The sequence below is a fragment of the Argiope bruennichi genome, chromosome 7 (assembly GCF_947563725.1).
Source record: "Argiope bruennichi chromosome 7, qqArgBrue1.1, whole genome shotgun sequence".
Classification (NCBI taxonomy): domain Eukaryota; kingdom Metazoa; phylum Arthropoda; class Arachnida; order Araneae; family Araneidae; genus Argiope; species Argiope bruennichi.
The window spans coordinates 116,651,142-116,795,320 of record NC_079157.1 but is presented as its reverse complement, the minus strand read 5'-3'; the positions used below and the strand labels follow the sequence as shown (position 1 = coordinate 116,795,320).

General features: G+C 28.3%; 3 protein-coding genes across 13 annotated transcripts in view; 1 reads left to right on the top strand and 2 right to left on the bottom strand.

Moving 5' to 3' along the window:
* LOC129976729 (phosphatidylinositol-binding clathrin assembly protein-like) overlaps window positions 1-42,570 on the bottom strand; it is a 65,565-nt gene extending 22,995 nt beyond the window's left edge. For all 8 annotated transcript variants that reach the window (XM_056090440.1, XM_056090441.1, XM_056090442.1 and 5 more), the window contains exons 1-5: window positions 42,292-42,570; window positions 2,588-2,730; window positions 887-962; window positions 699-801; window positions 1-30 (exon numbers count right to left, since the gene is read on the bottom strand). The exon at window positions 1-30 is cut by the window's left edge and continues 10 nt beyond it. In XM_056090440.1, the coding sequence (XP_055946415.1) occupies window positions 1-30; window positions 699-801; window positions 887-962; window positions 2,588-2,730; window positions 42,292-42,421 (482 nt within the window). In that variant the 5' untranslated portion in view covers window positions 42,422-42,570. The remainder of the gene's footprint in view (window positions 31-698; window positions 802-886; window positions 963-2,587; window positions 2,731-42,291) is intronic.
* Window positions 42,571-64,089: 21,519 nt separating this feature from the next.
* LOC129976597 (DNA-directed RNA polymerase III subunit RPC6-like) lies at window positions 64,090-84,851 on the bottom strand. Its single transcript, XM_056090236.1, has 9 exons — window positions 84,650-84,851; window positions 84,430-84,547; window positions 83,021-83,088; window positions 78,592-78,659; window positions 75,860-75,972; window positions 73,900-74,043; window positions 71,543-71,647; window positions 68,812-68,997; window positions 64,090-66,187 (listed from the first exon to the last, which is right to left on the bottom strand). Exons 1-9 carry the CDS (start codon window positions 84,664-84,666, stop codon window positions 66,110-66,112), a joined length of 897 nt encoding a protein of 298 aa, XP_055946211.1. The 5' UTR covers window positions 84,667-84,851; the 3' UTR covers window positions 64,090-66,109.
* A 309-nt stretch (window positions 84,852-85,160) lies between these two features.
* On the top strand, window positions 85,161-141,674 carry LOC129975099 (splicing factor, proline- and glutamine-rich-like). 4 transcript variants are annotated; one of them, XR_008785016.1, is made up of 10 exons: window positions 85,161-85,625; window positions 89,447-89,748; window positions 93,552-93,847; window positions 95,470-95,524; window positions 95,626-95,746; window positions 96,267-96,296; window positions 99,340-99,468; window positions 138,412-138,525; window positions 139,423-139,667; window positions 141,536-141,674. XR_008785016.1 is itself a non-coding variant. In XM_056088017.1 (8 exons), the coding sequence occupies exons 1-8, from the start codon at window positions 85,254-85,256 to the stop codon at window positions 105,918-105,920; spliced, it is 1,494 nt and encodes a 497-aa protein (XP_055943992.1). In that variant the 5' UTR covers window positions 85,161-85,253; the 3' UTR covers window positions 105,921-106,122. The 4 variants fall into 4 exon arrangements, 2 of the variants coding, with proteins under 2 accessions (XP_055943992.1, XP_055943993.1); XR_008785017.1 differs by lacking the exon at window positions 99,340-99,468; XM_056088017.1 differs by lacking the exons at window positions 138,412-138,525; window positions 139,423-139,667; window positions 141,536-141,674 and adding an exon at window positions 105,732-106,122.
* Window positions 141,675-144,179: the final 2,505 nt, after the last annotated feature.

Below are 144,179 nucleotides of genomic sequence, written 5' to 3'. Positions count from 1 at the left end.
TTCATTGTTCTCAACATTCCATCATCTTTCCTAATGAAAAAATTAAGAAAAAACACTTGTATGTTAAATCTGCTTATTAATACTATATTTACACATTGATTTTAAAAGAACATGATATAAATGTCTTTAAAATATAAAATTAATACTTATCAAAATTTATTCCTTCAACTTATAACATAATGAATAGTAATAAACATTCAGAATGAAATATTTTGATGCAAACATACAATAAGAAACAAAATATCAGCGAAAGTTTGTGTGAAATTTTGCAAAACGGAAGATCTTCAAACAATATAAAATTCTAACAATGCTAAATTTTATATATATCATTACTCATCTTTTTATTCATCACTACATACCTTCAACTATACTGGTAATAAATTTAAATATTTTTTTGGCTTGCATACACCTTTAAAAAAAAAAAAAATCAAAATACAACAAATCTTAACATTTTAAGCTATTTTTCTAATACCAAAGAAATGGGAAATGAATGCTCCCAAGACTTTTCTCTTTTATTAAAAATATTTTTCACACATACAAGTATAAAAACTCCTAAAGAAAAACAACTTTCTAAAACATTTAACAAAGATTAACCAAATAATTTGTATTAACTGAAAACAAACTCAAATATAATTCATAATTCATTAGGTCAAATTACTGTTAATATACATTGAAATTTATAAGCAAGTTTTACTTACCCTCTCTTGCACTTGCAGAAATCAAATGCAACTGTTCGGTATGACACAGCTTTTTCATTGAGGTATTTTGCATACCTCCTGATAAATGTAGACATATCATAAGCTAAATAAAGAAAAATACTTTTAATTCATCTATAAACAGAGCATCTATAAGCAGATAAATACTAAAATAAAAGTCCATCACTTACATTGTACTCCAACTTTGTCCAAAAAACCCCCTAATTGAAATGTACAATTACTAGATGCTAAATACTGTGTGAACCTCTGAAATTAAAAATAGTATTTGTGATTACAATAACCAAACTTTATTCTAATCACTTAACATTCGATTTCAACTTAGAAACAAAATTGTGTTCATATAAGGATTTTTTTTTTTTTAATTGATGGACTTATGTTCAAAATTAATTTCATATTTACATACTGTTAAACAAGTAGCTTTCTACGGAATGTGAAGCTAACGATTTTTTATAAATAAATTGACCTGAAAATCAGATTAGTTGCATAAATGTAAACTGCTGCAGCAAAGGAGAGATTAAAAAATACTCGTCTTTGAAAACAGATGGAGAGCATTTAAAAATCAACCAATACATTTTTAAGGAAGTTAGAAAACAGAGTAAAAACCTGCATATATTCCTATGCAAAATCTCAATCTGACACACTGGAAGAAAATGAAACAAGCCAATAATGGAAAGAAAACGATTTAGAAATACTTCATACTAGGGCAGTGTATGTACAGTTTTCATTACAAGTATTGAAAATTTTACTATCAATAGTTATGCATACTTCACAGTTTGACACACAGACTGTTAAACAATTTTAAAAATACCTACATTTCATAGATGTTTGCAACAGCAACAAAAGGTTCTTGCAATGCTATTGGCATCAAAATCAATGGTAATATTATAGACAGACTATGGCTTTCAGGATCCCTTATAATAAGAAATTTAGGATAAATAAATCGGATAATTGTGGAGGTCATGAGACAGGGCCCACTCTACCCACTCCACAAGTACAAAAACAATATCAAGTAATTCTACCAATACCTCTTCATACATAAGGAATATTCCAGTCATCTAGTATAAGTGGTAAGAGATATGGTCCGATTCAATAATTGCCAAAAGTACCACCCATAAATTTACATGGAACCATTGCTCGATAGCAAATGAGTACCTTCTTGTTTGGAGGCACGATAATTCACAAATATATATTTCATTGAATGAAGTTCCCTTCGCGAGAAAATGGCTCCAATCTTGAACAAAATAAAAGTTGGAATTCCAGATTCTAAATTGCATCTGTTTCATTCATAAATTCCATCTAATAAGGATAATCCTGAGGCTGAAATGATGTTTGTTAATGTTTCCAGTATAACGAGCACCACACATTAGTTTGAGACGTTACACAATATCATGGTCAGAATTTATAAGTTATTTCAGTATTTAAGAGTCATTTCATGGTTTCCATTTACAAATGGAAACTAAGTGGCTAGTACTGCATTTTAACTACAGCACTAGTGAACAGTATCTTCAAAAATGCATAATTCAATACATTAAGAACTTTATGTAAAACTTGCACATAGATAGCGTGTATAAATGTTTATCCCTAAACAAAGGATTTTTTTTAAAAAAAACTCGTATTTGCTTGTCATTTCTATACTTTTACTTTGCATCCAGCTGATTAGATTAGGATTTCTGGTTACATATTCTTAAATGATTGTTTTCTTAATGCTTTCTACCTCATCTAAAGGTTCATGTGTCAACTTTTGAATCGTCTTTGAATCGTAGAATTAAATACATCCGAGCTTTAATAAACGCATGCAATAGCAGTATTATATACTTTAAACAATAAGTTTATATTAAATTTCCTATAGCGAAAGTTCTTGTATAACTTACCTCATTACCATAGCACATGAGATGATGAACTGTGATAAGTGCTTTGAAAACCACCACCCAACTGGTATTCTGTGTCCTCTCAATGAGAAGATTGGCCAACTGTGGAATTGATACATTAGGTTCATTCGTACAATGCAGCAAATCTGAAAAGTTAACCATCTTTTATTAAATTATAGTAATAATTTTTTTTAAAAAATCCTTAAATTCAAAAATTAAAATTAATATACAATAAAGTATCTTACAATAAGCACTCTATAGTATATATGTTTACGAGAAACAATTACTGCAAGAAATACTGAATCTGATCTAAATTAAAACAGAAGATTTTAAATGTACATAGAAGATAAAAAGATTCAAATTAAGTTTGGAACACCTCCATATTAGTTTACACAGAAGGGAAAAAATTATTCAATATCAATAAGAATAACAAAATTGAATCTAGAACTGAAATGAATAAGCTCAAATGAAATATTATATAAAAAACAAACACAGTTTGGATGACTTAAAATATTTTTATTTTTTTCAATTTAGATTTTTATGCGATATATACAAATCAGCCACTCATACATGAATAAAAAAATAAACTATTTTAGTCTTAAGTTTTTTTAATGTCATTCAATAAATAAACATTGCAAAATGAATTAGAATATTCCTTATTAAATTATGAATATATAAAGTACCATTTGTTTCATTTGCATGCGATTTCAATATAATGTCTATGAAGCAAGAGCTGTAATAAAATACTTTGTTTATTAAATGCAAAATTTTTATTGCATGTCATTTTCCTAGCCGACTGAAATCGCATATGATTGAGATGAGAATAATTCCAAATTTAAAATATTGACAACTAATTGATATACCCTGTATTGTCAGAGATTTTTTTTTTTACAAGTAAGAAATTAATGTATAAATTGTAAAATATTTTTATTAAAACTACAATTGTATTATTGTAATACAATTTTTGTATTCCAATATACGAGAGAAATTATTAAATATGTGTCATAAGCAGGAAAATGAAAATTTAATATTAGCATTCGACTGAATCCCAAAGCCCCTCTAATGCCTTTTTTAAATAGCTTTCACATTGAAAATAAATGTACATAATTTTTTAATGAATCCAATTAACTAAAAATAATTTTGTGAACAATAAACTAAATCTGTAGCAATAAAAAATTAATACCTTGTGTCTAACAAATTAGATTATATTGCAAAATTTTTTAACGAATCCAATTAACTAAAAATAATTTTGTGAACAATAAACTAAATCTGTAGCAATAAAAAATTAATACCTTGTGTCTAACAAATTAGATTATATTGCAAAATTTTTTAAAACCATATAGTACTTTTCCTATACATTATAATTAATTTTTAAAAAATTATTTAAAATATTGCAAGTGGCAACTTAAATATGTATTAACAATAAGGAATAAGAAGGTCAACATATTAAACAATTTCAATCACCAACCATTAAAAAAGTAGCCAAGTTCTGAATCAGTTTTTAAAAAACAGGAAATACCAGAACAATTTATGTATCAATAACGTAAAATAAATTTTATTCAGATCTCTTACTCATGCATTAGCTATTTGGGAACAGCCATCCTTGTTAGCAAAATATGACACAAGGACAAAAACAAAAATTAACTATTTCATTAATTGAAATTGAATTGTTCTAAAAATCTTTATGCTTCAACAGCATTTATAAAAATTAGAAAAAAATCTAATAATTTGATTATTACAGGAGGGGTAGGGAATGGGAATTTCAATTTGATGAATTAATAGAAAAGAAATCATTTGGTGCTAATTTTAAACGGTGATTAAGAATGGGGAAAATACCCCCCCCCCCGTTTTCCTTTAAAGTAGCAAAGGAATCAATTGAAAAACTTCGAATTTCTTTCGATTTGTCAAAATGTTTAATGAAAGACCATAACCATAGTACTTTAACTTTTAAAGAGTACTTTAAACCATAGTACTTATTAAAAATGCCGAATGCATCCATTTAAAATATAAAGATTAAGTTGCGATTTCCTAGAAATCAAATATTACAGAAATAAAGCACTACAAATTGCTAATTGGTGAATAATGCATTTTGAAATTGATAATAAGCACTCAAATGGTATAACTTGCAACTGCACCCAAATAGGAATGGTTCCTTTTCTAACACGTATATGCTTTAAATATTTTGGAAATCTACATTTTCTGGAAGTTTCTTAAAAAGAATATTTTTTTACTAAATTTTTTGGCTATTTCGTGATAGATTAATTCCAAATGGATTTGAATAGGCGAAAGGTATACGGAGGCCTGCCTAGTACTTAACTCAATTATATACTATTTTAAAATGTCGAGGGAAGTAGGTATTTTTCCTTGTATTTTAGACAAATGGAATCTATTACACCCTTCAGCTTGCTGGCAGCTTTTAAGAAATGTATTTCAAATTTAACATATTTACCTCATAGTTTTATGGAATAAAAAAAAATCTTCACTTATTTCATAAACAATTTCATTCGATATAAGAAGAGGAAATAGACATGCGAAATGACACTTTGTTTTTAAATTAAAACAAATATAAAGGGACCATGAAAATATACAAAAATGAATAGAACTGTAAATAGTTTTAAGAAGTCCCGACAAACGGTCATTAAGTAAAATATAGAAAATAAAACTCCAGAAAACTACCATGTTTCAATAATTTAAGCAGTAAAACTTCCAAACAGATTGTTCTTCGGGAATTTACTTTGATCATTCAATAGGGAAAAAATTAGTAATGAAAAATATCTAATTATATATAACCATTAAAAAAGTCACAAATGTAACAAATTTATAAGACAGCAAAAGCAAATCTATTGCTTTTGGAATGTGAAAGTAAAATTAAGAAATTTTTTACATGAAAGCAAACAATTTTTTTCCAGATTTTTCCAATCAAATCCGATTTCCCCATCTATTTTCAGAATTCTTTGCGGCTTTTCTTCCTCCTTACATTTTTTTTATTGTTGTTTATACAGAGAAGCCAGAATATTATTCGAAATTCGACAAATTCTAGAATATTTACTTGGTCACGAAAAATATGAGCGGAATTATTACTGAAATTTATTTACCATCGATAAAAAAAGTATTTGTAATCTTTAATCCACTGAAAATTGTTAAGCCAAAGAAGTGTCTCATAATAATCATTAAATTCCGATTTAAAATTCCATAATTGACCAATTAAATTTCTTTCGGCATTTAAAAATATACAATTAATTTAAGATAGTAATTATTGCTAATTAAAAAATTAATTTGATGCAAACGATTAAATTTTACGGTCACTTGATTTTTGCAAATACTACCAATTCCAAACGAAAATTATCGTATGGTAACTAACTGCGCTCATGTGACATGCAAAAGAAAACCACAGTATCGAGATAAACAGTCGGTAGTGGTAGAAGACAGAAAAACACCTGCTTTCCAAGAAAGCAATACTGTTCGTGAAGCTTCGTGTTTCAATCTGAGGGATAAGCTAGTCACGATTTCTGAAGACTGACATTAATCAAAATCGGAGAAACCTGAAACTATTCAACTCTAACAGAAATTCCTTCTTGGCTCCATTTCGGTGGATGATAAGGATTGCATGAGTTTAAAAACACCTGACAGATAATGAAAACACTGATAAAGAAAAATCCAATGGAAGTATTTGCGATGTTAACTAGTGAAACCACCGACTGCCATTACGAAACAAGGAAACGCTGTCTCTCCAGCAAAGAAAACTAATTTACAGCTAATTACCAGTCCGATTCTTAGAAAAACTGGCAATGTTTCTTCCTCTAATTTTCTCATCTTTGAAGATATTGCAGTCAGACATAAAGTGAGCCCTCGTAAAGGAAAATTCGTATAGCGCAATGAAATCGGCTGGAACGGTTTCCCCAAAAATTTTCTCGCATATTCTAAAAAAGGTGTTATCTTCCACCCCCCACAAAAAATTGTTGATTTTGGGTAAGTCAGAATGTTTTGCATGACATTACACGTGCAATGGTTACTAAATGTTAACCTTCATCGAGGTTTGAATTTAGTATTTTTACAAGTCTATCGTGCCATCTTTGGCGATTAATACATGGCAGTCGGATCGAGTCCGAAATAGAATTGTGTTTTAGAAGCATTTTATCCCAACCTATTAAACAAAACAAAAAAAATTGTCATAGATCTATAATTTTAGTCACAAAATCGCATTCCAAATTTGACACATTTAAGTCAATACACTTTTTGCGCTATCGTGTTTACATGCTTCTGGAAGTAGGGGCCAAAAGACGTTTAACCCCTAGATGGATTTTGCACAGAATTTGATAAGTGTCTACAATATGGATGTTAAATCTGTACCGAATTCTATCCATCTAGCTCTTTGTTTTGAAGTTATCTTGTTGAGCCATTCCCCAAACCATATCCACTGAATCAAGATTCCCGATTTCATATAAAAGCTCATGGCCCTTAGACAAATTTCAAATACTGCACCAATTTTTTTAAATTTCCATCGCTAAATAATTTCTTAAATCGCTGAAAGCTAAAAAAGGGATTCTGTTTAATATCTTAGTAAGATGGATATTAAAAAGTGAAGTTATAACACTGCGAAATTTAAAAAGACAGATGAACCGGACATTTTCGTTTTACAAACGCTATGTTGTCATAGGATTGATCTGTATTTAGAAAGGTTGATGTACACAAATCGAACATATGCAAGACAATAATACGATTTCAATGTCTGAAAATATGACAATGGAGATTAAATATATCGAAATATATTAATTGAAATTAAATATATATCCGACGAAGCAACTGGTCGTTAAAGACAACTAGATAAAATGTAACTTCAGGCTTTCATCAGCAGCAGCAATGCAAGATTAATCCAGGATGAAATATTTATAGCAACAATGAAAACAATTCGAGTTTCTTCACAACAGGAAAATAAAAAAAATGTTGTAAAATCTATTAAAATATTTAAAACATATACTGCAACTAAATTGGTATAATTGAATTTAAAACTGATTATATCACAAATTTTTGTGCTGTAATATTTCCGGATGTTGTTAGGACAAATATCAAAACGGTCTAATTTTTTTATTAAAATTAAGAAAATCGCATTGAAGTGCACATTTCCATGATCTGACATCTGTGGAGTGACATCACACGCATTCATTGTCTCTGTTAAAGTGATATCTTATATAACGGCTGGGGATTCAGCCGTTTGATATTAAAATACTGCAGTGAAAATGATGACAAATAGAAAGTCTCGAAAGATTGGGTCCGACAAAAGGAAAGGTTTAATTTAAACACAATTTATTAAGAAGAAATAAAATTAAACACATGATGAACTATTTACTGATATGATGAAAACTTATAAATACAGAGACGGTCATAACAGGACCTGGGACTAGCACAGAACCATCTTACAAACATAATGACACTTGTATCATGTCTTAATTCTAAAATTTTTTATATTAGCTACAGTTGCTAGGTTACATAAATATCAGATGCGATACCGATTAAATAGTTAAATGTTTAATGTCACGTGAAGTGATTTATTCATACTAATGACGCACAAAAGCAGGTTCAAAATGCATTGCATCATTTTAGAATAAAGTACGGGAGACAAAAGAATTTGGAACCTTAATGCTGAAATTTCCTAACAGTCTATTGTGCACATGAACTTTTCAAATGGAGTCCATCCCAAGACATCATTAAAAATGTAAATGTACGGATCACCAACTTTTTTTAAAATTGCGCGGTATCGTTTTGTAAACTACGCAAATATTAAGCAGAATCCTTATTTAGTTTTCAACAATGGAAGAAAATCGCGCACATTAATATTTGATGAAACAATGGAAACTGTTTAAATTTCATGTTCAACAATGTAATCATTGTCGGAAATAAATTTTAATTGCCAAAATTCAGGAAAACTTAGCATGATTACGAAACTGGCATCCTTAAAAAGAATTTAATTTTGAAATGGTGCAACATTAATTACTGTACAATAATTTCGGCAGTTACCAAGGAAATATTTTAAAATCTAAAAAATTTAAAAATTGCTCCGAGATGTATATTCCCACTTTCTAAAGTACACATGTACCAAAGTTGTACCCCAAATGGTTTGACCTGTAGAGCGCCAATACACACATTCATTTGTATTACTAGTTAAGATCATAATTTTGCAACAACGATAGTATTCTGATTGATGAACCAAGTCTGCTGTCCAATTGTTGAGGCTGAAGGCCGTGTCAAAATTTTATTTTACAATACTTCTTGCAATACAGGAGACGGTGTAGATGACTACAGATGACGCATCTACGTGACATAAGCATTCATATGAAACCATTTTCAAAAGTGGCTCCAGGATTTAGAGAAGCGAATTCTATCGCAGTTTCTTCCATAGAGAGTGCTTTTTCGATTTAGTTCGATAATAAAGTATGTTGGAGGGCTGGCGATTCTTGACATGTCGAGAAGTCTGAGCTTTCATTTTGGTTAGGAAAAAAAAGAAAGGATTGCGAAATCAGACCAGTAGATGAGACTGGGTGAATGGTTGACTAGTTTTCCCGTATTTAAAATATAAAAATAAGGAACATTACGACTTTTGGAGTTACAGTTCCACAGTGCAATGAAAGGGGGGGGGGGAAGGATGGAGCCTATTTTAAAAGTTTTGACTCATTGAAGAATTCAGTACACAATTTCAAACAAATGTAATCTTTGTATAAAAGTACATCCCAAAAAATTTCATCGAAATAATTTAACAAAATTACTGCGATCATACACATATACGAAAGGAGATAAAGGCACCCCCCCCCACGCTGTAGTCAAAATCAACAAGCTTTTTAACTGTTGATGAGGCAGTAAATTGAAGTCTTCTACAAATGAATAGAAGTACGTTGAACATTTGAATTATATAACGATAATGAGTCACTTTCAACTGCGTTGACTTCTGACAACCACAAAACCATTTAAGCTTCCTTAAAAATAATTACCATTAATTACCCGCAATTCGTTTCAATCAAGCACAATTATTAATAAGAATACAACGAATGAACCATTGAATGCAACAAACTGGGTATTGAAACTTCGCGATTTTGTTCATTATTCTTACAAATGTGTTAACAATTCTATTGAAGAGGGGGGGGGGAGCTCCAAGTCGGTGAACTCCGAGAGTAGTTAGGCAGCATAGAATAAAAATTCAAGAGACAAGAATCAAAACCAGATTTTCTTTTGCATTAGTTACATTTTTTTAAAGAAACTTTCTTGCATTATATTTGACAAACAGCCTTGATTCTTCAAATGGTACATAATCAACTTACACAATTTTATACTTGAAGATTTCCAGACATCCAAAAAGCAAGTTTCGTCACGATTTTGATGTACTTGCCCCCCCCCTCCCCAACTTTCGCGCCTGTTTATCAAAACGTGCTTTTAAATGGAGATATCCATTGATGTTATAATTCCACAAAGAACATGGAATCTATAAATATGAAATATTTTACAAATCTTATTTCAATGTAACACATATTCACTAATCCTTAAAAAACAGATGGAGATGTTTTTCCAGACAATTTTTAGATGAAGAAACCAATTTCTCTTTTTAATTTACTTTAAAACGTTAGGGAACAACAGTAGGCAATTCTCAATAATTGGAGGAATATGGTTAAAAATTGTGAACAAAGAGCCACAAAAATTTTATACATAAACAAGTTTTTAATGGCCCATTTTTAAAGCATTATAATGATGTTAAAATTTGGAAAAGATTCATATTAATCATTTTTTTTTCCTTTATAAAAATATTTTAGCATCTTTGTGACTTGTAACTAGATGCTTTAAATAAGTAAAAAATTTATGCTTAAAATTATATCTTCGAATGCAGCAAAAAATCTAAGTGTATAAAGGAAATAATTTTTGACTAAATTCAATCTTATAATAACTTTTTAATAATAAAAAAAATGTTTATCTCCATAAAAGAAAAATTAAGAGTTTTCAAACTTCAATATGCTTCAGATGCAAGTTTTTTCAAACTTCGTACCATTTTATTAAAAAAAAAAATGAAATGTAAACATTGCATTTTATTTGCTTTGCGAATAGTAGATAAGGAGTCACCTGAACCTTGACATTTGAAGTTTATTTTACCAATATTGTTTGAAATATTTAATAAAAATTATTACGTCTTAATATTTATAATGCATTTGGCGGTAAAATAGTAACGGGGCTTCCAGCGATATTAGTTGAAACAAAGAATGGGAAAAAGATCGTGCGAGAAATTTGCAATCTGAAATGCATAGCTGATCGTAAAAGTAAGTTGGCGGCAAAACGTGAAAAACTGATTCAATATTTAAACTTGATTGTTTTTGAATTTTGAATTGAGAGTAGGCCAATCGGAAAATATATGTTCTCATCACGAAAAGATTAAATTTCCAGCATTGAACGAATGACCAATGGAGCTTAAAAACTTGTTAACTGGAACTGTTCAACATCGCGTAAGTATTGGACATCGAGATCGGCGAACAAAAAAGCAGTGATCGAAGCCCGCTCATTAGAGTATATATAAATTTACAGAGAAGAGCTTCTGGCAAACGCATAACATCTATATATTACGGTGTGTATATTTCATTTCATATCAACTATTCGACACGTTCTTTCTCCCAATTTCAACAGCTTTGCAATCCTATATTTAGAAGTTCCCTTCGCAAATACAAAATTTAAAGTCAACTTTTGCTTGAAAATGGTTAGAATCAAACAGAAGACATTAGACAGCCTTCGAATAACTTTAAAGGTTTGGATTATTCATCATAAAGGCTATTAGTGTTATAAAATTTATACCTCAGAAATAAGCATATTGCAATGAAATTGTATGCTATTTATGATGTGCCTCTTAATGCCTGAAAAATTTCAAACTTATAAGTATAATTATAAAATTTGTATAGCTCAAGAATAAGCATTGAACTCGAGAATAAGAAATTTGAAATGAAATTTTATGCTATTTATGATGTTCCTCTTAATACCCGAGAAATTTCCAATTGATAAGTTGATTAAAAAAAAGTCCCTGATCATTTTAAAAATTTAACCGAAAGCCTTTTTATACTCGACTTGGACAATGACAATAATTCCGAAATTAATTTACAAAATAGGATTTTAAAATCAAAACAGCCGACATTAAATGAAAGAAAATACACAGAAAATATAAACGATTGTCATCCAAACTCATTACTACCCATAATCTTAAGATTAAGAATGGATTACGAAGAAATTTAAAAAATACCCTGTTGCATCTCAATAACTATGCTGCAACAGAATAACATTAAAAAGCACATATCCACTGCAACATCAGTATGCAAGTAATTTGACAAAAGGGAAGGAAATATATTAACTATTTTCCCGACGTGCGACACCACTAGCTCTTTCGATCAAGTCTATCCGGCTGAATAATTCTGAAAAATGCACACAATGCTGGGAAACAAAGATCTCCGTCATAACCGGAAAAAAGATCGCACACAGGTCATTCAAAACTGCCCAAGTAGGGCAGTAGATGACTTAGTTCGGCCTTTTTTCAACCCCTATTGCTTTTTTACTAAAATTAACGACAACACAATCGAAGCGGCACTTCCGCCTCGTGACAGCCAGTGGGTGGAGTGGGTTACGACTTCAGAGGCGAGTTAGTAAGGTCAGTTGCACGAAACTGGACCTCTCCAAGAATAGCCGGATCGGTTGTAAAGTAGGCAATAAATAAACAAGGGCAAAGGACAGCTAATCAGTATAGCGAAATGAAATCAAATCCGTTAACTAAATATTAATTTTAAAGGTCGATAGTAATTAATATTCACAATACAGCCATTTCATTTAGAAACAAAGAGCAATATACTTGAATTATATAGTCGAAAACCTTGCAATTAAGTATCCGAAGTGGGCACGTTTGGTAATTGTGCAAATCTCTTAAAACATGGCAGATCGTTTAATTTACAGCGGCCAGATTCGGCATATGTATACTTTTTTTTAAAAGTGGAAATGTGCAATTCGGAGCAATTTTTTAAATATTTAAATTGAAGTTTTAATTAAACAAAAATTAAGTTGATTTCGGACGTTTTTCAGGAATAAATTCCGAAAATATTGCAAAAAATAAAATTTACACCGTTTTAAAAATTTTTTAAAAAATTATATTTTAATCGATATTAATTTTATAGTCGTGCAACTTTTCCTAACTTTGGCAATTATTTAAATTTAAGCTTTTCTGCAATAACTTCCGAAAATACATTACACAAAAATGGTTTTCAGAACAGTCCAAAATCTGAAAAATTATCTTTTAATGACAATTTAACAGGTAAGCAAATTTCTCATGAATTCTGGCACCTCAATTTCTAACATTGCCAAAAAATTCCAACCGTTTTCATTGTTTTATCCTTTACTCGCATGATTTTCTGTTGAAAGATAAAGAAAATTCAGTTTGATATCTGTAAATTATAAGATGAATAAAAAAAATGTTATGCGAAATTTAGAAGATATTAAAAACGCAAAAATGCGATTCATGTAACGCTATAATGTCATGGAATTTGCTTCTGTTGAGAATGCTCATGCAAACAATGAACAAAATGTACGCAAGATTTAAAATAAAGCAGGTTTAATATGTGACAATTTGGAGCTATTCTAATACAAAAGAAAGCGGCGATGCTTGAATAATGATTCAGTTTGTTAATTGAAACTTTTACGTAAAATGTACAGCGGCTGTAAATTAATCACTAGATAAAGAGCCCTTATAAAAAAATTGAAACATTGAATACTTTATTAGTTTAATGAAACGGCTTATAATTGGAGAACTTAGCAAGAGAAAATAATTCAATAAGAATAAAAATTGTTCAGAAAATGTATTTTATATTTTACATTTCTAAAAAAAAAATTGTTACCGTGTATTTTTCATATTTCGCAATTAAAAAAATTGTAATTATCAAAAATTTCGATTTGAGATTTTGACGAATGTCGAAGTTTCAGATCTCCCTGAATCCGAAAAAACACATTTTTGGTCAATTATGTTCCGTGTCAACACATTCCGTGTCAAATTATGATTTCAGTCGAAAATGTTCAAAATGTATACTTAGTGTGTTCTTCACTGCATTATAAAGCAGAATCCGTTCATGAGCAGAAATTTGAACATAAAAAATTTGAGTACTCGTGACATTCACGATCTTGCTCAAGATCCACAATTTACATGAAGATAAGAGCAGGAGGTAACATAAGGAAGTGTGAGAAAGTTTCGGGGAGACTATTCCAGCTGGTTTTGAAATATTTTACACAGAATTTTTCAAATCCAATAATTATATAAAATTGAGCAAGGGCTCGATATGTTTAAAAGCATCACCCCCCCCCCCAAAAAAAAATGTTACAACACTGGAACATTGATCTTAAAATATAAACCACATAGGGGAAAAAAGCATATGCCTAAAAGTAATTGATACGAAATTAAGATATTTAAAATTTAACTTTTTGAGAATGTTTCATCTCAACCACACAAAATATTTAAACATTTTCATCGCATGTCCTTACTAATTAATAACGACATTTATCAAAGCAATTGCATACAAATTACGGCTTAAAATGCGATGCATTTCACTTTATAAAATGTACTTCTTAATGTTTATGAAAGGCTTAACATATGCAGACATGACACAGATACAACAACAATAATAAAAAAAAAAGCTGTACCTCATGAAACGATGAACCGTGACAAATATAAGAGAAGTAAACGATTAATTGAACAATAAAATGAATAATTAATGACATGAAAGTATTAGAAAGTATTAGACGTGAAATGAAAGTATTAGACACGTCAGATATTTGTCAGATTTATGTAGATATTTGAGTTGTCAATTCAAATACCTAATTTTATACCCAGCTTTTTTAAATATAACTAATCTTCGGCGATTTTAAAAATATTTTTGATGGAATATTGGTATATTATAACATACAAAAGTATTTCTACATTAGGAATATTTTTAAGAAAAAGTTCGTTCCGAGTAACGCTATGTGTGTCCTAATGCAATCCATTCATCAGTAACACACATTCTATGCAGATGCATCCGATTTCTGAAAACGCAAGGAAGCTGAAAATCATTTTCAAGGTTTTTAGGAAAAGCGTAAAAACCACGCGATTCAAAGAAAGAAATGAATTTGGGTCAATGATATTTCTTCTGTGAATTCTTTGTATTCGACGAGTTTATACAAGAACTAACGCCGGCATTATTTTCGACAGCTTTCAGAAAATTTAGTTCCTTTCTAAGCAAACATTCAGCTAAATTTTAATTTATGGTTTCCAATTTTGATTGACGGAAAAGGAAGGAAAATTTCAAATATAAACTTCTTTGACTATTCAATGAGTGAACAGTTAAAATCCACATTTTACAAATTTAGTAAAAACTCCATTTTCAATTCCAAATCTTGCATACAAACCCGGAAATATGCAACAAGGATATATATTTAAAATTTTAAAGAAAAGCAATTTACAAAAAGCTTTTAAAATAGTTCAATTTTAGACTTTAAATATATTAAAAATTAACACACACACACACACACACGCACGCACACGCACACTATGCTAACAATGGCAAAAAAAAAAATTACAAATAAGTACCATTAAAAAGAAATTAAATTTTGAAAGTGAAAAAACCATTCCCCTCCTCTCAATAATATTTATGAACGTTATCTGAAAATGACAAAATCTGGCTTCATTTTTAATTAAAATTTTAAAAAATCGTACCGACCTGTAGATTTTCGTTTCCAAAACATCTGTGCCAAGTTTAGTATATTGAGAGTTAATGGGTTCGTCTGGTAAGAGCAAACACATACTTTTTATTATTAAGACATTTAAATTCTTCGGTACATATCCATGAAAGAAGTTAAACGGTTTTCTGCGGTTTCTCAAAATCTCCCCTTTAAAAAAAAAATCCGATTTTACACTTATCTTAATTTGGGTATTTATCGCATCGCTTAAAAAGAAATTGAAGGAAAATAAGCTTCAAATTAAATGGGATATTAAGTTAATGATGTTGAGCAATATCTGCAACTGGCACTATTTCAGTGTAAAATCATTTGAAATATCTTCGAATACAAGCCTGGGGAGGGGGAAAACAATTGTGAAATCCGCTTTGGAAATATGGAAGAGGGGCAACTAATCTGTTTTGATAAAACATTAATACAGTAGGTAGGAGGACAATTGACATGTTTTTAACTTAATAACTGAATCCAATGCTTAAATACGTTTCCAGCGACAAAACTGGCAGCGCGTTTCTTGGTATATAAAAACATAGCTGATATCAGAATTTTTTTTAAAAAAAAATAGCGAACACTAAAATTGAATAATCATTCAACATCTTAAAAAAAAAAAAAAAAAAAAAAGGACTGGGGGGGACCACACTTTTTTAAAGTACTTTATGCGATGGAAAATGAATACGGATTAAAGTAAGTTATAGATCTTTAGTTTGAATGCTGAGATCACATAACAGCTTTTATCTGTCTAGCTGGCTGCGTCTTTGAGCTGTGTTCACATGAAGATAAAAAGATACGAGGGAAATTTTGTAGATTACAGTAATTTGTTTGCTTTGCAAGCAAGAAAGCAAAAACGTGCTAAGTTGGTAAATTAAAAAAAAAAAACAGCAGAAATAATACGATTAGTATTAACAAGAATATCAATTTTCAAAACGTTAACTTGCAGTTCAAAAACTTTAACGAAAGGTTTTTATACTTCGAGAGAGTAATACATTAACCAAATTCTCAACTAAAAAAAGAAATTAAAGATTGGAGAATTCTTCACAAATTTAGAACAGAATCATACCAACACATAAAAACTGACGCTGTAACATTCGTGCCAAAGATCGAACTAATTTGTATCGAGAAGTACTTTGCAGACCAAATCTGTTTTTAAAAATTCTGATTAGATCTAAAGATAAAAACCATTTGCCGCGAAAGGAATTTTAATGTCTCATTTTGCAGAGTAATTTTTGCGAATAAATTAGCAATTTTTTTTAAATTTGCAAAGAAACGAATCAGCAATACATAACAGAAATGAAAACGAAATTGCAAGAATGTTTCAAGAACTGTTTTTCAAAATCGAGCTCGCGGGAAAAATGTTCGCGCTTGGTTAAGCAAAAGATGAAAAACCGTGAGAAAACGCACAATTCCGTTAAGCTCTTGCTGAACGCGGGATAAAACACTTTTGTTTTCAGCTAAGATTACTAAGCTTGGAATGTCCAGTGAAGGTTGACTTGTTGCTTAACAAGCATCTTTATGCTTCATGAATCCATGGAGCATAAAGTAACCATTCGAAACTTAGAATGAAAAGCAATCTTCTCTTCAAAGAAAAACTATATTTAGAAGAGTATTAAGAATCTGAGAACAAATTAAAGATATTGGCCATCTGATTTTTTACTGACTAATTTAACTAAGGAAAATTATTTCTGTGGATGTAAAAATGTTCAGGCCGAACAAATCATATCCACGCAATTTTTTATTTTGAAATCTAATAATTTAATCAAGCCTTCCATTAAAAGAATTTCAATAACATGAAGCGCAAGTCGCACTCGATTCTAATGGCGGAATGTTTAATAAAAATCAAATTTCTATCGTGATCAATAATTCTAAATTCGTATTCCCAATCTTTCAGATACAATTTAAGTCGACAAAAAATAAATTAGTAAAATTCTGATAACTTGTAATGAATCTATGAATTTCAAAAGACCTGACGAAATATTCAAATTATAAGATCTCCTAAATTAAAGAGCGGGAACAATCGCACAAAATATCGCCGTCAGATTTATTTAATTTTTCAAACACTAGTTTCTTTAAAATGTCATCCTCAAACGATCTGTTTCTCACGGATGCAAGATCGATATGTTCACCTATATGAACATATAATCTATGTTTTCACCATTTTTCCTTCATAATGTTTTAATGAGAATCTAAATGTGCTTTCTTGTGAGAAAGAATTCAAAACGAAATGCGATAAAAATAGATATTGCGAATCAACATTCACTTTAATACGATCCATAAAAAAACTGATTGCTTTAGTTGCAATCGGTGAGAAGGGGGGAAAAAACTGGACTGTTGAAAATCGTAATTTAATAAAACATAATCCATCTAAAAATAGATTTAATCCAACAAGGTGATCCAAAATGAATAAAAGAAATTAAAAATAAAAGAATCAAACAATTTTATTACCAAAAAAAATTAAAATCAAACAAAGTAGACAAAATATATTTAAACTTTATACATTTAAGAAGCAGCAGCCGACCCAATGCATCCATTTACACAGAGTTTTAAGACGAATACGATTTTATAATAGTCAGGGTATCATAACTTCGAGAAAAAATATTGCTACATAAATGTCAGAATTATCTAATAAACAGGCTGTTAATCTGGAAAAGTTATCGCAATCATGCCACAATCTTCAACAGTAGTAATTCATTGCTTTTCAATCGCATGGTCGGAAATAATTCTGAAGCATTCTAAACGAAACTTCGTGAAACAATTTTTCAACAAATCGAACACAGACGATGTAAAATAAAAGAATCATTTTCAATATAATCCGGGGTGTGACGAGGAGGAAGGGCTTTACCAAAGTTTATTATTAACTGACATGCAAAAAAAAGACCAAATGTGCGAGTGACAAATTTATGTAAAAACTGACTTTAAAAAAAAATTCAATTTTGTTTGGAAGTTAGGCTTAACACAAGGATCGATTCTTAAGTGTGATGAAGACGGGAGAGAGGAGGAGGGATTTTCTGGAGGTCAAGAGAACAACGCCGGAATGCGGGTGGTTGTGGCACTTCGGATTTTAATCATTCAAATATTTCACGCTTAAGGTTATTCCAACTAATGCAATGCACCGTGAAGAATAAGGGAACGAAGGAAGACCACTGGGTTTGCGTGCTGCTCTCTTCTTACCGAAGCAGACACTAAGTCGTGCTCGAATACAAACGCGAAAGATGGACGGTCTGTTCAGAAAAGGTCAAGATACGAATGGATTAAGCGACCGTGATAAAATGAAGCTAAATAAGAAATAAAGAATGCGGAATTTAAATACATAAATAAAATTAATAAAGGAAGTTCAGATCAAAAATTAAAAATATCTAAAATTATTAAACAATACAATAGGGAGATCAATTTTTACTTTCTGGTATATGAAGACAAATAAGCACCGATATCGATCAAAAGCATTCGAAGAAGATTTTGACGAATTTCCTCGTTTTAGATCTCCCGAACTCCAAAAAACACATTTTTGGATATTTTTCTTCCCTTCTCCTTTTGAACACGATAATTCACAAATGTTTTTCGGCCACATGGTTCAAATTCAATATATGACACTTTCACCAAATTTTCAAATTTCCATCAAGTTTCCAACAAAATCCATTCAGAAGAAATCTATCCTATTACCCGCGTACAACTGAATACGACAACTACAAAATACTAAGATAAAATTCGATACACAGGTTTATTATCTAAAATGCAAATTCTTATTTCATTTTGAACTAAATGGTCAAAAGGTTCACCGTCCATCAGTCTACTTTGCAACACCGTCCATCAGTCTACTATGCATGCAAACGCAGAAACTCAAATGCAATTACTTAAATTATATGAGATTTTGTGCGTACAATTGTTTTTTTATGTCAAATTTTGGCTTCAATCGGTCGAAAAAAATATTTATCAAAAGCATTCGACTTTCGGGTACTCATATATTAACCGTATGTCAATGGTTAATCGCCCCCCCCCCCAAAAAAAACGTGCTAGATTCTCGCTAAAAATCAATATTTTGGAATTATAGTTTGTCAAAGCCATGCAAAGCGCACAATATTCTTACGTGAAATTCTGAAAATAATTTTGAGCACTCGTGATGTTTATAACTTTGCCCATGGTTCATAACTTCATAGTAAAGAGGGAAAAGGGGACAACACCTTTACTTCATTTTAGGTAGTTTAGTTACATTAACATCCTTTTTTAAACCAACACTAGGACGTTTTGGGGACAGACCTCGTTGTTTTGAACAACGATCAAATAACGAGGACGACACCTGAGCTGGACGGGGGTGCCAAATTTCTACATTACACCAAGGGGGTGGACATTTGACCCGATGGATTTAATGTACACCAGACTTACTAATTTTTGATTTCACATGGATATAAATAATGTATGAAAATATTTTCAATCCAATTTTTAATAAAATTTAAAAACCTAATATTTTAAGCAAAATTGATAGTGACGCAGAGGGGAAAAAAAAAAGCTAATAATTTCTCGAAGTGCAAATTTATTTTAGCTCTTCGACATCGTGTTTTATTTCAGAATCCTAATCCCTAACATTTCATAATATCCAAATGCAAATAAATTGATACTTTAACTAGCAAATAAATTTAAATATTGAATTATGTAAATCGATGCACGAAACTGTCGTCATTAGTACAAGAAATTAAGCTACTATGGTACTTTAACAAGGAAAAGAAAAAGGTAGGGAAATTCATTTCGGGAACAGATGGTATCGGTAGAATATCTTTACTATTTTAATGAGTGAATACCTTAAAGAGTGTAATCTATTATAACCAGCTAAATGTAAGCAATCAAATTTTTAGCATAGCTTATATATCAATATACTTTATTATAGAGATTATATACTTTAATGGTGATAAATAACAATGAAATTACATCATTTTATATTTTTTAAATTACAATTCCAAGTATCATAAGAACAAACATTCATTAACATTAAACAAATGAGTAGCAATAAAAATGTGTAAATTTCTCATTTTAGAAAAGTTCGAAAATTTTTTAATCCTAATGCGATTTAAAATCTTGATTTACTGGTCTGTAAACGAGTGCTTTACTAATCATGCAGCTGATGACAGTCAATTTCGTATTAATTGTTGGCTAATTATAATCAAAATGCAAGCATTTCTAGCAAAAAAGGCCAACCTTCCGTCCTTTTATATGATGCAAGCGAATCTAAAAAGAAACTACTACAAAGCCATTTAAAGCAATTGACGTTTACAAATAGCTATGATTTTCTTATAAATACCGACAGGACTTCCTGAAAATACAAAAAGATTTTTTTTGGGGGAGGGGGGAATAATTGTCCCATTTCACTTCCCTTACTTCTACAGTAATCCTCCAGTTAATGAAACCTGGTCGCATCGAATGATGGTATTTTCCCATTGACGATCCATATTCTGCACATGGGTATCTAAATCTTTCGAAACTACTCAGATATTTATTTCATTAGGATAGTATAGGAGAGTAGTTCATTAGATTAGTAGGAATCCTTTATTCATGTTCCTTAGGACATCTAAATCTTTCCTTACGTACAAGTAAAGAAGAAACTGAGGATGTTGAGAAAAGATCTTCCCCTTGCACTGCAATGAAATGGACCAGTACACGAATGTTCATGTGAATAGAAACCATTCGGCAAGTTTTATATCGAAGCAAAGTTTCTTTTTGCATTCAATCGTTGTTTACAAAAAACCTGCAGCCATTTGTAATCGATACGACTGTTTCTGTTGTTGTTTCTTATGGCACTTGCCATAGGCAAGCCCGCTGTTCGAAGACAGCGGATTTAAGCCACGGGGGGGGCGCCTCTTGTTTCTATAGTAGCGCCATCTAGGGCCAAGAGAACGACTTAGCTACACACACGTCACAACCCTTTTTACGGTGCGGACTTCATTCACGCATTTTATTCACTCAAACACAGATCGTAATTTAGACCTGAATCAGAGGACGATCACCCCTGATCCAGTACCCCCAGTGGTATTACTCTCGACATGGAGGACTTTGTGACCACGACAGATTTAACGCGTGTCAGCCACCAACCACGCGGGTAATCTTCGGCCGGCGAGGTTCGAACTCGCAACCTAAGGGACGCGAATCCGACGCTCTACCAACATAACTATTATATATCTAAAAAATTTTGTAGATGAGTGATCGACCAGAGAAGTCTGGAATTAAATTCATTATTCCACGGAAGGGCATGAATTATACACGGGGATAATGGTGGAATGTGTGTGCTCGTACAAGGACACAAGAGACATTTTTTCCCTCCCCTCAGCGCTTTTACCTAGTGGTTCATATAAGGATTTCATTCACACATGTCTATTTAAGGAAGGCGATCTTAGGCATCTTCAGAAGGAATGTCGTGGCATTAGGGATTTTTTACCCCTGGTCTTTAGAATTAGTCAACGTTTTAGAGGATGTGTTAAAAATAATTAGATAAAGAAGTGGAATTTAGATAAGGAAAAAAAAATTAGAATAAAGTAACATAGGCTAATTTAAGATAAAAATAGGAAATCAGGATTTAGATTAAGATACCGCACAATGCAATTATCGCATAATAGCATTGGAACACTTTTACTGGAACTAGATAGGATATTTTTCTACATAAACTAGTTTGAATATTTTTTTTACAGACAACTCAACACCACAGTAATTTATAATACCGTTTTCACACTTGAGCATTAAAAATCAACTGAAATACAGAAATTTGTGTTAATTTATTTTAATTATCACACAAACATCTTTATATGGAAGCATGCTTACAACACCCATTTGAACTCGTAAATATTCCAAAACACGTTGCTTCTGAACAATACCAAATAAAGAATTAATCCACAAATGCTCGATTCTCTGTACCAACATATTGGTACCTATTTATTCTCGCTTCCCATATCCTCTTTGTATTGAGTAGAAGGTACTCAAGTCAAGGTTTTTAAAAATTTAAAAATAAATCAAAATCATAATTTTTTTTCAATAATTTAGTAGCATATTAGTGCCTAAGAGGCATTTTTAAAAAACAGCTTTCCAGTGATACAGAATTTATATCCATATAATGAACATTTTTCAAAAATATTTAATTTTTAAAATAGTTTATTTTGCAAAACTTTTTATTGTTGTAGTTAGTGTTTATGCTATTACAATGCATATTAAATGCATTTTTTTTTTTTTTTTTTTTTTTTTTTTTTGCAATTCTTAGAAGTAATATAGTGACAGACGACCCGAGTATGCCACATTTCAGATGTAAGCATTATGCCCACGGTATTTTGGATTAAAAGATCAATTCAACCACCATCCTTTCGTCACGATAGGAAATCGTTAGCGAAACTCGAAAATTTTGCGAATTTAATAACTTGTCATAATTATTTGTGAAAGCACAAAGCAAAAATATTATGCCTTTGGGGGGAGAGGGGCGATATTCACCTTCTTATGAAGTGTATAAAATTTTATAACAGCTGTTGTGGAAATATGAATTGGCGAACAGAGGACCAAATATTAAACTTTTCATTCGTTGAACGTAATATGATAATAAGTTAACTATCATAACAAGTTAAGAATATCTGTTTCGGGGTCATCAACCCGTGGGGAATTGAGTTTCATACAAGATAAGAAGGACAGATGAAGAGATATTAGCTGGTTCTTGGGAGGACAAACTGGTTATTTACGTGCGAATCTAATTCACATGAATTTACTTTTCATTCGTGGAACCGAATCTTAAATCCACGGCTACTATGCAAGAAATCTCAAAACATGGCACTTAAGATTCCCCCCCCCCTTCTATTCGAAAATATAGAAGATCAGACAAAATTCAAAAACTAACATAGGTGTTACAGCGTTGTCTGAATGAATAAAATTCAAATATATACGGATTGTATAGTAAAACAAAAGTTTAATTTCAATAATTAAACATTTTTCATATACAATTGATTCCTGTACAATACGAAGGATACGTTCCCATCAATACGAATGCACTTTTGTTCTATTATGCATGTTCCAACAAGATGTCATTCTTTTTTAAATCTATTTTCAGTGTTACATATGAATAGCAGGCGCACACACCCACACCCAATTAATTAAACGGGAAATTCAACTTAATTAAGTGAACTTAACTTTGTATTAATTCTACTTTGTATTAAGTGAATTATGCATCGAATTGCTTTTCCAAGTGCAAAGGGTTAATTCTGAACTGGCACTTTTATCCACTATTTTAAATCTGACGAACAAGGAATGATTAAAAAATCTTTCACATCTTTAATCCAATCAACATTCCTCCAAACAAGAACAATGCTCTTTATGTTGGATGTGCGATTTTGGTACCGAATAATAGTTGTTGAAAAGTTGGCAAAAATTCTTTAATTCTTAAAAGTATGCGAGGAAATAAAATATTTTACTGGACAATCAAATTGTGGTATTTGATGGCTATCCAAATCAAACGACAAAAAACAGAATACATATGTCAAAGATTTCAGTAGAAGAAATAAATACACTGTGGCGTTAAGTTTGAAAAAATTATGCTATTGATTATTTCAGATAAAGGAACATTAGAAGACATTGATAAAGGAAAGAAACTGACGGAGTTGGAGGCTACTTGATGAAGCCGTTTCGAAGGAAGATACTGACGACAACTTTGAATCTGCTTTTGCAATTTATTCAAACGTACCAAATTTCAATAAGGTTTATGTTTGTTTTTTTAATTCTTAAAAATATTAATTTTATAAATTGAAGCTTTTCTTAGTTTTTTCTGCATTCTTTATATTTTTAACAGAAACATATGTTCATATTATTTTGATTTTTATTTCCAAGGGCATTGATTCGCCAAAATCGTTTAAGTCACGACATTGGTGAGCACTTAAGATTGCAGATTGGTAAGTAAACGTTATATTCAAACTTTCTTCATCGTATATTTTTCCCTCTACTCTCAGCAAACATTTAAAAATGAATAAATTTGATCCGAGGCAAGATTACTCCATACACTGAAAAAAAAAAGATATTTTATGACGCAGTTATTAAAAAATTTGAAGAGATCTAGCTTAAATAGCGATGAATGATCTATAGAAGAAACAACAGGTCAAATGCTTAGGAGATATATATAATTTCAATCACGTATTCTGTGCTACTTAAAACCATTTGCCTTTAAAAATTCAAGAATTTGTTCGGTTCGAGTATCTAGAAATTTCATGAAAATTTGCAAGATCCGAAAACAAAATTGGTGATTACATAGTTTAGTTCATTAAGCTTAGAAAGAAATATTTATCAAGTGACATGATCATTTGCAGGATGTCAAATTTAACCAGACATGATTCGTACCCTAAAAATCCTAAGCGGCTAAAAAACTCCAACACATTGCAGAAAATCAAACGCTGAAACAGGTAACGACTTCATGGAAAAAAAAAAAATACTAAATTTCCATGGTTGATGAAAATCATCCATTTTCATCAATTTCCAGACTTCGATAGCCTTAAACAGACTTGGATAAGCCTGGCTGGCCTTAGCTAAAACATTTGATGAAAGATAGTTCTAATGAAATGACTCCACTAAAGATGCTTCTGGAACACAGTGAGTTTTATAAATTTTAATCTCTAATAATAATAATAATAATAATAATAAAGATGTGTGCGCGCGCTGGCGCGGTAGAAGCCCGACCGTCTGGCCTAGAATTATCAAATTTGGCATACATAACTTTGGAAGGTGGAGATTTGCATACCAGAGAGATTTTTTTTAAATTTTAATTAGAATTTTCAGTTCCAGATCAAATATAACATTTCAAAAAAAATGTAAAAATTAAGGTAAATTTCATCGTGTTATTTTTTTCCTGTAATTTTTGAAATAATTATTGCAAGGTCTGCCAGTTAAGTGCTAATAAATTTCTTTCTAATGATACCAATTTAATTTTGCTAAATATTTTTTCATTTAAATAATTTTTAACAATACAATTGTAATTATATTCAAACCAATCCTAAATGTTTTATTTAAAGCCATCATTCGAGTATTTTAACTTTTGTAAAAATAATGCTAAAAGTAAATGTTTTCTCAGAACAATTTACACCAAAGTAGAATTTGTATTTCCGCTATTCGTACCTAAGCAAAAATGAGGAGGAAAAATTGGAATTTAAGAAATGTGCCAGGTGATTCAAAGTATACACAGAAAAATGAAAGAGGTTTAGTTTCTGAAGGTCAGACGACATAAGGAAGCCGAACGAATTCAACGAGAAACACTGCAGCGAGAATGAAATTTATTAAGCTTAGTGTTGAGTCCTTTGACAGGAAAATATTTTTTATTCCAAACAAAGATGATATGTCAATTTATCATAAAAATGAAAACTTCTGTCAATTAAAAAATCGGCCTAGATAATTTAAGAAAATTACCTAATAGTAAAGTAATAATAATGCGGAAAAAATTTTTCAAACAAAAGCAGAAAATCGATACTAATCCGATATATACTTACTTTTTTTTTTAGTGGATGTTTTAATTCCATTAGATTAACTTTCCGTTTTGTAGTTATACAAGGTCAAATTTTGGGACAAACGAAGGAATTCTAAGCGACGCTCAAGATGGCGACGGCTATACCTAACTTGATAACTTTACCACAACAGAGAAGGGACTTGCTATTTGGCCGTATTTAGTCTGTGCTGTCTTGTGCTCTTTCAAGTTCTCGAGAGAATAGAAAACGGTAAAAACTGTCTATAAGAAAATGGGAATTCTCCCCTCGACAAGTTTAAGATAATACACATTTCTAAAATTTTCAATTTCCAAGATGAAATGAATTTTCTAAACAAACTTGAAATTTGCTTTTAATTATAGTCATAAAACTGACTTTAGTTTATATCTACAGTGTTTTAATCAGATTAATCTAACCTTGCTCCATAAAAAAATGTATCGAAATTTGCATAATTTTACAAAGATTTTTGGGCAAAATCCATAAATTATATAATCTATCACACTCATTTTAATTAGAAAATTTCAGTAATTAACAATTCGATTACTAAACAAGATATGAACAAAACGACTGAAAACTTTAGTGATAAAAAAACATTTTAAAATATTTTAGTTTAAATTGTTATATTATCTATCCAATTTAAGATGAACAATTTTTGAAGAAAAGATTATGAAGAAAACCACAAAATAAGAAAGGCCTAGATGAAAGAAGTTTTAAAAACGTCACGATTACCAGTAATAAATATGAATAACATTTTGGAAGAAAAAAAAAATGATTGGCGTAATTTAAACATATTACCCACACAGTAGCCCAGTAACTGGCTAAAAATCACGCCAAGTTTCATTTTCATTTATTAACATTGCAAGACAGATTAGTTCTGTACAAGTTGCTTCCCAGCAAGAGCTTCTACATTGCAGGAAAGCAATTAACCTAGAAAGACAGTTCAGTTTCGCAATACAATTAGCGAAACTTTTCACAAAGCAGCAAGTTAATGTTTTTAGTTTACAATGGCTAATTGGAAAGCAGCAATAGCTTAAAAAAATCTAGCAAACAAACTGAATTACTCAGCTAACAGATAGACTTTTACATTAAATTAAAACTTGCATCGCTTCAAGATTGATGTAACGCAAGAACTATACCAATTATTTTGGCAATATAAATGATTTTATAGACGCGAGTTTATTCAATAAAAAAATTTGCAAAATAAATATTTTAAAAATCTATTCTGTTAGTATTTATTAAGTAAAACTATAAACCTGAAATTGAGTTTTGTTTGAATTTTGAAACTACATAACCTTAAAAAGAATAAAGAAAACTTATTTTGCAGAAAATTGGGTAGCAACATTCTGATGCAAAGTTTCCAATGTTAGTCTCAACAGTTAAATAGAAACAGCAAAAAAGCAAAAAAATTTATATTATATATATATATATATATATATATATATATATATATATATATATATATATATATATATATATATATATATATATATATATAAAGGCTAAAGATCAATTTTAATAACCAATTAAAAAGAAAATTCCACACGTTTACCACGAAATTAACTGATATGAAAATACTTTTCCCATTTTCAACAATATAACAAATTTACGATAGCAAAACTTAGGAATGAAAAGCCCAAAATATATCTCGGGAATAAAAAAAGATTAAGATTGTAAACATGACATTTAATTTCGTTTTCATTTTAATCTCGTTATCGTTCCCAATACATTTCTGGAATCGAGCCAAATTAGAAAGAATCCAGCCTTGTTTCATAAAAATCTAGTAAAAAATATTAACACTTTAGAATTTTTTGAAATGCGAGAACAATAGGATGTCTAAGCGAGATGCAAAAATACGGAACTGATAAGAAAAGACTTATCGCTCGCAGAAAACGAAACAGACGGCAGAGAGATGACGTGTTTTGAATCGCGCCACAAATAAAAAAAAAAAAAGAGGGGGAGACAGAAGGGAATCTGATACACACAAGCCATCTGACGCAAATCAAACAAGTGGTTACGAAGCTGAGACAGAAGAATGGACGATTATGCAGAAAATTCAACATTTCACGCGTTTTAAGTAGATCTAAGAAAACCGGTTATATATGAACGCATAGAGATGTAGAAAAATTACAAATTAAAATAAATGCAATCCCCCCCCGAACTATAACAAAAATTTATATATCAGAATCTTGACATTATCCATGCCTCGTACAGAAAGTTAAGTTCTAGCCCAAGTAGATTAATTTTATATTCTGATAAAATCTTTAGTAGTTTTCTTTTAAAATTTTATATCATAAATCACGACTTAACGCGTGAAATATTACATTAAATATTTTATATATATAATTTAAAAACACAAAACAAAACCAATTACAAATGCAGACAAAAAAAAAAACATTAGTTGCAACAATTGATTGACAATGTAAAATTCTGCAAAATATGTTCTATAATCATTTAGGAACGAGAAAAATTAAGTGTAAGGAACATAGATTTCCAGAAAAGAGATCGGAGAGTTAATGATAGAGAAACTATCAAAAAAAAAATCACAACAATTTCCACAAATTCTCGACATTAAGAATTCAATTAAGAAAATTGAAATTACACTTTAAAAATTAAGAATCGAATAATTATTATCTAAATCAGTAATTGTATAGTTATAGTATTATAGTAATTGTAACACACTATTTTCAAACTGATAATTGCGAAATGTTCAGACACTAAAATCGATTTACTTTTCTGTGCCTTTCTGTTAACACTTTGGGTCCCACCGGGATATATAGGTCCCGCTGATATTTTTAAATCATCCAAAGGGATAATTGGGGAATTTATTAAAATGAATGTCCCAATGGTTTTCTGTGATTACATTCATATGTTAGTGTAATTTTTAACTCCATCTTAGTAATAAAATTGTAATAAAGAAACCCGAACGAAAACTAAGTACCATGAGTAAAGTTGTACTCTGCAAAAACTGTTTTGCTATGTATCATACATAGAAATGTCATGAATAATGTTGGATAAGTAAATGGCAAGAGTTTTCTAGCAATCAAATTGTTTTAAAATATTATAAAAACTATAGACTCAACTTTTCACTGTATTTTATATGGTCACCTCAACCCCAATGGAACATGTGTCCCATTTAAAAATACCACTGGGACATTGCAAAAATTACACTTCAGTTAATTTTTTTTTTTTATTTTAGCAGAATATAGCTGTTTATACTTTATTTGACCCATTTGAGCCCTAGATTATCCCCATTTTGGAAAAGAAAAACTGGTATTGAAAAGGTCAAAAATGATACACTTAAAATTTTCGATTTTAATGTTTGATTAAAAGCATGTAAGTGAAATCCTAGCTCAAAGGCAGCTTTAATTTTCATTATAAAAAATTCATATCCGATATACATAAAAATAAAGGTACAAAAGATTTCTCGGGAAGCTGAAGTCCAGATAGATTCAACTTCAATTATAATTGAAGAGATAAGAACGTTTTGATGAGTCTGTGGTTACAGAGCACTTTTACATTCTAGTTTTTGTATTTTAATCGATAAAAATAAAACTATACTTCAAAAAGAAGACAATGATCAATCAAAAAGCAGAAATCTGGTAAGGGGGGGGAGGTACTGACACTCTTGCTACCAAAATAATAAAGACGCGCAGCTTCTGAAATTTTTTTAATTTAATTATTTTTACACAATGTTGCAAATAATTCTTTCTGCTCCTTTATTTTTATTTAATTAGTTTTCTTCAAGCTATTAAACTTCAGTCCACGAGCGTTTAAACAATTTCAAAGTATAAAAAAAGGGCAAGAGAAGTTTTATTTTAATACAGGCAACAAGTTATTTAAAATTATCAAAGTTAAGATTAAAAATCACTTTTTAGTCCTTAACTTCTAATTGCACCTCTCGAGAAATTTAATAGAAAATATTTTTCGCTTTAATCTGACATAATTCGCTTGGTTCATTTTTCAACCTTCAATTTTAAGGCAGTTAAAATTAAAAGTTATAGAAGTGAAGATTTTAACCCACCACTCCCTTTGAATTAAATGGCACATTTACAAATTAATCCAAGATATTACTCTACTTACAATATAATCCACATGTTCTAATCCAATCAAAATTACTCTAGTTGTGTTACAAAGATAACATTGGCAATGAGAACCGTTGTAATGCAAAATTGCTCTTAAAAAATGTACCTTAAAAAAGATTTAAACCTACAGTCCAAAAGTATCGTAACAATTTTTAAGGTTTGATTTGTAGAATTTAAAAACACACACAGTTATTATAGTGCAATTTAGTTATTATAGTGAAAACAAATTCAATAACTAAAACGATGAAAGGCATGTTAGTCCATGGAAGCCTTTCTTCGATCTTTCTTCAATTTTACACCTATCAAATTATGTTCTCATTTAAATCTTTCACATTTAAAATGCTTTTGAATATCTGTCGGATATTTCACAGAAGCTAATTAAGCCTGATGTTTTGAAATCACACGCACAGATCGGGATAAAACTGATGATAGTGTACTCATGTTCTGTCCTCACTTCGCCTAATGTTGAATTAGTGACAATCGACGCTTATTAAGCGAAAATTTTTTAAAGCAAACACGAATTCATCCAGGAATCAGATTAAGAAATTTTGAAAAAAAAAAATTAGATAAGAATCGTTCTGAAGGAAAAGAATGTTATAATGTAGCAAGAAAATAACATGCAATTTTGTAATAAGACAAATTTTAATACAGGAGGAAAAAAGTTGCCATGACAGGATTGGGCTGAACAGTGTTATGCCTCTATGTTGATCAAATGTTGTATACCTGGTATGTTGTGATGATCAAAAATTGTTTGAGCGACAGTTTCCAAAAATAAATCCGTTCGCTAAGTCCCGATCATATGCAGCAACAGCTACTACGCATGTAGTAAAAACTGTTACACAATTCGACTCTTTTTTTTTATCAAGTTACAAATAAAAAATTGCTAGGCCAAGGTTTACTTCAGCAAAACAAATTGGTGTCGTTTTAACCCTTTATTTCCCGACGGTACTTTAAAGTACCATTTAAATCAGGCTGATATCTTCGTAATACAATTATTTTTTCTGATAGTATTTAAAAGAAGTATTTCCAATAGTAAGCAGTAGATATCAACTAAACATTAAAAAACATAATTTAATTATTAATTAAATTTTAATTTTAAAAGTTTTTCTTCCTCCGGTTTATTCTGTACCAAAACTTAATAGTTCAAAAATAAATTTAAAAATTGATGGTAATATAATTCGGTAAATAAAGGGTTAACTTGGATTTATAAAAAAGTTACGAGACAAAGTATGATAAATAATTTGGACTCGCTTGCTAAAAAGAAATGTAAAATTAATATTTTAAATGGTTTTATAATGATGTTTTTCCGATTTAGAAACTGCTCTTTCAAAACAATTTTGCAAGGTGCTAAATGCCTTTGTTCACAATTTCATTTCATTGAGAAAAAAAAGTCGTGAAAAATCTTAATTGGCAAAAACACTCAACATAAAAAAACCAATTAAAAAATAAAAAACTTTGGACTCTTATTCTTGAACCCTATTGGCATTTCCATTAATAAAAGTATTAATAAGATTATTAATAAATTCAAATCTACTTGAATTCATAAAAAAAATTACTAATAATTTGAGTTCATTAATTCGTCGAATTTTTTTTTTTTTTTCATTTGTAGACATATATATACGAAGCACGATAATATAATTAGAAAACGATATATTCTTTATCCTCAAAAATTTTAAATTCTGAACTTTTTAAAACTAAATTAGTTCTGTTATTAAAAAAATGGTGATAATACCTTGAAGAAATATCGACACGTATATATATTTCTAAACAAATAAAGCACAATAATTAGAAAAGCGGAAGGGGGGGGGGATCACGCAGATGCTCTAATTCCGATGAATGATCTAAACGAACGCAATCGAAATTTCAAAGGAAAAGGTATGCGAATTAAAAATTAGTTGGTGATTTTTCAAATCAAGAATTTAATCGATGAAAAAGCGGATTACAAGAAAGTTAGAATTGATGAATTTCAAAATTCTGTAGAATATTTCTGGGGGTATATATATATTTCGTTGTGAACTTTTATAAAAATGTTCATCTCAAAATGCAACAAAAGCAAAGTAAAAGAGACGAAGGGACGTAGAAAGTAATTCATCCCCCAAAATCATTTCAACATCAATGATTGCAAGTTTCGGAGTAGTTAAATGTGTGAATTATTTCCCATAACATCTTGCAAGAAAGTCCAAAGACGACATTAGTTGCGCTCTAATGAGCATATACCCATCAATAACAGGTACCACCATCAATATTTTCAGAATTATTGAAGCTTCATTCCTGAGTGATGTTATAATGCATAGATCTCGAATTCGAAGAACAGGATCTCCGATCAATACTTAAATAACATTACGTCATTGTCCGAGTCGCAGTTAACATCGATTTCATCATCTTCAGTCTAGTTCTTTATTAGCATCCTTATAAAAGATTTAAAACACACACACACACAAAAAAAAAAAAAAAAAAAAACGGTAGTTGGAATAAGGTTTAAATACCCCAGACTGAATACCTCAATATATAGAATTAATAATGAAATACTGATTATGCTGTGCGCATATAACTACGTCGTATCCAATTAAAAGCACGTTTATACATTTTCCCTACCTCCTAAGATCTCTAAATGACAAAACAGTAACTCAAAGTATAAAAAGCAAATACTTGAATGAATAGATCTGTTTAAAAATTCGAACCAGTCAATCGCCGTTGATTTTCAAAAACAGTTTTAAAACCATTTTAGAAAATTATATATATATATATATATATATATATATATATATTCACATTGAAGAGTGAAAATATATTTGTCTCATTTCCAAGAAACTTAGATCAAAACTTAAACTCTGCTCGACAAGTACAGAAACGGCAGAAAGTATATTCAATAAACCTATTCATGTTTTCTTTGATAGCTTTTTTTTAAATCTAGCTTTTGATACTTTAATTTTACATGGCAAAAACACGGCATTATAATCAAACCGATCTAGTCATAGTTAATCTTAAATTAGTGACCATCAAATTAATCTCTGAGCAAGTTTTGGAAACATAAGACTAGATTAAGATTTTTAAAAAATAAAATCTCGCATCGGCTTTTGTATATAAGAATATTATTTTCTTCAACAGCCAAAATACAGAAATGCATTTTAAAATTAGAGATCAGTAATATTTATCATAAATGTTATACATGAAATGGATTTAGAAGTGTGCCACAAACATAAATTTGCCATCTTTCAGTTTGAGCCAAGACTCAGGCAATTCAACCATTTATATCTTGGCGCCATTGACCGCTCAGTTCATTTCACTAGAACAAGCAACAATGAGCATAAAAACCGACCGTTAATGTGGAAGTCCAAACCAGTTTCTCTTTTCTCGATTAATACTTTTTCTACCTTCACTAGAGTCGATGATTCGCTATAACCTTCCTTTCACCTGGAGACCTTGAAAAAGAAATATGGAAAGGAGAAAAAGTATGAAGGTATGCACACACTAATAAAAAAAAGCGTGTCGACCTTTTAAGATGAACTTACGTTATCAATGGATCACATTCCGCGAAATTTAAAAAGGACTGCTTAAATGCAGAGCATTTCTAAGTTCAAATAAAACTGGTAAAAAGTATTAAAATGAGATCTTTCCACAAGTTTGATATTTTACATAAGATTCTGCCACCAATGTTACAATTTTAAAAGGACAAAGAAGTTTCAAAGTCAATGAATTTAAATCACTTTAAAAACCTAATTCAAAGAAATGTAAATATACGACTGAATCTCATTAAATTTAAAATTTTCAAAGTTATTACAGGAATAAAATAAAGAAGCCACTTAATATGAACAGAATATTAATTGCTGTTCCGCGGCATATAAACTACAAGAAATTAATAACTTTCTATAACATTTTAATCGGTTTAAAAAAAAATACACCAAGCTTTTTTAAAAAGTAGCGCAAAATATAAAAGCTTAATATAGCAAATATAAAAGCTTAATAAAAAATACCGAACCGGAGCTGATTGATACAAACAAACAATATAGAATTTTTTAAAAAAAAAAAAATTCATGTTAACATTCTATTCTTGTTGAGAGGGGGGCGGGGGGGAATACAATTCGATTCTCTACGAAGTAGATTTTTTTATAAACATTTGTTCTAAGAAACTTAAATTTACGAATAGCAATCTCTAAACTTCACAGTAACTGACCTCAAATGCAAAACAACTTATAAAATCTAATATCACTCTGTTCACATTCTTACTTTCAATAAAAATACAAATCCATGCAAGTGAAGAAAACTAAAATATTTGAGAAATCTACAATGTTAAAGAATGTCACTGAGAATATTTGTAGTTCTCCATCACAAGTAATCGAGGATTAGCAGCTTTTAAAAAGGTGATACATGGATTTACAAGTTATGCATAAAGCTTGGGAAGGGGACATTGATATTATAGAACATATCAAGAATTATTTGTCACAATTAAATGACAGAGCTTTGATACAAGACAAAACATTTGAAATTTACTGAATAAATAGTGAAGACTCCGAGGCCAAACTATATATCAGATATTCTTACACGTTACAATATTTTATTAGCTTGTAACTAGAACAAGCTGATAATGGTTTAGTTTGCTTTGTAATTTGGAATGCCTTGGAGAGTGAATAGAAACATATCTACAAATCGTGTTACAAAATGCAGAAGAAATTGCACACAATTTTTTTAACTTTGAAAAATTCCATTTTTAAACTGTATAAACAGTTCAATAATTGAAGCAAAACAAATCATTCACAAGACTTTCTTTAAACACTGAAATTTCATAAAAAGTTTAGAGCTAAAGTTTTCAAAATAAGGGAGAAATTAACCCAAAATGTTTCACTCGTACAACATTACAGCATATTAAAAAAATCCAAGCTTTGATAAAATGAGATGATTACAAGCAAGAAAAACTATTTGTACAAAAACTAACTGATAAAGTTTCAGATTCAGTGTTTTTAAAGATCAGTTTAAATTTCAAAACAATGATTGAATTAAAATACTTATTTAAAATGTATGCATATAACTTTAAAAAAGTGGGTAATTCTACAAAAAGAAATCAGATGAAAAAGATGTGCTATTAGAATATGGCCTCAATTTAATGTATGTTATGCTAAGACATGCATCATATTACTATGTTAAATCTTTTCAAACTTGCATGAATTATATCATTTTTAACAGAACAGGGGAGAATATTATATGAACAATTAATTAAAACAGGTTTCATTTAGTTTAATTACATATAGTACAAGTCCTTAGCTTCAGATAGCAAGTACTCAAAGTTTTTCATCAAAGGGGAAACCAAATGAGTGTTTTGCCATGAACAAATATCGAATATTTGCCATCCTGTATCAAATTATATGTAAAAACTTCATATTTACACAATATTTATACAGCTTATTCTCAAGATGTCATTCAATGTGACCCATGACCTTTTTTCTATTACGAAGAACCTGCTTAAAGGAGAAAATTCTGAAGTGCAGCTATGAAGATAGAGGAAATAGCAAAAAAAGGTTTGAGGTTTACAAGTCTTTGTATGAAAGGTGGGATAACTGCATAACGTGCTAGCTAGACTTCCGAGGAAAAGACAAGCAAATTCTGTACACATTCTTCTGTAATAGTTTTGGAACTTTTTTAACATAGTGTATAAGTGTCACTGGTAGTTTCTAAGCATCCATGATCCATTGTAAATATTAAACTTTTCTGTAATATATTCCATAATCTAGTGAATAAATTACAGTACTAGTGATGTGGTTAAATCTGCACACTTTATCAATATACTAGAAAAATTTTAAAGAAAAATATAAATTAACAATTAAATACAGTACACTCTTAACTGTTATCTATTATTTAACCTAGTTTTAAAAATTTACCATAGTAAAAGAAGAAATTTGCTTTCATAAAAAGTTGAAACTCAGTTTTGGCTTTTATTCCTTCTTTTCACAGAGTAATTATTAATGAACAGTAAATTAAGCTTCAATCATTCCTGAAAGAATCCATTTAGTATGGGACATATTTTATATTTTCTGTAATAAAGCTTGACATAAATTTTTTAAAATAAACAGTTTATAAACTTCCTTTAGCTAACAAACTCTTAAAGCACAAAAATGTGTTGAAAAATAATTTGTTTTTTAAAGAAATTAGATTGGTAAAAAGGCCAGAATAACCATGATGAGCAAAATACTCTGAATCTGAAATACGTATTTAAGAACAATATTAAATCATATCCTTTAAAAATGTTCTAGAATTTTCATGGAAACAGTTAAGTATGTGGTTATTGTTCCCAATAAGTTTATTGAATAATAAGAATTTGATAAGTGTACAAGATATACTTTATAGTTAAAACATAATTACTTCTATAGTTAAAAAGCTGCTAGATCAGATTATAAAAGCTATTTTGTATTAAATAATTGTATGTTTGGAGCCTTATTATAATTGTGTTCATGCTCTCTGGTTAATTGTAAGCTTTTGAAATCTGAAATAAACTTTTGGTTGAATTTAGAATATGTAAATAATCTTTCTCACAATGATTACTGCATATTTGATTCTGGGATATTTTAATTTACAATTCATCAGTGAATAAATCTTATAACAGAGCTCTTTATTAGTTTTATCATTATCAAGGCTATCACTTCCTTGAATCCCAACAAATTTTAACTACAATATTTTTTTTAATTATATATTTGTAAACCATTCTAAATAAAAAAATATTTTTAAAGGCTGGATGTTATTTTTTAAATCGGTATTCATAATAAATTAAAAGATGGAGAACAGATTTTTCTTTAAAAAAATTTATATATATTGCAAAAGCTCAGATGTCGAAACAGAACATAAAAGGCAAAACTGTCAATAATTGTCATGTCTGGGAAAACAGCTGCTGCCTAAAATAATAATCAAATTTTAAACTATCAATTTATAAAAGCATCAAATTTGGCATCAATAAATATAAAAATCAAATAAAATTATACTATAAAAATCAAATACTACTTTCTAATTTTAGAAAATCTTAATTTTTAAATTTTTATTTCTCTAAAATAGAAGGCAAAAACTGATATAAAAGATAATTAAACTGTCAAACTCTCTGCTCTTTAAACTATATGTATTCTTTTTAATAAAAAAAACCAATAGGAAAGAAAAAAAGATAATTATCAGTAAACAAAATGTTTTTTTCTTTATCTTGCGTGTGTGAGGAGAAAAAAAAACGTGGCGGGGAGGTATTGTATCACCATGTTTCTAACATTCAAATCCTTTTTGACTATAGACGGGCCAAATAAAAGTTATGGAAATACTTTATAATTTTCATTATCATATTTTCTGGATTTTTTTTTTATAAATTATAATAACATACAAAAGATAAATTTCATACAATAATATAACTAAATTTTAATGAGTATAGAGGTACTATTTTAAAACAGTTCCTTCAAAAATTTAATCACTTAAAGCATTTTTTTTTTAATGTTCAGAGCTTATTCATCTAGATGATACTAAATACTCAATATATTTTACATCTTAAAAGTTAAGAGAGTTAATTTATTTAACTAAATTCTCAAAACAGTTATTTAGATTTAGTTATTAGTATCTTGAAAAGAATAAAATTCCAAAGTTGGAAGCTTGAGATGAAAAAATTTTTTGGAATACTATACTAAAAAGTACTATGCAAATAAAATATTAAAATTTACCAAACAATTTCAGAATTTGAAATGACAGAACAGTATAAAGGACAACAGAGGATAGAAAGTATTCTTACTTTACATCCATTATTTATAATTATAGATATACTGATAAATATAAATAAAAATCTCTCTTCCTTTTCAAAGACCTTTTGAAAGTTCATAACTGTCAAAAATATAATATTTCAAAAAAAAAAAAAAAAATTCAAATTTTAAACGAATATAATAATCAACAAGAACTTTTACAGTAAGCAGTATGCTGAAGTATCTTCAAATGATCAAAAATATTTTTATCAATTTACTTAAAATACTTTATATTCTTATAAATAAAAAAATGTATTCTTATATGCTTTCTAATATGTTATGTTGCATAGTTTCTAACAAAGTAGAATAGACATAATTTCTAATAAAGTAGAGGAATCCCCAGTTGTTGAATTTCGCACTTAGAATTCTTCCCCTTTTCATAATACCTCAATACCAAATATATTATTTCTCAAATCTTACTCTATATTTTCTCAAATAGTGATAGAGGCATAGAAAACAACTATTATTAAAAAGATAAGATTGGTCTCCACCATTACTAATCCTCTAGAAAAAGGCGGAGGAAATAAGCATTCTAGCTGCTCGATGCTCTGTTAACAGTTTACTATGCGGGACATTTTAGTAGTCGGAGTCAACACAAAATAAGGATTCATAGATAAATTATGATAAATAGCCTTTTATATATCAGATGGATGCAAGACTTTCATAAAAATAGAAGGAAGTAATATGCAAATAATATTAATAATAACACGTGTATAGTGGTAATCATCAGGGTTCTATAAACTCCTGAAACTATAAAATCGTTCATTATTAACTAATTTCAACAATTTCAAGAAAGAAAAAAAAAAGGTCAAAAGATTGTTTTCAGTTGAAAATCTTAAGAAGCTAGCAAGTTTAGCTTTCTGAAACTTCTCGCATACTTTAATAAATTATGAACTTGCATTTAAAATTTAGAACAAAAACAGATAAATTTTATCTGTCTAGCTCAAATTATTTTTGAATTACTTCCCTAGGAAAAGAGAATTCTTCCATTATGTTTCAGGGAAGTTCAGGGAAATATGACAAGTAGATTAAAAAATCTTTGAGGTCGAATTTTAAGATTTCAATACTTTCTTTATATACTAATATGAAAAAAAAAAACAAAAAAACTGATAAATTAAAACTAAAATTATCCTATAACATTAATAATAGCATTTTAACTAATTCTATTTAATTAAAAGAATGATACTTAAAGATTTAATCTAATATTTACTTGAATCAGTCCTGACCACTTTAATAGCACAAGAATCCAATTGCTTGCTAAGCTCCCAATATCTTTTCAAAATCAGTAAGTTTTTTAAATAAATATTTAGTTACTGTTGAAAAATATTGATAACTAAAAGATTTACTTTAAATGTTACAGATCTAAGAAAAATACCAAGTATTAATGTGCAAAATATCTTGATTACAACATATTTAATTATTATTAATAATTTTTTAAAATTATATTTTAGTAAATAAATTTAGCAAATCAACTTGATACCTGACAGAATTAAGTGTTTACTATTGCATGGTATACATTTTTACAAGATAAATTCTATATATACAAATGACTTAAGCTTTTAAAATTACATTGCAATTTTTTAAACTAATTTAATATTTCTAATAAACTGGAAATGAAATTGGTTTAAAGATAATTTAAATTTGAATAAACTAATATATCCAATAAGAAATACAAGAATCGATATTATATAACTTCATTAACTGCCATCTTTATAAATTTCAATTTCTTAAAACAAAGGCAACTTGAATGGTCAACAATAACAAACAGTGAATTATCTGTTTATCTAAGAAGAAAGTCGTGATAAAGCAACTAAAAAAATTTCAAAACAATTTCAGTTTAATGGAAGTTTTAAATATTCTGATCTATGAGCAGTAATATTAAAGTAAATCAATTGTAACTAGACTCCAAAAAATAGATGTTGAAAAAAACTTAAGTAGATGGTAAATTTTTATCCAGATCCAATACTACTGTCTTTATTCTCAAATTATCATACCTAAATAAATTCTTATTTCAGTTATGTAAATTAGATAGACATCCATGTAATAAATATTTCAATTTTTTTTTAAATATAAAAATATAGCTTTACAAATCCTAAACAAAATAAAATAAATAATGAAAATATAGGAAAAGGTAATGCCATTAATAAAGATGTCAAATTCAGACAAGAGATGGGTTTGAACAAAAAATAAACTTCATAAAAATATTGAATTCCGTTAAACACTAAGAAGCAAAATAAGTATGAGTAGTTGCATAATAAAATTAAATCTTTATATAAAATACTTGAAATTAAAAATACAGAAAATTCTCAAAAATGGGAAGACGATACTAAAAATGCATCGTGCCTCAATTCAATAAGAAACTAAATAAAATTCATATTAAAAAAGCATTCAAATTTGTATTATGAAATTTAAAGTCAACCAGATATTAATTTATATATTATATAGTATACATTTCCAAAAAAAGAATAATTAAGAAATAATTTCATTTCCAAAAATATTAAAAATAATTTTCAATATTAATTTAGTCATGTCAAGTAATTTTTGATAAACAACTCAAAAACATTTTCAGTTATGCTTGTTAAGAGAACACTGATTGTTTGACTATTCTATCAAGTAGTGAAATTAAAAGCCAATGAAAATTCTTTCAACTGTCAAAGCTGAGTATCTTAACAATGGGAAATCTTGAGACATTCAGCTAAATGAAATCAAACTTACATTTTGACAAACATTAATACGACACTTTCAAGCAAGCAATATAGTAAATCTTATGGGGGAAATGCCTTCAAAGAGCTTTAAAAAATTAATCATACATAATAATCATAAGATTAAATAATTTTATGAGAGAAAGATAGTTAAAATTTTACATTCAAAGGTCAAATCTTTTTTACCAAGACAGGATAAAATAGATTAGCTTTTTCCCTTACAAGCAATGCAGGTAATATATCTTATTATTTTCTCCCAGTTGAACTAATATCTGTCCTACTTAGAAATATTGGATGCAAATCAATTAAATGTAACATCTTTAAAATGTTCTCCTTAAGAAGACAAGATAATGCAAATATCACAAATAACTGATAGAGAACACGACTAAAAATGCAAACGCATCATTCAGTTACTTGACTAATGAAAGTACTTAGCAGTTTCTTTATTAAAACCTTTATTACAAAATCTTCATTTTAGTTCTAAACTTGAATAGGTTAAAATGAAATTTTACTGACAGCATGCTCAGAATTCCATTTCTAACCAATATTTATTTAGAACTCAAAAAAATATATTCATCAATGCCAACTTAATTTGACATAAGACAACATCCTGTCATGATATTAGATTGTAAATTTGAGTTTAAAACCAACTATCTTCAGAAATATAGGTAAAAATTACTTTAAAATTTAAGAAAATAAACTTATTATACGACTTAAAATCCACAACCTTCAATTTACATCACAAAATATTTAAGTTTCAAACAATTCAATTTTGTTTATAAAACAGTCAGTACATAAAACAATACACTGAAAAAAATGCATATATATTTTGAAAATATTTCATGAAGATGTAAAAAAATACATAAAATCTTACTATTCAAATTCATAATGTGATAATGTACATTTAAAAACATTCATGTTCAATACTTTAAATGCATTCATATTATATGTACATATATATGTGTGTGTGTGTATTATATAAAACATGAATAAACTGGAAAATATTTTCACAAATTCAATTATTATTTTGAATAAGGAACATTTATTCCAAAATTAAATGGTGTTGTTCTCTAGCAATTCCTCAGTATTATTTTTCTTAACGTTAAAAACAGGGATGTAGATTAAAAACTTAAGAGTGTAAACAAGAGCAAGCTGGAATATAAAACCTACAAATTAAGTTTCATTTGAAATCTTAAAGTATGAATGAGCCGTTATTATTTTACATATAGAGATGGCACAGTGTGAGAATATTTTACGTAAATATTTCATTTAAATTATCAATTCGCGTATAATATTTCATCACTGATAAATAAATTACTTTCATAAGAATTATATTTTTAAAATTTCATGCATATTATATATTTCGTTTTGATTCTTCTTTCAAACTCATAACAAAAAATTCAATTATCAGCCATAAATTTAGTTTTTTTTTAAAAAAATTACTTTCAAAATATTGCGATGCACTGAATATTTCATACAATATTTATAGAAAAAAATATATAAAATGCCAGAACCAAACAAATTTGAGCATTATTATAAAATAGAAAAAAAAAAAATTATTCCAGATATATTTTTAATTAAATCAGTATGAAAAGGAAAGCGACGTAGAGGGCATGTCTTCAGCTGTGGTCATTGAAAAAGGGGGCGGTGCAAGCGAACACATTTTCTGCATCAAATGTATTTACGTTGTTTGGAATTGAAACACGATACGTTATGACTTATCAATTAACACAAAATTTACTGATAAAAATGCATAATCTTACTACTGACCACAAGGTCAAGTCAACGGCATTTAATAACAAGGATTTTGACATGTATCTGTCATTGAACTACATACCAAATAGTTACGCATTTTTCCTATGCCAACTTATTTTTTTTTTTGTATATAAACACAATATGTTTAATTATAGTACCAACAGAATGAATACATTTTGTACTTACAATCTAAATGCTTCTTCTTTGGTCCTATTACTTCTTCTGTTGTTGCTTTGCACACAATCCTGGCTAGCCCTTGGCCCGCAAGAGCATGCCTTGCAGCAGTTAATCTGTCGTTTAAAGTTTGTCCAGACATTCCGAATAAATTTTTATATACAAGAGATGATCTAAAGGGGCTCACAAAACCCCGCTTCACAAACAAGACACACCAGCGGCAACCTCAAGTTCAACCGGTCTCGCTCGTCATCAGGTACTTCATGTAGTTAAAACAGTGGCGATTTACAAGATGGCGGAAACTGTCTGATCTAGGGTTACTATTTAGGCTTGTTATCGCCAAGAAATCGCCAAATATACGTCAATGATCGAATTCAGAAAATCTTTAAAAATAGAAAGTGGCTATTTTTAAAAATATTTATTAAGAAAAAAAACGAGAAAATTTTTTGTTGATGAAAAAATCAATATATTCCACTGAAAATAATTTTAGAATGATGGGAAAATGCTTCACCTAAAGGTCATTTATATTTTAACGGCATTTTTTTGACTTGAATATTTTATTTGCAGGCGCTCATATGCCAGATATTGTAACACCATTTGAAATTTGATTTGATGATGTCACCGTAGTTCGGGTTTTACGTGAAATTTTATGATTTGAATGTAAATCAAAATAAGAATTGAAGATAACAGCCTTCGATGCTATATATGCCATGCTTTTACTTTCAAAATGAAAACTGGTATTTAAAAAAAACTACACACAGGTGCCAGATAGATGATTTTAAATCGTGTCACATAGTTTTTTAAATACAAAAAACAGCGGATCAAAAGCAAAGAAACTAGAATTATATAGAATTTCAAGATTTTTTTTACATTAGATACTTTTTATTTATTTATAACTATTCCTTATTCTTTTACAAAAAATATAGATTTACTTTTTGTAGCTCGATCTACTAAATATATAAAAATCATTACGAATTTTGCGAAATAGGTATATTAATAGATTAGCTATAATAATGAAACATAATTGAGTGACCAGATGATTATAGTTTATAAAACTAGGCATAATGCTTGCGGACATTCTCATGATACATGAATCTTCCATAATTTTGCTTTATAAAATTCAATTCCTATAAATAAAATTCTTGATGACAAAAGTGCAAGTTATTGGAGATATACAGCTCAAAAGGAATCCAAACAATGCTTTTAAGATTAGATAAGCAAAAGGAATATACGAGAACCGAGGTGAAAATGCTTGTACAAAGATATAATCGTGTGTACAAACCTATAATCTTGAATCTTTCAAAATAAATTTATTTCATTAATTTGTCCCCTCAAATGCATCTTAGATGTTCACATTAAATATGCTGTAAGAGAACATTCAAAAATTTGTAAAATAATTTTAACTGTGTTTTTCTACTGTAACTAATATTTACCTATTAATTGGGATTTAATGGAGAATTCCAGAGACAGTGTTGTAGTTATTTCAAAATTTCTTTTTGAAGCTCTACATAAATAAAATTATTTCTTTTGGAAATACAATTTCATACAGTGCTTTTAACTCCATTTATCCGAATTAGAAAGAAAAAAAAATCAAAAAATCATCAGCACTGGTATTTAAATATAATATGTAAACATACAAAATGCACATAACGCTGTTTTTGTTGCTATTAGATGAATATATTCATAGTCATTAGATAAATTTCGTTTTCTCTCTCTCTCATTCTCTTTTCATCAAAGAAATAATTTTTTCAGCAATTATACAATTAATAGCATATTCGATTATCCGGATGGGATCTGGTCCCTATTAATCCGATAAATTAGTGTTCTAAATTAGGTTGAACACAAAATTATAAAGAAGAAATATAGAGGGAAGGCTTTGACCTACAGACTTTTTCCAGTCGATTATAGTCTATGAAGAATTTTGGATCTTAATCAGATTAATTTGGTATATGATCTTTACGCCAAATTTGTAGACTTCTGTCGAATTTTGAGTAAAATCCGTTCAGAGGAAACCTGTCTGTCCGGCTATTCGAATATAATTTAACAAAATAACTACAAAACGAAGAGAACTAACTATATACGATTCGATTTACAGATTTAACGTTTATGGGGTAGACACCTATGAAATTGTGAACTAAATCCAATGAGGGGTTGACCGCCTATCGGTCTGCACTTTCCAGAAATATATAAAGGCGAGAATTCAACGCAATGAGTTAAATACATTAAATTTGAAAAATTTAATATATTTAACTACAAGCGTAGTTTTTTTTTTTTTTGTCAAATTTCTGTTTTAATCGGTTTGGAAAAACGCATCTAAATTACAAATTCGATTTTCGGATGTTATTAACCGCAAGCCAGCATTAATCGCCAAATAACTCGCCAAGTTGACACGATAGATTCAATAAAAATGTTAAATTCACGCCCAAGGTAAATATTTCGTAAAGTTGGGTTTTCACTCAGCCAGCTACAATCCATCCACGTATGCACAGAAACTGTACAGTAGCAAGTACCTGTCCACTTGAAACAAGAACTTGCTATTGTCCTCTCTCGCAGCGCATGCGCAATCTTCTTTCTGCGCCTGCATGACTTATAACTGGGTGGCGCATGGAATCTTATAACTAGCTGAGTGTAAACCCACCTTAATTTTTGTACGCCAGTATTATGCAAGGCTTTCTCTGGTATAATACGTTTATCAGAGAGTATGCAAGAGAGTTTTCGGGAGACCACTCTACTGATTTCACTGGTGGTCAATGAACGGATTTTGGTATTTTGCGGCCTTGGGAAGGGATGATATTTTTCTTTTCAAAATTTTTATAACTGATCAATTCTTTATTTTAGTAACTTTGTAAATAATTTATATGTTTATCGATTTTTTTTAAATATGTACATAATGAGAAAAATTAATCGTAATTTTTAATAAATGATATTCTTACTTATAAATAAAACTATTCTCTGGTATAATAATAGGATATAAAGAAACAATTAACTTCAAACTAATACAGCATGAAAAATTATTTTTATTTGTTATAAAAATTATAAATTATTATTTTACGAAATCTCTGAATGGAACTATGATATAACCAGTAAATGAATCATTAATATCCCAATATCTTATTAAGAAATATTTAATTTATTTAATAATGATTTTAATAATTCAATATCGATACTCGATCTTTATTTCATAAACCATAGTCTGTATTTTATTCATTTATTTGACAGCTAATCTGATAACATTTCTTAATGGTCTACCTTCAGACCAGTGATCTTAGCTAAAAGCCCAGTTGACAAATCGCCACTGACCGTTGTGAGTTCAAATAGAGGTGTAATTATAGGACGGCAAAGGGTCAAGGAACATTTCGCTTCGAACTCAGCTCTTGCATACATTTAGTACATATTGTTACGAAAAATTTTTCTACTACAAATACCGTCAATAAATCTTAATGACGCAGCGCATTTAATCTCTAATAGTTCAGCAGCTTGCTCACGATCCACACGACTTCTTCTGATACATACGACACGACGACCTCGTAGCTTCTGAGTGCCCGTCTTTTATAGTTCCGGGAGGCGGGGCTAGAGTCTTCAGACCAATCAGGGCGTACCTGGCTGTATCTCGGGTCTTAGTGGATGGATCGTGAAAGTTCTCGAACTTTCCAGTAGTATCCATTTAGTCACCAAACTCGCCAAATTCGTCGCCAAGTCGCCAAATGGTCGCCAAGCTCACAGGTCATTGACGCACAGGACAGATCTTACAAAGGGTCTTTCTTACGGTGATACTAGCCGTGATGGGAAGCAAATTACAAGTTTGTAACATTGCTCCCCTCTTCAAAGACTGACGTCCCGGCAGTCTCACTTCAATCCAGCAGCTGGCGTAGGCTTCCGAACGATGTGATGATGTTGATTCATTTGGCGACTTCCGCACTTTCGAAGATGGCATCATTCGCTAATTTGGCGGCGACTAACGATCCATCCGAACCTTCTCAATGCTTTTGAAACGAACCTCTTCGCCGTTTCGGATGGTACATCCAGACTTGATTCCGCTCCTTAAAATGCAGGATGTCCCATGGAGCCAAACATAATATCGCAACATGACTCTCCGAAACGAACTCAAGCCAGGATGGTAGGTTGTTCATTTTGAACTTTCTCCATCGAACCAACCAAAAATCAGGGTGGTCCAATAGTGCCTTCAGGTGTCCACTTGAAAGCCAGGGGTTCGCCTTCATTGCCAGATCTTCCACGGGAATATTCCCGCTCATTTCCAGTTCATTCTCGGCACTCGAGAACTGTCCACAACTCTCAGTACAGGATCCTTTGAAGAGCGCATCTGCCTTTGCTGGAAGGGTTCTTCTGCGGCGACGTAATTTGTCCGGATACACAGGAGATTCATCGGCTCCTATTTGCATGACACTCCTCGAAAAATCCACAGCAAGGCCGGATTCTCGAGGGAAGTCGAGGCCGAGACTACAGGAATCAGCGATTCCAACCACGTAGTCTTCTTTCGTATCATAATGCAAGGAAACACTAAGAGGCTTGCTAAGAGGTTGTCCCATCGACCTTCGAGATGAATCCAGTCCAAACAGGGTCTCTTTAACACCTGCATTCATAGGCATTGAGCACGGGTCGCCACCAACAGACCCGTCCAAAGAGCGTTCATCTTCTCCATCCCCAAGTGTTTGCTCCTTCGATTCCACTTCAGAGGACTCATTCGGAGAAACCTGCTTCAGCTCTGCAATTATTTGACAGTCTCCCTGTTCGTGAATCTCCTTACTGAACTGCGGTTCATCCTCCGGATGGCTAAGCTCCTTTTCGGTGACACCGGTCTGCACTCGATCTTCAGCCTTTTCTTCCGCTTGGCTCTCGCTGCTTCCTTCAATTTCTTCTGTGATCTCGTGGACGTCTTCGGTTTTGTTACTTTTATCTTCTAAAATTTCTATCTTGAATTCATTCTTCATTTTCTCATATCCGGCTTTCAATTCCTCTTGTCCTTTTTTTTATCTCTGCCATCATGGCAAGTAACAATGCGAATTTTTCATCCATTTTTCTGGTTCAAGGCATACACAAGAAAATCTAATTAATCCCACTTCTGACACCAAATGTTACAAAATTTTTCTTTTACAACAAATACCGCCAATAAATCGTAATGACGCAGCACATTTAATTGCTATAGTTCAGCAGCTTTCTTGCTGTCTAATCCTCCAAGACCTCTTATTCATCGGCGACTCTGACCACTCTCACACACACAACTTTTGACGATCCACACGATTTCTCACGATACACACGACTTCTTCTTTCTTTGTTGAGAGGGATTACGGCTCATTGGGGCCGCAGGCCACACCATCCGTAAATCTAAAAATGGTTAACTTTGGAGTGATATGAAACTGACCTTAGTAATTACAGTGCATCATACATGGTTTATTTTAGTTTGGAAGTATTGTTTTCTTGTGTGTGGAAAAAAAAGGGTTATGTATTATTTGTCTGCAATTTAAATTGCAAGGGCACAGCGAGGTCTGCGTTTGTTGCAGGTGTCGTTTATATCATATGTTGGTAGATTACTTAGGGTGGGGTTGTCTATATTTATGATGTTTCCATAGAAGTTTTGGGCTTGTTTGAGGATGAATTGCTTGATTGGGGGGATGTTCAGAGCTTTAATGATTTCCGCATTTCTGATGAACCATCTGGCCCTGACTATCATCCTTAATGTTTTGTTTTCCAGTGCGACTATTTTTTGTAGGTTAGTTTTCGCCGTAGCAGCCCAGATCGGACATGCATAAGTAAGTATTGGTCTTAGATATGCTAGGTAAATGAGGACTTTATTGTTTATTGACAGACCTGAATTTCTGCAAATTAGCGGGTATTGGATTCTGAAAGCCAAATTAAATTTTTCTCTTGTTTTATTTATGTGCGTTTTGTAATTTAAGTTTTTATCTAGTGTTATTTCCAGGTATTTGACCTCGTTTTGCCAGCTGATTTCAGTTTTGTATATTTGGATTTTGGGCCAGTTATTATTTTTCTTGAAGAATAAGATTGCCTCTGTTTTGTCCACGTTGAGTTTTATTTTCCAGCGGGTTAGCCAATTTTCGAGATTATTAATGTAATTTTGTAGGGGGATGATTGTTTGCTGAGGGTTTTTGCCTTGGGAGAGAATTGCAGTATCGTCTGCATAGAGACTTATCATGATGTCTTTTTGTTGGGGTATGTCATTCAGATAGAGTAGGAATATGACAGGTGCCAGAATTCCGCCTTGGGGTACCCCGGCTCTGAGTTTTCTTTTTGTTGAGTCCGTCTGGTTAACTTGCACTGTGAAATATCGGTCCGTGAGGTAAGATTTAATTATGTCAACTATTGTTTTGGGGAAATTGTAAGCAATTAATTTATGTATTAGGCCTGGGATCCAAACTTTATCGAATGCTTTTGCTATGTCCAAGAATATGGCTGCTGTTGGTTTTTTGTTTTTCCTGCCTTCATGAAGGAATTCTATAATGCGGAGTAATTGATGAGTGGTGGAGAGTTTCTCCGTGAAGCCAAATTGCTGTGGGATTGAGATGCCAAGTTCTTTACTGTGTGTTAAGTATCTTGTGAGGATTATTTTTTCAGTTAGTTTGCTGGGGGTTGGGAGTAGGGAAATTGGTCTGTAGTTGACTGGCAGGGAGGGGTCTTTTCCAGGTTTAAGTATAGGGATAACTCTCGCAATTTTCCAGCATTTGGGGAAGTATCTGAGCTTTAGGATTTCGTTTACTAAGAGGGTTAGTTTGATAATGATATTGTCAGGTAGTTTTTTGAGCATCTTGTTGGTTATTGCATCGGGACCTGGGGCTTTGTTAATTTTTATTTTCTTGATGAATTGAACTATTTCCGATGGCATTACTTTGAGGTAGTTTGTGTCAAGGTTTTTGAGCTCGTATGCTGCTATTGATCTCTCAACAATGCTTTCTGTGCTTGGATCACTAAGATTATTTGGGTTGAATTGCTCTTCCAGCTGGTTTGCAATTAGCTCAGCTTTTTCAGCATCTGTGTGTGCTAGAAGTTTGGTGACTGGGTCAGTTAGTTGGGGGATGTTCGTTCTTTTCCGTTTGAGTTTTTTGGTTGCTCTCCATAACGAGTTATCTTGGGGGTTGAGCATTTCGTTTTGATGGATGTATATGCTTCTATTGTATTCTAGGACCGCAAAGCGAAATTTTTCCTGGGCTTTGTTGTACTGAGATTTTGAGGCTGGGTCTCTATTTCTTTGCCAGATCTTTTTTGTTCTATTTCTTTCTGTTTTTAGGTCTCTTATGTTTGGAGGGAGGTATAATTTTTCATGGTATTTGAGGGGTCTTGAGCTATTGTTGTATGCCAGGGTAATATTTTTTGTTAATTTGACTATTTCATTTTCCAGGGTTTCAGTATTTTCAATTTTTGGGATATTGAATGGGACGTTAGTGCTGAGAAATTTTTTGTAGTTTATCCAGTCTGTTGTGGCATTATTTTTATTTATGATTAGGGGTGTGATATTGAAGTTGAATTTGATTATCACTGGGTTGTGATCTGAGGGGAGATCTGAAATTGAAGCTATTTCATGGTTGTATGAAAGTTTTTAGTGATAGCGAGGTCTATGGTGGTGGCCGAATTCGGGCCGAATCTAGTAGGTGTGGATGGGGCGATAATTTCTAGATTTTTGTCATATGCAAATTTTTGAAGAGTTTTTCCAGTGCTAGAGATTCTCTTACAGGACCAGTTGGTGTGGTGTGCATTAAACGACTTCTTCTTCGCTTCAGAGTTCCCGTCTTTTATAGTTCCGGGAGGCGGGGCTGGAATCTTCGGACCAATCAGGGCGTACCTGGCTGTATCTTGGGTCTTAGTGGATGGATCGTGAAAGTTCTCGAACTTTCCAGTAGTATCCATTTAGTCGCCAAACTCGCCAAATCCATCGCCAAACCGCCAAATGCTCCCCAAATTTGTCGCCAAGCTCCGAGGTTATTGACGCGGCATCCACTCAACATGCACAGGACAGATCGTACAATTGTCTTTCTTACGATGACACTATTCGGGCCGGGTAGCAAAATTACAGATTTGTAACAATAGATATCGCTACTGTTCTTTTCCCATGGTCTGAAAAATGCTGGCACTTTTAGCAATTGACGGAACCTCATATTATTTAACTATGTCAGAAAATTGAAATAACTGCCGAATAAGTTTCTATAAATTTCAATTAACACTGAAAACGAAAGCATGCGTCTGGCAGCTTAGAAATTTATTAAATTTTAAATGAACGAGTTGCTATAATAAAAGTTCAGTTCCATAAAAATACAATGGTGATGATATCCTGAAATGCTATTGCGGAAAAATGTACGAAGAAATGTCCAGCTGACTGAATGACGTTAACGTTGCTTTATTCTACACAAAAACATGAAACACATGTAACAAAGTACCAATGAAGCGTATTCAAACATCACTTGCTGAAATCAACTACAGGCAAATAGCAAATGGCTAATAAACAACCGTAAAAGCACTTGGCGCTCAGAGAGAATTCAGTGTAGTTCAGCAACCTAAAGACAAAATTCACTTGATTTTCGTTCTCTCGACTCTATTACTTCAGCTCTTTCTCTTTGGTTTTTATCTTGTCATATCTTTTGTATGTAGCTCTTTCCTAATGTAAAAAGTTAATACTCATTTAATGTATTTTATGCATTTTTAATGTTTCACAACTTAATATGTAATGTTTTTTTGTTTTTTTATCTATTCCAATGTGTAACAATGTGCGTTTTCTCTAAAAAGTTCTTTAGTGTTTGCAAGGGTCCAATGCCATCAAGTGTAGTTGTTCCTTCATACTAGGTGGAGTTGCTCTTCGGCGGCCCCATCAAGTTTCCCGTATGGTCACTAGCTAGGTCGAGGTATCGCACACTACTGTGAAATACAAATTAAAGTTAAAAGATATATTGGACAGTTAAGTTTTATTAGCCCTATGATGTTATATGCCATAATTCCATAAGGATGAATAGAGCTAAGGCTATTAAGACATAAAATTACTTTTCTGAGGGAATCGTGAATCTTCATGATAGAGCAAAGAGGCTTCTAGAAGGATATCGTACCTTCGATCAAAGTAGAACGTCGCCAAAATTCCAGTCGTCAAAGTCGCTAAATTTGTTGTTAAGGCTGAGGTTCATTGACCTGGATTGATTGAAGAGGCATTAAAATATTTGTGAAATTTTCTTCCTTATCTTTAAATTAAATGAGCAAGGAATTAATTTTACAGATTCCGAACAATACTCTTACACAAAAATAATTTTTATACCTTTTTACCTATTAAAAATTATGATTTATGTGAGATAAATTTAATTGTAAAATGTTTCCAAAATTATAACAAATTTTAACATATATTTCAATACTTATGCAACTTTTCATTTTGAACTGAAAGTCCTATTCACTTCATTGTGTCTTCAAATCACATATTCTCCCACTGCCTGAAAAAAATCCTTATATCTCAGATATATTTTTAATCAGGAATTTTTCTTTGTATTTCAGCTGTGGAAAAAGTAGCAGTGTTTTTATAATTTACAGATATTAGTTCACCGTGTGAATAATTTCGAGCAAAAGACAGATTTTTATATCAAGATTAAATCTATTATGTTATACATATATTATGTGTACATTAATTATTTAAGTGATTTCAGTAACTTTTAAAATTATAGTTAACTCCTCATCTAATGTAAAATTATCTTTTTGCTTTTTCTTTTGTTTGTTTGTTTGTTTGAATGAGGGGGATTTAGGGATTTTTAGCTACAAAGGCTGTCATCCCTGCGTTCAACAATATCTCCAATCAATAAATGTCAAAAAATTTCAAGTGTTGCTTTTTCTTGCAGCACTGTTTGAATCATTTGAGAGACTTTTGGTGGATTGCCATTATAAAATAAAAATAAATAAATAAAAATTCATATGAACGAGCTATCAAAAATAAATAATCAGATGGAAATAAATCAAAATAACTTTTATCATTAAGAGTGCTTATCAAATGAGTCCTTTTAAGTGCAGAAACTAACAGGCGAAACATTGAGTAGTCAACACTTCAAGACAAATCCACGCCTTGACAACTTAAGGGAACTGGGAACTTTTGCGTTGTCAAAAAATTATTTTTTAATTTTAATCCAATAAAATAAGGGACATATCTCTGATTAAAAAAATGTATTATTTGCATAGATTTGAAAAGTCGAAAATTTATAAATTATTCTTTAATAATGAATATAATAGGATTTATTATAGAAAAATAGAGTTTGTTTTGCCTTTTTCTCAGAACAGGATTTCTTCAAATTTCAATCCGTATAAAAATGCGTTCTATCCAGTATCCTATAAAAACAATAATATTTACAAACATTATGTGTCTGTTAAACACATTTTTATTTTTTCTGCGCAATAATATTACTCTTTCGTAGCTGTTTATTATGCGAAATATCATATGTTTTTTCAGATTTTTCAAGTTACACGACATTCATTTTTTTTTTCAAATTTTAATTATTAACATATTTAAATGAAAATAAGTTCAATTCAGTTATTAAATCTAGACTCATATATTAAGATAATTTTGGACTGATTTTACTGATAATTATTTTTTCTGAGCGTACTGCTTTGTTGTTATAAATTTGAAAACCATCGCATTTTCGATTTACCCTAAAAATAATTTAAGAAACAAATATTTTTTTTTTTTACCATTTTATAATTAAAATAATTCATGCGTTCAATATATCCTAAATTTTTATCTGATTACTTGCGAAAAAAAATCTGCCTTATTCACAACTGCAATTTCGATAATTTTCACTGCCTAGAATGCCCCAGTTCCCTCAAATCCAACAGGTTCAAACGAATACATGTCTCTATTCAATGTCAATCCACTCCGAATTTCAAAATCTGGGACTTACGGGTTGCATAATAGCAAGGCTGCGTTATCATGTTGAATGACCATTACTACCACAGGCTGGGCACCGGAATAGGAATTTTATATTAAAAATATTCTCAATCCAGTCTCAATTTGAAAAACTAACACCAAATCGTGTACTCAGTTCTTGAAACATATAAGTCGGGTAAGTAGTAGAATGACTTTGGTGTTACATACGTTTGAGCAAGGTCACTTAAATTCAAGCCAACAATCATTAAGGAATAATTTATTCTGATCCTCATAAAAATTGCTGCCCTGCACAGCCGAGTTCTGTAAATAATGAGGCGATAAATCATAGATAATAAATAATAGCAAATAAATAATGTCCAATAATATTTTGAATGAGGATGGGATAGCCTAGTTGGTAGGGCGTTGCATTCGCGTCCCTTTGGTTGCGAGTTCGAACCTCGCCGACCGAAGACTCAACGTGTGTGTGGTGGCTGGTGCATGTATAAATCTGTCGTGGTCACAAAGTTCACCAAGACAGAGCCGCGAGTAATACCACTGGGGGTACAGGATCAGGGGTATCGTTCTCTGATTCAGGTCTAAATTACAATCTGTGGATGAGTGAATGAAGCCCGCCCCGTGAAAAGGGTTGTGACGTATGTGTAGCTAAGCCGTACTCTTGGTTCTAGATGACGCTCCTGAAAAAGCAAGAGACGAACCCTTGACTTAAAACCACTGACTTCTATAGTCAGTGGGCTTGTCACTGACAAGTGCCATTAGAAACAACAATATATTTTGAATAAAACATAATGAATTTCTTTTGACAGAAGCATCTACGTTCTTCAAGTAAAATATACTGCTGATTTTCACACTTGGAAAAAGCGGGAGGGGTGCTTTTAAAATTAATTTTAGATTAGTTTATATTAGCGATGCCTCGTTTTCATATATGTAGTATACAGAAAGTATAGTAATCGTCAAAAAATTGGAACTCTAGATTTTGAAGAATCTGAGCTTTTCACACCTTTCTTCTCTTTTCACACTTTTAACTGCTGACATGTTTTTGGAAACTGTCCAGCATTCTGTGACCAAGATAAAAACGCTTGGAACTAGACAGTTGAAATTTGGTATACATCCTTTACATCAAATTAACGGATTTCTAGCAAATTTTGAATAAAATCCATTCAGGGAAAGTCTTTCTGTTTAGCTGTTTGAATATAAGTTAATATGTTAACTACAAAATGAAGAGAGCTAGATAGATAAAATTCGGTACACAGATTTAACATCTATAATAAAGATATTTATCAAACTTTGAACCAAATACAACAATGGGTTGACTGTCGCGCGATAACTCAAAACGCATTGTATTTAATATATCAAATTTGGTGTGGGATTTTGTGACTGCATTTGTAGTTATATGTCAAATTTTTATTTCAATCGGTTGGAAAAAATTCGGTTCTAAAACAATCGAAATTCTAATCGTTTGGGAAATTGCTTCTAAAACAAAATTCGATTCTCCTATTCTATTAACCACATGCCAGGAATTAATCGTCAGAAAACTCGCCAAGCATAACACGATAGACTCCGTAAAAATACTTAATTCAAGCCAAATGTTAATATTTAACTACTGCACGCCAATGCCATGAAAGACGTTCTTTGGGATAATATCTTTATTACAAAATACGCTTGAAAGTTTTTCATTGATTCAACCAGTCCATCTGGTTGAATCAATTAATTGCAAGATCAATTAATTAATTTTGTGAAATGACTTCAGGATATGATATTATTTTAAACTAAGAAATTAAAAAAATGCAGATATTACCCATTATCAATTATTTTTGGGATCTGCTAGTTCATCCATTTCTGTTTCCTTGTGATTTCCTTATGAATCCAAAGGGTGGGAAATGGTATGGTATTATGCGTTCATCGACATAATATAAGTTCAACAGAACGGAATAGTAATATGTAACTTCCCCTATTGGCACAAAAAGTTCAACAACATTGTTACGATATCTTCTCGATACTGACCGACGTTCAGAATATAGAACATCGTGGAGATTTCGTGCAATATCTTGTGCTCATAGAGTTATTTCTATTAAAACCATTTGTGATTCTTGAAGATTTTAAAATTTTTGATGTAATAACTAAACTCATCGAATTGTATTTTTCTAAGCATTCTTATAAGTTCAATAATCCCGCTGGTGTGGTGGGTAGAAGGGGGCGTCAGCTCAGGTGTCGTCCTCATCATCTGACCACGATTCAAAATTACGAGGTCCGTCCCAAAATAGCCGAAGTGTTGCTTTACAACGGGACGTTAATATAGCTAAACCTAAACCACGCTCGAGACATAGGCCAAATTTGCTGCTCGCTTATTTAGTTATTTAAATCCAAAAGGTCCCAAAACTTATAGAAATTCTACGGAGATTTTCGTCAAGAATAAATTTATTATTGTGTATTGTACAAGCCACAAATAAAGAAATCATCTATCGATTTGCACATATATATACAATATTTATAATCTATGCAATCAAAACTAAGTAATTTGTACACAAAGCTAAGAATACATAACGAATCAATCGAATAAAATAAAAAAAAAAATCAATTCCAGAATAAAAACTAACAGAAAATTTATTTAATTAAAAATAAAACTTCTGTTGTTAACTGAAACTTCATTCGTCAACGTTTCCAAACAGCAACATTTTTTATTGCATTATCATTGTTTATAGCATCATACCTTTTGCTCAATAGACAAGATAGCCAGATTGGTTAGTCTTAAATGACGATTGTGAAGATTATTCTGAGCATTATTATATTTTTAGGCAGAATATCTTCTAGCGTGGATTTCACTATAAATTGTAATAATCCAAGTGGGCCCTCATTAATCAATATATTTTCGTTACCTCTGGCAATTAAGAAAGCCGGTAGTTGAATTCATTCGTGCTTGAAGTCCATTTCGTCACTTTCGGCAAATACCGGATGATTATAAAAAACTATTTCGATGTTTAGTTTAGTTGTATTAACTTCCCGTTTTAAAGCAACAATAGGGCTATTTTGGGACAGCCCTCGCAATTTTGAACCACAGTTAGGTGACGAAAAAGACACCTGAGGTGGCATTCCCTCTCCAAATTTCAACACCACACCAGTGGAAAGACGTTTAACTTCATGGATACCGCGGCCCCATTCCGTTGCATGAGACCGTAACTGTCGCGACATTCACAGGAACATAATGAAATTTTGGTTTCAAGATATTTTGAAATATGCACTCAAGAATCTTATAAAAAACAACAGTTAAAGTTACAGTGACCAAATTTCAAAATTTTCAAATCGCACAATTTTTTTTTTATTGAAATACGTTCTAAAAACAAACAAACAATAAATAGGCGTTGGAATTGTATCTGTAGTACGAAAATGCCAGCGGTGGACAGGCATTTGAAGAAAATTGCAATCGTTCCAAAATTTCAAATAAATTTTATTCTAGTCTTGAATGTTCCTTATTGCCGATGATTAGAAAATGAATAACTTTTAAAGAATTTTAAATGGTTCTCTTTTGCGACGAATTTCAAAATAAGAAGCATAAAAACGCATGTGTCATTAGCAAATGCGAAATCGTTGGAAGAGCAAAAATAAGCTTTTATTTATATCACTAGCCTTATATAACGACATCAGCGCATTTAGATCATTCGTTGAAATGAAGTAACATGAAGGGGTGAAAAAATATTGCCATGGCCCGAGCACCATCTCTATTTACTAAATCATTAATAATGACTAGAGAGAAAACATTTTATTTATGTCTCAGGTGTTTGTTGCTTACACTATGCCACTAATAACGAAAATTCATTAAAGTTGAAGTTCAATGAACTGTCATCCATTAAGAATCCCTGTAAATCGCTCTTTTCAGCGATGAAACTAACGCGCCAGAGAAGCGGTATTACAAATTCGTACCAATAACAGAAATTCAACTGCAATAATTTAAAAAAGTAAATTACTGCGAGTGCTTATTAAAAGGCATTAATGCAGCAAAACTAGCTTTTTTGCATAGCCTATAATAAAGCTGTCGTATCAGAGAGGATATCAGAGAATGTCTCGCATTGCATTGGCATACAACAGTTATGAAATATTAACCTTTGGGGTAAATAAATTGTGTGATCCTTGGCGAGTTTTTTTTTTTTTTTTTTTTTTTTTTTGGCGATGAATTCTTGACATGCAGTTAATAGTATTCGGAAATCGAATGTATATTTTAGACGCGTTCTTCACCAACCAATTAAAACCAAAATTTAACACAGAACAACAATTGTAGTAAAAAAAATACGTACTAAATTTGATATATTTAAGTGACTGCGGTTTTCAGTTAGCGCATTTACATGTTTCTGAAAGTACATATCGACAGACGGTCACCAATTTTTTGGATTTATCTCAAAGTTCGAAAAATGCCTACACTATAGATGTCAAATCTGTTTACCCAATTTTGTCTATCTAACTCTGCTAGTTTTTTAATTATCGTGTTAACTTATATTCGAACAGCTGAACAGACAGATTTCCTCTGAACGGATTTTGCTCAAAATTCGATAATAATCTGCAATTTTGGTTTTAAGCCTGTATACCAAATTTCATCCGTCTAGATGGAAGCATTTTAGAGTTACCTTTGCACCGACAGACAGACGGACATTATCCAAAAATGTGTCTTTTGTAGTCAGAAAGGTCTGAAACGTGGAGATTCGACAAAATTTCGAGTTCGAATTTTTCAACAATATATTTTCTTTATACTGAATATTCATGAAAGTAATAAAAGAAAAAATGAAGATCCTAAGGAAGCCAATTTTAACCAAAGAAATGGGAATGATACAATCGATTTAGCAATGTAATGTAAATTTTTCAATCCAAAAAGGAATTACTACAAATCGTGTTTAAATTAAATTTGAAACATGAATTAAAAATTAGGTAAATATTTGTCTAGAAACGGAACTAGTATCTTTGAAATTCTTATATTTTAGGATGATATGAAAATAGTTTTTATGTGAGATATAATTTGAAGTTAGAGCTGAAAAACATTAAAAAAATATTACTCTTTTGATTTTGTTTCACCCCCTTTAGAAGTACATAGCAATTTTTTTATAGGATATTTAATTCTTCAAAGTACTAAGAAATATGCGCGCCAAATTACGTTCGAATCTTTAACAGAGTATGCTAGTATATTAAATTCAATCAAATCAACAAGCAAATAAATAGATTTTTATGTATGCTTTAAATATATCACAAATTTAAAATGTCTTATACACATAAAACATAGCTAAAATAAAGAAATCTAGGGGTACAGTTTCAATGGAACATGAATTTCATTTTAATAAGGGAAAAAAAAAACTCTCCTTAAGTAGGAAATGCAAAAACATAAATTCAACAACTTTGATCCTTTTATTAGTAACTAGCCGCCTTTGGCGACCAGCCGGTTCACCAATCTTAATGCTCGTTAAAAATTTAATAATTAAATATTTTATGTAACTCCTATTTTAATAGCTTCTTTATCAAAATATTTTAAAGCTACAGATTTTGATAGTCATATAAATCATTCATAATATTATAAAGGCCTTCAACCATAACGTAATATGTATCTCTCTAATTTCTTTTAGCTCCCGTAGGATTTATGCTTTAAATTAAAGTGGAAATGGTTAAATTGCAATTAATATAAGGAAATTTTTTACTAAAACGAAGCATTTTTTTTTTATTAATATGAGTACTGAAAACAGAGTCGCTAAGTATTTAAACTAAATCTTATGGGCACTAAAGAATATCTTTCTTAATTTATGCAATATCTCAAGAAGTTTCTTACAAAATTCATCATGAACAGATCAATTAACTAACAATGTTTGGTTTCAAATGCATGAGACTCTAAGATAATAAACAGAATCGTTTAAAATAATCGGTCGAAAACAGGTTAAGCCTTCAAAACGTTCGTATCCGTTGTCAACAATCAGAACACAATGCGCATGCTTGAATTTTCAACGCCAGTTATGGTAATGCAAATGCGTGAATTTTTCTACGCCATTTGGGGTAACGCTATGCAGATTAGAAATTTTTAATTTCCTTTATTCTGTTTTATTTTAATTCAAAAGTACTTCAGAATGAATCTGAAAGATCGATTCATTAACAATGTTTAATTTTAAATGCATCAAACATTAAGAAAATAAACAGAATCGTTTGAAATAATCGCCGAAAAATGTTAAGCCTAGCCTCATTACTGTTGGAAAAAAAAAAAAAAACTGAAGCCTTACTCATTTGGCGGTGGCGAAAATGAAAAGATTTTTTGGTGGGAAAGTTAGTTTTTTTATTAATAATTAAAATTCTAATTAAAAATTCAAAAAAAGAAACCCCAGTTGCACATTCCCGACCTCCAAGGTATACATGTACCAAATTTGGTAGCTGTAGGTCAAATGGTCTGGTCTCTAGAGCGCCAACACACACACACACACACACACATTGAGATTTATATAAGTATAGATTAACTGAAATCAATGAATTCTTAAAAATTACGGTTATATATCGGTTCGGAACTTTTTATGTACTTTTGCTTACGCGTATTTTTTATGTATTTTGAAATAATACAATTTTTATACGAATTTAAAAATAATATTTTAAAATTGTACTAAAATCATGCACTACACATTATAAAAACCATTTATAATTGTTTATAAACTAATTGTTAAGTTTAATACTATTTTGTCCATTCTTTTTTCACATATAACAGTGCCACACTATCAACTTATCTTCTGTAATAGTATTTCTAGATAGCAACTTATGTTGCTTGACTTTAATTAAAAAAGTGAAACTCTAAGAAAAAGAATTAAAGAATTAAATATTTTGAAGCATAGTGTCATAACAATACAATAAATTTTTGATAATATAAAAAAATTAAGCTGATTACTGGTTTCTTATTTTATTCAAAAATTATATTGAATCAATTATCAAGAGTAGGATTTCGCAAAGACATATTCGATGCAAAGTTATAAGGAAAACTGCACATAATAGATTCTATTACTTATTTTTATTGAATTGAATATATTGAATTAATTTAATTATGGAAAATTACGATCATTACGAAGATGACAAATAAAAACAAAATTCTAATCAAAAACTTTCTTTCCGTTAATAGGATTTTTTATAGATAGTAATAAAATTAACAGTAAAGTTGGTTTTGCATTTATCATCCCCCCCCCCCCATGATTTCATTGAAATTGAAATACATCATTTTAGAATATAAGATGAATGTAGAGTTTTTCAGGCTACTTTACTTTACACAGAGCAAACAATCATTTTGCTCGTAGTGCGGAATTAATAAAAACATTCATTACTAAAAGTTCAGGTATGTAAGGTATTTGACTACATTCAGGATGAATTTTTTTTAAAACGGTTGAAAATATTCATATTATTAAATATTTGCAGAAAAGAAGATTGAAAAAACATTTATGAAAGTAAAATATACCAATTAAGAGGCAATTAAAAAAAATGGGGCAAAAGGCGTTTTTTTTGGGGGGGGGAGGGGATAAAAAGAGGTATAAAGCAAAAACCTTCCAGTTTAGTGGCTTATCAAATGATTTGCTTAAAATTTTGCAGATAGCGCTTAAAACATATATAATCTATTTCCTGAACAAACAAACAAAAACTAAGCTGTATTTTTATCCATTCTTTAAATATTAGGATTAAACCGATAAATAACACGGAATTTCTTATTATTTTCACATTGTGAAGCACGAAAACAACTATAAAATATTTCTAAATGAATAGATTGCTTATTCTCTAATTGACGAACTATAGAACATTTTGAAGAATTCTTTAACCAAATATGAACAAAAATAATGCATTATATTTTAATTTATGTAGATTTTCGTAAGAAAATTCTATCAATGATTAGAATTTGAGGAAATGGCATCTAAAGATGCAAAATAGCATTAAAACCTAAGCAAATGCAAATGTAAAAAGCAGGGTAACTCCCCAAAAACTTTCATAAAGAAACCTGTTCAAACATTAAGAATATTAATTTTTAATAAATTCCTAATTTCGTGAAAAATTAACGTTTTAGCGTAGTCGCATCTAAATTGCAAGAACTGCTAGAATTAATTTTACATCAATTACTAAAAACTAAATCATCAATTTCTAAAACCACGATTTTCAAAATACAGATCGTAATCTGAATCAATTAATTTAGCAGAGATAAATCTATGCAAATGTTATAAAGCAAAAATATATAATTTTAAGATGCTTTAAAATTAAAATTGAATTTATTTCTTTTCCTCTTTTTAGAAAAAAAAATGTATTTCATGAAAATTGTTATTAACAAAATGTTAATAACAATTAAATAATTGCAGAAGATAACAACTAAATAAGATTAATTTAATTATATCAATCACTTTTGACAAACTACATGTTATCTTAAAAAATATACCATAATTTTTATCATATTATTTTAAATTATACTTAAGATGACATTATACATTATAATGATAGAGCATTCTGAGAAATTAATTGCCAATGTTCCTGTAGCTCTGAAACTTCGCTCAGTACTTTAGTCGAAAACACTCAACACTATTTCGTTAATTCGGATTGTATTCTTCTATGAACGATTCTTCAATTTTGTCTTTTGCTCTTTTTCATTTTCGATTTAATCAAAATTTCTTGACTTAAATTTGTTTTTTCGTATTATCCAACTCCAAAAACAGCGATTTTCTGCCGAAGCAAACAATCCGTGTTGCCGAACTGTTGCCAAAAGACGGTTAACAAATTCGGCCTGATTTTGAGTCCACATAAACGTTTTACATATAGATATTACACCATCTGACCTTTTCTTGTTTAATCAATTCATGAAATAAAGATGCTGTTCCATGAAAAATTTACAATAAAATATAAAGTAACTTTAAAATGACATTTTAAATAAAATTTGTCTTACTGATTATGGAACTTTCTCAAAAGAATCTAATTAAATGATGTTATATCTATTCGAAAGAAAATTTATGCATGTAGATTATTGGATTTTGTTGTTTATATACATACAAGCAGATTTAGTGACAAATAATCGTTGGTGGATTTGATTCAAAATTTTATAGATATCTACAAATGTGGTTTAAAATCATAATTCATTTATCATATCTAGGTATGGTTTACATAGTACACGGTCTAACAAAGAGGCTTCCCATAAAAGGATTTTGTTCAAAATTTGATATAAATCTATTATTTTAATGCAAAGATCATATATCAAATTTGTAATGATATTTAGTTATTATATTTACATAAGACGGAATTTCAAATTATTATTTTTAAATTCTGGAAGGTTTAGTACATGGAGTATACTAACTTTGAGATCTAATTCCAAACACTTTTTTTTTTTTTTTTTGACTCTGGAGAGTCTAAAAAGTGGGTATTCATCAAAATTTCGAGTTCAAATGTTTGACAACAATAATATATTTTTGTTATATATTTCATATGTGAAAAAAAGTAAAAATGTAAAGTCTGACAAAGGAATGAATGTGATGTATTCTTTTAACCATAATGCAGTCAATAATAGCATAGTTTTGAGCCAATAAATGAAGACGAAACAAAAGAAAAATCTGTATAATAATTCAAAGACATTTTAAAACAGTCATACCTATTGTTACGAATTTGTAATATTGCTTCAATGTGCAATAAGTCTTCTGATAAAAAAGAAGAGTTTAACTGTTATTGTCATAGTTGCTGAATGGTTGCCGAATCAATGACCCCTGGTAGTGATGACCATTTAGCAACAAAAGTGAAGGATCTTGATTATTCAAGAATCTTGATATATTTCCATAATAATTAGAGTTCCGGTTTTTGTTCTACTTTGTACAATGCCTTATCATAGGAATATGAAAAGCGGAGGCGCACAGTAAGGTAGAAAGTACAAAGTAAGTGAGAGATTTCTCTTTTTAGAGTGTTGATCTCCAGAGAGTTCTCTTAGTGTTGTTGTTTCATGACGATTTGCTGCTTATGTGTTATTGATTTCTGCAAATGCTATTTTGTGTGTTTCGTCTACGTTTTATTAACTGTAGGGTAAAGTGTCATTAGATGTTCTGAGCTGTTTCAGTTGGATTGTTCATTTTACACCTATTGGATGGATTTTCTATAGCACTATATTTATTACATTAACGTATTACAAAATGATTATTGTAAGCGATACCAGCGGAGTCAATTCATACTGGCGTGATATATATCAAACAAAATGCAATAATTTAATTTTAAGTTTCATTGTACATCTTGTGAAAGGTTAAAAGTATATTAATATGTTTTACCTTTCAGTCATATGTTAATATATATAAAGTAGTGGTTGTACCAGCTCAGAAATGAACAGTTTGCAAAAACTACTTTTCAAGTTAATAAAACAGTCAAAATCTTATGGAATAAAAGAATACACTTTTTCTATTGTTCGTCATATGAGAATTAAGCTGTTTGTTTCTCTGCAATATTTTCCAGGTACAATTTTGTGTTGAAAGTTTTCCTTCCTCCTAACTCTTTTAAATTAGAAATTATCAGTTATTCAGTAGTAAATACCTTACAGAACAACACATTACCTTAAGACACAAGAAAATGAATTTTAATTTAAATATTATAATTTCCGCTATATTTATAGTCTAAATTAAGATTGTTGTAAAATCACCTCTTGTTTTAATAAACTTTAATTGTTTTATGTGTTATTTTTTAAGACAGAAAAAGAAGTACAGAATACCAATTAAAGTAAATAAAGTATGAATAAGGGTGTACAATAGACTGAGAGAGACTGTTGTTTTTTTGTATAAAAGGAAATTTTTATTTTACATATTTTACAAGTTTATACATCAATATTAAAAAATATTTTGCATGATAATGAAGTATATTTACATTTTATTAAATGGTATTTATGAAAAAAATGTTTTACACTAAAATCAATAAAAATCCTTAATATATTTCACAGTTTGTTCGTAAGATATTAAAAGAACTTATTACAACATTATAAAAACTAGCTAATGCATTCGTAATAAATTATTATGGTAATTTGTATGTATAAATTATTTTTTAAAGTATGATAAGAACATTTTCAACTTTTAAAAGTTTTAAATATAAATTATTAAATAAGAATGGGAAGTGTAATATGAATCTCATTTACATATTCAATCTCGTATCTCAATATGATACTTTCGCTTAAGTTCTTTTTAATATATCCTATTCTAAAACTTTTTCATAAAAATTTGATCACCAGACTTTTTAGAGGTTGGTTATTCTATTAATATGTTCAAAAAATTCTGGAATTTAAATCCCCCCTCCCCCAAATGTAAATGAATTATGCCATTTCTGAATTAACAAGTAGTAGTAGGTCAGCCAGAACTGTTTTATCTAATGCAAACATGTGCAAAGCATGCTTCAAAACTTGCAATCACAAAGAAAATATATTACATTTTCTTTGATTGCTAGAGGATAGTACATGAAAAATTCAATTAAAAATATATCATAATCCCTAATTGTCTGTATATATCAATGAGATGCAAACAAGTCTTTGGAAGGCTATTTCAGGAGTGTTCCATTACAACAATGGGGGGGGGGGAAAGGGGTTCACAGCACCCACTTGGTGTCAAATTTAATGTTAAAACTTCATGTTCTAATATTGATATAGAGGTGTAGTGACTGGGTAAAGGAGAAGGGGTTCAGGGAGACAAAACATTAGAGGCTTATTTTCCACTTTTTAAGGAAAAATATGGTGACTGTCTGAAAAAATGTTACAATGCTCCTGATGCAATTTACACTTGCAAAACAAGTGACAGTGACATTATAAAGACATGACTAGGGGGAAAACATTATGCTCGGGTACCATTAACCTCTGCTATGACACTGACTTTCACAACTAGTTCAGTAGTTAGATTTATGCAATTTTTTCTTCGTAGGAAGAATTTGTTGAAGAGGTAACAATTCTCAACTTCTGAAGAAGTACAAAAACACTGGTGAATATGGGGGGGGGAAACACTTACCATTCTGATCAAAATCATTACAATAACAAAGACAAAAATTCATAGCTGTGCAGTGTAGTTAGTCAAAAGAAAATTAAATGGTACGTTTTGTACTCATTCCTCTTAATAAGATAAGTTCTGGAATTTTTTGGACATAGTAATACAAATCTTACTACTAGCAAAATATACATTGACGTAAATACTTCACTGACGTAATAATAAAAATCATAACATTTTTATATAATGTTTAAAATAAAAAGAACAAAATATACTTGAATTATCTTTTAACCGAAATAAAACACATTCACGATTTAAAGCAATGATTTTCAAACTGTGGCATGCCTATGTTTTAAAATATGCAGTGGACTAATTAGGGATCAATGAATATAATGCTGGTGACAGCAGAGAACATAAAAAAACAATATTAAAAGAGAAAAAAATTATAAAATTTTATTTCCTCATGTTTACATAAAAGCATTCTAATCTAAAAATGTACTGGATAGCAGCAAAAGAAGAGTACTAAGGCTGAGTAATGGAGGAATGAAATATTTACTACCTTTTATAACCATAGAACTGGTGGAAGCAGCATTTACACTTTATGCATATAATTATGAACAAATTTTATTTGATTTGATGCAGCTCCAAAATTCCTAAAATTGATGCATTGCTAAAATAAGATTACATTTATCATTATTTCAATCTAATATTCATAAAATTAAATTCAATCAATGTACTGAAAAGATCTACAATTTGGTTAATTGATTATCATAGAGGGTCTTTCAATGATAGAATCTTAGGGAGTTCAAAATAAAAAGACTGAACACATGGAATAATAGGAAAGTATAAAGATTGCAAATCATTGCTTTAAAAATTATTAACATTCAGAATTTAGAACATAATTTCCTTAGAACTTGAAGGTTCACATGTTTTCTACAATTAATGCCCCCAAAAACAATGATGATGATTTAAAAAATATATGAATATGAATGTATTATTAAATGATCTTTCAGTATTCCAGCCATTCTTTCATGTAGGGGCAAGTTGTTGGTGAAATAATGCCACCATCACGACATTCATTATGGACCTAAAATAAATAAATAAAATATATATCATATTTAGAAGACCCAAATATCAAAATGGACAAGAACTTCTTGAACAGTGGAATGTGATTCCAAGTTGGACTATGCAAAAATTATTATAACTATAAAGATTTCTGAGAATTTTTTTCTCCTTCTGACACATTCAACATTTTAAAACCAGAACAGTTAAGAAAGTCATCTGGTTTTAAGATAACTTATTAAAATTTTCTAAAGAAATATATTTTTAAAGTTCTCTTTAGAATAACCATCAATTAGTGCTACATTGTGCAAATAATTTTGATTAGTTTTTAGATATTTTACACGAATTAATTTATTTGCCACCAAGATGCCACACGTGGTATTTAATAAAATTTTATACTTTAAAAATTATTATTTACTTAAGAAAATAAAATTTCAGCAATTTTTAAATTTGCTTGGTACACTCAGTAATTTATTTACAAATGACAAGATTTATCTGTATTTTTACAAAAAACAGATGAAGATGATGAGAGGATTCTGTGTATTAGAAAATTTCATCCAAAAGCATTTTTTACCTCAACATCTTCACTATTAAGTGGCCTAATCCAGCCTCAAAAGCTCAATAATAAAGGACTAATTACAGTTTCAAACAAGGGGTGCAGCATGTGAAGCAAATTGTCATCAAAGATTCCCTCGCTTTACATTCTGCAATCATCGTTTGAAAGAGAAATTGACCTAAAAAAATTCATTAGTATAAAGCAGCGGTTCTTAACCTATGGGTCGCGACCCAATTTTGGGTCGCGAAGCATATTTCTTGGGTCGCTCTGAGTCGAACCAAAAAAGTTAATAATACACCAAATTTCAGACATTTTAGAAATGACGACTTGAATAAATATCAACAATCGAAAATGAATGTTATTAACAAGATCTAAAAATATCAGCTGATTAAAAAGTGAGAGCAAAAAAAGTACGTGTGATGATAATAACGGTGAGAACTAAATGGAGCAAAGCTGCCGAGGGCGTACAAGAGAAGCGCGCCAAATATTTCATTATGTCAATCTTTTGGTTTTATTCGTTCACTTTATTTACAAAATATTTAACAGGTAAGCACTTCTAACTTGAGAATAATTTTAAATACATGCTGATAAAAAAAACGATATCTGTAATTTATGATATAATTTGATAAATGTCAGCGCATTTTAGTTGTTTTAAAGTCAAAATGGATGGGGAACTGTTTCCCAGTGCGGAGCGTCACATTTTCTGCCTTTTACAATCCTGCCAAGTTGGGGTGAAACAGCCCTATAAGTATTATTGCCCTTTGCAACAACATATATGTGTGAGGCTGGTTTTTCGGCTCTATGTGTAATCAAAAACAATTACCGGAACAAGTTAAATCCTGAAATAGATATAAGGTGCTCCTTGACAAGCCTTCAACCGAGGTTTGAAGATCTTTCAAAATGTATTCAAGCACAAGGTTCTTATTAAAACTGTATGACTTGCATTTAAAATTGAAAAGACTTAACATATTTATTGATATTTCTTTTTTTTTTAGGAATAAGTTAAAATGTCAGTTATTTTCAAAAAGTTATAAATATATTTTAATTTGGTCAATAAAAATTATTAAAAACATTGATTATTAATTAAATTTTCCTTGGATCGAAAAGTACTTTTGTTTATCTTTATTATTAAAAAAATAAATAAAAAATTTGTAAGTTAAAAAAAAATCATCATTGTAGGATTGAAGATTTTTTTAAAATACGATCTAAAATAAAGCAATGAAAAAATTTTGACTTTTTTTTGGGTCGCGACATGAACATATTTCTCAAATTTGGTTAGCGGCTTAAAAAGGTTAAGAACCACTGGTATAGAGCTAGCAAGCCCCAGATGGTCTCGAAAAGTTGTAAAGGGTTTAAAGATATTACATATATTCTCTAAAACTGTGCAATACATCTGTGTATGATCATCAAGACACACTTAGAAATAACTTGAATTTATTTTTTTATGAAAAGGCATAATTTGTTCATGGGGGATGACTGTAGAAACATGTCCGTTTACATTGGGACATAAGAAAAAATTATTAAAATTTTTTCTCAGTGCTTTTTATTGAGAGACTTTTATAGAGATTTCTTTGATATATGTTGATTTAGAAAACAGAATCCTCAGGTATCTTTGGAAGGAATGAAATGGATGTTGGGGATTTCTTTTTATCCCTGCTCTAGAATCTTGAAATATGTATTAGTCCTCCATTTTTGAACTTGCATATTGGAAATAATTACATTAAAAAAAGTGGGATTTGGATCAGGAAATAAGGAAAAATATTAGAATAAAGTAATGTGGGTTAATTTAAGATTAAAAAAGGAAATTAATTAGGATTTAAGATAGATAAAAAAAAAAGATAATACATAAATAGTGTACAGATAGAGAGAGAAATATCACATTATTATCTGAACTCATAAGTGTATAATTAAGCTGTAAGATAGAAGAGGAACCTTTTTCAAGAGAATATTCTCTCAAAATATCATATCCCATAATTTATTTTTTAAACTTTCAAAAATTTTATAAGAAAGTTTGTAAAATGTGAGGAAAATTCTTGAATTTTCAAAAATATGACAAATTATAATTTAACAATAGATAAATTTAAAATGCTTACTGGACAAACACCACAAGGAACTCTCATCAATCCACAATTAGAAAGAAGAGGTTTAATAACTCCATATACTTTTTGTGAGTTCTCTTCATCTGAAGTCGAGTTATTGTAGATAACAGATTTTTCTACTTTTCCATCAAAAACCAATGTATCCAGTATTGTCTCAATGTCCTGCATGCTCAACTGCACCTAAAATTTCAATGTACAAATACACACAAAATAAAAAGAGTGTAAGGTATTATTTGAAAAATATAGAACATAAGAGAAATTGATAGAAATAAAGGAAGAATAATTTAATGATTTTTCTCTATATTAATATTGATTTTGATAAAAAAAATTTAAATTTTAAAGCAATATGAGACAAACTCCAGTGAAAAAGCAAATTGTCCTCCCATGAGAACATTCATAACTATGAACAAAATTCTACCATTAATATACTTTTAAAAAACTGAAGGAAAAAACTATTTGTTAAAAAACAAACTATTAATATTACGGAAATATAATCCAAATAGAAGCAGCTTAAAGTAAACTCAGAAAAAATTTATAATTTCATTAATGAGAAAAACTGAGCATTCTGTGAAATTACTACTCAGTTCCAAATAACTTACCTTTATAAATTTTAGGGAATTCATGAGAGTTTCATTAGATTTAATATTATTGTTTTAATGAACCAATTTCGATGGTGCACAAGGATTATTTTGGGTGATATGTCATAAATTTGAGCCATTATTGGATAACAAGGCCAATGTCTGAGATGATATTTTTCTCTTTATGTATTCACAATACATACATGCAGAATGTACCCTGATGAATTTCATGTGCTCTGGTCTATGAAGTCCCAAACAGAATGTATAGCACTTGATGCCATCATGACTCCTAAAGCTCCGTTTGGAAACCTTTGTATATGAATACCACTTTATAACACTTGTTACTATACTACACTTGTTACAAAGCCTTTGAAAAAACTTTTTGATTAGAGGACTTTGATTTGATCTCAAAGCCTAGATGATTATTTTTTTAGCTTAACAAATCAAAAGTATCCATTTTTATCTCAGTTTTCAGAACATAGAATATTAGCAAAAGATATTATCTTTTTCTCTTTTAAGAGGTCTGTCAAGCCTTCAGAAAGAAGTTACTCTTATTGACATTTTTCAACCTGTAAATTAACAACATCCCTCAGATATCATACAGTTATTAAGCAATCTTTCCTGGTGACACTGTATTTATGACTAAATACTTTAATCCACAATCAGTCATTAAAATGATGCAAACTATGCATTACAGTTACATTGACTGGATAACTCAAAGTTAATCTAAATAAATGTGCTGCCTCTTTTTCAGTATATGTTACTATTAGATTATATGAAAATATTTGGCCAGATTAATTTGTGCCAATGAATGTAAGTAGCTGGAGTTGTTGCTAGACTAAGTTTATTTTTGATTCCCACATCCAAGCATCTATCAATAAAAGTCAAGCATGGTGTATTCATTTCAATCAACTCATGGCTTGAAAAAGCAATTAGCAACTAAGCACAAGCTTTTGTTTTACAGATCAATCATTCAATCAATTTTACTTTATGTTTGTCCAATTTGTAGTCAATAGTTATTCCAATATTTTGGAAATCCAAAATGGTAAATGCATAAAAAGTTCATGTTTCATAAATTTAGCATCATTAAAAAAATCATTAGACTTTATCAACACATTTTTTTCACATATTTAATGAAAATAAATTATTTACTTCTCTCCATTTAATGTTATTTTGCAGCTTTTCGAAGTAATTTGTCAATGAATAATGAAATCTTTATGAAAATAATTTAATATATGGAATAAAAGAATTTAAACTGCCTTGGGCGAATAGTATTTTACAGTTACACACACAGTTTAAGATAGTTTAATCAAGATATAAAAGTTGTTTTTACACAAGACATGGATGCTCATGCAAGTGGTGCAACTAAATTGGGACATTGCACATGCTCGTGCGCACACACACACACGCACGCACGCACACACACGCACGCACGCACGCACGCACGCACGCACGCACGCACGCACGCACACACACACACACACACACACACACACACACACACTTTGTCTTAGAAACAGTTTTAAAATGAAATGCAAACTAACTGAGTTAAATTATTATTTTTTTATTTCCAAAAGACTATGTTCTTTAGTCTGATGTTATAGTGAATTAAAAAACAAACAGATATTATGGATTTATTTAGAATTAACTAAACCAATCATTCTTTAATACTTTTATGTTTAAGCATACCCATTTATCAATATTTGACAACAAATACTATTACTATTTTCACAAAACATCAGTGTGCTTTCAGAATAAACAAAACATAGTAAAAAAAAATCTGTTTGAAAATATAAAAGACTTGCAAAATATCAAAAATTAAATGAATAACAATTTAAATCACATGAATACAGATACATCAGAATAACACACACACAAAAAAAACTATCAATTTAATTAATTTTCACTAAAACTTTTTTTTATCTCTTTATTTCAGTCAATTTTAAGATTGGTTTGCTACCTTTTAAAAAATGTTATTTTGCAGAGTAGGAATTTTATATTACCTAATTCAACTATTCATTTGAAACAAAAAAAAAGTACAATTTTTAATTAAAAAATTTTAAATCCGTAACAAATTAACATTTTAAAAGCATTAAAAGAAGCTCTTAAATAATATCAGTTCTACTATAGTGTAAATATTTTCTTACTTTGCTAACTTTGAGACCATTAATGTAATCACAAATATCTTTGGATGATTTGAATGATGCTCTTCTGCGAGATACAGGATCAGAGAGTTTATCTGCAACTGCTTTCTGAGAAAAGTACATTTTTAAGAAGATACATAATTTCTACCTACAACTGAATATTCCATTTATATATAATAATTTTCAATTCTAGTTTAAATAATAACCTAGATTCATGAATACACACTTAAAATAAAGTTTTGAATTAGTCATTTATGTATTCAAACATTATAAAATAAAATTCAGATTTAGTTAATAAAATAATTTAAAAAGTTTTTAATTAAAGCCTTTAATGCATACATTTTAAAATAAGTAGTTAAAAAATTTAAGCATAAACATACACAAAGATTATTTTAATGTGCATAGTAAGAAAACGTTTGATCAAGCGTAAAATATAGATAGTTTTTTCAAACCCGATTCATCTGAGAGCTGATCGAATGTAAATTAACTTTTGTCTTACAAGAAGTACAGATGTTTTAACAGTAAAATTTTATCCTTTATATATAGGTTGATGCAATTATTGCACTACAAAACAAATATGACTTTAATTTCAAGTATGAAACTAATGTTCTTCTAATTATCATGTATAGTTTTACACTCCTGTCTTATTTAGTGATCCTATATTACTGAAATATTATTGCTACTTAGAGAAAAAACAGAACAGTGACCCTACTGAGAGGCCAAGAGGAATCTCAAATATTAGCTTAAAATTATTTGAACCAGTAAAAGTGGTTTTCTCACATACTCTCTAATACAGGTTTTATACAAGAAAATTCTTTGCATGGCATTTTAATAGATGTCTATGCTATCAATGTTAAATCTATGTATTTAATTTTATCTATCTTCGATTTGTAATTATCGTTTTAACTTATATTCAAACAGCCAGAAAGACTTCCTTTGAACAGATTTTGTACAAAATATGATAGAAATATACAAATTTGGAATAAAGACAGTATACCAAATTACATCTGTATGGCTGAAAATGTTTTAAAGTTAACCTTGTCAGACAGACAAACATCTAAAAGTATGCTTTTGGGACTCAGGTCTAAAAGTGGAGATTTGTTAAAATTTCGAGTTAGAACTTCTTGACAATTACAATTCTGTTTCTTTGTGAATAGCAAGAACAAGAGTAATCCATAATGTATCCATATATATATAACATAAAATGTAAAAAACAGAAAAACGCAATGTAAATAAAAAGCAGAAAATACAGAAATAAAAAGTTTCAAAAATAGAAAATCTTATTTCTGCTTCATACTTAACTGTACAAACAAGAAAATTACAATTACATCAAATTAATAAATTGAAACAGTGGAATAAAAAGGGTATTTTTTTTCCCCCAAAGAATATCAAAGAACATTGTTTGTTAAAAAGGGGAAATATTGTAATGATATTCTAAAAATAGTGCTGTTTGTTATTTAATGTTATTTTGTTGTCTATTGTGCACAAAAAACACAACCTTTTACTTTCTAATATATGAAGAATATACAGAAAAAGTATTGTAATCATCATTAAAATAAATAAAAAATAAATCAAACTCGAATTTTTAACAAATCTTTCCATTTGTGACTTCTTTGAGTCTGAAAAATACATTTTTGGAATTATGTGTGCCAGTCTACAAACAGGAAAACTGAAAAATGTATTGAACTCAAGAAATGAAATTTGGTATATAGCCTTTATACCAAATTTGTAGATTTCTATCAAATTTTGAATGGAATCAATTCAGAGGAAGCTTGTCTATCTGGCTGTCCAATTGCAAGTTAACATGATAACTACAGAAAAAAAAGAGCTAATGGATAAATTTGGGCAAATATTTTGTATAATATAGATTCGCAACAATTTTGGAACCAAATCCATTGTAGGATTGATTGTCTGTTGGTCTCAACTTTTAAAAGCACGTGAATGTAATACCTCAAAAATGCAAATTTAATATGTGATTTTCTGACTATAATTGTAATTCCGTATTAAAGTTTAGTTTTAATCAGTCAGGAAAAAGAAGTCCAAACTATGGATTGAGTGTTCTAGTGCTTGTGTAATAACTACATGCCAATAATTAATCACCAAAGATCTAATAGGCTTTATCATAATTATTGCTCACTAATGACATACGATTAATAATACATAAATACAATTATTACAGATTATAGAAGAAAATTTTGGAGAGATCACTCCCACTGGTTTAGAGTATTATTGGAATATCTTTCTTTCTGTTAATATTCTCTCTATATATAACTGGAAAATAAAGTTTTGTCATTGGAAATTTATACGTAACAAATTATGTGAAAGATCTTTAAAAAAAAAGATGTTACAATCTTACTTACTTCCTGTTGCAAGTAACGATAGCACTGCTGATTGAGAACATCTACAAATTCAGATTCAAACTCTTGATCACTATACCAAGTGCCACCTGTTACTGAGCGATCAGGTTCAATATTATACAGCATATACACTCTCTTCTTTGATGCCTACATAATAACTGGATTTGATTATATTTTTCTCATAATCAATATAAAGGATAAGAAAATTAAGTTTACTTCTATTACTTTTTAAATAAATAAACACAAATTAACAAAATAATTTTATGATGTCACAGATTAATTTAAACAAATTTTGATAATGGGAAAACAAACCTCTTAAACAAATAAGTTTGAGCATGGAAAATAATATTATTGATTCAGTTTTATAGTTTAATCTCAGAGTGGATTGGATCAGTTTCTAAATTACTGATCAATAATTCTTCAATTTTAAGAAATCCATAGTAGTAATCAGGCTTGAGAATTAAAATGCTACAATTTTGAAACCATATTTCATTGAAGATCTTTCATATATTTGGGTTCAAGGCAAGCATATCTGGTATTGAAAATGAAATATTCTATTATTAGTATAGTGTGGAATACTGGAGGTAGCATGCTAGCTCAGGTGTTATTATCATTTGATCACAATTTGAAATTGCAAATTCATCTAAAATTATCTATCCAAATTTATCTGTTTTATTGCTTTAAAAGTGAAAATTGATACACCAAATTAAACTGAATTAAAACCTCAGGGTAAAAATATGAAAAATGCCAGAAATTTAATATATATGTTTCAACTAAAAATAATATAATAAAAAATAAATTAATTTTTAATCTGAGAAGGAGAAAAAGAATTATTTTTCAGTAACTATATAATTTCAATATTAACAAAGCAATTTCTTTCTTCTTCTTTTTAATAGACACAGAATAGTCATTGCTTTTTATTATTTGAAAAACAGCTAAAACAAGATTAACAAAATATTTTATTGTATTTTCAATGTATTATATTAGATAAGATTATTATGTTCCTTAACAATTACCATTTTTTCCTATCAATAATTTCACTCTCGAGGAAGGCATCTTTCATTTGACACACAAACGTAACTTCATGATAATAATAAAATTCTTTTCATTCTCTTTTATATTAATATAAACAATAATGAAAATATAATTAATATGAAAGCTTTGCTTTGGTATGGGTAAAATGTGAATGGCAATGTAAAAAATTGATTTCCTTTTTATAATTATTCTGATCAATATAAGAAATTAAATTTCATCAATTTGCAAAACTACAAGAAAAAAGGATAAGTAAAAATAACCTAGCCATAATTTGGCATTTTTCAAATCCAATCACTCCTTCAAGATGGTGGAAAATTTTCTCAAATTATATATATATTAAATATCTCAAAAACGAAGTAGAAACTTTATCATGACAATCATCATTATCATTTGGAGCATTTTGTGATCCTGTAACAGGTATTCAATTGTGTTTTATTATTCTAGACATTAATGAGAAATCATATAATTTTTAAGGCAATGACATAAAAGAAAAAGGGAATGATAAAAATACTAACATTCATCAAATTACAGAATTAATCAGGAATTTACAATTTCATCATTACTGTATCTGTCTGAATAAAAAAGAAAAAAAAAAGTTATCAGAAGTGCAGATTAATTATTTAGTTTAAAAACAATGCAATATAAATTTGAATTTAAATCTTAATGTAAATATAATAATACCTTTTGGGAAGTCACATACTATCTTATACAACATGCAAGGCCATAAATATTAAACATAAACTGCATGAATTAATGAAATCCAAATTATTCACTTTGCATTTAATAAACTTCCCAAAGCCAACTGATTCAATTAATTATTTAATATATTTTACATTTGAATTATGATCAAATTATAATAAAGATAATAATAAAAAAGAACAAATTATTGTGAATAAGATTATAGTCAGGAGGAACAATACAAACTTACTGCAACAGATGTAACTGATTTTATCAACTTTTTACTTTCTAAGCTCTTTAGAATTTTATTAACTTGAGTTTGAGGAATATTACTGGCATAACGAAGATCCCTTATCCATATCCCTGAAAATTGGACATTCATTTTTAGTTCTAACATTTGAAAAACTAGATGAATAAATTTAAAATACATCAATATCTATGACTGAAATTTATAAAAGCATACATACATGTACAGCATACATGCACATAAATATACACACATTTTAGAGATAGACTGTTTCTACCTTTGCTATCAATTTAAACCTCTTTCAGTTCAGTAATATTAATGTTTACTTATCTTACCTTAGGTAATTCACAAAAATAAAATAAATTAAAAAAATTGCACAACAATTGAAAAAGAAAGGTAGGTAGAAAAGTACTCCTTTTTCTACCTAGCTCCTCTTGCTTCTATAGGTGTGTGACTCAATACCTCAGAATCATCTGTTTAGGATAAATAGTTCTGCAAATTCATTGAAATGTTTTGTAGTATATTTAAATCAATATCATTGGATTGATACACCATATTAAAAGGCGTGCATGGCATACAGAAAAAATAGAAATAAAAATTCTACTTTGAAGTTAGTGTCCAGAGGAAGCAACATTCTTCATCATAATTTTAACAGAGAATATATATGAATAATGGATTTGATGAAACAATAAAAACATAACATTAGAAATTGTATTTAATGTGAGTTTTGAAAAATTTATAATAAATGCAAAAAATAATTGTAGGATAATTAAATTAGTATCATTAAAAGGAAAATTATTTGCTCTTTAACACTGCATGCAAGCCATTTTTGTGCAATAATATTTAGGAAGTTATTAGTGAAGAACTGAGCAGAGTTGCCAAAGTTTGATTTACTTTTTGTTATTCAATTAAATATTTTAAATAAATAATAAATTTTGGAAATTAAAGATAATATAATTAACCTATAAACGAGAGCTAGAATATCTAGAATAAAAACTTCATGCTGCTACTGTTTACCATTCAGGAGGCGTTTTTATGACAGATAGACATTATGCATTTTCCACTTTATTTTAATGCTATATAATTATTTGTTTTTAATATAAATTTCAAAATTCTGATATTTTTATTAATCTACTTTTACAATCTTAAAATTTTCATTTTCATTTTTTCCAAAATTATTCTTAGATTAAAAGAAATAAATAATGACCTTTTATTAATGGGCACCATTAATGCTAAGTTAATACCATTTTGGAAAAAAAAATTAATAATTACAAGTAATGAACTAGTTTCTTCAATAGCAGCATTAAAAGAGTATATTTACCAGATTAAAAAAAATGTAATGAAGATGCTTAGAATATAAATTTATAATCTGATTCTAATTAAAATGCAAGAAAGCTGACTAAGTTTCAAGAAGAAGCATTCATACATTGTATGAGCATTTTATAACCAAGAATTGTTATATTGGACAGCTCTAATCAATTACAACTCAAGCAGGTGATTTATAGAAAACTGCAGTATTCCTCATTGTAAGCTAATGATACAATACATGTTTCTATCTTAATATTGGTTTTGTAAGTATTTCAATTAAATTTTATTCAAATATACATTTGTATTTAATTAGATTACCCTCATATTTATTCCAATATTTTTAAATTATACACCACACAGATACTTTAAGGTCAATTTGAGTTTTCATTTATATCCCTATAACATTTGGAAACCTCCAGAACTCTATAAATATTTATAAAACATAAAAATAATATGTATTTCCTACACAACAAGCAAAAAATGTCATGGGATTGTCTATCAGAACCAATTTCATTGAATTCAAATAAATACAGCAAACGTACATCTCAACTCTTGATCATGGGAGAAAATGTCGAAGTCTTTTCCCACTGAAATATAGTTGTATATACGGAATTGCTCATAAAGTTTCTAAAGAAATATAAGATTGAAATCTTTAAACTGCATCATTTTGGACAGATACAAGTGATCAAATCTTTGGAAGAAAAAAATCATGGAAGCTTCATCAAATGAATACAATAGCTCACAGCTTCTTTATTGTGTTAAATTACTAGTCATAACTTCATATTCAATTATTTCCACAAATAGCTTATTTATCTGATCTCACCTTCACGTGAATTTTTCCTTAAATAAAGAATTTCTAAAAAGCAATGATATTCAAGTTACAAAAAAGTGCAGTGAGAATTGACAATGGCACTTCAAGATGGCCAAAGGAGTCTTGCAATTTGTATTTGTAATTTTGTATGAATGATGACAAAAATGCATAGATGCTTTGAAGGACATACCAAATAAACAGATTCTATCTGTATTTATTTTTCTGTAATACAATAAGTTTTTGAAGCTTTCTGAACATAGAAGCAGAATTTATATAATATACATCATCTGAATTGCCAGCGTCCTGGCCTAGGGGTATCGCATCTTCCCCGTGATCTAGACGTCCCGGGTTTGAGTCCTGGTTCGGGCATGGCTATTCTGGCCCTGTGTTCTATCTATGAGGTGCGAGAATGAGCCCCCTGTGAAAAGGGGTCGTGCAAGCGAGTGTGTGCCTGTTTCTTCTTCATATGAGCTAGAAGTCAAACTTCTGCCCTAGGGTGCTCAAGGGTTTTTACCCTCAGAAGCTACTGTGCAAAAAACTTGGCTTATAATAGCCACACGACAAAAAAAAAATTATCTGAATTATTAGAATTTTTTATAATTTTATAATTTTTCACCTTTGTTTCCAGCTTTCTCAATTAGTTGATAAATAAGTTTTTCTTCAGCATCTGCTCCTTTACAGTGTCTGCAATCAAAATAGATAAAAGAAAAGTCAGATATTGGAAATCATGCAGAAAATAGAAACATATAATTATTTAAATACTGAATTCTATACTATTAACAGATAATTATCAACTAAAGTATATTTTTCCAGGCATGAAAAATCATTATATAAAACTTATTAATAAAAATAAATTCCATAAAATTGGCATAAAAAATTTGAAAGATATCATTTAGCAAATTTTTTTGGGGAAAAGTCATGTTGCAAAAAATTCCATCAGAAATACTTAGAAAATATCTAAAGTAAGTTAATTTTCTTAAATGAAATTTCTTTTTTAATAAGCACATTTCTCACTATGGCTGATTTTTTTTACAAGGTAATAAACTCATTTAGATTGCACTACTGTAGCATCTTTGTTAGTATTCCAGTTTCTTTTTGATAATAATGTTTATAGATCGGCATACTATCTACAAAGTTCAAAAAACAATTCAAAACGTTTTAACAGGACAGGCCTTTGGATGCGAAGATAAAAATTGGCAGATAGTTATTACTTTAGTAGTAAATGCTGAAAATGAAAGGTGTTTTTCAAAATTTTAATTAGATTTTTAAATAAAAATCAATCACAATTTTAATGTTTTCCTTCAATAAATTCAAAACATGTTATTGTACAAAAACAATTTTTATGCAAAAATATGTTCTTAACATAAAAAAGCTTCTTATTAAAACTAATTTCATTTGCATACAATTTATTTCCTAATTTTAATTTTTAAAGATATTTTTACAAATACATTAGAAGAATAATATTTGCTTTCATTACTAGATTTATACTTATGTGCATTGTGGCAATATTAAATACATTTTTGTGAGTACGTAATTTGATACATAATCAAGAGCAAACTTTAAAAATAATAATAATAAAAAAAAAGATTAACTAAGCATAAAAAAGTATCATGCTTCAGACAAAATGCTTGAATCTTTTTTTAATTTAAATAAATTTAATTCAAGTTTTGATTATTCTTGTTATTTAAAATTATTATTATTATTATTATTTTTTTTTTTTTTGTAAAAATTATAGAATTTTTCCTTTTCTGTTAGCAAAACCTTTATACGTTCAAGCATATAAAAAAAAATTATAGTTCACATTCTATAAATATAATCTGACGTTAATTATTATTATCCAAATTTCCCTTTTAAGTTCAAAGGGCACTTTCAGTTGTTTGTAGCCACATTTCAAAATAATCTAAATTGAAAATAAGAACAGAGAACTCAAAATTGGTTACAAGGAGTTGTAAAATAACGTACAAAATATAATGCATCTTTGTTCCTGTTTGAATTACAAAGTTTATAGCATATTCCTATCAAAAGAAAAATCTGAGCACAGCATTCTTCCAATCCCTCCCTTAATTTTCCCCTTCACTTTGAAAGCTTATTTGTTGGTTATGTGTTTTAATTATTTTGTTTTAATAATTAATTCCTTATAATTAATTCCTTTTTTGTTATGAATCAATCATTCAAACAATGATGACTGTTTATCTGAGGGGAAAGTAAACACATTTTGGTGTGCCACTACTCTTCTATTAATTAAGAATGCAATAAATTAAATAAAAATGCAACTCATGAAAAAAAAGGGATCTGATATGGTATGTACAAATTTTATTCAAAAGAAGTTAAACACAATTATCAAAAAGAAAATCTTATGTAGTATGTTTATTTCTTTTTGAAATACTTTCAGGATAAAGAATAAAACTCTTGGACATAATTGGTAAAAAGCATATTAAATTAGAATCTCTTAATAAAGATGCACATGGAATCATAGTGTATTATTTGGATATCTTTAATTATCATTTAACCAATTTGATTTCCACTAGGATATACATGTTATGGTCTTAAACACCGAGTTTAATATAAGCTTTGCCAAACGAGAGAAGAGTTATAGAGCTGGCTAAAACCTATACTACTATTATAAATATGAAAGTTTGGATGGATTGATGGATGTTTGTTAGTCAATACGCCAGAAGTGTTAAACAGAATTAGATGAAATTGGACGCAGAGATAGTTATAGTATGGAATAGGACATAAGCTACTATTTATTCCGGTTAATTGAGTGTTTAGTTTTTTATTAATTAAAAACTAACTTTCCTGCCAAAAATCTTTTCATTTCTTCACTGCCAAATGAGTAAGGCTTTAGATTTTTTCCAACCCACACTAATGAGATTAGGCTTAACATGTTTTCAACTGATTATTTCAAACAATTTTGTTTATTTTCTTAGTGTTTGATGAATTTAAAATTAAATATTGTTAATTAATCGATCTTTCAGATTCATTCTGAAGTATTTTTGAATTAAAATAAAACAGAATAAAGGAAATTAAAAATTTCTAATCTGTATTGCGTTACCCCAACTGGCATAAAAAATTCAAACATTTGCGTTGCCCCAATTAGCGTTGAAAATTCATTCAAGCGCAGTGTGTTCTGATTGACAACAACTGTATTTTCAAAGGATACATACTTGATTTTGTTTTGGCCAGACTAATCATCAAAACAATTATAACACCAGGACTGTTGAATCCTTTTAATCTCCAAAATGATCTCCTTTTTCATGAATGTAATAGCTTTAATGATATTGAACACATAACACATCAAAATTTCCGCGTGTACCAAGTCACGGGTAAAAGCTAGTAGTATATATTTTTTAAAGTTACTATACCCTGGGAACATTCTAAATTGGCAAGAAATAAAATGAGGAGAAATAAGCAATAAAAATAAAGCTATCTTCAGGTCCCACATAGATCTGAAATATCATAAAGCATGGTTGCTTTGCCTTAAATTTTGGAACTCCAAATTTCCTTTCGTCTGTTTTTAATAGTTTGTAAAATACTCAACTTTAAAAATGCAACCACTTTTTTAAAAACAAAATTAGTTAATACTTTTTATTAACAAAGATAAGCATTGCTTTGACAAAGAATAGTAGCAAATTAATGTATATGCAAATTAAATGTAAAAAAAAAGAACTCCATCTATTTTTTTTAAGGTATTGCAAACTTACAATATTATTTGTTACTTAAAAACAAACATTACACATTAGGTTGTCATTTATGTTTCCCTCTAGATGAAAATCAGAAGTCTTGACTAAAAAGAAAACATAGGCATTAATTGTTCATGGATTCAATTCTGAAAACTTTTAAGAATGCTTCTGAATACCACTGCCTTTTAGATTTTGTAGTCTCTCTTAAAATAATAATTAAAAAAAAACTTGCTCTGAAGTACACAATTGCACTCTTTTATATATATATAGCATTATGTCAAGCAGTCTGACCTGTAGAGCCAACACACCCATTTTCTTATATTATTAACTAATCAGTTTTGACAATTAGTTCCAACTTTTCACAATTGCTTGATTCTAAGAAATTTTAATTGTAAGTGTAATAAAATTATCATTTTTTAAAAAGTATATCTTTTATTGAATCTATTCAACATAGAAAAATAAACTGTATCTTCATATCTTAATCATTAGCAATGGGGAAAAAAGCCAAGTTCAAATATTTGTAGTAATAATGAAGATGATTACAGTTTCATTTCAACAATGAAGTATTTTCTATCAATATATGCATACAAGATTTTTTAAAACTGTGTAAAAATAGAAAAATAAATTACATGGCAGAAAATTATTATCATTGCAAAGATAATTTTTTTGAATTTTAAGAATCATTTTTGAGCCATGATATTTTCAGAGTTGTTGGAAAAAAAATGTCAAAATTTTGCTTCTATATTTTACAGCAGTTTATGCAAAAAAAAAAAAAAAAAAAAAAAAAAAAATAAGGAATCAAAACAAATCAGAATACATATTGGCATAAACATGTTTTTTTAATATAAATGAAAGACTATTTTGTAATCTAATATGTATTTTAACTTTATATAAAAGTTATATGATATAAGTAACAATGAAACTGTATCAATGGATTTATCATTTGATAATTGATTGCATGATTTAATTAGGTATCTTCAATAATAACACTATAAAATTAATAAAAGTTATGTTATAAAACTTATAAACAAATAAATTTCTTCAAAATAATTTATTTATATGAACTAAACTTATATTTAAGCCTTAGTATTCCTTTAGTACCATTAAAGTAACATTGAATTTCAAGCACACTTTGGGTTTAAAACATATAGTAAAATTAGTAATTGTGATCTCATTGTTAACATTGATGTATATTGTTAGAATAAAGAATTGAATTATATGCTTTTTAAACCTAACAACTGCATGTAACCTAATGTCACTAAAATAACTATTTTGGAATGCTAAGAGCTAATAGATTATAGAGAGAAATGATTCAAATTTCAAATTCTATGGAAATAAATATAAGAGTACTTCAATACTAACTTTACAGACTCTGGATCCTTCAGCATGTAAACTAGTTGCTTCCCTTTATGAAATATTTGTATTTTATCCTGAGAAAAATAAAGAATGAATGTAACACTGAAAAAGCTTAACTACATGATCATCTCATATTAATAATTATTTTAAAATTGAAACTGTTTATTTCTATAACAAAGATAAATAAGTCAATACTGGACTTCTTAAACTATAGGTAACAGCACATGAAGTTGTTTACATACATTTAAGTAATGAAAATAATATAGCAAGATATTATGTGAACTTTTTTCAGAAAACAGTGCCTTTGAATTCATTTATTTGAATTAAATGAATCAATATACTAAAATTTTTCAGGTCATTTTCATTCAAGTAGATGAATACATATATTTTCTAGCATTATAACAAGGGTTTATATAAATTTATACCTTTATAAAACAAACAAAAATAATGAAGTCTTTGTTTTAAGAGCCATTTTTCCATTTTTTTAACCATATAAATGGACTTAACCTTTTGTACTTGCTAAAAAATTTATATAACAGTAAAAACTTGAACAAATTTAGTTTACACAAAAAACTTTATTGAATCAGATTTCGAAAATACATCAATGACCAATGATTAAGAAAATGAGCTCTACTTAGAAAATTTGAATGGAGTATTTTCGAAAATTTGAAGTCTATGTAATTTTTCATTTCACCAATGCTCACAAACATTGAAGAATTTCAAAAAGTGTTTGTTGTAAAAATATCTACCATCCATATTACTAGGAATTTTAATTTATTGCTGTGATAAACTTATGCATTTAGAGTGGGAAAGTGAAATTTGTGATGCTTCATTATGCAAATTTAAAATATCAAGAAATAATTAGCATAGTTTTCTCCACTCTTCTTTTGAATAGATTACTTTACTGGGCTGCATTTATTTATTTTTTATTAACATTCAACTTACAAACAAGGCTAAGAAAATGTACCCACTTTTTTTAGAACCAAAAGGGATGACTCATAATGTTTAGAGGAGAAAAAAGTCATCCTATTTTTATTATACATATGAAACTATTAGGAGGGCAGAAAGGATGTAAAAATTATTAACAAATTCTACTAAAAGGAAAGAAAGGAAGAATATTTTTTTAAAATATAATTTGGTTAAATACATATCTCATTTAGTTTAGACGTAGACCATTTAATTGGTTAAGAGCATTTTCCCCAATTCTGAAATATTAAATAGAAACGTTAAGTTAAAAGCCCTTTAAATTCTCACGAGAAATATGATACAAAATACTCCTACTTTTACCAAAATTCTTATGAAATGCTATGATAAAAGAAAACGTGAACACTACAATTTAAAAAAATTTTTTAAACTGAATAAATAATTGAAAGACAAATATATTAAATAGCGGAATTTATAAAAGTTATTCTTACAGCAGCTGTTAATTTATTGATTACTTCCACAAGTTCAGCAACTCCAGTAGTAGGATTTGCAGTTTGCAACATTTTATTAGTTACACCATTTGGATTTTTGATGATAAGCTCCAAAACACTACAAAACCAACAGAAGAATTAAAACCTTTATATGGATCACTATTTTAGTAGTATTCAGAATAAACTATATTAAAAAATAATTTTAGGCATATTTTTTTACCAATTTTCTAAATCCATTTTCGAAAAATTATTCAAATAAAAATTGTCCGCGGTTTGCGTCAAAAACTATAAACACAATACGCTTTTTACAATAGAATATTCTAAATTGGTTTTATCTTTTGAAAAATGAAAACTTTTTTTGGCAAAATTTACTTTACTAATGTTTAGACGATTAGTAAAAAGTATTTTTACTGTCAAAAAATTAAGCTGGATTTAAATTGTCAAACTTTGTTTGTTTATATTACAAACATGATGAGTTGAGGTAAGAGTATGTTGCTTATCCTAGTATTTTTTGCAAAACTCGAGAACAGCGATCCAGAGCTCTAGTTGAACAATGATCTAAAAAATCTGTAACTAAAAACAGAGAAAAAGGATCCGAAAGTATTTATAAAAACAATCATACATAATTAATTATAAAATTGAGCCATTAAAAATATTATTAAATACTCAGAAAATTAAAGTAAAGTAAGAATGGCAGATGTGCAATGTTAGAGGCGCATGCGCATTAATTTATTGAGTAATTGCTGAATACAGTTGTTAAAATAAACGGTCGGTTTACGCCATTTTGCGTCTCTCTGCTGAAATTGATATAATAGCTGTTAAATATGGCTGAAAATAATAATATAAAGGTTGAACCGTATAACAATGAAGAAAATAATCAAGAAAATAGGATGGATCGCCGTAGAGATAATAGACCGGACCGAAGACTACAACAGGGTCGGAATCAAATGAATGACAACCAGTGGGGTCGTAAAGATCCCGTTAAAGAAAAATTGGAAATGTTGAGTGGGCCTACAACCAATTTAGTAAGCAAAGATGGTGTTTCTGCTAAAAAATTCACCGGTCGTTGTCGATTATTTGTTGGGAATTTGCCATCTTCAATAACAGATGAAGAATTTCGTAAGATGTTTGAGCAGTTTGGTGAAATCGCAGAGGTATTTCTTCATAAGCAGAAAGGGTTTGGCTTCGTTAAGTTGGTAAGTGAATGTTTTATCATAGCTCCATTAACTATTTTAAAATCATGGTATTATGATGCTATATAATGTTGCCTTTCTGCTTCTTTATCTTTCATATTCAAAGAAAACTTAACTTTAAAATTCTGACATATAATCTTAATGTCACGGTGCCATTTAAATTGTTTCTGTATTTTGTTTCATTCAGTTAGTTTGTGTAGTTGCTTCTGTATTTCATTGAGCCATATCAGTAATATTGTGATGCCTTATTGAATCGATTTTATGCCAATGATTCATCTTTTTCATTATTGAATTATTATGATATTAATTGTTTTTCAAAATTGGTGTTATATCCAATTTTAATATAGTTATATCACAGTGTAGGCCTCACTAGATTAATAGAAAATTACTACCTAATAAAGAATTAAACAAGTACTGTAGCAATTACTATTTTAATGTTAATTATATAACCCCTAAAATAACATTTGATATAAATTGTTCTGATTACATAAGACTTGCTATCTTTCATCTGAAGATACCAGATTTAGCAAGTTCACTTATTAATGAATGAAAAAAAATCTCTGTAAGACTATAAACATCATTATTGTGTTATTCTTGTACACATGTTGAAGTTCATCTATAAAAGTTGTAATTCCTTCATTGTCAAAGAACCAGGTTTTTAATTTTAAAATGCTACTGATTAATATTAATAGTGAAGTTGAACAGTCCTTATTAAAGATTTAATTTAAATCGTTAAAAGTAGCTTTCTGGATTTTTTTTGTTTTGAACCTTTATAAATTATGATCAGTTATGGAATCTTTATAGATCCTGATAACTGAGCTTTCTTTAAAATTACTTTTGCAAAGTAGTTGCATCTATTTTGTAATAATTTTATTAGTGCAATAGTGATGCCTGTAACATCTGAAATACTCATAAATTTCAAATAGATTTTACTATTCTTTTCTAGCTGTTGGAATTGAACATAGTATCTTGAGTGTCAAAAAAAAATTTATCCCATTTGATAGCATCTTCAGCAAGGATACGTAACTTGAGAATGCACAGGGCCTGCATGACATATTTTTCCAGCCCAACAGACATAAGAGCATATAATGAAGTTTTTTAATAAAAATTTTATAACTTTATTTCCTAATTATACTAAATAGGCCATACAGAAGAATCGGGCATGTGGCAGTGAATGATGCCAAGTTATAATGTTTTTAAGACAACAAGTCGACAAATCTATTTGCCCATTTTTTTTTATTATTATTATTCTTTCATTATATTAGTTTGGTGAATTTTAATAAATTTAGCTAGCACCTTTGCAAGAATTTGGTGTCTGTTATCCAATACTTTATAGAAATCAGAAAAAGATTTCTTCTATATGAATTAATTTTTGGCCAAAGGCTGTATTTTAGCATACAATCTTGGCAGATCATAAACATCATTTTTACTTCTGTGATAATTGCCTGTTAATATATAATAAATTATTAACGATTTTGTGATAGAAGTATTTCAGCAGGCTTCACCTGTCTTTCCAGTAGATTGGTTTAACAAGTTAAAATTGGGAGTAGAAAACAATATTTAATATTAATAGAGAATGTAAAGTGATGCAAACTGCATATTATCAGAGTTGGAATGGATTTGGCCAATAATTTTTAATTAATCTAATTAACATTTATTTCAACACATTTTATATTTCTTAGACCACAGTTTTAATACTGAGAGCATGGCTCACTTAGCTTTCTTTCTATACACTAGAAATACAGAGTTTAAAAGTTTTGAGGAGTTATTGGAACTAGTCCTGACACTACTTAAGAACAAAATAAGTTTAAGTTTATTCATAAACTTCTATAACAATATCATCTGTATCTTTGAAAGTTAATTCATATTGCAACAGATGGCCTTGCTACAAAGAATGACTAGGAAAAAAAATTAAAATTTGTCTTGGCTGAAGATTTTATTTTAAAAAAATTGAGAGCTAGCTTCATGATACATCACAGATTAATTATATGTATTGTGCATACATCATAAAATATGAGAGCTATTTTTTTTTCAATTTTTAATGGGTTATTAAGAATAAAACCATAATAGACAAAATGAATTCAGGTCTGTATTTAATATAATTGTTGGGAAGATTCTAGTATTTACTATATGATTAGATCAATTTTTGATTCTAACTTCAGAGAAAATTATAGTCAGATATGTGTGATGGCTTATAGTGCACATTTGATACTCATTAATTTGGACTCTAGTCAGTTCTACAATTCAGAGAAGAGATTAAAGTAGCTATAATCTATTCTCTCGGTGAAATGCAAGATGCAAGTCTGCTGCTGCAGATCTTCTTTAACAAATTTGTTGCATTATTTAAAAGAAATGGTAGATGCTAGAAACCTAGATTAGCAGTTTTGACCAGCTAAGACTAGCAATTTTCTATTAGACTGTAATTTTGACTGATTCAAAATTACAGTTTAATATTAATTTTCTTTGTAGTCTTCTACTAATCTGCAATTTTCACTGAGTCAAAATTACAGTTTAATAAGAATTTTTAGACATTCCAGACTGTTGAGATATTCCTGCTCCATATTTTTTCCTTGCTTACAAACAAATTAAGGGTAACACATCACTGATGATGATATTTTTTGAAGGGGAGATAAAGAATTTGTTCTGGCAATATGAGAAATGTGTGAATTTTTATAGCGTTTAAAAGTAACCATTTTCATATCTAAATTTTGGTTGTAAATTCATTTTATTCTTTACTCTTGACTTTTTATATGGTTTATAGAAGCCAGAAAAAAAGAAAGGGAAGGAAAGGTCTTTATATTATATTCAAAAGTTTAAACACGAAGACATTTCTTAAACAGTTGGAGCTTTTCTTTTCTTGTAGCCCGCAGACTTATTTTGCTTTTTCTGCACTTTCATTTTGAGTCTTTGGCCTTTAGTGTAGTGAAAATAGGTTTTTTTGCTCCAATTGGAAGACATTTGATACCCAAATAATAAGAAAGATTGAAAACAAAGTGAAAAACAGAACTTAATGTTTCGGTAAAATCCTAGATGGGCCCACCTCTTGGCAATTAGTTGAAATCTCGCCAAGTTGACTACTAATTGAATATTTGTTATTATTATTATTTTTCAATTAAAAAACAATACTTGAAGGCCAGAAATAATAAATATAATAAAAAATAAATGTAATAAATAAATAAATACTAAAATAAAATATAATAATAAATAAGTAATAAAATAATAAATAAAAAAATCCGTCTAGGTTGCCACATTGGCGACGTTATCGCCACTCGTTTGGCGAGAATTCAAAAAGACGCCGAGAGGTGGGCTGTGCTAGAGTCCACCCAATGTTCTATATTCTTTTATATATGAATATGTATTCTATATATTCTTTTAAAGCTCAAGAAAGACTGAAATGTAATTTCTTGAATACATAAAAGCTCGTTCAAGATATTACTATCAAAAATTAATTTTTCCAGGAATAAAAAAAAATGTGACAGTTCTCTAAAAATCATTATGAATTTTTTTTGTAATTCATTTAAAATCATCTTATTTACAAGAAATTTTTATTTATTTTCAAATAATTATTTCATAAATATTTTAGGTTAAATTTTAGAAAAAAAAATTAGTAAAATAACAATTGTATAAAATCAGCAATTAAGTTTGATCTGAAAGCCTGCTTGTTAATTAATTTTGTTATTTATAAATGTTTGATGTCAAACAGTAATTTATATTGTTTTAATTTTTGTTTATATTATTTTAATTTCTGATTTTATTATTAATACATTGCTTTTGCATATTGCTTACATATACATAAATGCATGCATGTATTGCTTTTTCTATAGGATACTCGTCAGAATGCAGAAAATGCTAAAGCTGCATTGGATTTTACCATGAAAGATGGTAAGCAACTTCGAGTAAGATTTGCTACTCATGGAGCTGCTCTAAAAGTGAAAAATCTTTCTCCATGGGTGTCAAATGAATTGTTAGAAGCAGCTTTCTCTGTTTTTGGTGAGGTTGAAAGAGCTGTGGTAATTGTTGATGATCGTGGAAGACCTGTAGGAGAGGCAATTGTAGAATATTCTCGAAAACAGTCTGCACAATTAGCTATCAAGCGGTGTACTGAAGGATGCTATTTACTTACGAGGTGAATAATTTTTGTAATATTTATTTACATATAAGCTAAATAGTATGATATATAGTAATTAATTTGATGCTGTTATATATTCTACTGCAAATTTTATTTATTACGTTAAAGAAATAAAAAATTTAAAAAAGAATAAAAGGTTTTTATTTTTAACTTGCTCTAGAAACTGTATATTTTAGTGGATAAAATTATAATGAAATCTTTCATTACTAGCATATAGTTTTATGATTGAATTGTTAAAATCAGTATTCTATTTGTTTTCTTTAAAAATATATATAAGATAGTCTTAAAGATCTTGCTGATTAACTATAGTTGAGTCCTAATTTTTATTCAAATTCATAAATTTATTACCTGTATATTGAATTTTTTTCTGGAAGCTGGGATTTTTATTGGAATAATAATTTTCTTGCATCAACTAAAATTTTTGAATTTTAAAAATGGCACATAAGATATTGTTTATACTTATTGCATTTAAAAGCACTTATAGATTTCATTCATGAATTAATTCTTTGAGGTATAGATAATCAACTTTTTTTTTTAACTTGTTATTTTCTTACTTAAGTTATTTAAACTGATATTTCAATATTTTATATTTTTAAATATTTTCAATGGTATTTAAAATTTAATGGAAATTATTTTAAAATAACATTAAATCTTAATTTTTTTTAGACCATGAAATTCTTTTTTGTTTGTAGTGAATGAAAATGACTTTTTAAATAAATTTTTATGCAAAAGAAATCTAATATTCAATTAAAAATTACAAACTAATTTATTAATCAGAACTACAATATCCTTACTTTGAACTAAAAAAAAAAAAAAAAAAAAAAAAAAGATGGGATAAATTAGTTCAACTGCTCTTCAACAATCTTTCTGACAATAAAAGGCAGTAAATAAATATGTAGATAGGGTGCTTTTAGTTTACATAGAATGCTGTTATTAATTTAGATTAGTTTTTACATATATTTCCTTTAATGGATTTTCAATAAATTGCCATTAACTACTATTTTGAAATGATGAAATTATATATATATTAACACAATGAAATAAAAATATTTCACAGAAGTTAATTCTTTAAAAGTGCAAATGTCTTTTTAAAAAGTCACAGATCTGAATTTAACACCATATGAAAATATTAGTTTTTCATTCTTTTCTTTTTGAGCAAAAGTTACTTCATTTTCTAAAAATATCTGATTGTTCTTTTCATTTTGCCATTTCCTGTTGTTTTTGCGAGCTTGCTCCATATTTCTCATTGCATACTCTATTGTATTTAACATATGTAAATACAATAGAGTATGTAAATACAAATTATACATATACATATGTAAATACAAATTATACATATACATATGTAAATACAAATTAAATGCTGAATGCATTCAAGGGAAAGTCCATATTGCATTTCTTTGTAGATTTTGACGGAGGTGTTGTGTCAAATAATACTTTTTGCTGAACTTTGTATCCACCAATTGGCTTTTGAATTTGATTTCTTTGCCAGAACTCGATAATTACAAACACTTGTACTGATGTCAAAAAAGCTCCTGGAGAATGGTAAGATTTTATTGATGGAATGTGAGTTGCTAATCTTTTTTGAAGCTTTCAAAGATCATGGCATCCATCAAAATACCATAGCAGAATGCCAGATTTGAGCATTTATTGTGGGAATTCCTTTCTATCACACTTTCTAGGCATTTAAGAAAATATGCTAGTAAACAAGTTTTATGTTCCCAGTGTAAATGACAGTAAAACTCAAATCTCTTGAAGGGCTGTGGGAAATATTTGTGCTATCTTGTGAGAAATTAAAGGCAGGGAAAATATTTGGGATGAAAAATATTTTGTCAGGATATGCAACTTTATCTGTTCATTTTTTTAGGTGATAATTTTTTTAAATATAATGTTCCTCCAGCTTTTACTATAATAGAAATTCTTTTGAAAAGTTTTTACTGTAAATTCGATTTTGTTTTAGATTTCTTATAAGGAATATTCTTCTGAAAAAGATGTAGAAGGTGGGATTAAATTTAAAAAACAAACAAACATTTTTTTAAGAGGTACAACCAAAATATTTTGAAAAATTGTGATTTGATTATAAAAATCTATGAAGTATTAGGGATCAGAAAAGGAATTGGCAAATTTACTACTTATGTGCACATTTATGCATTTTTTAAGAAAGGAATTTGTTTGATTGTTTTATTTATATATATCTTGAACCATAAATGTTGCTCAAAATTGTATTTTGTAGGATTTGATTGAAAATTCACTATAAATTTTTATGTGTGTGTACATATATATATATATTGGGTTGGCAACTAAGTCATTGCGGATTTCCCTTATAGATGGCTTCAGTTGAATTTTTAGGTTTGCAGACGTAGTACAAATGTAAAACACATTTTGTTATTTGATAGTTGGCAATTCAGCTGTCAATCAGTACAAAAAGTTTTTTGATCGGTTGCGTAGTTTTCGTTTGGTGTTCGTTGAAAAATGGAAAATCAAAAGCAACATTTTTGTCATATTTTGGTTTTTTATTTCTGCAAAGGAAAAAACGCATCGCAAGCTCATAAAAAGTTATGTGCTGTTTATGGTGACGAAGCCTTAAAAGAACGGCAGTGTCAAAATTGGTTTGCCAAATTTCGTTCTGGTGATTTTTCACTCAAAGATGAAAAACGCTCTGGTCGTCCAGTTGAAGTTGATGACGACCTAATCAAAGCAATAATCGATTCGGATCGTCACAGTACAACACGTGAGATTGCAGAGAAGCTTCATGTATCACATACATGCATTGAAAATCACTTAAAACAACTTGGCTATGTTCAAAAACTTAATACATGGGTTCCTCACGAACTGAAAGAAACGCATTTAACGCAACGCATTAACAGCTGCGATTTGCTAAAGAAACGTAATGAAAATGATCCATTTTTCAAACGACTGATAACTGGCGATGAAAAATGGGTTGTTTACAACAATATCAAGCGGAAAAGATCGTGGAGCAGGCCAGGTGAACCTACTCAAACAACATCAAAAGAAGGTTTTGTTATCAGTTTGGTGGGATTACAAAGGAATCGTCTACTTTGAACTCTTACCACCCAACCGAACGATCAATTCTGATGTCTACATTGAATAACTAGCGAAATTAAACAATGCAGTTGAAGAAAAGCGGCCTGAATTGACAAATCGAAAAGGTGTTGTATTCCATCATGACAATGCAAGGCCACACACATCTTTGGTCACTTGGCAAAAATTATTGGAGCTTGGTTGGGATGTTTTGCCACATCCACCATATAGTCCTGACCTTGCACCATCTGATTACTTTTTTGTTTTGATCTTTACAAAACTCCTTGAATGGTAAAAATTTCAATAATGATGATGATGTCAAATCATACCTGATTCAGTTTTTTGCTAATAAAAACCAGAAGTTTTATGAACGTGGGATTATGATGCTGCCTGAAAATGGCAAAAGGTCATTGATCAAAATGGGCATTACATTACAGAATAAAGTTATTTAGTTCCATGAAAAAATTGTCTTTGATTTTCTAAAAAAATCCGCAATTACTTAATTGCCAACCCAGTATATATATATATATATACATCAGCAATATTTAGTTTGATATATAATTGGTTGAATTTACTTCATTTATACCGATAGCCTACAGACTTTATACCTCCTTTTTTTATGTATGAAATTGTCTGAATAGCTGTATTAATTCTTTTAATAGAGTTTCAGTTAATGCAAAAAATTATGGAATGTTCATAAAGTTTTTAATATATAACATAGGAAAATTAATGTCTTCAATAATTTAAATGCTTTCTAGTTCGCCTCGTCCAGTAGTTGTTGAACCACTGGAACAAAGGGATGAAGAGGATGGCTTGCCTGAGAAGAATTTTCAGAAAACTAACAAACAGTATTTAAAAGAGAGGGAAATTGGACCTCGATTAACTGAACCTGGTACTTTTGAGCACGAATTCTCCAATCGCTGGAAAAAATTGTATGAATTAGAACAACAAAAAAGGGACCATCTTGAGAAAGAAATTGAGGAGGGGCGTCGACAGTTAGATGAACAGATGGAATATGCAATTTACGAGCATGAAGCAAATCTTTTGAGAGAAAGTAAGTTATTCATACCTTTTCCTTGGTCTTCTTTTATGAGTTAAAGAGCTGTTCTTATTTAATGGATATGTTTCAATTTATTAATTTTAATATGAATCCTTCTGTTCCTTTGTATGTAATGTCTTTTAGGAGAAATTGTAAACAGTTTGTTTAAAATAATGATTTGCTAGTACTTGGTATTTATTTTAGATTTATGGAATTATAATGCAAGAAAGAATTTTATGTTAGAATTTATAATCCAAATGTTATGTTCAGTTTTTTTTTTCTTCCTTTTTTTTTTGTATATTTCTGAATAGAATTATTCAAGCATTTAATTTATTCAAATCTTAACAAATGGTAATTAACTTTCCAAACAGTTCTTGATGTTAAGATTTTTAATTTATTTTTTACATATGATTAAACTTTAAGACTATCTTATGGTTGGGATCTTTAAGGTTTTATCTAAATAAATATGAGTCTACTTTTCTGCTAATTATGAATAGCACAAAATGTTGGGTTTGTCACTAACTATTAATGCAGATGTTGGGTTTAATGTGTCAGAAAATTAATGGCAAATAAATAGTTATACCCGCAAATAATGCTGCACCCGCAAATAATGCTGCATTTAGCAAACTAGAAACATTCCTATTGTTCTTTTCATAATTTTATGCATTTGGGAAATTTTAAGAATTAGCTCCCTTTTATAAATGACAACTTTATTTCTCACACTAAATAAGTCTTTCATTAAATTATTAACAATAAAATCTATCCTTAGGTGTTTTTTTTTAAAGGATAGCTTAATCTACCAAAATGGACTTATAAAATAATGAAATATATGTTACATTTCTAATATTTTAAATGATTATAAAAGTATTATTCAGTGTAAAAGTAAAAATGGGTTGAAAGTGAAATTTAGTGTGCCCTTTGCTGCACCAAGGATGCCAAGTCATCAATAAAGATGGGGAACTATGTGGATAACAGAAACAGTACATACATACAAACAAACATCCTTTCCTAATTTCAAGTAACATATATACATTCCACTCACCCTTCATCCATTCTGGTGATTCAAAATATTTACTGCTATTTCATTCGCCAGACAACTCTTTCTAATTTAAACATAGTGAAAGCTCCATGGATACGATTTTAAAAGTTTAAACTGAGAAGAGAAGGGATTCCTAAAAATTATGAGATTGCACATTTGCTGTAATTAGCCCTCTCACTACTAACCCAGTCATGCTATATTTATACTAACAGGCCATTTTAGGGCCCTTGTCTTTTTCATATGAGGAATTCAGGGTACAAAGTGAGAGCATCCTTAGTGATAACTTATTTTACATCCTGTACCCCTCATTTCAGTCGGAGGCCTGTTCAAAAATGGCCCATTAGTAAAGTATTTTTATGGCCAGAATAGTAGTGCAAGAGTTAAAGGTCTGCTTACAATAAAGCAAAATGCAGGAAATTGTTGTCTGTGCATATAAACTTGATTGTGACTATCATATCCCAACTGTCTGAGCAGGGTTATTGAATTTGATCATAAACGAGTGACTATAGGGTCAACATGATTAGAAAAGTACTATAAAATTGTCAATTAAACAAAAGTTTTAAAATTTTGTTGAAATTAAACATTCACTTTCTTTCAGGATTGCGCCATATGGAAGAACAAAGCAGTCTTATCCAACGGGAGAGAGAATTAAGGTATAAATTTTTTTTAAGTAATTTTTCATTAAAAATAACAATTGCATGAATTCTTTCTATATTTCTGCTACAATTATGTTTGTTACATTTGAATTTTTTAGACGTGAAGAAGAGATGAGACGTGAAGAAGCCCGTCGTGCTAGAGAAATGTTATTGCGTCAACAACAAGAAGAAATACTCAGAAATGACTTAAGACGCAGGCAAGAAGAAAACATGATGATGGTATAAAGAATATTTCTCACTCTCTTCAAAACTTAACACATTAAATATTCTTTTTCATTTTATTGATGACAGCTGAGCAACAAATTTAGATTAATTTAAGATCTATAATTATTAAATTAATAAAAAGGTAGATAATTTTCTGATACTGTCGTAGAAAAGCTATAAAGTGTGTGTGTGTATGTATATATATATATATATATGTTTGTGTGTGTGTATATATATATATATATATATATATTGCATGTTATAATAGTGTGTTTTATAACTTCATCATTGATAAACAAAATAAGAAATTGCAATAGGCATAGAAATGCATTTTGAGCCTTATTCAAAATTTGTTTTTAATAGCAAAATACCACTCAGTGTTTTTCTTAAAATCATTTGCAATAAAAGTAAAAACTGAAATTATGTATTTTTATCCACACCTGCTTTCCTATTCACATTTTATAATATTATAGTTAAAGATTTAGAAATGATATATTAGAATTTTCTTTGTATATAATTGTTCCTATTTTTATAGGGTCCTGGATATGGTGAAATGATGGATAGGGTGAGTCCTTATTATAATCTTTTACAATTTTAGATAATTTTTAATATATTTTGACCGTTGATTAATAAATATGTCATGCTTTACCGTATTTCTTGTTTTAGCTTCCTGGTTTATATAATTTGTTTTTGGTTCTAACAGTGTGCTGGTTTTTTTTTTTTTTTAATTGCATTTCAACTTTTTCAAGCTAAAATTGTCATTCTGATTTTACCACTTATGTATCCTACATAGAAATAACTTTTTATTTGGAATACTTAGTAGGGTTCAGATAGCACGTTAATGGAAATCATATTAATTTAGAAAAATATTGCATCATTTCCTACTGGAAATATAAATGAACAGGAAAAGCTCATCCTTTTTTCTATATTATTTTAAATGTAGCATGAATATGCTTATAAAATCTGTTTTGCTGGTTGATTTAAAACTCTTATGGAAAGGATTTATTCACCACTCTAACAATGAATTATAGAGTGATGAACATATTTAATTTCCATTATAAATACATAAATAATCATTTATATTTCTTGATAAATTAGTATCTGAATACTTTGCATCTTGAATGATACATGATTTTTCCATTCTAATAAATTAGTAGTGATTAAAGTGATGTATTTGATTATGAATAAGGGAATAATTATAAAATTGGATAAAACATTGGCATTTTACTTCATAATATGCATATTTTCATAAAAAAATAAAATTAATGAATTGTTAATGTCTCGATAAATATAGGATTAATTTCTCATCACAATAAAAAAAATTCATCCAAATAGAAAGAAAATATTACAAAATAGTTATCAACTGTAAAAAAAATTAAAAGTTAATACTTATCTTTTCTTAAAATTAATTAGGAGTAAAACAAGGAATAATCAGATTATTTGTAAATACAGATAGCCAATCTAGGTCTTTCATTAGCTTGTTGCAGTCTTGAAAATGTATATTCATGCACCAAAGTTGGTGTGCTTGTATCCTTAATTTTCTTCGTGAATACTCCATAGAAAAATTTGTTAATTGCAATATTGATGAGGAACCGTTTTCATGCATTCTTAAAAATTTCTTTAATTTGCTTATTATATATTTTGTTCTTTTGCATTAACTGAATTATTTTAAAAAGTGTCATTTTTTTAATGGAAACTATTTTTTTATGAGCCTATTCTAAATTTCTTTTAGTTTCTCCTATCCCAAATATTCCTGTTACACTTTATTGCAGATTTTAAAAAAAATTCTTGATTTAGATTGATTGCTTTTTAATAATTTCTTTTGATTCATAATTTGGTTGTTTTCATTGCAGTGAATCTGCAGTGGGATTAATTAAGAGGGTGGGAAATATAGTAATTTATCTTCCTGAAGTAACTAGTTTATGTGTAAAAAAATTTAGGTGGATAGAATACTATGAAATGTTATGATCAAGCAGATAGAATACTATGAATACTATAAATGTTCAATTTATTATTGAATTTTTGTTTAAATGTAAGAAGAGAAGTAAAATATGGAATTTACTGATTAGAATTCAGTATTTGAATGTTTACAAAGCACCTGCAAAAGTAGGTGTAGAGGAAGTACTGTAAGATGCACCATTGAATTTTCTCTTTATTATATTTAATTACTTTTCAATTTTGAACATTATTTATTTATTTTTCTCACCCTAGATTAATTTAAATGCCACATTGCAGCTATCATTTATTTAAATCCATTTGCTTTCAAAAAAATATTTGAATAAAATTGACCTGTAAAATTGATGGGAAATCCTTGAAACTTAAATATATATATATATATATATATATATATATATATATATATATATATATATATATATATATATATATATATATATATATTAAAAACTAAAGTTTTTGTGAAAATTTGACAGATTTGAGTTCTGAGGAATTTAGAGTATTGCTTTTTTTAAAAAATATGAAATTAATTCATAGAAATAGTCATCTTTGTATATAATTGCCATGCTCATTATAAAAATAAAGATGAAGTGTTTATCATTTTATTGTTAAACATTAGTATGAAATTTTTGAATCCATTATGCTGAAAAGAATTTAAACTATATATATATATATTCATATGACAGATTTACATATTGAGATTGTATAGATTAGGTGTGTACAAAGTATTGGCTTGTGTGTGTAAAGGTCCTAATGAATTCAATTGTGTAAAATTTGAAGAGAATTAAATGATTAAGCAAAATGTAATTTATTTTAGAAGGAATTTATTTTTTAAAATTAAATTTTGTTAAACTTTATAAAAAATTGTAAACCAAATATATCACTGTGAAATATCTTATTCTAAATTTAAAATCTATTGCTTCCCCCCCAGCTTTTTTTTTAAATAAAGAACATGGAAAGTTGTTTTGAAATTGTAAATTCCTTATAACATAAGTTTTTAGCATGCTTGAATTTTTCATCATAGACCTTAATAACTTCATTTCTAATTTTTTTTAAGATCATGAAAACTAATTCTTGTTCTTTATATTATTATCTTTTATATAAGAGATAAGTAATAACAAAAAGCTTATAAAAATGTAATAAAGATGGGAAAAAAATTAGGACATCAAAATGAATGCAATCTTGTTTTCAAGGATCATTGCTTTTACCATTTGAAATTTCCCATGAACCTATGATATTAATCATAATCTTATTACGAATGTATTACCAAATGAATTTTTATTATTAAAATAAAACTCGCATATTGGAACTTTGTATTTCTTTATGAAATCCTCATATTAAATATATGTGTCATTGATATTTAATGATTCTTTAACATATGTATTATTAATTTCTTCATTTTGAATGCCATGTCTTAAAATAAAGGTTCAATCAAAAAGAAAAAGCTTTTTTATTTTTATAAAGAGGAATGAATGTATTTGCAAATATATATTACAGTTTGTTTTACTAGTCTTTCTCTGTTCAACTTGAAACAATTTCAGGGGGAAAAAAAAAAAATGTAGTTCTTTTGATTCTCATTATGAGGATGTTCTCTGAGAATTCTAGACACTTATGTGTCCATCGAATCTTAAAGCCATTCCTCTCTCTACCAGGATTCAAACTTACATGGAATGCCAAATCCTGGTCCAATCTCGCCATCTGGTGATCCTATGACTTCATCTGCCTCTGGCTATGGCCCTAATGGTATGATGCAAGGACCTGGTATGGGCATACCTCCACCGGTAAGGTCATTTTCTAATGTCTGATATACTTTGAGTGTTAAGACAATAGGGAGATATTTAGGAATCATGTGGATGTTTTTATTTTTCTCCCTTCTCTTTTCTTCACCGCAACGTTTAGTATGACAAGGTTATGATTTTTGCTTCAAAAATGAAGTATTAAATACAGCTAATTTTTATAATTTCAGCAAATTAATGGAATTTGAGTAATAATAGAACATGTTATTAAGCATTTTAAAATTGATTTAAAGACATCATATCAAAATTTGAATTATTAGAAAACTAAACAAGATAGAAAAAAAATTCAAATAGCTTGCAAATCTATCTTTGTTTCCATTCCCAAATTTTTTTTGTAATTCTTAAGTATATTATTTTTGTATAAACCGATAATTACATAAGATCTTGCTAATTTGTGAATTGCATTTCTTTATATATATATAAAAAGTTTGAAGCTATTTTGAGATTTTAATTTTTATAGTTAAATGTTATTTTTGTTGTCATCAGTATGAGAGTAACTCAGTGATAACAGTATGAGAGTAAAACAATTCATTAACATATAAGTTTACAAAACAAAATATACGGTAATGCTATCAATGATCAAATGTTTACATATCACTATTTTTATTTGACTGGAAAAATTATCAAAATTCTTTATGCAAAGTTTTATTAATGTATCATTACTTAGTTTTATATGAATATGATTGATTTTCTTGTTAATTTTATTTCCATTTAATCTTTAATTAAGTCGACTGTAATTTATAGACTATTGGCTTGAGGTTATTCTTATTAAACTTCTGTTTCAGTTACAAAAATTGTAAAATAAGTATTATAATGATGAAACTTATCTGAATCCGTTTTTTTGAAGGCATATTATGTGTTTATTCTCTCTTCCCAATTTTAAAAATTCCATTTGATATATATAAAAAAATTAATGTGATTTTAAAATTTTTTGATTGATTTGTTATCTTCAGATTACCCCTAAACATAAACTTATGTTTTTTCCCTTCAAATTTCTGTAAACTTATACAGGCCAATTGTTTCAGGACATAAGTAATTATATTGGCAATTCTCTTTCTACGATTTTAAAGAAATTTTACATTTCTCTTTTCAAATAATTGTTTCAACATATGAGCACTTTTTGAAATCTTGATTTTTAAGGTGTATTTTTCTCCTTTTGGTTTTAAAATTGTCATTTGTCTTCATATCTCTGAAAATTATATAGCTTTAGCCGTTGTTTATAGAAATATGTTAAATGCTTTATCCAGAACATTAGTTTATGAAATATTTCGGTTGTAAAGAATACTAAAAAGGAAAAGTTCAGAATTAATGCAGGGTTGCCATACCACTGGGAGAACCGAAAAAAGGAAATTTAAGAATTGACTAAAAATGCAGAGAAACTTGAAAATTTTCTTAAGAACCGGGAAAATATAAGGAATTTTTTTAAGTTTCTTGTTTTTTCCCTGCCATCTAAAAAATGCCCCTCGGAAGCATGTAAGAATAAAGGATTATAGTGATTGCTTTCAAAAATGAAATACCTTTTGTGATTGTATAGATCAGTCCTGTTTCTATTTGCAAGACAGTTATTTTTTCCCCCATGAGATTCCCAAATTGCAGCTAATGAGCATACACATGACTTCTGCGACTGAGTAAAAGAATAAAATGTTTTTCTCTGGCAAGAATATTTAATGTATGTAAGCTGAGCTGTGGTATTTAATTTACCATACTTGAGTTTGTCGAATAGTTTATTTATTATTTCAGAAACTGTTAATTTATTATTCACAGTAGATTAGAGATTTTTTTAAAGTAATGAGCTACTTGAAAATCCATATTAAATACCAATTTGATTGACACGTACTGCTCGCTTTGTAAGAAGATAATAATGTTAAGTGATATGGGAAAACAGGCATTTACTAGTCATGCCAAAAGAGGAAAACATAAAGATTGCATGCCATTTCAAAAGTGTCACCATTAATGTTGGACTTAGTATCTAAAAGGAATACATGAAAGGATAGTATCTAAAAAGAATACATGAAACGATAGTATCTAAAAGGAGTACATGAAAAGATGACATGTGAAATCCTAAAGCATCAAATTTAATGTTCTAAAATAAACTTATTTCAAACTTTTATGTTCAAGAACAATTATTTAAAGCTGAGTTTTTGTGTGCATTAAAGCTTGTTGCGTCACATTCATCTTTTATTGCATTCACCTATGTTGGAAATATTTTCATATATGTTCACTGAAAGTGAAACAGCTAAAAAATGTGGCTAGGCCGTACAAAAATGTCGTACTGTATTTGTTAAGCATTAGCTCCATGAAACTGATGGAGCTAACGAGCTTTTCCTTTCCAGATTTGAGTGGCAACCCTGTAAAGTGAACAAGAAAGATTTCTTGCATATTATTATTATTATTTTTATTGCGCAAAATAAACTTTCTGGAAATTACTGATTGATTTTATTTATAGTTATCAGCAGAATATAAACTTTTGTTAAATTCTATCCGGCTTGATATAACAAGGTGCAAGCATTACATTTTCAAATTTCCAATTGTTTGTTAAGAAAAAAATATTTTTGTTCAAATTTCTTAATTTAGGATGATATATAATATTTAAAGGCAATTAATAAAAAATAAAATTATATATTTTTATAGATTTTATTAAAAAATTGTCATATTAAGGATGAATTTTTACTGTTTATTTAATTTTCGATGAAGGAAAAATCATCTGGTTTAGTCTTCTCCACTCTGTATTTGTAAATTTTCCGTCGGGTGCTAAATGTTCGGAAATGTCCTTGATTTATTTCATCAGCATTTGTTGGTACCATTTTTATTGAGAAAATCAGACAATGTCTCATTAACATGATGTACAAAAGTTTCTAAAAAGTCTGAGTTTTTGTTTACTTGGCTTAGTTTGAATCAGCATATTGATATATCATTTGTTAAATTCTGCTGAGTTTTTAAATATTTACTGCCAAGTCTTTATCCAAGGAAAAAAACTGGCATATTTGCCACTTCCTAAAATACAGTTATGTATAAACAAAAAAATTACCAGGAATGTAGCAAGACGCTGTTTTATCATTTCATTATTTTAGATTATGTTTTTAACAAATCAAACCATAAGATTTTTAAGTCTCATTTTTCATATTTATTTATTATTTTTTAACTTACCAAATGTTAAATATCAGCCTTTAATATTTGTTGCTTAAATGGTTTTACCATGAAAACTTTGAAGTTATCTTTCTTGCTTTTAAATTGAATGATTCATTCTTCCGCTCTTTAAAATTCACTGCTTATCGAGTAATTCTGCATGACAATGCATCGTATTACTAGTTTTTTAATACTAGTAGCAATTTCAAGCTTCAACCTTTTGGTATTATGTTATTTAACTGAAATGTAATGAATTATAATAGAGGAAACTCAGTTCTTTGGACCATAAACTTCTAAACTCATTTACATAAATTTCTTTGTGTTTAAAAGTTAAAATATTAATTTCATTTTAACAGAAATGTTTTACAAAACTTTTCTAAAAATTAAATGAGGATTGATATGTTGAGTCGTAAAATTGGGATAGCTGCTGTGGTAAGCTATATAACATAATTTAAAAATAACCTCTTTAAAAAAAATTGATTTTTTTATGAATTATTAAATATTATGTTCATTTAATAATTTTTGGAGACAGTTTTATCAAGATGAAATTGACTTTTTCATAATTTAATATTTATTTGATTTTGACCTTTGCCTCTTTTTTTTTACGACTTAATATCCAATATTATTTATGAATCAATATTTATTTAAATTAGGAGCTGAGATGGTCCACATTTATTTGGTGAATAAAAATGTATTGCTGATAGCTTCATTCTTTTTTATGTGTCCTAAATTTTAAGATTTTCTTAATTTTGAGACTAATTTACTTTCAGTTTCAAAAGAAAAAAAAATAACACATTTTGATTGCTTATGAAATTTTTATTAAATGTTGTATAGTTTATTTTTAGTGTTTGTGATGAGCTATGTTAAAATTGTTCTTTATTTCAAATTGATGACAGTTTCAATCTGTGCATTATTAAGGTGCATCTGTGCATTATTCAATCTGTGCAGATTTAACATACTCAAATTTCATCCAGAATTTCAGCACATTGCCTTTCTATGTTTATTTACAATTTAAATGTTTCAGTCTTGTTAAATATACTTAAATATATCATAAATATATTTGTAAATATACTTAAGAAAATCTTATAGAAAAATCAACGATGTCATTAGTTCAATATAATAATCTTTGAGTTATTTGTTTGTCACATTTCACCAAATACCAGTTATAAAACTAAACTCTCCTACCTGGATTATCTTCACTGAAATATGTATTAATGTCAGTATCTAATTTTTCCTCTTAAAATCTCTTCAAAATACTAACACTATCCTTTAAAATTTTTACGTCATCAGCTAATGAAACCTAAATAATAATAACTTGTAGGTGATATACTTCTTACGCTTTTTCTTTTGTTGCCCCTTAATTAATTTCATAATCCAGAATATTGTCGTTGAACATTTGGTTTTCTTTCTGCTTGAAACTTATCGCTAACTCATTTTAAGTTGAAACTTTTATTTGGATAAATGCTATATTCTTTTTGAAACCATTTTTACACTTATACTGCATTTTTGAGCATCCATCGACTCTATGACAAAAAATTGCTTTTGGGGAAAATTCAGTTGTGCCATTATTTTGCAACTATTAAATTTGGAACAAAATAAGATTCAATATTTTGCAGTCTTGACAAGGTACAGTTATATCTTTTGTGACATTCCTGTAAATGTTGTAATTAGCCAAGTTGGGGAGGACGAAATCTGAAATGTTTCAGTATTAAACTGATTTATAACTTTTTTGCTTTTTTATACTTGTGGTATCTGCAATTGTTTCGTTAAGTTGCCACATTTAAAAACAGTGAAATAACATTTGATTAGGTTGTATCTTGTTTGTGCAATGATTTCTATTTTCAATTTTTTTTAACTATAATTAAAGAAGCTATAATTAATATTATTAATTTCTGCAAATATTAGTTTTATTTTTGTACCCATCATATACACCTAAATTCATTTAATTGATCCGAAATTAAAGTTGGTTTGTTCATGAGATATTAAGAATTACTGGCACTGTTGTCATTGATTTTTTGTAGATTCTTGATATTTTACACCAAATTCATTTTGTCACTCAGCTCTCGCCATTTTGGTGAGTAGGTTGTGTTTAGAATCTTGGCAGTCATGACTATTAGTTGTGCCAAAATGCTTTTGAAGTTCAAGGAAGTGCCAGGTCTTGCATCCATATTTTTCATGCATAATAAACAACCAAGTATAATGAATAGTATTATGTTAATGATGATTTACTTTTGATATTTAAGAAAGTGGAAGATAAAAGTTATTATTTCAATCAATAGTTGACAAATCACTTTCATAAATTTCTTTCAGCTGTAAATGCTATATTCTTTTACATTACAATATGCATTTTGCTAGTAGATACATAAAAAGTGTGAACTTTTTTTTTATCTTGTTTCTTTTTATTACTAAAAAGACTTCCAACCTTCTTGATTAATTAATCTCAAATTTTTTAAAAAAAATTGATATTGCTTATTTGAAGCTTTCCTCTTTAAAGATATTTTTATCTATTAATGTTTAAATGCAAAGCTTCAAATAAAAAATTATCCAGATAAAATATCTAATATTAATTTTAGTTTTGTAATTTACATTATTTTTAAATTATTTTATATATCTCATGATTTCAGAAACTAGCGTAATAAACTAAAAATTGTATTTTTTTTTCATTACGCCATTCATCATTTTTTTTATTATTATTAATCTAATGTTTTTCCTATTTTAATCTCAAGTGAGTTGCTGATGATTGCTAAGTTATGATACTCGGTGTTTATTTATTTTTATTTTTTCTCTTCTTTATACTTTTTGCACTTAAAAGTGGAAATATCCTTTTGTGTTTGTATATGTTTTCTAAAATCTGTATATTTGAGCGTTTAAAATTAAATTTATGTGTCTTAAAGACATAAAAAGCGGGTTAACAGTGTACTAACTTGTACTCCTTGCTTCTTTTTCTCCCTCGGTGATCCTGTTTGCTGCTGATGTTCGCGTTCTGTGGTGTCTTCAATCTTCATTAAAACTAAATATTAATGTGTTGCTTTGCAATACAAATGTGAATCGACTGTTGACAATACTCTACAATGACTCCGTATTCGCTCTGTGATGATTTTTACTTTTTGAACTTTGATTAGCGCCAGTCTCGATTTGATCAGCCACCTATGGGTGCAACTTATTCACCAGGTGGAGACCCCATGAATGAAATGGGGGGTCCTCCAGCTGGACCTGGCGCACAACGTGGAATGCATCCACCAATGCCACCCCGTGAAATGATGGAAAACATGGAAGAATATGGTATGGAAGCTAAACGACGGCGATACTAGTCAAACAAACATGACATTTCTTCAATCATTTTTTTTCTTACAATCTGACTAGAACTCATATTTATTTCAGTGTTGTGGTACAAGGAATACATTTATTTTTTAGTGTTAGTGCCCGATACACATCAATGTTGGATCCGAATCATTTTTGAATCTGTTACTCAGTCTGTAATTGGTATATGACAATAAATTCATTTTATCGGAATATTCTTTGTTCCTTTTAATTAAGTAGTATGTATTTTGATCTTCTGAACTTCTGGCAAAAAATGTAAATTGAGAGTTTGCTATTTCATATTCCATTTAATCAGCTATCATTTAATGATTAACTCTTTTGAATAATGAACTTGATTGCGATTTTTCTTTTATTGGGAAACTTTAACAATAAATGCTGCGAAATCTGATATCCATTAAAATTGACTGTCATAAATTTCTTTTTTTATTACATTTGGGTTTACATCTTATTACTCTGATGACATGAAAGATATTATTACAAATAAAATATGCTTTTCATTGGATATAACTAATATAGCGTCATCAGATTTACTCTAATCATTTTAAATTTCATTCATTATTTTCTTAGTAAATAATTATCATTAATTTTTCTTGAAAGTTAAATCCAAGAGTGACTTTTATAGTTATAAATATTTTATTTATTAATAAGATGGATCTGTTGATTAATTACTTGTCTAGTACTAACTTCCGACTTGTACCATGAAATATATACTAGTTGTTAATTAAAGTTGTTTTTGATTATTTGGAATAGTGATATATACATGTGTATTAATACTTGTCTAATCGATTTTAAAAGCCTTTAAATTCACTTAAGCAATCCGTTTTACCTTTATATTTATTTTTCCTTCATTTACGAATATTGTTTATTCTTATTATTTGCCATATTGGCTTATTTCACTGGCATATTAACATCAAATGCAGAAAATAGGTGAAGAAAAAAAATAAATGGTAGCTAATAAGGAAAAGCAAAGATAAAGAAATCATGAGTGTGAAGGTGAGTCTTATATAGGAGGGAAGAGGAGAAAAAAATTGGGAGGGGGGGGACGTCCCCGTTGACTAGTACACTAATCATGTCTTTCATACAGAGCAGCTCAGCAATGGGACATATATTGAACTTTGACATTCACTATCCACTGCCTATTTAGAGAATTTTGATCCCTTCTGCGTATAGTTCCCAAATAACCTCTACTTAATGATTCATTCTTTGTTTTGATTATTTCTCTCTCTCTCTCTTCTTCTTTTCTTTTTTTTTTTTTTTTTTTCTTTTTTTTTTCCATATTGGGCTTTAAGAATGGAAAAATAACTAAGTAGGTTTAAAAAGAAAAGAAAATTTTTTAAAATAGTTTCAAGAGTTGTTGCTGTTCTGTAACCCTAACAAATGAACCTGTACTATTTTGATTGTCTGGTATGATCTGATTTTTTATAGGTCCTGTATTTGTTTATGAAAGGTAGAAATTTGTCCTAGTAGGACTTTTTTTTTAATCTCAACAACTGTGTGTGCAGCTGCTGTATGAGCATTTATTTTTTAAGCATCTTAAAAGTGCTTTATTTTGTAAAGAGGTCCTTAAAAAGTGCTTAATTTTTGCAAGAAGTGTAAAGAAAACTTGTTGAAGGGTGCCTATATGTATTAAGATAATACTTAATGACTTTCTACCTCAGTGTTTCTCCCTCTTCACTAGTGTTTATTCAAATTTGTTTGTTGAAATATTGGGTATGTTATTCTGAAGGGGCAGTACAAAATACATACTATGTCATACTTCTTATGATTTAGAAAAATATTCGAACTTAAGTGGAATTCAAAGAATTTGTATCAACTATGCCTGATAAATGTATGTTTAACCTTTTTTATGTATTAAAGAAAAATATGCAGATTAGTCGGATGAGTGGAAAATATGAATACAGCGGGATGAATTTAATGCTCCAAAGATATATATCGAACACTCATACCAAAGCCTCTTTAGTCTGTTATGCATTTGATCATTGTTCTCATCAATAACTTGTTTAGAGGGTGCCAGAGGAGTTTGATTATTGTGATTTCTCTGACTTCTTATAAATATCCGCATGCATTAAATTTTAATTTGTTGAACTGATCTCAGCAAATTTTATTTTTATGTATAAAGAAAATCTAGTAGATCTGATAGGAATTGTGAATTCATTTTTATGTCTTTGTAAAATATATAATCACATTCTATAATTTGTTCTTTAATTTTTTAAAACTAAAATAAGTACAAAATCTTTATTTATTTTTGCATATAGATTTAAAAAGCAGGTTTTTATTAAATTTTCAAAATATGAAACATCCAGAGAAGCCCTTTTCTGAATTTCAGAAGTACAAAGCAATAATTTTTTAAAAAATGTTTTTTTATAAGCTGAGCAATTTAAAAAAAAAATTCTAAACATATTCTTTTCTGTTAAAGGGGGGAAAAAATTCATCTAAAAAAACTCAATTAGAACATGGCATTGTTCAATCATCAGTTTTTGGCAGTTTTGCCAATCGTATGATGGTATCCATTCTGGAATGCTTTAGCTTTATAAGGCTGCAAATAAAATTTTCTTACCTGCTAATTATTGTGAATTGTCATTGGAGGGAATTTATACTTTCCATCCCACCCTTGTTACATATTTAATGCTCTTCATGTATAAAAATCAAAAATAAAGTTTAGTAATAGGCTTATTGTTTAAATTTTTGGTAATTCACATTCTTCTATATTAAAATCAACATTTCAGAAATGATGTATCTAAATTCATTAGCAATTTGTTTTTAAGAAATGTTGAAAACGACCCCAGATTTTTATTGTTAATCTTATAAAAGTGGATTTTTTTTTTAATGATAGTTTTTTTCCCCCCTTCCCTTCCCATTTTTATCAAAACCAAAAATCTATTCTAAACAGAAGATGTTCTGCTTCTGCAATATTACAGAAATAAATATTAAAAATGAAAAAATACACATTTAAAATATTGCAATAAAAACAATGCATTATTATAAATTAGAAAATATGCAGGTTTATATATACATGATGTAAAAAGTGCTTAATTCTTGCAGCAGTTTCTCACTATGCACCCTGTCATTTGTTTTTAAGTTTGTCATTGCCATCTTCAAAATATTTGTAACCACATTCCTTTTTTTTTTTTTTTTCGGGTAGGGGGGTGAGATTCTTTGTTTAACTGCTCTATCCTTTGATCTACAGATTAATTTACATTGAAGTCTTTCAATTCTTGCACGTATTTCTTCTATAGAAAAATCTGTTGATGATTATAGGCAAAAAATTGTTGATTATAGGCAATATCTTAATAATTTGGCCAAATTTTATATTTTGTTAATTTAAATTTTAGGATTTGTATGAAATTAAAGTTTATTTTTGTATCATAAAAAGTCTTAGATTGGCAAAAAAAAAAAAAAAAAAGGTGATTTATAAATATCATGTTTTAAAAAGTTTTTCTCTTTTTTTTTTTTTTTTTTTTTCCTTGTTTGAAATATAAAGAAATAAATAATGAAAGTCAACTCTTTGTACATAAAAATTTTGTTTACTACAATGATCAAAAATCTGTTAGGTTAATAATTTATGCTTATACAATGGAAAGTGAAAGTTTTTTTATAGTAATAGTGTGCTTTTTTACAATTATTCTATTCAACACAAGATGACTGGTTTTAATTTTTGAAGGATTTGTAAATTAAGTGGCAAGTATCAAATTTTTAGATTTTGTCATTTTTAGAAAAATAAATATGAAATTAAAAATATTGCAAATTACATGCCTTTTATTAATCTTTTATTGTGCATTATTGTCCTTGGAGACAGTAATTTGACGATACTATCTTTTTATACGAAATATTTTCTTTCGAGATGTGAATAAATAAAAGAAATTGCATTTAACTTTTTTGGAACTATGCATCTGTTAGTTTTTATTAAACTTAAGCAAAGCAGGCATTTTTAAAAAAATAATTTTCCTCAGCAGCATTTTTAGTGTTTCTGTTGCCAGTTTAATTCAGCAAACATCGATTTCTCATATACTTCGAAATTTCAGCTGCAAAGTGCCATTATTATATGTACTTAATCACTCGTTATAAATAGAATTGTATTGATTAAACATTTTATGAAGTAGGAGAAATCACAATGATAAAACTGCTATTTTTTTAAGTGTTATGAAAATTACAAATACTCAGTCGGTTCTTCAGTCGTTTCCTTGCATTCTAGTTGTAGAAATTATTATAGTGATTCAAAAATTATTTATTGTAAAGAGAGACTTTGAACTTTAAAAAATTGATGTTACATTTTAAAATGATTTTTTGAAAATTCCTGATTGCTTACATTAATCACACCTTACAATTTTTTCACTTTTCATGAAATTATATCTTCCACTTGAATATCTGCTATTGTAAGTACATATTACCGATCTATATATGTATAATTTGTAAGTGTATATGCTGTTGTATACATACTTAGTACTACGTATAGTGCCTAAATGTTAGCTGATTAATTGGGATATGTGAAATATCTTTAAGTCGTTTTCAGATATTTAAATATAAATTTCAGGAATATTTCTGAACTAAAAAACAACAAAAAAAAAAAGTTACAAATACTTCCTTGTTTTAGGAGAAAAATATTTTAATGTGAATTTTACATTGTGTTTTAGTTATAATTTTTGTCTTTTTGATTGTTTTCTATATGTATAATCTTTTGTGATTAAAAAGAAAAAGACTTAAGAAAGTAGGGAAAAAATTTTATGGAAAACCTTATTATTGAAAATATTTTAAGTTCTTTTTTTATCTTTCAACATTTTGTGCCAGAAGTTTTTTTTTTTTTTTTTTTTTTTTTTTTTAAATTATGAAATCAACTTTGGAGGTTGAATAAATATAATAATTTTCTCTTTAAAAAATATGTTTTTACAATGGACATTTTTGATTTAATCATGACCTCACCTCATCCAATCATTTTATCATGCGAGTCACATTTAGTAATATAAAAACTGGTGTGGAATCATTTTAATGTTTTTCTTATTGTTTGCACCTGATCTTGAAGTAATAAAGTTATTTTAAAATTTCAGTGTGCCAAAAAGTAAAATTTAAGATTTTGTAATGGAAATAACCTATATTTTAAATTATAATATGCATTTTAAATATCGGAACTAAAATTAATATATCATTATTACTAAAATTTATGTAAAGGATATAAATAAAAGTGGAAACTTCCGCTGTTTCATAGCAATTCGTGAAATATTCTTAAAGGAAAAAAGAAACTGTAGATTTAATATCTTGACTACATTTTATTTATATAACTTGATCATTAAGCAGATTCGTAGTCTGTTTGTATTTTTCTAAATTGGGCTGTGACAAAAAGGTTTTAAAGTCAGTCTGTCTATTAATCATGTTAAAGCCATAGAATATCTCATAGTTATTTTCAGTTCCCTAAAAGCTTAATAAATATTATATTTGGCCAGTACTGAATATTGCAAACTTCAAACTATTTTATTTAGAACGGTGCTTTTATTCATTCAGAAGTTGCATAAAGTTTGAAATTTACTAATATGACATGTTAAATATAACAAAAATATGACATTTAATTTCATGTTATCTTAAGTGATATGATTAAAAGTAATGTTCGTTAAATTTGATTTATCTTTTATAAGGAATTATATCAACCTTTTAATGGTTACCAGCAGCTTTAAAAATAAAGCAAATAATCAAAAGATTATTGCTTGACTAAGAAACAGTTCTTAAGTTGCATTCTTTAAAAATATCAGTGTTTCTCTGCTTTTGTCGCTCTCCACGGGGGGGGGGGACACGTCATAGGTTAATATTTTGTAATTATTGTATGTCCATGCCATGTAAGCCTTTCTCTGGAATAACACTTTTATTAGAGAGTGTTTGAGAAAGCTTTCTGGAGAACGACTCCCATTGATCACTTGAGAATATTTTCAAATACTAATTTCTTAATCAAACATATTTATTATGTAGTTTATATATATATGTTTATATACATTTTTTATGCAAAAGTTTTTTTTTTCTTCTAGGTATGAAATTTTTTTACGGTAAATAAATAGTTTGGGATGAAGTAATCTTTTTGTGGCTAAAGGGATTTTCTTTATTAACTAAAATACCTGGATATGTGAAAAATAATGAAATTCTAATTTGAGAATTTATGTATGAAGAGCAAAAATTAAAATTTTTCTCATAAAATTGATCTGCACATTCCGATAATTTAAAGTGGGATAAAAAAAATAAATGGACCAATAATTGTTCTTGTTTTTAAATACCGAGTCAACTGATTTGCCTATTTATATTCTGATAATTTAATTGCTCAACTGATTAAATAATTTAAAGGAGGTTTTTTTTTTTTATGAATGTAAGTTTCAGTGCCAAAGTTTGATTGATTGAAAAAAATAAAATGAGTGAGGAGATTATGAAAGACTGCAAATTATATTTTATGTTTTTGATTTGAAAATCTGTTCTAGATCAGGTTTTAGGACTTGAATTCAAAATATTAAATGTTAAGTTTATTTAATAATAGTCGTAGCCTTTTTAAAATTAATAAATAATATATATATATATATTACAAAACAAATTAAATCTAAGTAAACGAAGAAAAAATTCGTGCACTATTTCATGAAAATAGTTGGTACTACTTACTGTTCTTTTTAGATTTTAAAATTTTTTTTGTAACAATGCTGAGTGGGTCCCCTATTCCAAAATTGGTAATTAATTAAAAGCTTGCTTGCTCAATCTTAGTATTGCAAAAATTAGATGAGTATAATGTTTTATTCATTGAGTATTGAAAAATGCAGCTGTAAAAATCTATATAAAAACTACATATTTTATTTTTCACAAAATGTGTATTTTAATTTATTATTCAGGCAAAATCAATTTCATAAAATATTTGAAATCTTATCATATTATTGATGAATGCAAATGATAATTTTGGCATCCGAGAGTTTAAAAATACTTATTTTAATAATTATATTTTATAATAATGGTTACTGTAACGTTGATTGTAAGTAATTGATTTGTAACATCTTATTTAATAATTGTTTTGATAATTTTGTGTAAGCAAAAATAAATTTTAACAAGGATTTTTTTTTTTTTAAATCATTGTTGTCTCGGGTTGCAAGGTGCTTAAATTTGAAACCCATTTTTAAGCAAAGTGCTTAATTTTCTCGAAGAGTGCAAAGTCAGCATTTTGTTTCCCTACATGTTGAATGCAATAATTTAAAAACATAATATTAAAAGCTTGTTTATCAGACGTATCAAGAAAGAAAAGCAAGAAACTGGAAGAATTTGGACAAGGAATCCAGGTGGAATAGACCCAGTGTTCCAATACATATTAAGATAACCCTTAAGGGATCTTTTTTTCCCCTGCTCCTTTTTTCTTCAACAGTTGCCGTTTGTTAAAATACTGGGGTAATTATCTGGAAGGCTCAGTACGAAAAGCGTACTGTTCCATATATGTTGCAGCTCAAAGGATATTACTTTTTATTATTTCTTAAATACTATAAATTTTTTTGGTATTTGAGATGCTGGTAAGTATATGCATAACCTTTTGTGTGTTGTAAAGGAAGAACATGCAGATTGGTCCTATCAGTGGAAAATAAGAATGCAGCAGAATGAATTTGGTGGACCACAGAGATTTATCAAATATGTTAAAAGCTACTGTAAAAACACTTGCAGTGAAGTCTCATTAGTATATTTCACATTTGATCATCATTCTTATTAATATGCTATTTTGGAGCAATCTCTTGAATTGCTTATTAGAGGGATTTTAATGTACTAAACTGAATTATAATTAATTGCATTGTGTTAGTTGATCGGGTAAAATTTGGTATGAGATTTTGACTTGAAACCGTAAATTTCCAGTGATCATGATTTCTTTCACATTCTACTTTTTAAATGACCCATCCATTTGAAAATTATTATTTGTTGTGCCAATCTACACATTATTCATTCATCTTAATGAGAAAAATCTTTAAGTATAGGATTGAAAAAAAAATGTGTACGTAATTTTTTAAAGCTTTCTTTTAAACAGTTATCAAAAACTAATATATATATACACATATATTTCAGTTAATAAGCATTCAAAGGATAAACTATTTATATGAATAATGTTCATCAAGAGATTAAACATGCTGTTAGAATTATCTTAAAGTTTTCAATTTTTTGATAAAGCAGTGGTCCTTTCATATGTCCATTCATTTTCCTTATTGAAAAAAGCACCTCTTCAGTACTTATTCTACGTCTTAATCCATCCCATATCATGTTTGTTTATTCATCAAATTGCTGTTTTTTTAGGCAATAGATTCAGTATTACTCCTAATTTTCAGTAATTAAAAAGTGTTCGAAAAATTTTCAACATATCTACACCTTTTTGCTGACTTTGTTTGGGAAAAATGATCTTTTTCAGATCACATTTTTCTTACATGCTCAACATGCAGAGTTTGCTCTTCATCCAACTGGTAATGTTCTTTTATTAAAAATTAACTTACTGAGTGGAGGGAGGAAGAAATTGGTTTAATTCTAGAATCTCTTTTAAAAATTTGCTGAAATTGGTTTAGAAGAAGTAACAATATGAGAAAATAAAAATTCTTTTCCTTTTTTTATTCTTTTGGTCTTACCCCCGATCTTTTTCGACCATCAAAATTGATCACCACAGGCAAATTGTTGTTCATTACAAACAATTGCCGATGCATCCATGATCACTACAAGCGGCAAATACTGTAAGACGAAATTGAAATGGTATACATTATTTTGAAACTTTTCATTGCAAAGTTATTGATGCCATCTAATTTTTCTTTGATTATCTTGATTATTTATATGTATTTAGAATTTTAATTTAATTCCATTTTGTTATTTAAAAACATATTACTTAAATTTTTTATTTATGAATTAAAAGTTGCAGATCATTTGAGATTCAAGCACTAAATCGCTTAGTGTCAAATTACTTAAATGTTTGCATTCTAGTGGCACTTAATGTGTCATTAGGTTGGATGCATACTTCAAGCTTAAATCATTTAATTAATTTTTCTTGTTCAAACAATGTGTATATAGACCTTTACTGAGATAGTATTTACTAATTTTGGCTGCTAATCGTACTAAAATGACAAATAAAAGATTTGAATTATATATGTTTGAAACCTAATATATCTGTGCAAAGCCTTGGCACCTTAGCAGCAACACTGGAATGCTAAGGATTAATATTAGCAATTTTTACATTTGGCTTTGTAAACCTCAAAATTCTTCTGTCCTTACTTTAGACAGTTCAAATTTTCCTTCAAGATATCTAGAGTTGATTATTATGAAGAGATTTTGAAACTTGAAATCAATAGTATTAAATAATTTTTAAAAACATAGGAAATTTTCAGGTTGATATATTAAAAACATTCTCGTATTTCTTGGATGTTATCAAAATGTTGAGATGGATACGTGTTTTAAGAATGATTTTTTTAAAATTATTAGATTAAAGCATATGGAAAATAATCACTTTCCGTACTTAATTTTAAGGATTTTTCAAGATATAAAGTTTTTTTAACATAAAATTATGAAAAAGCAAACTTTAAAAAAGTATTAAAACCCCCACATTTTCATTTATAAACTTTGATGCAACATAAATTGCTTGATAATCAAGAAGATTCTATATTAAGACAATTATGCGAAAATAATTGATATATCCTTTTGAAAGAAACTTTAAATCGGAAGTATATATATCAAACGTCTTTAAGAAGACATTTTTATTTTGAACTTGAGACTATAAATATCTTAACTTTTTGGAATTATTATGCATATTTAAAAAAATTAGTAGGATATTAAAGATAAATTCTATACTATTCTAAATGAAAGAATTTTTCTTATTTTATTAAAATTTAAAAAAAAAATGAAACAAGCAATATTTGAAAATTATAATTAGTTCATTATATAACTTAAATTTCCATAAATTTTAAATGTGATATGTATATATATTGCTTTTATAGCTTCAGTCAGTTTATAAAAATAACATTTTATTATAAATTCAAAATCATGTCAGAATTTTTGGCTATGTATAAAATATACACTGTGCTATACCCCTCGTCTATTTTTTAAAATGGAAAGAAGTGTCCTTTATTAAGAATTAGTTAATATTAAAACATGACTTGCCCACTCCTTAGTCTGTTCTTTCCTTATTATGTTTAAAAAATGTTTTTGGTTTTGTTTCAATTTTCTATTTTTCTAGCATTAGTATTATTGCAGAAACTTCGCCTGTGAACCAAGGAATGCAGAATCTTGGATAATGGTATGCAAGCCCGTTCTTGAGCATTATAATCTGACTATGGGATAATGTTAAATTAACATTAACATTATAAATTAACATTATAATCTGACTAATCTAATGATAAATTAACATTATCTGTTTCTAAATCATTGAAAGTGAAAGGATAATTTCTGCTCAAAAATAAATTCAAATTAAATTTATAAATATTGTTTGCACTGTCAGTATTCTGACGAAAGATTTTTCTTTGATGTTGAATCGTTAGTGTTTATAAGATGGAGATATTGATAACAAACAAAATTTTGTTCAGGTGTCTTTAATGCTTTAAAGCCTCAGGTGAATGCATCACATAAAGCATAAACTGCTGCCATTTATTATCATTATATATATATATTTAAAGTTATGCATTAGAAGCAGTATCTTTTTCGGTTTTATAATGAGACTCTCATCTTAACATATAAAAAACATTTTCTACCAAATTTGATCAAAATCAAGGAAAGTATCTTGCTATATACTGTTTAAATAAGATATATTGGTATTAAATATGAGCATATTAATATATAGCAAAGATTTGCCTTTTTTGATAGCCACAAACACTAATTATTGCGTTCCATTTCACAGATATTGTTAGATAAATTATATTCTCAATTTCGAAACTTAGTAAATTTTCAGTTTCATTTCACAGAATGTTCTTCCTTGAAAGTTCTTAGAATTTCTATACTAGGTTCTTTAAATACCCTCACAAAATTTGTTTAAAAAAGAATTGGAGAATGTTACTTTTGAAAGCAAAGAGTTTTTGAAGCTTTGTCTGAAATGTGATATTTTTGTGCTATTAGGTTTAAACATTTATGCTATTTTGTTTTGGGATAATAGACAGTGCAGTATTTACCAGCACCTCATTACTCAGGGAAGAAATTGTATTAATTTGTGTTCTTTGGAGAGAAAAATATTTGTTATTAATCAAAAAAGAACTTATCTGCCCATTTTCATTAGATTAATTATCATCGGCTCAAAGACAATTCGCTATAACCCAAAACTCAAAATTATCAAAACTGATTATTATTCAAGTTTGGAAATAATACTTTATGTTTTACATTGTATCATTTTTTTGCTAGAAGCAAATGGCGAAATTGGATGTAAATGTTTCTAAATAATAGTAGATGGATGAAACTTATCTTGTATGAAAATAGAAGTAGCCATTTTTTTCATGTATGTGCTTTATTCAGTTTTAACTTTATTTATTTGCTGTTATTATCCTTTAGCTTTGCTTGATCCATATTCAGTGTTATTTCTTCTTACTACACCAGATGCCGTGTTTTCAGTTTGTCCCATTGCATATCGATATGTATTATCTTATGTATACAGATTCATTTGCATATATTTCAAAGTTCTGAATTTTGCTTTTTGCTCTTTTAAAGAATTTATTAATTTATCTGCACTAATCTTTTATAGTATGAAAAAATAAATCTCAATTTCTATTCATATTTCTTTATTCGTTATTGGCTGCATTATAAAACTATCCATTTATCTCAAGCTATGAAATAAACTTTTGTTATGAATATCTAATTATATATTATAGAGTTTCCTTAAATTATTATATGTATTGTGCATTTTAAAAAATGATTGATTTAATAGGTTGGTGCAAAAGGGTATGTTTTACCCTACAGATTAAAGTGCTAATCACAAAAGGATGAAAGAACTTTTATCAATCTTTATCTTCATTTTCCTTTATTTAAAGAACTTATTCTTATCAACAAGAATGGGACCAAATGAAATTTCACTTTGTTTTCATTGTGACTTTTGCTATTCAAAGAATTATATAAAAACATGTTTAAATGATAATTTGATTTTGTACAATCAGTGTTTCATGGTGGATGCTTTATTTGCTTTCTGAAAGATCTTTTATTATGGAAAAACATGATTCTTGAATGATTTGCCATTTCAGGATATTTTATATCGATTATTTTTAGGATTTCATTAGTTTTTGCCAGTCTACATTAGAAGCAGTCGAAATATGTTATAGCTTTGTAATTTCAAGACTGAAAGGCATAATCTGGGATTGCGTTGGTCCATCATATTTGCTCTAGGTTATTCTCTATTGATGTTATAGTAAACAATTCATTTTTGCATTGCCATTTAGCATTCTTATTAAAAACAGTATCTTTTCAATACTTTTTAGATATAAGCTGAACTTTTGATATATGCTTGTTACATTTCTTTCAATTAATATCAAACTTGGATATTACTTTTTTTTTTTTTTTTTTTGAAGTTTTAGCTCTTACATATGTCTATTAATGATTTAAAGATGAACTGGCAGTCTTTCTCATGTTTCTCATTCTTTAACATTACAATTCGAATTGGTTGCAAAATCTGCGTTTGTAATCTACTTCATTGATAGATTGAAATGCTGATCACTTTTTAATTCTACATATCTTTGAGATTTCTTTTACAATTTTTTTTTCTCTCTGTGAAAATAAAGCAGAATTTTGTGAAAAATATTTTATTTCTTATTAAAAAATCATTCCAGTCTAAAAATGATATAACAAACTTCTTTAAATTAAATTTGGCATGGCTTGCATCAAAAGTGTGGTTAATGTATCAAGACATTAAATAAAATCATCTTATGATTGAAAGAAATTATTCAAAAACATATCTAAATTATCCATTAGTGAAAACTGTAATTATTTTTGCATCAATTTAATATAATGATAAAAGTAAATTGTTCAAATGAGATAATTATTTATAATTATACTGAAAGGTTTAAAAAAAATGAAATTTGATTTATATTTGCAAGGTTGTTCCGGAATATTTTAAGTTATATCAGTTGTCTATTTGCTATTTTTATTAATTTAATTCTATTTTTCAAATTGATTATTTTTATGGTGAAACCATGCCATTGAAAAATTAAGAATCTATTTTCTTTTTAAATTTATATAATAAAGAGCCATGAAATTTTTTTGAAAGCAGTTGGAGACCTTTTAATATTATACTAAGAAAAAATATATTGCTTCTAGTTATTTTATTAGTTTATTATGCATGATTTTGCTTTGCTCATCATGGGTATTTTCATTTAAGCATATTTTTCTCCAATTGGCAGTATTAAATTTTGGAAGCATGAAAATATTGTTCTAGGTTTAAATAATTTGTCTGAAATGAATATTCACTTAATTGTTGTGGAACATTATATTTTTTCTAAAAAATTCATTCTTTTCTGTCCGATTTTCATTCTTAAAATTTTTTTATGTCTAAATTACTCATTTAAATTTCTTTGGTGGATAAAACTTGGAAAATAATTGATTTTGAAATAAACTTTTAAATAAAACCGTAAATTAAGCAATATCCAGATTATTTAGCTGATATCTGGCTGTATTTAGATAATCATTTAGCTATTAATTATTTGGCAAGAGTCTAAAATATAAGGAGGGGTATTCTTATCTGCAAAGAGTTTTTAAACAATATAGAAATGCTTGAGGTAAGTATGAAGTAAGTATTTGTTCTCTCTATCTATAATTCTGAATCAAGCAATTTTTTTTTAAATTTCTTCTATATTATAATTTTTAAAGAATTCTAAACATTTTTATGCATTATTTTTTTAATATGTAACTAACTAAAATAGCAGTCTATTTATTTTAACTAGTCAGCTTTGGCAACCGGCTTGTTTGGTTATATTTGATTTCAGATATATCGTTTTTTTTTTATAACTCCAGTTCACGATTCCATTAAATTATCAGACCTTAAAGCTGTGTTATTTTAATTGTCTCTTACATGTGCTCTGCTTATCATGTACGTGAATCTTTCGAATGGAAATAAGACCCATGGCAGTATTTAAAGTAAATATCTGGATTATCCATCTTCTAAATTTTGCGATGTTGTAGCTTCATTTTTTTTTGTGTGTGTGTGTGTGTTTTCTAAACAACACAGATATTAAACAGAATCCTTCTTGAGCTTACAACAATGGAAGAAACTTGCAGGATTAAACGTTTGGCAATCTATTGTTAGAAATTGGACATTTTTTTTTTTTTTTTTTTTTTTTAATTTGTTGAAATTTAGAAAAAAAATTTCATGATTATTAGGTTTGTATCATTAAAAAGACATTTTCAAAAATTTTGAAACAGTGTGAAACATATTTTTATGCTATAATATTTTCTTAATTTTTAGTGAAAATTGTCGAAAAACCGTTTCATTTTTAATTAATTAAAATTTTATTCTCCAAGGTGTATATGCGTCAATTTTCATAGCTATATGTCAAATGATCTGGCTTGCAGCGGATCAAAGCTTTCACACACTTACATTCATCTTTATTATTAGTAAAGATCCAGCTTATTAAAATTAGTTTTAAAATGGATATTGACTATAAAATATATTTTATTAATTTAATTTCATTTATGTTGCTTTGATTGCCATATATATATATTTAGCATTTACTGTAAATGAATAGTGATTAATTACAAATGCAGTTATTTAATTAAGCCACTTGATTAATTATATTTAATTTTAATATTCCAGAAAATTCATGACTTGATTAATATGAAATTAGAAAGCTTATCCATGAATTGTGTTTCTTTCATTGTTTGAGAATAAATAGTAAAGTCAATCTTTCGATGCATAAATATGTTAGCGGGTCAATGCATTAAAAGTTTAACATTTTTATATATTTGAAAATTATAGAAAGAGTTCTTATGTTTAAATTTTATTTAAAAGTAAAATATGTACACATATTGATGCCAAACATTACTGAAATTGATTAATTTTCTTTTTATCTAATAATTCTACAATACCCGCAGCACTTTTTTGATAAATTTATTCATTTTATTGTTTAGTTAATCATTATTTCAGTTAGTCATTTTATTTTACTTTAAGTTTCTTATTTTACTTTGCAGTGTTTGGCACAATTTATTATTTTTTAAATTCAGCTTTTTTGTGTGTGTGATTGTGTGTTTTGTCTAATTTTATTAAAACTCGGACATTTATATTTCTGTTCTTGAAATTACCTAATTAGTAACAGAAGTGGAATTAAAACTGTTTGGTATTGATTGCGATTTTGTATTATATAATTCAGTGTTTCAAACTATTTTTATTATATTATTTTGCATGAAATTGATAATATTTTGGCTAACTTCAAACATATAGCATGTCGTGGGCTTTAGTTGACACTGACAATACTAAATTGCAATAACTTAAATATTGAGCTAAAAATTATTTTAAGGAATTGCAAATCAACTTATTTGATGGAAAATATGTGTTTTTCGCAACAATTTTTTTCTTTTAATAATATTGAATCAACTGAGACTGACATTAAGCTACTTCAGAGAATCAGTAAAAAAAATTTTTTAAGCTTTTTAATTTAAATAATAACAAGTACAAAAAATTGCATAATCGTTACATTTTGTATTTTTACACAGCTTAAATTTTATGAATTGCTTTTAAGAGATCTATTATTTTTAACCATTTCTTTTCTTTTGCTCAAAGAATTCAATAATCATTCAAAAAAGTATAGACTTAAAAACTGCTAACCCAATCGGCACTTGAATGTTATTTGTTAGACTCTACTTTTTGAGAAATTATTAGACAAAACTTTTAATTTTTATATGTTATCTAAACAATATTGTGGTATTTAGCACTGAAATATAAATTTTTATTAACAAGCAAATAAGTTAAATTTTTTAAATTTTAAGTATTGCATTTGTAGAAAATATTATATTTTATTGCTTATAATTTCCTAATAACTGATAATTTTCCAAAATTGAGGAAATATTTTTTTCCTAATATTTTGTGATCACTGCAAAATCATCTTTATTTATCTCCAACTAAGTGTGGTGATGCATATCTATGTATGACTTTTGACTAAAAAATTTCATCAAACCAAACTTTTACTTCTATATACTATTTTGTATTTTCCATTTATTCCGAGTTTGAAAAAAAAAAAAAAAAATTATTTCTCAAAGCACTTGAAATACATAATTATAAATGTGCTATGAATTAATATTTATTGAACAAAAAATTAAAATAAACTGGAGGTTATATTTAATTTTTTTAGGATGATATTCACATTGATGTTTTTTATTTTGACTTTTTATTAATTTCATTTCTGGATGTCTTTACCATTTTTCAAAAACTATCATCAGTATTGACCTGTGCAATAAATATTTAGTTCAGTCATTGTTGACTATAACAACAGCAAAGAAAATGTAGGATCATATTTCTGAAAAATGATTTTGATTGACAAGCAAAGAGATGTTTTTTTTTTTTTTTTTAATGTTTACAAAACTATTTTTAGTTAGGAAAAATTAACAAATATTAATCTGTCATCATAAATGTTAATATTATTTATGAACAGAAAATCACATTTTGCTGATGATACCCATTTTCACTTGTGCTTTAAAATTTTGTTGAATGTCTATGAGCCTGGTAGTGTAAATTTTGTAACAGTGTTACTCTCTTTTCACATTCTTTGAAGTATGGATTTTACTTAGATTAGCAGGTGGTTTGTTTTTATTTGTGAACCTCTTCACAGAAAATAATCCTTTCATAGTGTGCTAAGGCAAGGGAAAAGAATAATTTTAGATTTTTAGTCTGAAGTGAAATTTGTGTTGAAAAACTTGATGTCAATTCAGAAGCAAAAGTGCACTGTTCATGTCTATAGCTGCATAATTCCAAGTAAAATACAAAATACTATTAACAGGGCGATTGAGATGGCATCGCTTAGGAGTCCTGCCCCTCACTTTAGAACGTACTGTGCACCTATTCTAAATATATACATTTTATTTGCTTTCTCCTGATCTCCATTTTTTAATTCATCACTATTTTCTGTCATCTCTTGCTCACTAAAACTAATTAATTTTAAATTCTTTTTAATTAAATTAAATGTTTTTAAAATTTTATTATTTATCTTTTGAGCATTTAAATTCTTTTGAAATATGCAATATATATTGAATACTTCTGAATCTAATACACTCTTTTCGTGAATAATAAGCATTTATTTTCAGTTTTTTTTTTTTTTTTTTTTTTTTTTACCTTCTTTTTGCTCCAGACTATTTGATTAGTGATGTGGTGACTCAGCTTATATTCTTCAATAATTACTCACAATTTAGAAGGAATGTTGGAAACTAATTAAATTGAGATTAGATCTCTATTTTTCCTAAAGCATGCAACTTCCTTTCTGTAAAAATCAGAATGTATCAATAGTGCCAGAATGTTTGCATAATACTTATCAGAATAATCAGAATGTTTGCATAATATAAAAAACAGTTATACAGTTAGATTGTCATTGAAATGTATTAATACTTTCTCAATAGCAAGGAGTCTATGGATTTTCAAATTCAATGCATATCAGAATGCTGCAAATGATAATAATTAATTATGTGAAAGATCATATTCCTAAATAGCTTTATACAGTGCTACAACTATAATATTTTTTTTTTTTTCATTTTCTATAACTGATAACTTGTTACAGTCCCCCTCCATTGGTAAAGTTGAAAGAGCAGTTATTTATGATCATGTCATTGAAAATGGCATTGAGGAATGTTCAGATTGCTTTTGATTAATGAACTTAGAGATGTTAGATGCTTCCCACAGTTTATCCTATTCTTTGTTGTTGAATCAGTAGAATGCAGTGGCAGCATTCTTGAGAAAAATTTTGAGAAAGAGGAACAAAAATTACTTCAAAGAATATAAAAATGGATCTTGTTTTACTTGTACCTTTTTTAAATTCCTGTACTAAAGGTACATGAATATATAACAGAGTGTATAACGTCATTTGAGTGTTTAAATTTGAAAAAACAATTTTTAATCACTTTATAAGTGCTTGGTTAAAAATAAGACTATTTAAAAAATGCTCAAATTTCTTGAAAAATGCAAGAGATTTTTTTTATTTTCCTAGGTGTAGAATACGATAAATCGAAAATATGCTTGTAAAAGTTTGTTTAATGGGTGTATCAAAATCAACAAACAGGTAGAATTTAGTGAAGGAATTCGCAGTGAAATAGATTGCAGGGTGCCAACAAATTTTAAAATAATGCTTAATATGCCTCCCCCCCAGCTCCTTTTTTGTTCTATAATGTGCATTGAAGTTTATCGAAATGTTCATAATTTCTTTCGCAATTTTCATTTCTCTCTCTTTTTTTTTATATTTATTAAATATTCCCATCCTTTTTAAAATTATTTGTTGGCCAGTCTTCAGAAATTTTAATTCTTTTACATATATATAAAATCTGCTAGATTGGTATTTAAAAATTTTAAAGAAATAGTTTTTCAAAGCTTTTTTTATCTTTCAGAGTTCAGATTCTGTCCTTTTTTAACAATATTTGCTTTTTCTCTGCATAGAATTTTTTTCCCCAGTGAAATCTTTCTATTGATTTAAAGATTTCTTCTCATTGACAGAACAATAAATCTTTGAAATTTGAAAATGAAATTTGGCAGAAAATTGCTTTTTAGGTATTAGAAGCCTGCTAAGAATGAATTTTTCAAAATTTCAATTAGAAATTTTATTTAAAAAAAAAATAGGATCTTAATGTGTTTCTGCCATGTCATCAACACATATTATGACATAAAAATTATTTTTACTCCATTTAAAAAATAAAAATGGCTTTTTAACAGTACCTCTTTTTTTTTTTTTTTTTTTTTAATGAAAGCATTTTTATTTCTGTTATTTTACTGAAATTATTTTTGAAATGTAGATATTTTTTTTTTGCACTGTTTTTAAAGATTTAAAAAATGTAACTATATTAAAAAGAATAACTATTTAAAAAAATGTGACATAATTAATTAAACCAATTTTATTTTAATTCGTTAGATTTTGTAATTTTTGAAAAATAATGTTTAGACACAATTTGTAGCAGTGATTTTTATTTTTCTAAAATTCTTTGAATCATTAAATCATATGATTTTTAACACTATTAATGTTATGATAAAATGCTTTCTTTGTTTTAATTTTAAAGCTTTTACTTTTTGATTAAGATTCTTCACTTGGTAAGTGCTGTTAAATTTATAGGCAATGCAATATATTGCCATATATTGATTTCAAAAAATACTTTTTTCAATTGCCATTTTTTATTTTCATTTTCTTCTAGCGGCAGCTAGTGTGTTTTTAACTTCGTGAATTTGATTCAGTTATTTATAAAAACTGGAAATTGTTAAATCATTTTAATTTCTTTATAAAATATAAAGTATATGTATATTATATTACAACTGAAATAAAATTTCTTTTATTGTAGGAATATAAAATAGGTTAAAAAGCATATTTTTATTTTGAAAATATGAAACATTAAAAAAAAAATACCTTTATTAAACTTCAGAAATAAAACAATAAGATAATTTTTTATTGTCCAGTGATTTCTAAATGCTGTTATTCTTTTCTTTTAAAAAAACTTGATGTAAAAAAAATTTAATTAGAACATGGCATTATTCTCTTATGAGTTTTGTGGCAGTTTTGCCAATCTTTTGCTAGTAGCTATCCTGTAATGCTTTAGCCCTTAGCTTTATAAAGCTGTAAATAAAATATTCTTTATTGCTAAAGATGGTGAGCTAGCACTAGATGAAATTTACGACTTATCATTCCTGCCATATCGAATATTATTTCTTTCTGCATATTTCATCTGCATTTCTTTCAATAACATTCTAATACAAAATGTTTGGTCATGCTATGTTTCTACAAATATGATGTCCATCCAAATTTACTAGTAATTTGTTAATTTTATAAAAACCAAATTTTTATTGTTAATCTTGTAAAAATTAGCTTTTTTTTTTTTGGTAGTATTTTTTTATTTCTATGATTATTTTTATGTTTTTGTCAAAACAAAGACATCACTTTTTTTACATTAAAAGAGATTGTACAGATTCTAAAATAAATATTAAAATTTTAAAACTAAACATTTAGGATTGTTTTTTAAAGAAATTTTAATAGAAATTATACATTATAAAACAGAAAGCAGCCAAGGCTTAGAAGATATGTAGGCTTACATATGCATGCATGTACAAAGGTACTTAATTTTTTAGGCTAAAGAACTTTAAAAGTACTTGATTTCTCGTTATGCTTCCTATATAAATAAATTCTACCATGCTTCCTGTTTTTTTTAAAAAAAGATTATCATTTGCTAGTGGAATGTTTTTTATTTATTTCAAGAAAAAAAATTTTAGAAATTAAAATTATCCAAATAAATATTTAGTAAAATTATTTAATTACTGTTGGAGCAGAAATCCAGAGTGTGCATGATATTCCAAAGTAAAAGATTGTTGAATAAAATTTGTACTACATGAAGGAACTTTAATATGAAAGTTTTCACCTCTAAAATGCACGATTTTCTATGAATTATTTTTCTGTCTTATGTTGCTGTTAAAAACCTTATATACTTGATAACAAACAGAGTATTTTGAACCAGTAGCAAATTCAAATTCCAGTCATGCCACTCTAATAATTTCTGCTGAATAATTTTTCTTATTTTCAGCTGCAAAAATACATGTTCCAAGTATTTATTCAAGATTGTGTGTCGTATTTCATGGACCTACAGAATTTTTTTTAGTTAACTGGCCATTAAGAAAATTACATTTTTGTTATAAAAGTGTTCTTTGCATGAAAGCACAATATGTAAAATATAAAAGAATAGTTTTTTCATATATATAGTATTTGATATTCCACATTTAAAAATATTTATGGCATGAAATTTTTAAAAGGATTTTAAGGATTATTACTCGTTAAAAATTGGAAAAAAAATGCATGACTTGCATTTAAATTATTATTTATTAATAACAAAAAATTATATAATTAGAAATAAAATTCACTTGCGATTTCTTTCTTAGCAACCTAGTGCTAAAATTTGAGTGCTCGCAACAAATTTCAGGAAATCATATATATGTTTTCTGAGATAAGAAAATGGGGCAAGTTCCTGAAATACTGTGGTCATCTTCTAAATGATTTTGAATTCAATTGTTATAAAATTGGAATTTTTCCAATGAAAACTTGATTTTTTAAAGTCCTCAGAGGCTCAATATGTATCCTCTTCAGATTAACTGTTTATGCTAACTCATAAAGCATAAATTTATAGCTGTTCTGAAAAATGAAGAAAAATTTATCAAAAATGTCATATTACTCCCACATTTGAATAGGTGCATCTATAACGCAAGTACACCATCAACTTATATTTAGAATTACTTACAGTATTTGAATATCTTTATTTTAAAATGATATTTTTATAACTTTTGTTGATGTTTGAATATGTTTTTTTGTCTCTTAACTGTCTCATTTATAGATTATTTCAGGTCTGCTGATATTATTTCTGTGAAGATTCAAAATAGACATGTTGTTTTGGAAATTATAATTGACATTTTTATTTCTCCAGAATTCTTCAATAATGTTCAGTTATTAATAAAGCTTTTTTAAAGCCTAAGAAATTACAAAATTTGGAAAACATTACAAACAAGCATATGAAAAATAGCTTTTTGGCTATGATTAGCTTTATTACTCGTTATTTTTTTGTAGCTGTGTCCCATTTTACTTGAATAATAGCAACGATTAAGCTCTTAAATAAAGGGAATGTAAAATAAATTTTTAAATGAATCACTTCGCTAGAAAAGTAAGCAAGTAATTTCATTTATGTTATATTCTGCACTCTCCATTTTTGAAAGTTTAAAAATCTGCGATTATGAATTATTTGAACATTTTTAAAAAAACGTCTTTTGGATTATTATTATTTTCATGGGTGATTAATTTTGACTGGTAGACATTTAAGAAGTTAGCTTAAAAGCAAATATCAATTACATTATATGTTATATTACGCATTATATTCCTGGCCTTAATAAATAAGTAGCATTTTTATGTGTGCTTTTGAAATTGTAATAAAATACCTGGTAATTTGACTCCATTTATATCTGGAAAATACAAATTGAAATGATCTCTTTCAATCTTTTTCGTTAATTTTAAATTTTAATTTTCTATTGTATGAGGGAATTTCATCTGTTTGTTAATTCTTTCAAAAATCCTATGATCGATTCTTAAATCATTGCTTTGTAGATGTAATGAAACTCACTAAATTTGGAATTTTATTAAACCATTTGCACGGAAATTTTCATTTATAGTTTGTATTTTATCATTATATGTTAGAAAACATTGAGTGAAATTCAAAATGCCCATTAATCTTTATGTTAACATTTATTACAATTGAAGCGGGACCTCATTTTACCATCATTATGAAAAATTTGTCCTTTATTCTTTTATGTTGAATTCTTCTCAGATTAGACTTGAGTGATGCAAAGCAGTAACTAATGTTTTAGTAACATCTAATTTACAGACAATTTGCTCAAAATGTAGTGCATTTGCTGTAAGATACTTTAGCTTGTCAGTTAAATAGTAGTGAAATTTCCATGACCTTGACCTGGGTTGTTTTTGATAGGATTAACGATTATAATCTATTTTCTCACTTTTATTGAAATTTCTGCCCTCAAAATGATTGAAGCTTAAGATTCAATCAAGATTAATGATTGAAGTATAAGGAGTTTATTCTTCGTGCTCATTATATGTTTATTTAGAAGAGTCTTAACACTTCAGAGGTAATGATGACTTATTTGCATTTCCCCATTTTGACTTTGGGCACATCAAATATTTTACTTTTGAAGAGTAACACAAAATTTACCAAATCTATAAGAAGTTATAAAAATAATTATGAAATTTACTTCTCACTTATTCTTATTTCAACATCTTAAATTTTATTTTCAGTGAAATTTTATAGAATCTTTTATTATTATTATCGAATCTTTTTTATTATTATAGGTTGTTTGGGGAAGTTTATGGATTTGATTCAATCAATTTTTTGTTATGAGAAAAAATAATTGTGAATAGGAATAATCTTGTAACTGTCCATTTTATATTGGAACATTCTTAAATACTGAATGTTGCATTATTCAAAAACATTTAATGAGATCATATTAAAACGTTCAATATTATTTGATTATTATAACATGAATGAAAGTAAAATTTTATTTCATTTTTACCGAATTGAAATTTCCGGAATAAAATTAGTGAGCTGACACTTCCTCCAAAGGAATTTGGTTCATTATAAACAGTTCTTAAGAATATTAAGCTAGAGAACTACTCAAAAAAGTTGTACAGGAAAATAAGATTTTGACTTTGATTAATTCATGGTTAGCTGGAAATTATTTTATAATTTTTATATTTTACATATAAAGAAAATTTTTGAATTGTGCACCAATTATTTGCTCATATTGTAGGTAGGTATCTGTAAAACCTTGAAATTTTTAAATCTTCTCTCGGTATCTATCAAAAACTGAACAAATGACGAATTCCTCAAAAATGGTTTGTAATTATCTATTTGAAGTACATTAAATTCTGCATCGAATGTATATACCATATTTCTTAAATTGAGGGATGTGCCCTAGATAATGTAAGTGAGAAATATGTCAATTTTTACTTTTTTTTAAAGCAATAGTACCATATTTGGATTTTTGCTCTAATTTTGCAATTAAATATTAAAATGTTACTACTTTGGATATTGTATATTAATTCTTATATCTGATCCTGTTTGTAAATATAGCGCTTATGATGTTGACCAAGTGTTGCCTACTTTGTGAGTCAGTACACAAACTATTTACCAGTTTATGCGAATCTGTAGATTTGAAAATAAAATATACACTTAAATCAGTCTTCGTCTAAAAGTTCAACAGCTTCATCATCAAATAGGTTCACATTATCACCTAAGTTTGATTTGTTAACAGAAATTTTTGTTATTTCCTTGTTTCTGATACACCTCATTCTTTATTTTTTACAACTACAAGCATTTATATGTTCCTTGGGACATCTTTAGTCAGTATTTTTAAGCAACTCTTGTGGGACTATTAATATGAAAGGGACAAACTCATACTTTATTTTCTTCCAGTCCCACTGTGTCAATTCTGCACATGCCCATTGCTCATATTAGTATAGGTGGAATAATCCTTCATAAATGTAGTTGAGCAGTTTTTTCATTAAAGGGAGGAACATACAGATTGAAATTATTTTCCACTATAGATTTAGTAAATATTGTGGAGCGAGCTTCATGTATTGATTAGAATTCAAGAAACTATGCGACAAACAAGGCAGTAATGATTTTCTCTGCTACAACATTTAATGTTACTAGTATTAATATGATTATTTTTGTCTATTTCCATCAGTTTTCCTCGATTGTCTAAATATGACTGTGGTCAATTCACATCTACTGAAATAATTTAGAAAAAACATTGTTTTACTGGCAGGTGCTAAAACTGTAGGAGTCATTAAGTTTTTTCTTCCTCTACTGTCGTCGCACAATCAAATAGACAAATATTTTTATGGTCGGAAAGAAGTCAGTTTATAAGAAAAATAATTTTTGAATCCTTATAAATGGAAATTTTTTTTATGGAGTACAATTCGATTGACACTTCTCTGTTATATAGTTCCATCTTACAGGTGGAGACTTATATCAGTACCATACAGTTTTTCCAATGATTTTTGACTGAAATTGCTATTAATAGTATTTCTCATGCTTCAGTTCGGTCTGATGGCAATTTACTCTTTCATCTCTGACTATTTTAGATGATAGTTCCATCTAAGTTTTTCCTAGCTATGAATGAATTGTTACAAAGGAAACCTTTTGAAAATTTCAAATAGTCCCTATTTCATCTGTATAACATTGAATCCACATGTTGTTTAGAGGTACAAATTTTCTATGTTTCTGTAAAAAATTTCTCTACATTTAAAAACCCACTCAACTGTAGGCTTAATTGCAAGCCATTTAGCATTGTGTTATCAAGGATCCATCATGCATGAACCTTCAATACTCATCAATGTTTGTTTGACAATCATATCAGAACAAGGCTCTATCGGATTTCCTTACGGTTAAAAGGATTTGTAGCAAATATTTCACATTCATGAGGCATTAAGTGGAACTTGAGTCAGACACATTTAACAAGTGTAAATTTTGCATTCCAAAAATGGTTGTTTGTGTGATATTAAGTAGCATTTCTTCTATATTCAGAAGATGATGAACACTCAATTCTTTCTTCTGCTAATGCATTTTGTGTTTCATCATATCCAAAAAGTTTTCCATAGGTTATTTTTATATTATGAGTTTTGAAAGATGTTACTTTTTTTAAAAATAAGGTGCTAATTTGACGATGAATGTTATGATCTTTCATTTATGTACTGGTAAAATGTTTTGGGATATTTGTTGCGTGCGAATTTTTGATTGAAAAAATCACATTTTGAAGTTTTGGGAACATTGTATGTAAAGCATTAGCAGAAAATTTGTTCAAACTTCAAATTTCATTTCTTATTATAATTATTTCATTTTGATTGTGACTGTTTTAGTATTTCCTTTTCATCTTCATGATATGAATTTGTTTTGCCCATTTAAATAGAATTAACCTTATAAAATTTCCACCTATATGAAAACTCGTGTATTTTCATTAAATTATGTTTGACTACAAAATTTGGTTTTTATTGGTTATTTTACAAATATTGAAGTTAATGAATCATCAAAAAAGAAAGAAACTAATATTTGATTTTGATGATATACTGTATTTGAGCTGTAGACTTTTTCTCCTGCAACAATTAAATGTTGCTTTTAGTATAATCTCTTTGAAATCTATTTGGAATAAACTGATATTGACCTAAATAATATTCTTTGTCATTTCATCTCTGGTTTGAAATTCAGTTTTTCCTGGTTTTTTAGATTTGTAAAAATCTTATTCATGTAATAAAACCTGAATCAGTCTACAGGCTTTTAACTTTGAAGTCATGACAGTTTAGTCAAATCTTTTGAATGAATTGGATTTTCTCTTCAAATTTTAAATCTCATTTTCATAAAGATATCGGAAACTTGAAGTTTTCATTCACTTGCATTAAATTTTTTTTTTAACAAAATGAATCTATTTCTACTAACTGAAACAGTACTAGTGATTCCATGATCTTCTGTGTCTGAAGTTTTGGATGTGAATGGCTTCATAATTCATCCGTCATGCTATTTAAAGTATTTAAATCTAGCTGGGCTCTTAAAATAATTGGATATTAAGGTAAGTTTTGTATTTAATTATGATTTATCTAACAATCAACTATTTCTTTTTATGATATTGTATTTATTTTATATGGATATCTCAACTTAATATGAGTTTCCAACTCAAAAAATTTTTGTGAACAGATGGTTGAAAGGGTGTGAGAGGATATAGCTTTTCTGAGTTTTTAATGTTTATATGACAGTGCTAAATTTTTTGATTTTAAATGTCTGTCATAATGAATAAATTGAACTGAAATAGTTCAATAAGTTTTTTTTAATTGAATGTTTTTTCTATAAATTTGAACTATAATATGAAACACTTGTTCTTAAAAGATCTGAAATATTACAAATATTATGCATCCAATGGGAATTGTTAATCCCTGTTAATTGATATTTAAATATTCTTTCTAAAAAATGAGAAAAACAATCTGTGAATAAGTTGCTTTAACTTTAATAATAGATTCAAATTTTTTCCACTTTTAACTTAATAATATATTGTATATGTTATACACAAAAATAGATTCACATTCTTCTTCTCGCTTGGGATTTCTAATTCTCAATGACAAGAACTATTTGAGCGTAACATGCAAAAGATTTCTGAAGATATATTTGCATTTTGAAGTATGTAACATAATTTTGCAAATATATGGCAAAAATTTAAAACTTCTGAATTTATTCAATTTATTTCACCATTGGAATGCATAATTTTTACTCAGTGAGAAGTAATGATAAAAAGACATGCTGGTTTACATTATGACTCAAGGCCAAAGTATTCTCTGTTTCCCTCTGTGCTTTAACGAAGAGATTCTGACAGGGATTTGTCTGACACTTGTCAATCTAATAAAGGGAATCTTTTGTATCTTGGAAAGGGAGGCAAGGTGTTTGAGTTTTTTATCCCTTCGTTCTAAGCATGGAAAGTGCACTAGTCATCAATTTTTTTAGAGCATATGTTGGAAATAATTAAATAAAAAAAAAAATGGGAGTTGGATCAGAAAATAAGAGGTTATTTTTAGATTGAAGCAACATGGAGACTAATTTAAAATTAAGAAATTGATTAAGATTAAATTAAGAGATATCATTACATAAATGTGTTAAACTTAGTCTTTTTCCAAAAAATGCTTACCTTTTTAAAATATGTTGCTGATTAATATGATTTAGATTTGACGATTATATTATATTTTTTATTTCATTTTATTTTCAATTTGTAACTAGCGAGCAGTTGATCATAAGATCCTAGAAACCTCCTTCTTTAGACAGGCGTTTTTGCAATTTAACAATTTATTTTCAATTTTATTTTAAGTTGTTAATTAAAATAGCAAAAATTTATCATTGCAATAAACAGTATGATTTGAATCTAGCTATATTTCCAAATAAGTATGTTTTTATATTTTAATCTCAAGAACTCTTATAATGTGCTGTTACAAATTTATGTACTGTATATTGGTTTATTTCAATAAATAATAAATATTGTATTTTCTCTTTTTATTAAAATGTAGATTGTTTTGTATTTTGTAACCTGAAAGTAACATCAACACTTTAAATCAATATTATACAGTATTAAATCTTTTCATTTTTTTCCTTCGTTTAAAAACATAACAAGATTGATATTTTAAATATTTATTTTTAAATTGGTCAAAACTACATAGGATATTTTTTTATGGAATAGACATTTTTATACATTTTGTTTGCTTTTAGTGGGCTTTTTTGAAACAAAATTTGTTAAAAAAGTCATATGAAAAGAAAATTATGAAATGAATTTATATAATTTCAGAAATTATTGTGGGTGGGTTTCCCTCTCCTTGTTTTCTTTCCTCTTTTATATAACTATAAGCAGTGTAAAGAATTTCTTTTAGGATTTATGATATCTGTCTCAAGAAGTATTTCTTTCCTTTATTATTTTAAATTTAATTATTGTTAGTCGTTTTTTTTTTTTTTAATCTGTTTTGCTTGATATACCTTTCTTTGAGTATTGTGTGCAATTTAATTGTTTGTATTAAATATTTTATCAAACAATTAGCATAATTTTAAATTTTATTTCAAATCTTAGCTGCTAGTTATATAGGTGCAATAACATCCAGATTTGATCAGTAATCTTTCTACAAAGTTTTGCTGCATTTATGAGTTTGTGACATAATCTTGGGTAATCAAAACAGTTTTTCCTCTGGAAATTTTAGTCGTGTACCTGTTTTTGCTGCTTTTTATCTGAATCACAGAATTTAATTTTTTTATGTTGTATTTTGGAGATATATATTATGATTTATTTATATGTGTAAGAGGATTGTCATTTTTTTTTTTTTTTTGAAGAAATGCACATTTTTTAATAAGATAAAAATATTTGTGATTACTTTTTTAACTTATAGAATTTAATTTGCTGCAAAATAATTTCACTGTCTTATATTTTAACTTTTTGGAATTTTTGTATAGGCAAAGGAATTTATTTGATATCTATTTCTCCTGATTAAAATTTATGCAAATTATTGCCATTTCAAATTAAATTAGAAAATTTATTTAAAAATCTCGTTTTTATAGAAATACAAATTTAGCTGCATTAAAAAATCATTTTGAAATTAAACATATTTTAAAATGAAATGTAAATTCTAAATTTTCACATTTTCAATACTTGGAAGTGATATACGTAGAACAGGGTTGCCACGCTACCGGGAGAATCTGGAATACCTCGAAAAAACAGGGAATTTAAAAATCGACAGAAAAAAAACAGGGAAAATACAAGGAATTTTAAGTTTCTTATTTATTTATTTATTTCATCCAAAAAATACCGATTTCTGAAGATTGCGAGAATAAACGATCATAGCCATAGCTTCCATAAACAAAACAATACCATTTCGGATTGTGCAATGAAGAAACACCTTTCTTCTACTCTCCCCCTCCCCTTTTTTCTGAATAAATCAGTCCAGTTTCGATTTGCAGACGATTTCTTTTCCCACGATATTCCTGAATTGCAGTTAATGCGCATGCGCGAGACTTTTGTAACTGCATGAAAGAATATAATACATTTCTCTGGCGGGAACATTCAATCTGCGGAAAGCAGTACGGTGGTGGTTAGTCTATCATACTTGAGTTGAATCTTTTTATTATTATTATTATTATTTCAGAAACTATTAACTTATTCAAAATATACTGGGAAATTTTTTTAAACAATGAGCTGCTCAGAATCCGTATTTAATACGAATTGGATGGATAAAAGAAAATAAATCCTGATTTTGCTGAAGGGTTCGAGGAGTTCTGCAAACTCCATTTGCTGAGTACTATTCGCTTTGTAAGAAGATAATAAGCCTAAATAATATATGAAAACAAATACTTATTTGTCATGCCAAAAGACTGCTTTCCAGTTCAAAAGAGTCATCAATCATGTTGAACTAACATCTTTTTCTGTATTTCTTTTAAATATTATGTCAAATCCTAAAACATCAAATTTAAGATACAAAATTAAATCGATTTCGAACTTTTTAGTTAAAGGACAATAATTTTAAGTTGAATTTTTATGGGCATTAAAGCTTGGTGCACAACATTCGTTCTTTAATGCATTCAATGATATATATTTAAATATTTTCACGTTATATTCATTGAAAGTGAAATAGCTAAAAAAAATATATACGTTAGGCCGTACAAAATTGTCATATCTTTCTTGTTAAGGATTAGATTCATGAAACAAAAAAATATACGTTAGGTCGTATAAAATTCTCATATCTTTCTCGTTAAGGATTAGATTCATGAAACTGGTGGCTGAAAAATCTGCAGAATTTGATGCCCAAATACATAAATTTGCAAAAATGAATACATTTTTAAAAAGTAATCTTGCTTTGTAATGTTTTTTATAAGTAACCTTTAAGTGATTTATATCATGATAATAAAAATGTTTTATTTCACCCAAGTCCTTAATATATTATATATCGCAAATATTATTTGATAATTTCATTTATGTAATACCTAAAACAAAATTCACTAGGTGAAAATAACAGTTTTTATAGATATTATTGTATAAGAATTTATAGTGATAATTTATTCTCAGAATAGCTTTTTTTCGCAAATAATGTTTGTTTTTTGATAAATTTATTAAACTGTCCTGAATTTTCCTTGGAAGTGTGAAGTCCTTGTGTCTGAGTTGCTAATTTTTCAATTATTACCACATTCTATCTTTACAATACAGGAAGTAATTTAGAGAATTGAATTAAAAGCTAGATAGATGTTTTTTAAATCTTTTCTCATAGTTTTATTTTCATATGACTTTAGTTTTCAGTATTTAGAGAAGTTTGATTTTCAATCACCAATGTTTAAAGTAAATATTGTAGACAAAGATGCCCCATCAGCTTTAAATCCAGAAAAGCTTCAAAAGATATTTCTCAAGGGCTGAAATACATTACCTGTCAAAAATGGCCATATTCTCCCTTCAGCTTCTTCAAATGCTTAATCAATTTGATATATTTTTCTTTACTTTTATATAGTTTAGAGAATTGAGTATGTATTTTGAACTTCTTCCCATTGTCCTATTGGATCCAAAATATACAATTTTGATATCAAGACACACGTCAAAATTCATATATCTAGCTTATTGTATTTTGGAGTTACCATGTTCATTTAAAAAAAGCTCATGTATTAAAATCCATTCATCTACCACCTTGCTGTGATTATGAGTTATTGCATTCACATATGAACTGATAGATAGATTGGTAGATACTTCAGACCTGTGCCAAATTTGCTACAGATCAAAAATTCTTGCAATAAAGCTACATGCCAGAATTCATCTATAGCCTGTTATGCTTTTTGAATTATTGTGTTCTTAAACACACCCCTAGATATATAGATAGACTTATAAAAAAATTTCTATCAGAATTTACTGGAAACATGTATTTCTGGTTCAAGAACCATATATTTAATTTTATATCTCTACCTTGCAATTTTTTTTTTAATTATGTACACAGACAATTTTTTGTGAATTTAGGGAAGTCAATGGAATAAACAGATTCATTAATATCTCAAGGGTGCTTTTTTTTACAATTGTAACTTTCTTTTTGTAATGACAGATGAAAAATGATTTTTATTTTTACTAAGCAAATATTCTTAAATTCATTATAAGATATTGTGTTTTTTCCCCCATTTTACAGTAATTAAATAAACAGTACTTAGCTTTTTTTTTTTTTTTTTTTTTTTTAATTCTGTTTCAGTTACAAAAATAAACCAATTTAAATAAAAATAAGCCAAAGCAAATTTACAAGCTCATGTAAATGTTTATTCCTATTTTCACTTTTTTTTTTTTTTTTTAAAGGAAAGAAAAGAAACCTCTACAATATGATTATTTTCCCCTATTCTGAATTGTTGATTAAGGATATATATAATAAATCATTTTAATGTTATGCTTACGACGCCGCATAATGAAACAAAATAAAAAATACAACAACAAAAATCGAGAGACAAAGTAAGCAGTGAAAGGGAGAAAAGGATGCCAGTTTTTGATTTTCCTTCTGGTTAGGAATAAGCTGATCGTGATGCATCCTCTAAAAGGCAGTTTCTCCTAGTTTAATGTGTCCTGCATTGCACATTGAATATAGATAAAATTATTCCCTGCTGGGAGTGTGACAACCAATAAATTAACAATTTTGACACTGTAAAACTTCTGAAAGAATCCCCCCCCCCCCTTTTTTTTTTTTGTCTTATATACATTTATAGAGTGTAACTAAGGAATGGCTTAATATGCATTCAATCTGAATCATAATTTTTAGGGAAGAAAAGTCATTAAATGTTACATAAAAAGCTAATAATAATGTTTTGAAATAATGTTTGGTATGTTTCTGTCACTGTCACTAGTTGTAGATGCATATACATTTTAAAATTTATTCATTTTTGTTGTTGTTGTTTAGGAAAGTCGATGGAATTGTATTTTATTTATTTATTTTTTCGATTGATTCTTTCCTCAATTTTATTGCAGTATTTTTTCGTTTCAAATCTATTATAAATTTCTTTAGCAAAAAGCGGTCATTGATAAATAGCGTGAAGATCAACAAAAAATATTGAGTTTGTTAAAAATGTTATGACATCAAAATCCTGGGGAGTGGGGATTTTAATTGGACGCATATATTTTGCATGTTGTTTTTTCATCTCTATAGATAAGCTATTAGGCAATGAATGATAGCTCTTTAATACTTAAAATTTTTTATCTATATAAAATATTCAAAAATAAATATTAATTTATATTTAATCTTTTGTTTATTTTGGTTTCAGAAGAACTACTTAAAAATCCAATGTGGATAATCTCTGTTTTAAAATGATTGGATGAAATCTGATATTTTAATAACTTCAAAGCTGCCTCAAGAATGGAAACAATTCAATTTAAAAGTAAGTTTTAAAAAAAAAAAAAACAAGATCAATTTTTTTGACTGTACATGTACTACAATGTAGCTTTTTGCAATTTTGTATTATACTTTGTAAATATGTACAACTTTGGATTTGTGCTTAAAAATTATAGCTGGCATTTTCAAAACTGAATAAATTTCAGTAGTTTGAAAAATTTCTACTTTTAATGAAGTTAATGTATATGTGTTGGTGCTCTACAGGCCAAACTATTTTACCTAGAACTATCAAACTTGACTCGTATATAATCATGGAATAATTTTAAAAATTAAGCTGAATTTTGATATTTTTCAGTAGTAACTTCCAAATATATTATTCTGCAAAAAATAAATTTTGCACTGTTTCAAAATTTAAAAAATTATTTTTTAATATTGTCAATTTAATAGTCATGTAATTTTTTCTTGATTTTTGATAATTTTGTTTAGTTTTCCAATGATAGATTACATTTTTACACTAGAATTCAAACAATTAATTTTTTTCATCAAAAACTTACTCCTGTGATTTTCATCCTTTGTGAAAGCTAAAGAAAAAGGATTCTGTTTAGTATATCTGTATAATTTACAAGACAAATAAGAAAATTGTTTTTTTTTTAAATGTTTATCAGCCAAACTTAGTCGCATGTATATATTTTAATCTTTTATCTTAAGCTTTGTTAAAAGAGAAAATTAAATTTTTAACTACAGCTCATTAAATGCCATAATAACAGCTTTTCTGTGAATTCTATTTTATCTTAACTTTTAAATTGCATATGCTTAAAAAAGGCTTTTTGATAGCAGTCAATATGGCTTTAATGTATGCATAAAAATAATTAACCAAGTGATTCTTCCATTTCTATTAGAAGGAAATCTTTGTAATGGTAAAGAAGTTTATTATTTCTTTTAGGTGAAGAAGATGTTTAAGCGAAGAGATGTGAAGTGGCTGCCGTTTTCTCTTAGACTTTTCACTGAACACGAAAACCATGTTTAACAAATGTTTGGCACAAAATGATCAAATCTGGTCCTTGTGCTATAGAATCAAACCAACCAACCATTTCTTTTTTTAGAGATAGGGAATTAGTTGTTTTAGTGAATTCAGTGAAAGGTTTGAAAGAGGGACCAAAAAATGAATATGGAAATTGCAATTAAATAGTAAGTTATTTTAAAATTTTTTCCCCTGTTGTCTTTTTATTGCCTACATATGCTACATATTCATAAATCTCATTTTGTGTAAAGCTTTGCTCCAAATCTGTTAAAATATAATTATGCAAATAAAGCAGTTCATTCTTTAAGTAGTATAGCATTAGTTTAGTATTGTAAAATATTGAATTCAATATTTAAATTTTAACAGCAACTCGTTTTTTAATATTCTACTTATATTTTTGTTTAACCTTCTATTGTATTGCAACCGGGAAGTCAAATGATGAAAAGATATTTAAAATAAGCGAATTGCTTTAGAAATTTAGATATTAATGCAGAATTAAACTATTCTTTTTACTCATATATTCTTTTATCTGGAAATCGTATAAACCATTTGGTTAATTCTGAATTTAAAAGGCTTCTGTGAATTTGTTTTAGATTCCTAATAGTGGAGAAAATTCTTGTAATTTATAAGGAGCTCCTGATTATTGTGTTAATAATCTTTGTTTCTATTATGTGTTATATAAAAAATTTGATTTTATTAATCAAATAGTTAATCTTTTTTTTTTTTTTTTTTTTTTTTTTTTTCATTATATAGCTCATGGCAAAGAGATTTTAGCTATTTTTAATCACAAAGATTTATAAAAATTAAGATTTTCAATGTTAATATTTCTTTAAATTGCATGCAAATCTCTGTTTTGACTTTGTTCAGTCAATGTATTACAAATTAACTCTCCATTATGTGCATCTATTTTATGCCATGCATTAAGTAATATTTAAAAAAAAAAATACTTTAAATTGATGTCAGAAATTTACTTTATCTGAGAATACTTTTATTATCTATCCAGAAGTAGAAACAGTTGTTTGTGCTCACTTTTTAGGTACAATATGCTATTTTAAATGCACTAAATTTAAAACTGTATAATTCAATTCTGGTTTATCCAGTTGTAATGTTTTAATGGCTAGAAAAAAATTTTGAAGAAAATTTCATTTAGGAAAGTATAATTAGATATTTAGTCATCATCAATATTCTGCCTAATATTATTCAATTGACAGTATTTGGAAAAAAAAATTTACTACATTGAATGTTTTTTTTTTTTTTTTAAAATTTTTTATATATGTTTTAAATTTCTTTTAAACTTAATCGTTTTGAAGAACTCGTCATATAAAACATGTTAATTCTGACAACTAATGAAAAATTGTTGTTTGGTAAAATTACATGTTGGATACATCAAATATTTATTTGCATATGTTTTCATTTATATGCATTGTTTTGTTTACGCTTTACTAATACGTTTTATGTGATTTCCACAGAAACAGCTATTTCTGTAAATGGAATGGAATGCATTCAATATTTCTACAGAAATTTTAAAACTAATTAAAAAATCTTACATTCTTTTATTGATTTATATTGATTTCTTTTTATGTCCGTATAAAAATTCTATCAGCTAAATTAACTTTTTAAAAAAATCTGTCGGATTTGTTCTGCTTTTAAAATGATTAATTTTTATTTACATGTATATAGTGTACTTCTTAAAGCATTTGAAATATTGAATCAAGTCATATTATCATAGGGTTAAGATGGGCTAGCTGTAATTTCTGCTTTAAGACTTGATTTCGCCAGTATTGTAATTTTGCATTTCACCAGATATTCTATGTTGCATTTTTGTTCGTGAAAAATTGGATAATTTTGTGCTGGCTTATATTTATTAGTTTTCTGGCCTTGGTTCAAAGTCATGAAATCTGTTTTAAAATGACTTTTTTATAGCTTTAAAATTTGTTAATAATTAATAAATTTTGTAGTGCAATGTGCACAAAAAATTTGGTTTTTGTTTTAATTTATCAGAGTTAAAAAGTTTTTGTATATATTTATTTTACAGTTTGGGGCCTGCATCAAACTGCAAGATATGTTTCATTAAGGATATTGTGGATTTCAAAAAGCAAGATATAAAAGTGTTTGTATGTAATATTGTATTCATATGATTGTATTTTCAGTTTATTATGGATTTTGTTTAAGATGTTGCGAAATATAATGTTTTGAAAATAAAGATTTCAAAATGAATGGATTAATGCTCTTGTTTGATTTTGAAAACATGTTTTGATGCTTTGGATGGATACTTCTTGATATGAATCCCAAAAATGAAAACTTCTTGCTCCCTTTGTCAACTCTCAAAAATATCAGAAATAGCGCATAAAAAAATTCATCCAAATTTAAAATTTTATTTGTATGATTTTTTATAGGATTGGGAAAATATTTTGGATAAAAAAACTTAAACAATTTTTTAAATTTTTATTTATTTATTTTGATTGAAAGTTTATCTATAGGGATTGAATTGAATTTTAAGAACCAATATCCAAAATGCAATACATAAAATAATTGAAAAAGTTATTCCATATAATATCATTCTAGTTTTTTCTAAAATTGGAAAAACTAGATTTTAGTCATACCTATTAATTTTGTATACTTGTGGAACTTATGCCAGTTCAAAAATAATGGATTTGTAGATTAGCCCAGGGAATTGGAAGTTACAAATTTTCAACCTTCTGATGGCCAAGTTAGTTTATTTATCTAAGGTCTGATTAATTAGCTTTTAAGATCAATAAGGAAGTTTTTGCATTGGTTCTAAAATATTTATTCTTGTGATTTTAAGAATGTATATGTGAATAGTTGACTTTTGAAATGATCTTGGAAATTAGAAAATGATGACTATATAGCTGAGAAAGTTTCAATTCTACCAATTTGTCCAATTTTCCCAACATTTTTAAATTCCATACATAGATGTTTTAATTGATTGTATTCATTTTAAAATAATCTTTAATTATTTTTTTTTAAATAAAGTATTTTTATTTTTGGAGTGCTTCATGTGAAATATTCCTGTAAAATATTTTTAAAAACATTGAAATTCATTAGTTATCTGCAAAGGATATTTATTTATTGACAGGTAGGAACATAATTTTTATAAGCATCTTCCCAAATTGCATCAAATTTTATACAAAAAATATCCCAAGGTGGCTTTTAGAATGATAAGGAGGAAAAAATGGGTGGTTAGTTTTTTTTTTTTTTTATATATATATATATTTTACCCCAGGTAGAAGTTTTATGTTTAAAAGAACTTTTAAAATAATTTAAATTTTGCAGTTCAAACTAGGAATAAATATGATGGTGCTTGATTATTTTCTCTAATTGATAATTTTTAAATTGATCTTTACACAACTTTATACAAGCTGTTAAGATTTAAATGGGGGAGAGAATCATTTTATATTTTGAAGCAAAATATGATAGCAAAAGAGCATTTGAGCTGCTAATAATGATATTTTAATTATTAATAATGTTAGTCATTGTTATATTTAAAGATGACTTCTATATATAGAAAACAAAATATAGATGTAAATGAATTTTTTTTTAAATCTTTTGCGTGAAGTTTGCACTATTTGCAATAAACAGTCTTTTGATGTATTAAATGAGATTGTATGACTAATTCTTATTAAGAATTTGAATGGACTTCACAACACATAAAGAGGTTTACTAAAAAGAGAAGAGGGGGAAAGTTATATTTAGCGTAATGGTGAGTCGACCACGTGTTGTTTTGTGGTTAATATTTAAATTTCGGAAAGCATACAAAGAAAATTTTAAAATTTTGACACATTAAAAACTTTTATTTGTGTGCTAAACAAAAAAATATTTCTTAAACTCATTACCAGGCGCATTACTAATAAGGAATCCGTGTATGATGAACTTTTATTATTAATATTATTATTTTGATGGAGGAGTGTGAATTAATGTGCATTGTTACGAATCTGCAATGTTGCTTTCTAGCACAGTTGACTCCATAGTCGAAAAGTTAGTATTACAGGACAGCTCTATTGGATGCCGGATGAATGACCCCCGGACTTGGCAACAAAAGGAATGGTACTAGAATCTTCAAGAATTTTGGAGATAGGTCCATTATGACGCGATTTAAGATGATCTTTCGAGGTCTTTCCCTGCCGTATCTCGGGAATATAAATGGCCGTGAGACCGAGTTGCAGTCCTACATTTGAGTTCAGCTCTATTAGTTGAATGAGGTCTCTCTGAGCGCTTATCATTGTTGTGCTGTTGTTTATTGCTTGTGTACGTCTTAGTGTGTATTTGTTGTCTGTATATTCGTGGTAATAAACGTCTTTATTTGTTACTGTGTCACCATACACCCGCTACAAGGAACACGTTGAGTTTACAGACTTAGTGGATTAATTTCCATAACAGTACTAAATTAATTCTTTTAAAAATAAAGAAGAAAAAATGTGCAGAAATGAAATTAATATCATTAAAAAGTTATTTATATTGTTACAAACCTATAATATTGCTACCCGGCACGAATAGAGTCATCGTAAGAAAGACCGTTGTACGATCGGTCCTGTACGTGCTGAGATCAATGAACTTAGAGCTTGGCGACAGATTTGGCGGCTTGGTGATAAGTTTGGCGACTAAATGGAAAATACCGGAAAGTTCGAGAACTTTCACGATCCATCTAGTAAGACCCGAGG

Excerpts from the sequence above, each read along its gene's own strand:
- LOC129976597 (XM_056090236.1), bottom strand. Across the intron at positions 71,648-73,899 it reads ATCGTTACTTGCAACAGGAA|AAAGCAGTTGCAGATAAACT; the intron begins GTAAGTAAGATT and ends TACTTTTCTCAG. Across the intron at positions 68,998-71,542 it reads ATGGTCTCAAAGTTAGCAAA|GTGCAGTTGAGCATGCAGGA; the intron begins GTAAGAAAATAT and ends TTGAAATTTTAG.
- LOC129975099 (XM_056088017.1), top strand. The coding sequence starts at position 85,254 with ATGGCTGAAAATAATAATATAAAGGTTGAACCGTATAACAATGAAGAA. Across the intron at positions 93,848-95,469 it reads AGCAAATCTTTTGAGAGAAA|GATTGCGCCATATGGAAGAA; the intron begins GTAAGTTATTCA and ends ACTTTCTTTCAG. Across the intron at positions 95,525-95,625 it reads CAACGGGAGAGAGAATTAAG|ACGTGAAGAAGAGATGAGAC; the intron begins GTATAAATTTTT and ends TGAATTTTTTAG.